Genomic DNA, 144,179 nt, shown 5'->3' with positions numbered 1-144,179 from the left:
ATGATTCCGTTTGTTCAACAATTGATCTTAAGACACCTGGGTACCATTCAGAAGCCTCTTACTGACTGGAGAAGCAGGTCGGCTTCCACATCATTCTAGCACCAAGAGAACCTCCATACAAAGTCCTCCATCCACCCATCTACTGCTGTACAGTTTCACTTTCTGACCAGGGAACCATTCTACTAACAGACCATTTGATGTCATGGAAACACAGATGCTGCTAACTGGATGCTGATTTTAATAAGATTGTAAACCAGAGGTGGGGGGCAGATAATATAATTTCATCTTGCCAAGGTATGGCCCTCACCTTGCAGTTCTTTAAGCTTCCGTCAGCCATAACCATGGCCTTGAGTTAACAAATGTCTATTTTCTGTGTCCTTAGAGATTGAGCTCTAAGAAGTCCAGATCTCTAAGACTGCCTGGCCCTTGGAGGATGAGCTTTCAAGCGAGCTGCCTGAATTGTTACTGTAACAGCATATGAAAATGGCACTCTGCTTCTCTTTTTAGCTGAGATGCCAAAGGCCAAGAACACAGCATGAACTGTCAAGCACCATCACGTTCCAAAGCCAGGTGGTAGACATCTATGCAGGACTTGGAGAAGGGGTGAACTAAAACCAATATCCTGACCCTTAACACATCGCCCGTCTCAAGGGTGTAAAATCACTGAAATTGGCAATTGGAAAGGGAGCGTATTTTGGGGGAGAGTTATTGGTATGTGCTGTGATCTGCCCTGGCCTCCCATCACACACCCTGGGAAAGAGGAGGCAGAAGATGTGAGACTATTGGCAGGATCAACTGGAAAGCTAGAAAGTCTTCTCTGGAACTGGAGGGTTAGTGGGCTGGGGCCTGACACATGCCTGAATTAGAGACAGGCTCTCACCCTGAGGTAGCAGGACTGGGAGAACCAGGGCTTCTGGGAGCAGTGGAATGAGTTTTCCATGGGCCAAATGGGCCTGAGGAAGAGATCTGGCATAAAGATGCATTAAAAGGGACTTCATCCAAGAGGGTCAACTGGAAGGGCGGTGAAACCCTAACAGAGTCTCTGAAGGGTGACTTCTGCCTAAGGACTAGTGGTTGGAATTGTGTGTGGCCAGTCGGAGGAGGCGTATGCCATGGTTAGGGAAGTGGAGGAGGAGAGGGTGGAGCTAGGAGAGAAAAACTGAATTCCTTCATCATAGGCTTTAAGACTTAAGCATGAAAGACCCGAAGGAAGGGAAAAAAAAAAAAAAATCTAAATTAATCCGTGTATTAGTACTTGTTTCTTTTCGGTTGCTGAGTAGTATTCCTTTGTATGGCTATTTCACAATTTATTTATTCGTTCTGTCTATCAACATGTGGATTGCTTGGAATAAAGCTTCTATGGACATTCATGTACAAGTCATTGTGTGAACATACGTTTCCCATTCTCTTGGCTAAATATCCAGGAGCAGAACTGATGGCTCATAGAGTAGCTGAATGTTTAACTTAATAGACACATGGCCAGGGCCGGACTCATTTCTCAGCACACATGCTGACAAAGTGAAAACTGCTTTGTTAATTTTTGATTGTGTGCTGCTCATTTTCTGGAAAACTTATTTGTGGGAAATCTGTTTTTGGTCTAGGATAAAGGTGATTTTATACTTACTTTGGCTTTTGCTGGGTGTCTAGGGCACTACTAACCTAGGATCACTTTCAACTGCATTCATGGCTTAAGGTTTATTTCAGGGCTTAAAACCAGTTGGTTCTGGTTTGAACCCCTCCTGAGAATTTGCATTTCTAAGAAGTTTCCTGCTGAGAATTTGCATTTCCACCCTAGGTATACAGAATCAGAATCTACATTTTAATAAATTCTTAGGTGATTCGGATATATACCTTCCTGGGAACTTGGTAGAAATGCACATTTTGAAAAGGAGTTCTAACGGAATGAACCAGTTTGAAAAAACAAAAAAAAAACCCTGGTTTATTTTGGATTATTCATGTGATGTGCAGCTGGGCTGAAAATCTAATAAGGATCAGTTGTTGGTCATGGTTGCTCAGGGAAGACTTTTAGATTTTTAGCTCTTCTGCTCTGTTGAGTGCCAAGGCACATTTCCTTGCAGACCCCTAGGTGTGAGGATAATGTGGGACGGGATTTTTTTTCCTGGTTCTCCCTTATCCTGGTGGTGTCATTTTTGTTGTCGCATAAAAAGCAAAGCTCAATTTCACTAAGACTGGCAAGCTCAGGGATCCCACCAATGTGGTGGCACAGACTGGGGAAGCAGTTCCCAGAAAGTGGTGTTTCACAGCCTGTCAAGAAGGAGCAAAGACGGTACACGGAGCCAGGTGTTTGAAAGAAAGGAGTGGGAGGAAGTTAGAGGCAGGGAAGAAAATAAAAGAAGCCAAAAAAACAAAACAAAACAAAATGGCACTGAAGGAGCTGAATGGTGTGGGTGGGGTGAATCCAAGCAGTCACTTGGCCCACTGGGAACCAGCAGAGGCCAAACAGGGGAAAGAAGGATGGGAGGTGGGAAAGCGTATATGGTTGGTTACCGGGTGCCCTGTTTCCTGCTGGGAGCTCTGTGAAGCTGCTTTCCTCTACTCCCTGCCTACCCATCTCCAGCAGGAGTCCAAGATGGCGAATCTGTGCTGCATTAGCTGATAAGGGACGTCTGCACATATCTCTCCTCGCTCTGTTCTCTGTCAGTTTCTTATCCCATTCAGTGCTTGGTTGAGTTCTTCATCTCTTCATTTGATGCTTAGGGTTCCAGGATTGACGTTTGTCTCTGTTTTACCTAGTTTTTTGGGTCTTTGCTGTGGAGGGACGGTGTGGTGCTTCTGTCTATAGCACCATGTTGGCTCCCTCCACTTTTTCCTAAAGTGTGTTTTTTATAAACAGTATATAGTTGGATTATTTTTTTAATCTGTTCCATTCTGCTAATATCTTGCTTTTAATTGATGAGTTTAATCCATTTACATTTAGTGCAATTACTGATAAGCTAGGATTATGTCTGCCAATTTTGCTATTTTTTCTTTATGTCGTATCTTTTTTGTTTTTATGTTCCTCCATTATTGCTGTCATTGGGTATTTTCTACTGTACTACTTTAATTTCTTTGTCACTTTTTTTTTACTATATATTTTTAATTTTTGTTAGTGCTTGCCCTGGGGATACAGTTAATGTCTTAGTTTATATCAATCTAATGTAAATGAATACCAATTTATTTCAATATTATTCAAAAATTTTGTTCATATGTAATTCCGTTCCTCTATGTTTTGATTGTTACAGATTACATCTTTACACCTTGTGTGCCCATCAATTATATTTATAGTAATTGCTTTATACAGTTGTCTTTTAAATCAGGAGAAAAAAAGAGTTACAAACAAAAATAAATTTATACTGTTTTATAAATACCTATGTATTTTTTTTTTATGTACTTACCTTTACAGTAATTCTATTTCTTCACGTGAATTTGAATTAGTGTCCAGTGTCCTCTCATTTCAGCCTGAAGGACTTTGTTTATCATTTCTTGTAGGGCAAGTTTGCTAGCTATGAACTCTGTTTTATTATTGTTATTATTATGGAATGTCTTAATTTCTCTTTCATTTTCAACTAATTTCCTTTGACTCTAAAAATCACATTCTTCTTCCTCCCTAGGGTTTGTTGTTGCTGCTTGTTGTAGATGTTGTTTTTAGTTTGTTTTAGCAGATATAGAATATCGAATATAGAAGAACTGCCAAGATAGAATATTTATTGAAGGCGTTTTTTCTTCTCAGCACTTTGAATATGTAATCTCACTGCCTTCTGGTCTCCATGGTTTCTGATAAAAAAAAAAATTATCTGTTAATAGCATTGAGAATCCATTGTATGTGATGAGCCATTTCCCTTTTGCTGCATTCAAGACACTTTGTCTTTCAACCTTTTGATTCTAGGGGTGGGTCTCTTTGAGCTTATCCTACTTAAAGTTCATTGAAATTCTTGGATGTGTTGACTGATGTTTGTCACCAAATATGGGAAGTTTGGGGTCATAATTTCTTTAAGTATATTTTTTTCTGCTCCTTTCTCTCTTGTCTTATTCCGTAACTCCCATTATGTGTATGGTATACGCCTGATTGTGTCCCACAGGTTTCTGAGGCTTTGTTCATTTTTCTTCATTCTTTTTTCTTTATGTTACTCAAATGGATAATGTCAATTGATCTGTCTTAAAGTTCTCTGATTCTTTATCCTTGCTGCTTGAATATGTTGTTGATCTCCTCCACTGAATTTTTTAAAAAATTTCAATTACTTGTACTTTTCAACTCCAGAATTCTAATTTGTTTCCTTTTTATAATTGTCTAGCTCTTTACTGATATTCTTTTATTTTTTGAGACTTAATTCTCATACTTTCCTTTAGTTCTTTGTTCATGGTTTCCTTAGCTCTTTGAATATATTTAAGATAGCTGATTTAAAATCTTTGTCTAGTAACTCTAACATCTGAATTTCCTCAGTTTCTATTTATTTTCTCCTTTTTTCCCCTGAGTGTGGGCTATATTTTCTTGTTTCTTTGTATGTATTATGTATTTTTTGTTGAAAAGTGGACATTAGAAATAATATAATGTGGCAACCCTGGAAATTACATTCTCCTTCCTCCCCAGGGTTTGTTGCTTGTTCTAAATATTGTTTTTTATTTGTTTACTGACTTTTCTGAACTAATTTTGTAAAGTTTTTTTTTTTTTAATCACTTGTGGCCACTAAACTCTCTACTCAGTTAGCTTAGGGTTAGCTAATTATCGGAATTGTTGTTGCTGTTGTTGGGTAATGTTGTATAGATTCTGACTTACAGCAACCTCTTGTGACAAAATAGAACTGACCCATAGTGTTTTCTTGGCTGTAACCTTTGTGGAAGCAGATCAGCAGGTCTTTCTCCCACAGAGCCTCTGGGCAAGTGTGAACTGCCAGCCTTTTCCTTAGCAGCTGAGCACTTAACCCTTGCATCACCAAGGCTTCCTTAAATTCCTGAACCAATAAATTTCCCCATCTTTGGTGGGTGAGTATTGGGACATACCTTCACCATTCAACCAGGCAGTTTACACTCCTCCTTAGCCTTCACTTCTTGCTTGTGCAGTCTCAAAGTCAGTCAAAGGTGAGAACTTAGAGTTTTCTCAGGCCTTTTGTGATCATGAGCACAGCCCTGCACATGGTGCACAAATTTCTAGGTTCCCAGGAAGATGTCAGAATTTTTCAAAGTCCCTGTAGAGATCTCATTCTTTAGCTTTTCTTTTTTAAAGTTTTTTGATTAGACTACAGTTTGCCTTATCTGTTATCCATCACCTCAGGCAGCCACAAAGTTAAAACACTTTGGATAAATACACTCTGGGGAGAAGGCTCTTAGCACGGTGAGAGCTCCAAGTTAGCCTTGTAAGTGGATCTTCCAGGGAACTACTGGACAGGCCAGGTAATGACGTTTCTTTGGGATTAAGGCTTTGAGAGAACTCCAGCTCCATTCTACTTCATTCAGTGGTTGCTGAGCTGCACTGGGTGTGTGGGCTGTTGGCTTTCAAGGCTACCCCTGAGTTAGGAGAGGGGAATGGGACTGGGGCAAGTTGAAATTGCCACAGATCTTTCTGTTCTTAACAAGATTCAGATATTTTTGTTGAATAAATGCTCCCTCGTTGTTGCAAGTCTTTGGTTAATTTCCAGAGTTCTGAAAAAGTTAATCATGACAATTTTTGTCAAGTTTTTCATTGCTTTTAAGGAGGGGTAAAGTTTTGGAGGTTCTTACTGCACCATTTTTGCTGACTTCACTGACTCCATCTTTTGGAACTGTAATTATTTGGTTGGTGGATCTTCTATATTGAGTCTCTACTTTTTTTTTTTTTCTTTTTCTTTTTCTCCATTTGTCTTTTTACTCTACTTTCTGGGAAAATTCTTCAACTTTCTCTTTAAATGCTTCTACTGAGTTTTTCATTCTTGCTATCATAATTAAATCCTAAGAGATCTTTTTTGTTTTCTGAATGCTTTTTTTTTCCCTTTATATCATTTCTGGTCCTGTTTCTTGATAAAGCAGTATCTTCTCTTATTTCTTTGAGATTATTAGTGATAATTGTTCTACTCTTGCTAATTCTCTGTTCCTCAAAATTCTGTTTTCTGTTTGTTTTGGTCTGTATCTTTCATATTAGAGGCTTTTATCAGATGTCTGTTGATCCCAGAGTGCTCATATTCAAGCACTTTTCACCAAAAAGCTGATTGAAACCTGTGCGTGCGTACGTGATGTGTGTGTGCACACATTCATGTGAGCATGAATGTGGATGGATTTATATCAGTCAGAAGAGACTAGACATATGTTTTGAAATGAACACTCTTCAGTTCATTTCTCACACAACACATCTAGTGAGAATTGCTATGGGGCTGTGCTCCACATAGCCACTCAGGGATTCAGGTTGATTGAGGTTCCATCATTTTATACTTGTTCTATCTGGATTATGCACTCTTTTGGCAGCTCAGTAGGGGAATAGAGAGCCAGATGATTGTGTGCTGGTTCTTCTATATTTTAGCCCAGAAGCAGCATGCCACTTCTGCCTACCGTAAATTGGCCAGAACCAGTTACAGTTGGGCCCTGCTTAACTGCAAGTGGGCTGGGAAATGTGGAAGAGCAGATGGAATGCTTGTTGACAACTGATGTCTTTCCATAACATTTTTGACTATGGGCTTCAGTGTACAGTAATTTGGCTGGCCCCTAATGTCAGTATCTTTAGATCTTTTCTCTTGAGCTAGTCATAGTCCCAAAAGAAGTCTCTTCTAATGTCTGACCTAAATGTTGAGTCCTGGCAGCCAATGTACTGGGAGCTGAGAGGAGAAAAAGGCTGGAGTGAGGGGGTCTCAGCATTTATTATGCATATGGTCACTGAGTCCTCCTGTTTTAACTTGGTACCCTGTCATTACTGTGCCTGATGTTCACAGTTCTTTGGTTTTATACTCTCCAGAATGGGTGAGGAGTCATCATCCAGGTTCACAGAGGGGAGAAGAAATCTGAGGGTCTAATCCCTTCTTTAAAGTCTTTTAATCAAATTTCCCACTTTTCATCCCCACTTCACCCCCATTTTCATGGGTACCTAGTGCCGCCTCTCCTCCTACCAGCTTATAGCATAGCCAAATCCATTTTCATTCACCCATTTGCTTTCCATCTTCCAATATTCTCTCTTGTTGTCTTTTTCCTCATTCTTTATGTGCTACTGATTTGCATCTTTTTTTTTTTTTGAATCATTTTAGTGGGGTTTCTAGAGAGCCCTGGTGAGACAGTGGTTAAGTGCTTGGCTGCTAACCAAAAGGTCACCAGTTCAAACCCACCAGTTAGTCCACAGAAGAAAATGTGACAATCTGCTTCCATAAAGATTACAGCCTTGGGCAAAGTCAGGGAATGTCTATAGATACATCCAAACTCCCTGAGGGACTGAATTACTCAGCTGAAGGCTATGGGGACCATGGTCTCAGGGAACATGTAGCTCAATTGGTAGAACATAACTTATAAAGAAAATGTTCTACATTCTACTTTGGTGAATAGTGTCTGGGGTCTTAAAAGCTTGTGAGTGGCCATCTAAGATATTCCACTGGTCTCACCCCATCTGGAGCAAGGGAGAATGAAGAAAACCAAAGACACAAGGGAAAAATTAGTCTAAATGACCACAAGTACTACAGCCTTCACCAGCCTGAGTCCAGCACAATTAGACGGTTCCTGGCTACCACCACTGACTGCTCTGACAGGGATCACAACCGAGGGCCCCAGATAGAGCTGGAGAAAAATGTAGAACAAAGCTCTAACTCACACACAAAAAAATAAAAATAAAAAGACCAGACCTAGTGGTCTGACAGAGACTGGAGAAAGCCTGAGAGTATGGCCCCTGGACACCCTTTTAGCTTAGTAATGAAGTCACGCCTGAAGTTCACCCTTCAGCCAAAGATTAGACAGGCCCATAAAACAAAACAAGACTAAATGGGCACACCACCCCCGGGGCAAGGACGAGAAGGCAGGACGTGACTGAAAGCTGATAATAGAGAAGAGAGTGTTGACAAGTTGTGAGGTTGGCGACCAATGTGTACTAATTGTTTTAGGAGAAGCTACTTTGTTCTGTAAACCTTCATCTGAAGTACAATTAAAAAAAAAAAAAAATTACAGCCTCGAAAACCCTACTGGGCAGTTCTACTCCATCCTATAGGATCCCTATGAGTTAGAATCGACTTGACAGCAACAGGTTTGATTTTTGGTTTTTTTAGTGGGGTTTCTGGAGGGAATAAAGGTAAATGGGTGCTATTTTAGGAAACTCTAATTTCTAGGAAACTCTTTTTTTAGTTGATTGAATCTGCCTGTAATATTTCATATACCTTATCATTCCAAGTTGTTTTTAGTGGAACTCAGGACAGCTCTGTCCCACTGTCATCCAGGAATCAAAAAGAAGAGCATTTTTCTTACCCTATAGTCCTCCTGTGTGGAAGGTAATAATAGATTTCTTAGCTTTGGGAATGGCAAGAATTCAAAGCCACAGAGATGGGAGAGCACTACCTGCTGAGGAATTTTTTTCTCCAAAGGGACAGGAGTAAGCCAGATTTTTCTATCTTTGAGATAAGCTGATCTTGGGGCATTTTTGTAGATGACAGACCAGGGTTATTGGAAGCTTATTAAAATAGGACCATTGCGGCGAGCTAAGATGCATCAATTGGTCTCAACCCACATGGATCAAAGGAGAATGAAGAACACCAAGGTCACACGGTAACTATGAGCCCAAAAGGCAGAAAGGGCCACATGACCCAGAGACTTACATCATCCTGAGACCAGAAGAACTAGATGGTGCCCGGCCACAACTGATGACTGCCCTGACAGGGAGCACAACAGAGAACCCCTGAGGGAGCAGGACAGCAGTGGGATGCAGACCCCAAATTCTCATAAAAAGACCATACTTAATGGTCTGACTGAGACTAGAGGAATCCCGGCAGTCATGGTCCTCAAACCTTCTGTTGGCCCAGGACAGGAACCATTCCCGAAGACAACTCATCAGACATGGAAGGGCCTGGACAATGGGTTGGAGAGAGATGCTGATCAAGAGCGAGCTACTTGTATCAGGTGGACACTTGAGACTGTGTTGGCATCTCCTGTCTGGAGGGGAGATAGGAGGGTAGAGAGGGTTAGAAACTGGCAAAATTGTCACGAAAGGAGAGACTGGAAGGGCTGACTCATTAGGGAGAGAGTAAGTGGGATTATGGAGTAAGGTGTATATAAGGTTCTATGTGACAGACTGACTTGATTTGTAAATGTTCACTTAAAGCTCAATAAAAATTATTAAAAAAAAAATAGGACCATTGAATACAGAAAATTTTGCTTTCTCATCATCCAGAACAAAAATTCATCCACAAAATGTGTTGTGACTCTGGTACCATAAAACTTCGGAGTGTGAGACGGTAGCATATTGGGCTTCGTCATGGACTTTTTCAACTTAGAAGAGGCATAGTGTAGGTTAAAGTTTTAAGAGTTTATTTAAAGCTTGATGAGAGCCCAGTTTGTCCTCTAGGGGGTCATAAAAGACCTGTTTTCCAGAAACACATTGTAATTTAGTTTGTTTTGCTTGGAGAACATGGCAGAAGGAAGTGGGATTTGAGGGGGAGGTGGCGTCAGACACAGGGACAGTATGTGGAATAGACATGGGATAAAACTTCCACAAGCTTCATTTTCTCTCCATTAGAAATGGGGCTTTTAAAAAAATCTCTTCCAAAGGGAGAACAAACCAAATACTTTATGCCTGGGATTTGGTTTCTAAACCCTGGTACAGGGTTCAGAAGATTCTTGGAACTCAGGTAACCAGTACTGCTTTTACATCTGCTTTGGTTATGTATTAGGCATCTTGATTTACCCTTCTCACTAAATACACACTTACATGGGTACATTTGATATTGTTCAATTCTCTCATGTAAAGCTAAGACCTGTCTGAGTCAAGGTGGCAGCAGCCTAGAATATGAGTAGGAACCACAGGCTATATTTATAGAGTTAGAACAAGCCAGCTCCTCCCTGTCATCTAGACCAGCTTCCTGCCTCTAGCACATCAAGGAGGAAGATTTGGTGCGAGTCTAACCTATGATTTTTAGTGTTCCCTGGGAACCTCTTAACAATTCTGAAATGGAAGTTAAGTTGTTCTTAGAATTCTCTCTCAGAATTGGCAAAGACAGCATCTGAGTCAAAAGCAGGCAGGGATCCTCTTTGTGCCCCAACTTCTGAGAGAGGCTAGGCCCTCATATTGTGTGTGCTAGTTTAGATGAGTTCAAAGTCACCATCTGGTGTAGACAGGAACATAGCTAGCTTCTCCTGGAGAGTGAGCCCAGGGATGAGCTCTGGCCAAGGGCTGCCATCTATGTCTGTGAGGTCATAAGCACCAGATAAGACACCACCACTTGACAGTGTGTCTCAGTGTCTTGCTGTCACCTCGCTTCCTCTCACATCTCTTCATCAGTCATGTCAACTTATTCTTTTTTTTTGTATTCTCTTGGTGAAGTCTTTTGATGAGCATATGTGTTTAATTTTTAGAAGATCCTAGTTACCTAGCTTATCTTCTGGTGTTTGTGCATTGTTAGTTATGGTTTGTATCCTATTTATGCCGTGTCAGAATCAACTCAACGGCAATGGGTTTGGTTATTTTTTTAGGGTTGACCTTATTTTTTCTTCCATGATCTTTATATTTTTGGTTTTATATCTAGGTTTTTGATCAATTTCGAATTGGTTTTCCTGTATGGTGTGAAGTATGAGTCCTATTTCATTTTTTTTACAGTTGGACACACAGTTTTGCCAGCACCATTTGTTAAAAAGACTCTCTTTTCCCCATTTAATGGATTTTGGGCCCTTGTTAAAGATCAGGTAGCTGTAGGTAGATGGATTTACATCTGGGTTCTTGATTCTGTTCCATTGGTCAATGTGCACAGAGCCTCACTTTAAACTCTGAGTTGGTTATCTTGTTTTTCACAAAAAAGTCAATCCCGATAAAAGAGCATGGATCAAGCAGCAGGAATGTGTCTCTCCCATTATCTATTAGTGGCCACACACATTAGACTGGAGTTGAGAGAGGTAGTGATACTAGCTAGATTCTGTTGAGATGGTTCCTCCTTGGAGGAACCCTGAGACAATCCCCGTCAGTCACTCCGGGATCCACGTAATGTGCTGGGTAAGATGGAAGGAGATAACTCCCGAGTGGAAATGCGGAGTCAACTTGACGGCAACTGGTATATTTTTGGAGACGGGGATCTCAGGAAGCCAACTTGTTGAGTAGCCGAAGAGAAATGGTTTCAGAAAACTGGAAGCATTCATTCATTCATTTATTCAACAGCTATTTATTGGGCACCTACTGCATGCTAGGCCCTGACCACTTGCTTCAACAACAGGGAAGGAAGCAAACAGAGCAGAACTCACTGCCAACGACTCTTTAGCTCCTTGGCCTGAGTGAGAGGCCAGAGAAGAAGAAAGTGAGTTGCCATGCAATGAATGCCTGAAAGAGCCTTGTCTGATCTAATCACAACAGCAGAACTTGGTGGGCTTCCATTATTCTTATTTTGCTGATGAGAAAACAGAGACAGAAGAAGTGGCTGGATCCACACCACTCAGGTGGAAGCTGTGGAGGTCAGGTTGGGACCTGGGTCATCTGAGGCTCCACAGTGTCGCCAACACCTCAAAGTGAGACAGGGAGCAAAGGCCCTGAGATCGGAGGGTGCCTGTTTGAGAAACAGCAAAGAGACTGGTGTGGTTAGAAGAGAAGCAAGTAAAAGAGACATAGACTATACTATCAGGGAGGTAATAGGGGGTAAAGTGCAGAACCTAGAGACTTAGTAAGACAGGGAACTAGTGGGGCCCCCAAATCTGCAAACAAAGTAACAAGAAATAGGCCAGGGCACAGAAACAAAGCCATTCCCCAGAGCCATGGGGCAGGGTATCTAAAAATAGCCCACAAACTTCTTTAAAGTTGCCTTTCAGAAGCAGAGGAATAAAACCAGGTCCAGGGACATGTGCAGAACATCCACTTGTGATCGTTGTGTGACCTTCCACCAGGGGCAGTGAGGGGCTACAGCCCCAGCTGGGGAATCGAACCTGGGGACCAAGAGACTGTGCAGGCACTATACCCCATAATAAGTCCTGCTATGAATCCCAGAGGCCTCTGGGACAGCTGGTAACAGCCTGTAGTGTTCTCATGAAGCCACATGTCCCTTCCCACCCCTGTCGAGTTCTGCTTTTTATTCATTCCCTTCTGTCTTCTGCTTGGCTGCTTTCACTTCTGGCTCCCAGGCTGGCTTCCGCCAGAGGGCGATTTCACGTTCCCAGCAACCTGCGGTTTGGCGGTCCCCCTACCTCCTCCTTAGACACTTGGCCAGGGGACCTGGTGTGCTCAGAGGAGGACATTCAATCCCAGCCTCCCCAACAAGTTCAAAAGACAGCAGCTGTAGCCATGGGCCAGAGGCTGTGCAGTCAGAGCCTGTCACCGTTGCTGCACTAATGAGCATCTCTACTTGGTGTGTCTGGGAGTGACAGATGGGGTGGGGAGGAGTGGGAGGCTGAGACTGGTGTGGGAATAGGCTGAGACCAGGGGAGCTGACTGGGTCACTCATTCCCAGGGCTAATGCAGTCCCCAGCTCCTTGGTGTATGCTGATCAGGGTAAAGCTCAGAAGCTACCAGCACACTCTGGAACCAGACTGCTTGGGTTCAAATCCCAGCTCAACCATTTCCTAGCTGTGTGACCTTGGTCAACTTAATCAACTTCTATGTCTCAGTGTCCTCACCTGTCAGATGGGAATAATAATAGCATTTTTTACCTCAAAGGGGTTGTGGTAAGGATTAAATGGGTTCATCCATTTAACGCATTTGCTTGTTGTTAGGTGCCATTGAGTCAGCACTACTCTCACCTGGAAGGCGGAAACTCTACCACTTTTAGTGCTCCATAAGATTTAGTTGCTCTTTTACGGTCTTCTGTCACTCTCTCAGGAGCCCTGATGGCGCAGTGTTTAAAGCATTCACCTGCTAACCAAGAAGTTGGTGATTCGAACCTACCAGCCGCTCCACAGGAGAGAGATGTGGCAGTCTGCTTCCTTAAAGATTTATAGCCTTGGAAACCCTGCAGGGTTGCCATGAGGTTGGAATTGACTCGACGACAGTGAGTTTGGTTTGGTTTTGGTCACTCCCTCAGTTCCCAGTCACTCACCACCCCCAGCTGTGTGCCTCACAGGTAGTATCTAGGGCAATCATTCGCCCATTACCAGTCCTGGCAGACTGCCATTGGATGCCTCTCCGTCTTCTGAAGCCTCCGCTTCCTCAACTGAATTTGCAATCAATAGCTCCCATGAGCTACACAGAACATATAATCAGGGTCAAGGGTGTGTCCATGGAAAGCAAGAAGTAGGAAAGCCAGTCACTTCTCCAGGTTGGTTCTCGTGAAAATACCAATGAGATGAGGCTCTGGTGTCTGTCCGATGGTCCAAAGTGCTCCAACAGCTTCCCTGCCCCACGAGTTTCTTGCCCGGAGGGTCTGAGAGCAGGGATGATATGTGAACTATTTCACAACCAGAGGGGGCCATCAGAATGGACAGTACTAGAGCAGAGGGAGCTTGAGGAGTCTAAGTGGTAGTCTGCCACACAGTGGTGTTCTGCGTCTGTGTCAGCTCTGCAGTGGGAAGGAGGCTGGGCAGCAGACCATGAGTCCCGTCCTCCTCTCCCTCCCACATGCAGGCTCATTCTGGGCCTAGAAGCAGAGGGTGATAGAATTAAGTGCCCTTCACGGGCTTGTAGAGTGGCCTGGTGCTAACAGTGTTGGATATGGAGTCAAATCATCCACTCATGAGCTCTGACAGCTTGAAGAAGTTATTTAAACTCTGAGAACCTTGGTTTTCTAATCTGTGAAGTAGAGGCAATAAAACACTCTTGCAGGACTGTTGTAGGGATAAGTATTATAGAAAGTACCTTTCACAGGGCCCAGACAGCAGGGCCTAGCTGGGGAGAAGGCCCTCTGGGGGTAATGCCCTGCAAGCCTACCTTCAAAGCACTCACATGCCCATAAAGCCCACATTGTTTTTCTCATTTGTGCAATAGTTTACTAAGTGCCTACTCTGTGCCAGGCACTGTTCTGGCAGCTGGGGCTGCATCCATGAACACGTCAGACAAGGCCCTGCCCTCATGGAGCTCACGGTTTGGGAGGGGAGGCACACGATTTGGCAGACAGGTTTTTTCTCCTACTGCAAACATGTAGCAATCCTGAATCCCGGATGTGACTAAAACAACAGCAACAACCACAAAATCCACCAGCCCAAACAGAGCCAAGCCTAAAATCAAGGAAGGGAAATTCTCAGAAACCAAATCAGAGGCTGGAGAGGGGCTGCCATGGAAGGTGTTGCTGGGGTTCAGGACCTCGGAGCCACCTGGGAAGCTGCTAGAAATGCCCAGGCCACCTACCCCCATCAGAACCACTGGCTAAGGTCTTAAGGGTGGGGCTGAGGTTTTAATGACTGCTCAGGCCAGGAATGAGCCCCTGTGAAAGGCAAGGGTTGTGAAGCACTGTGGGTAGGTAGAATGTGCACTAGCAAAACTCGTCTCAACAGCTGGGCTAAAGGAGTCAATACTCTGGCCATCTACCAGGGCTGTGGGTAGAAAAAGGGTCACCTGTGAGAAAAGGATCAAAGTTGGTCTGTGCCTGCTGAGCGGGCCACTGCTAGCCTTTTGCCAGATCTTTGGGCAGTCATAACCAACAAATTATTCCTGAACCAAGAAAACTAAGGGCCCTGATATTGGCAAATGGAGTTACCCTAGAGGGTGGTCATTTCTACCACCCAAGGCATAAAAGACTTCTATGGAAAATAAGTCTCCATTGAACATTCTAGAAGAGTCAGCAAACAATAAATAAGGGAACAAATATGTCAGTGCTTCTCAGTCCTGACTGTGCACTAGAAGGAACATTTAAAAAATATTGATGTCCATGATCAGCTTCCAGAGATATTGATTCTAATTTGTCCAGGGTATGGCCTGAACTTCAGGATCTTTTATGAAGCTTTTCAGGGTTGAGAACCACAAATAAATGAATTAATTAAAAAAGATTTTCAGGACTATACAGACAAGGAGGACAGAAGAAGAATTGATGCCCTTGAGTTGTAGTTTTGGCAAAGAATATTGAATATGCCATGAACTGCCAAAAGAATGAACAAATCTGTCTCGGAAGAAGTACAAGAATGCTCCCTAGAAGCAAGGATGGCGAGTCTAGAGCTCACATACTTTGGACATGTTATCAGGAGGAACCAGTCCTTGGAGAAGGACATCATGCTTCATAAAGTAGAGGGTCAATGAAGAGGAGGAAGACCCCCAATGAGATGGGTTGACACATTGGCTGCAGCAGTGGGCTCAAGCACAGCAACAATTGTGAGAATGGCCCAGGACCGGGCAGTGTTTCCTTCTCCTGTATATAGGGTCGCTATGAGTTGTAACAGACTCAATGGCACCTAACAACAGCAGGTCAATGTGACATGCAATGGAATAATTAGCTGAGGGAGAGGAGGGAATGACCCCCCAGGAGGTGATATTTAAGACCTGAAAGGTGAGGAGGCAGCCATGCTTTCCAGGGAGAGGGAACATCAAGTGGAAAGGCTCTGAGACGTGAGAGAGTTTGGAAAGTTTTAGGTAAAGTAAAAAGGCTTGTGTGGCAGGAATATAGTGAGCTGAAGGGGAGGAGGGTTCAAGACCTTGAATGACGATGTAAGAAACCCAGAATTTTCTTTCAAGTGTGATGGAAAGCCACAGGAGGGTTTAAGCAGGGCAATGACGTGATCTAATGTTAGAGGGTCAGAATCCGCAAATCTCACAGCCACCTATGTTTCATTTGCTCTGTGGCTCTGAACCACTCCCCATCACCCTGCCCAATGTCTTTCTCTGTCCATCCTTTATTTGCACATTTGGAAAAATTCCATGGAGGAGGCAGGTAGACATCACGCCCATTTAATAGATGAAAAAACACCAGAGCAGAGTGGCCTCATCCCCAGGCTCCTGGGTAGCAGCTTCCAGATCATGTGGTTCCCATCCCAGAGCTCCTGTCCAGAGACAGAGAGCCTGTGAGCAGAAACAGCCAAGCAGTCAGCCCCTCAGTTGTTAGGACAATGAGTTATATTCTTCCCACCCTCCTCTGTTGCAACAGGAAAGCACAATCCTGGCTTTCCTTGAGCAAAACGTCTTGCCCCAGAGTGATCCTCTTTGCAACATCCAACATCCATCCATTAAGCTCTGATTATTTTGAGAAACCAGTCATCCTTTCCCAGGCTCCCTCCAGCAGCTCCACTGTTACAATCTCATTTTGGAAAATTAAGACACTTTGAACCAAATCGAAGGGGTGTCTTCCTGAGCCAATCCGATTGGACTCACCTCAGTATGATGCATCAGGGTTGACTGTCCTCTTCGTTGCCAGGGCCTTCCATGTCAGGAGTCACCGTCTTCTTACTTCTTGGCTGTCAGGTCCTCATTTTCTACTAATTTCTCTAGGCTGCTCATGGCTGGTGCTGGTCAGGTTTAAAAAATTTTTTTTATTGGGGTAAGTATATATAACAAAACATGTCATTTCAACCTTTTTTACATGTACAATTCAATGACATTAATTATGTTCATTGTGTTGTGCAACCATCACCACCATTTCTGAATTTTCTCATCAGCTGGATCAGTTTTTTTTTTTCATTCAATTTTTTAAAATTAATTTTTATTGTGCTTTAAGTGAAAGTTTACAAATCAAATCAGTCTTTCATACAAAAATTTATACACACCTTGCTATATACTCCTAACTGGTCTCCCCCTAATGAAACAGCACGGTCCTTCCCTCTACTCTCTCTTTTCGTGTCCATTCAGCCTGCTTCTGGCCCCTTCATCTCCCCTCCAGACAGGAGCTGCCCACATAGTCTCATGTGTCTACTTGATCCAAGAAGCTCGTTCTTCACCAGTATCATTTTCTATCCCATAGTCCAGTCCAATCCCTGTCTGAAGAGTTAGCTTTGGGAATGGTTCCTGTCTTGGGCTAACACAAGGTCTGGGGACCATGACCTCCAGGGTCCGTCTAGTCTCAATATGACCATTAAGTCTGGTCTTTCTACAGTTGGACCAGTTTTGAAGACATCTTTTAATACTTGAAAGTATTGTGGTTGGAGCTTTTGTAGTCTTTCTTGACAAAGTTCTTTGGAACTCCTTGGAAGCCCCATTTGTCACCCCAGGTTCTATGGGAAGATGGAATGGCTGACAAAGTGGTAATAAAGACGGAGAAAGGCTACAAGGGACCTTCAGTCTTCTTGTTCAGTAGTTCTATGACAATTTTGCTACAGACAACTGGGAAACTGGGATGATTCTAGACAAAACAATATGACCTAGGGCTGGATGTTCAATGTACTGCACTTGGCCAAAAGAGACTCCCCACCTGGACGCTAAGGATGGAAGTTAAACTCTTACCCTCACCATAGAGACCCCAAAACCAACAAACCAAATTTGTTGCTATGCAGTTTGTTCTGACTCATGGCTATCCCACGTGTTACACAGTGGGGCTGCTCTGTAGGGTTTTCTTAGCTGCGATGTTTATGGAAGGAGACTTCCAGGTCTCTTCCAAGGTGGTGCTGGGTAGGTTAGAACCACCAACCTTTAGGTTAGTAGTCAGTTCTAACTGTGCTACCCAGGGACTGCTTAAAGCCCAAAGCTGACTAAAACATTATTACTAGACAGGGCCATGGAAACCTCCCATCGTGTGGATACCTGCCACCAGAACAGAAGACCCTTTGTGTTCCATGTCCCTGGGGGATGCTTCCCATTGTCCTCTCTTCCTGGCATCTCACACCGTTTCTCTAGGTCGCTGCTCAGGTACCAGGAAGAATGGCAACTCGGCTCTCTGGGCTCTCCCTGCTCTTGGTAGATGTCAAGGAGAAGAGCCCTGATGAAGGAAGAGGTGAAGCAAGAGAGGGGGGATGGAAAGGGGACAAGACGACATCCAGCCGTGCTGGTGTGAGACAGGCAGGCTGAGGCAGGTTGCCGGTGTCACTGGGGATGCTATTAAGGGCGTTCATGAGGCAGCACGCTCGTCTGGAGCCCCATCTGACCGGCATCAATAACCGTCCCTGTTCCATTCATTCTGGAAGGGGAGCCTTAATTAGGCATGAAGAGATTTATCAAAGAGCAGCCCCTTGGAGCTGTTGATCTCTCTGCCATCTGGACTGATGACTTTCTACCCTGTGATAACAGCAGTGGGGATGATTTATGAGGTCCTACAGCTCCACCCTCAGGCTGGATAAAACCCAGATGGCTTTTATCCTCCCCCAAAAGGAGTGAGACCCTGCCTTGTTGATGAGCACATGTGCGGAGGTTCACTCTGAGGACTGGGAGTTACTTGCACTTGGTCTGACTGATGTGGAGAATGGGGGAGGGGGGTCATGACTCTGTGAAGGTGACACCAAGACCCACGGCAGCCAGGCCTATGCTTAGTCTGTTCTCAGTTTACAGTGACCTATTTGCAAGGACTAACGAAAAAGCCCTAGAGTGGGAGTGAGAAGACCTGCTACTGGGGAGCTATGTGGCTTCCTTCATACAGCTTTTTACCTCAGTTTTATAGCTATACAATGGGGATGCTGATGCCTGCTTCTGCCCAACCCACGTGGTCTTTCTGAAGTTCTTGTGAGGTTATGGATGTAAGTGACTTTATTAATTATAAAGTCCTCTACAGGCATTATGGATTTAATTCAACAAACATTTATTGAGCAACTGCTGTGTACTGTGCACCAACCCTGGTGCTGTGATGGGTACAGATGGAAAAAACACAGTCCCTGCCCTTGATGAGCTTACAATCTAAGAACAATCATCGGACAAGTGCACAAGTAACTATAATACAAGGCAGAATATGGTAAGTGCCATGAGAAAGGTACAAATAAAGTGCTATGGTGGTTCAGCAGAGGGAGAGATCCCAGTGGTTGGCAGATCAGGGAGGGCTTCACGAAAGACATAGTTTCTGGGTGGGCCTTGAAGGAAACAGGAGAGAATTCCATAGGAAAGGAATAGCAAGACCAAAGGCACAGAGAAAGGAAAACATGGGAGACCATGCCAGGAATGACAAGTATTCTAGAGTGACCAGAATAGGGTATAAAGGAAGAGCAGGACATTCTTAGATGGTCTTTAATGACAGGGTCACTATGAGTCAGAATTGACTTGATGGCAACTTTTTTTTTAATGTCAAGATGGAGACTCCATGTGTGTCAGATTAGAACTGTGCTCCATAGAGTTTTCAATGGCTGATTTTCAGAAGTAGATCACCAGGCCTTTCTTCTGAGGCACCTCTGGGTGGACATGAACCTCCAATCTTTAGCAGCTGAATGTGGTAACTGTGCCACCCATGAATCAGGGTTGATTTGACGGTAACCGTTCGACTGGTTAATGTCAGGATACAGATTTGGCATGTTAGTTTGTGGCCAGTGGAACCTTTAAAGGTGTGTGAATGGCTGGAGACAAAAATTGCTATGGATGTTCAGGATGGGCTGGAAAATGTGGACACACGTGCAGAGGAAATGTGAGAGAGGAGACTGCTGAAACTGTTGAAGTGAGAAATAAAGAAAGTGGCATTAGTGCCAGTGGGAACAAAAAGCAAGGAAATGTGTGGAGAAGAATCACTGACTTTGGGGCCTCAGAACTCGGTGGTTGAGAGGGTTATGGGTCTTCAAACAGAAAGAGGAACAATGATGGGTAAAGAGGAGACAGAGATAATAAACTTGGCTTCAAACATGTTGAGCTTAGGCTTCTGCCAGAGCAGGTAGGGCTGATGTCCAACAAGCAGTATGCAGTCCAAGCCCAGAGCCTGGGAGAGGGCTAGGCTGAATAGAGCTTGGGAGGGCATCCCTGGAGAGGTGGTAGCTGGGTCCCAAGGAAGGCATGAGGTTGCTGAGAGAGAGTATAGGGATGTCATGAAAGGGGAGGGTAGAGGCAAAGACTCCTGGGAATGTCTACACTGTGCGGCAAGGAGAAGAGAGGGAAATCATGGTCAGATCTACCTCAAATACTTTTTAGATGAAGGTAGGGGTGTTATCTTAGTTACCTAGTGCTGCTATAACAAAAATACCACAAGTAGGTGGCTTTAACAAACAGATATTGATTTTCTCAGAGTTTAGGAGGCTACAAGTCTAAATTCAGGGTGCCAGCTCTTGGGGGAGGCTTTCTCTCTCTGTCAGGAGTTACAACACATTTCTTTGGTGGCCAAATGTTGGAACGTTATGGATTGAATTGTGTCGCTCCAAAATATGTGTTGTAATTCCTAATCACAATTACAGCACATATTTTTGGGGGACACGATTCAATCCATAACATTCCAACACTTGGCAGCCAAAAATTCATATCCTTCCCCACAAGTAAAACACATTCACCCCACCACATCATCCCAAAAGTCTTAAATCAACTCCAAGTCCAAAATCTCATCTTCTGAGTCATCTAAGTCAAATACTAGTGAGAATTTAGGTATATTCCATCCTAGAAGAAAATTTCTCTTCATCTGTGAACCTGTGGAATCTAGATTACAAACCATCTGTTTTCAAAGTACAATGGTGGAACAGGCCCAAGCTAGACATTTCTGTTACAAATGGAAGAAATTGGAGGGAAAAGAGGGATAGGAGGCACCAAGCAAGTCCCAAACCCCGCAAAATAACTTACATTAGCTCTCAAGGCTTAAAAATAATCCTCTGTTCTCTGAGACCATCTGGGCAACGGCCCTGCCCTCCAGACTTTAGGCATCGGTCATGCTTTCCGGGTTCTGGGTGGAGGCCCCTTGGCCCTGGGCTTCAGCTCCTCCTTCCAGGCGCTCTGGGATGGCAACTCTGCTCCCTTGGCTTTGGGCAGCCCCATTCTCCTAGTTCATCTGAGTGGTGACCTCATCTCCTCAGCCTTGCCAGGCCCCATTCTTCTGCATGTTGGGAAGGCAGCCCTGACACTCAGCTTTGGGCAGCAGCCCCATCTTTTTGCCTAAACCAAATGGCAGCCCCACACTCTGGCACTGAACTGGGGAAGATACGACTCTTTGAAACCTAGGAGGCCATGGCTCTACCCTTTGAGAGCCCAGGGGCCGAGGCCCCACCCTTTGAGGCTGAGGCAGCTCTGCTTCCTGTGTTCCTTCCAACAGTTCTGATCTCTGAGCCGCTCCAGGGATGGTTCTTTTCTTGTATAACAACAGATACAGCTCCTTTGGCCTATTTCCTGCCTGTAGAATTCCAAGGCTCAGACAATGTTTTTTCCTTTCACTCTTTCTCTGTCCCCTTCAGTCTAAACTGATGGATTTTCTGCTATGATAGTTGATTAGATCTACCAGTCATAGGCTTAAGCTCTTTAACAAAAGGTTGTGTAGCCATGTCCTTGGTGAAAATTCTAGGACACATGTCCTTAGTTGTACAACAGAATTTTCCAAATCTTTAAGTTCTGTTTTCATTTTGCACAGTTCATTTTTAAGTCCATCTCTTCTTGCATTTTACTATAAGTGCCAAGGAGAAACTGCACGACTTCTTTTAAGATCTTTCTTGGAAATCTTCTCAGCCAAATATTCAAGTTCATCACTTAGAAGTTCTACCTTCCGCCAAACATTTGAACATAATTCAGACAAGTTCTTTGCCACTGCATAAAAATTGTTGCCCTTCCCCCACTGTCCGGTCACATGCTCATCATTTTCTTTTAAAGCCTCGCCAGAAACACATTTAACGTCCACATTTCTAGCAACATTCTGTACCTGGAGCCATATGTATTCATATGTGCTCTCTAAGATGATAGGGTCTTTCTCTATAGTTCTCCTCATTTCTAAACCCTCACCAGAATTGCTTTTGACATCCATAATTTCACCAACAATGTCTTCAAGGCAATCTAGTTTTTACTATTAGGTGCCTTAAAACTCTTCCAGCCTCTACCCATTACCCAATTCTAAAATTGCTTCCACATTTTAGGTATCTGTTGGAGCAGCACCCCACTCCCCAAATTCTGTCTTAGTTATCTAGTGCTGCTCTAACGGAAATACCATAATTGGTTGGCTTTAACAAACAGAAATTCATTTTCTCAGAGTTTAGGAGGCTAGAAGTTCAAATTCAGGGTGATGGCCCTTGGGGAAGGCTTTCTCTCTCTGACAGCTCTGGAGGAGGGTCCTTGTCTCTTCTGAGCTTCTGCTCCTGGACAATCTTCATGTAGTTTGGTATCTATCTTATACCATATTTCCTGTGCTCATTTATTTAATCTCTTTTATATCTCAAAAGAGATTGACTCAAGACACTCCCTACACAAATCTTGCCTCATTAACATAACAAAGACAACCCATTCCCAAATGGAATTATAACCATAGGCATTACCTTGCTACCTGTTGCTGTCAAGTCGATTCTGACTCATAGCGACCCTATAGGACAGACTAGAATTGCCCTCATAGGGTTTCCAAGGAGCACCTGGTGGATTCGAACTGCTGACCTTTTGGTTAGCAGCCATAGCTCTTAACGACTACACCACCAGCATTTCCACCACAGGCATAGGGGTTAGGAATTACAACATATATTTTTTGGGGACACAATTTAATCCATAACAGGTGTCAATAAATAAATAATAAATAAATAAATAAATATATAAATAAATGACGAAGAGGGGTTGGGAAGTGAAGAGAAAATCCATGAGGGCAAGTCATCCTGGGGGCTAAGGGAGCAGGAAATGTCCAGCAACGGTAGGTATAGAGCCACGTGATATGGAGAACTTCACGATGAGAAGTGGCCTTTTGATGTGGTCAATTGGGGGGCTCTGGGACACTGACCCCAGGAGCATGACAGGCACAGAAGCCTGGGAAGAAGGAATTGACAAGTGGTGGTCAGGAGGAAAAGCAGCAGTAAATGCCAGAAACCCCTTTCCAGGTCTGGTGGTGAAGGGAAGGTGAGGGACCCTACAGAACTCAAGATGGCTGGAACAAGCACATGGGGGTGGGTAGAAAAGACAGAGTCAGCAAAGGGAGTGACTGAGGACGTAAGAGAAAAGGTGGCTGGCAAGAGGAGGGACGTTGCTTCCTCAGAAATGGGAGGGAGGAAGTGAAGGGGGAGGGAAGGGATCAAGAGATTTTGAGGGGAGATCTTATTTCAGATGGCTCCATCTCTTCAGAGAAGGAAGAGGCTGAGAGTGGAGTCATTTGGGGAGTTGAGGAGAATGGAGACGTCTGGCGGCTTCAAGGTAGGTGATGGTGATGGGCATTGACGATGGCCAAGAAGAGGTGACTGAAAGGCTTGCCCAGCAGAGGTTAGCATCCAGCTAAGGCTGACTGAATTCCTTCCCATGGGATGCCTGGGACCTCAGTAATTATGAGCCAATGGATCAGGGTGATGGGAACAGGTTGTGACTCCTTGGGGCAACCCAAAGCTAGCGGCCCTATACCACTCAAATTGAGTTGTAAATAGGCCGAGAAGGACAGCTGGCCTCCTAACTGTGTGTGCCCAGATGGAGAAGGACGAGGAACGGGAGGAAAGCCAAGGTCCCTGGAACTCCTGCCACAGGCAGCCAAAGCTTTTAGGCCACACAGAACTCTCTGAGTCGGAGAATGGGGCACACGTTGATTGTCTTGGGTCTCCAGCCCTTCTCCAGAGAGAACGTGGAGGCAGGTTGTGAGAGCTCCTGCCACTTCAACTCTCATCAGCTTCTGTGTCAGAAACCAAGACTAAGACAGGACAGAAAGAAAACCATGTTTTCCAAAGAGCTCTGGCCCTTTAAAATCCCCTGTAGGCGGGGAATGCTGGCCTGGTAGGTAGAGCATAGGGCCAACTTCAGGACCTGACATCTGGGCTCTCCTCAGACTCACCATGGAATGTTCTGGAATTCAGGGCCTCAACTTTTATGCCTTGGCTAATTCAGTCTGGCAATTCTACTTGTTCCCCAGGCACTGTAAGCTTCAAAAATTAAATGTCTTCTAGGGCCTTTGAGGTCCTCAAGATGAAAGGCCCTGGAGAAGTGTAACATATGATAGTAATTATTTCTACTTCTCGGGAGGAGTCCAGGCCACTCAGTTCCCACACAGGCTGTTAGGGCTGTTTGCTTTTTTAAATATTCATTTTGTAATGCAAATCCCAAACCTCAGACTTCAAGCAACAACAGTGATGAAAAAAACCTGGAGCTGTATCGTGGTAATCACTGCCGTGGGCTGGAGCATTTGGGTGTGGAGTTAATGGTTCTGGGTATCCTTCCACCGCCTCCACTCACTTCCCATCGGCCGTTAGTTTACAGCAAATGTCCTGTTCCCAGTTGCCATTGATTAATTATGTCCGGTCTCGTATGTCTAGAAGCTGATCTTGATTACTTTTCTTAACTCCCTTCACCTTCAAGATAATGGTTTTTTACTTATCTTTTCAATATGTTTTAAAGCATTGTTATTTATCAGGCTAGGTAATACATCAAACAGATCCAGCCAGCTAACGCTCCTGTCTGATGTGACCTGTGACGCCATTCCCTAAGTTACTGGCACTGAGCCCAGATTTCCCCAGGAGGTTGTGTCCAGTATTTGGATACTGCATTTGGCTTTGGGTATTAAAACAAATTTAAGGATGAATCTTAATAGGGGAAAATGGATTTTGCAAAATTCTAAAATAACTGCAGCTGTAGGGAGAAGATGGGGGTGGGTGGCTCTGGGGGTAGGGGTTGGAACCTCTCCCTGCAGAGCTGAAGACCTCAACGATGGAGGAGCTCAGTGCTGGCTAGTGTGACCATCAGCCAGGAAAGTGATAAGAAAGTGACACTGACGCAGCAGTCTGGCTGCAGAGGCCCCGTGGAGTGCGTGATGCAGAAAGCAAACAAAGAGTGGCTGCAGCGAGCTGGTGCTGGTTGCTTCACATTTTTTCGGGTCTCCGCTCCGGGGCTTTGTGAGACACCCAGAAAGGCAATCATATATATTTTAGAAAGGATGACATTTATCTTGACAGTGCCCTTTCAAGCTTTTGCTGTGGCTTTCCCGGTGGCAGAAGAGGACAGTACAGTCCCTCACGTGACATTTTAACAGGGCAGAGGGAGGCTAACCCCTAGGGTGAAATCCCATGGTTTCTTCCTCCTCTACTGACTCAAGTTCTTTAAAGAACACCCCACACAACGAGCACCTTTTGGACACTCTTCTGCCTTCCTCTGAGGTGGGTCGCCAACCCCTAGCAGGTAGTCTCCATTGTTCAAAAACACGATTGGAACGCTCCAGCCGAGTATCATCTGTTTGTTGCATCCAAGGTTCTTGGCGGTCCTTGCTAAGCCAGAATATGAACTGTCTGTTGTGTTTTCTTTAGCCTTCTGTCCATAGATCCGAGGCTGGTCTAGAACATACGGGTCAACCCAGCTTGTTCCTTGGGCAGTCTAAGTTCATGGAACAAGGCCCTCCAAGCTGACATGGCTCTGCTTCTTGGTTTCTTGTGCCCCTTTGCCTGGTTGAACTCTCCAACCTCCCTCTCCTCTGTTAAGAACACCATTTTAGACTGGGTCAAATTGGCCCTTCTGGGTCTTGACCTGCCCAAAATCCACATATCCCAAAGGCTCAGGGCAGCCGACACGTGGCTCTTCATTCATCCATTAGCCCAAATATCCTCCAACCCAGGAGGCAGTTTGTCATCCAAAGTCACAGGACTGGCTTCTTTCATGTCAAGTCCTTCTGCCCCCAAAGATGGACTGAGTTTCAGTCCAGTTCAGGTGGGTTCTCCACACCTTCTTCCTGTGGCTTATCTGCCTAATGCTACACCACACAGTTATAAATACTCAGGTCAATATATATATGCAGGTAGAGAGATATATATATTCTGGTCACTGTTTACACTTTAACAAAGAAAACCACTAGCCTGCTTGTTCTATTGTTTGTGCCACCCCGACTCCCATCTGCCCGTAGTGTAGCTGGCAGGAAATGTGAGCCACTGAGTCCCATAGGGCTCCTGCCTTACGTTGCCCCATCGCACTGGCCGACAGTCAGTTTCAAAGCCCCCTGCTCATGCAAGCTCTTGAGGGCCTTGAACTCCAAGGGCATGGTGTGGGGGCTGGCCTGGGAGGTGTAGCCGTACTTGAGGCTGTCGTAATAGTGGTACTTGACAGGGTTCTGGTTCTGATCCAGCGGAAAGGGCCAGAAGCCGTAGAGGTAGATCTCGTTGCAGAAACGCGTAGCCAGAGTATACATCAAGAGGCCAGTGGTGGGTCGTTTGATGTGGACTTTGTTGGTCAGCCAGTATCTGAAAAAAAAAAACAAACGAAAGAGAGAGGGAGAGAAAAACAAAAACCATGAGTTTGTGGAATTATCCTTCCCCGGAAGAAGATAGTTTTATCCTGCCCAGAAGCCTGCCTCCTGCCAATCAAGAATGCAGGGACCAACCAAGCTACTGATCCCTGGCCCCTTCCTCCAGTCAGGTAAACAGTAAACTGCTCCTGAAGCTGGGCACTTTCACAGACCTGGGTGTGTGGAAGTCTCCAGCCTGTCAGTATGCACGGATGCTGAGGTGAGGCTCAGAGACAATAAAGGCTTGCCCAAGGTACAAAATGGCAGGATCTGATTTGAACTTAGGCCTATGGAAATCTAAAGCAGGGTCAGCACGCTTTTTGGTAAGGGGTCAGGCGTTAAATAATTTAGGCTTTGCATCTCTGTTGCATATACTCAGCTCTGCCGTTGTAGCCCCAAATCAGCCATAAACAAACAAAAAAACGCAGCGGCCATCAAGTTGACTCTGACTCATGGCGATCCCATGTATGTCAGAGTAGAACTGTGCTCCACAGGTTTTCAATGGCTAATTTGTTGGAAGTAGATTGCCTTTCTTCTGAGGTACTTCTGGGTGGACTCGAACCAACAACCTTTTGGTTAGTAGTCAAGTGCATTAACCTTCTCCACCACCAAGGGACTCCATAGACAACACAAGTGGGTGTGGCTGGATTTGGCCCACAGTCGTAGTTTGCTGACCCCTGATAAAGCACTTGCTCTGGCCACACTGCCTTTCAGAGACCCACACTGGGCTTCCGTCTGCATATTGCCATCCTGAGTTCGGTACAAATTTACTCCCTTGCCTCTTGAGCTTCCCCGGATTTCCTTCCTTCCCTGCCTGCAGGACTGCTGTCCTCTGATACCATAGCCTGCCTTGGGCCATGTGTGACTTCACTGGAGAACTGACAGGTCACTGGACAATGGACCGCCCTGTGAGGCTGGGCACTGCCCACACTTTGTCTTCTAAAGGCCTGTCACCTGAGTCTTGCTGTGTCCACCTCTGAATCTGCCAAAGGGTAATGAGAGGAAACATGAAGGAGTGGGATGAAGGGGTCTCTGTGTTGAGTCGGGCATGGTGCTACACTTTGTACGAGGACTATCTCAGTGTACCTTAATCAAGGATGCAGGGAGGATGGTGCCTACCTCCATTTCACACCCTAGGAAATGGAAGGTCCGAGAAGGTAACTTATAAGACCTGGGTTTAGTGACGGTTCCATCACCAATTATCTGTGTGACTTTGAGCAAGTCACTTCTCCCAGCTGGACCTCTTGTTCTCATTGATGCAATGATGGGGTCACATGGGATCACCACGAGTCAAAAATTGACTCGATAGCACCTAACAACAACAAAGTGCAACGATGGAACCCAGTCCAGATGATCTCTGAGATACCCCCCAAGTGCCAACGATCCAAGACACTTTCTGCAGAAGTCAAAAGCATTAATGCTATTTGCCTTTGTTCTTGCTTTCCATTGCAGTTCTTTTCCCACGTGGATTTAGAGCTCACTGTTATGTGTACTCTAGACTATTTGTTGTAAAAATTTCCACTTAACCTATAATGAATCTCTTTAAATGCAGTGTATATGCCTTGGTGGAAAGACATACAGGCAGTCCACAGACTGAACGAGTTCCACTTCGATGTCTGTCTTTAAGTTGAATTCGTACGTAAGTTGGAACAGTTAGGTATGGTTTGTATCTAAACTGCAGGCCTGCCACGCGGGGTACAGAGGTGGTGCTTGGGGCATGCTGACGGTGGGACCAGCCCTTTCTGAGCTCCAAGGGAGGCGGGTGCGTTTGGGCTCTCTGCTCACCACTGTGGGCCAAAGCTGGGGCACCATGGCACAGAGGCCTGCCCATTGCCAGCAGTGGGCCAAGGAACCGCTGAGGCACCTGTGCGCACGGGAGAAGCGCGGGCCATTGTGGGAGCCGAGGGCCCGAACACCGAGTCATTTTTTTCCTCATAGGCTTTTCAGGGGTTGGTTTGCAACCACAGGGTGTACGTAAGTTGAATGTTTGTAACCCGGAGACTGCCTGCAATTCCTTACCGTAAATTCCTCATCACTGCATTTCCAGACCAGACACTGCCCACGTTTTTCTGTCCTTAAACAACCTCAGTAGTTCCCTGTATTAGTTTCCTAGGGCTAGCCTTAAAGTGGGTGGCTTTTAAGAACAGAAGTTTATTGCCTTACCGTTCTGGAGCCTGGAAATTGGAATTCAGGGTAAGGGTAGGGCCATGTTCTCTCTGAAGTCTCTAGGGGAAGAATCTTTCTTGTCTCTCCCAGCTTTTGGGACCCCAGGACTCCTTGCCTTGTAGATAGATGTATCTTCACACAGCTGTCCTGTCAGTCTCTCTGTGTCTCTTCTCCTCTTTTATAAGGAGGCCACTCGGGTAGGGTTAGGACCCACCTTACTCCAGTCTGATCTCATGTTAACTGATAACATCTTCAAAGACCTTCAAAGATCAAAAAAGGTCACGCTCACAGGTACATGGGTTAGGACTTCAACATAACTTTTTGGAGGGCATGTTCCAGACAGAACGGTCCCCGCCCCACATACCCTGATTTGCCTCTGTGAAAAAATTCACTCCCCAGTGGGAGTGAAGGTCAGCGCAGTTTCTGAGGTGACACCTCAGTATGGTGACGTGTGTGACTTTGTAATCAAACACACCAACTAAATTATTAACTCATGCCAGATGTAGAAGTATGCCTGACAAAAAATATTTACGTATTCCTGAAAGTTGAAACTGTTTCATGCTATTCAAAGGTGTGTGTTTGGAGGGAGGCCCCCAAGCTTTCTAGAGGCCCAAATGCCTCCTTCCTTTTGCAAAAGCCTCCTCCTGCAGTTCAAAAAAGGGAACCCCAAAACATTCCAGAAAGTCACCTTTAAACTGTTTTTGTGAAGGAGTTAGCCTTTGAATCAGAAAAGGTTCCTAATTACTTGTGTAATTTCAGTAAATCTTGTAATACTTGATATGTTCTTGTTGTGTGCTGTCGAGTTGGTTCTGGCTCATCACAACCCTATATGACAGAGTAGAACTGCCCTCACAAGGTTTTCTGAGCTATAACCTTTATGGCAGCAGATTGCCAGGTCTTTTCTTCTGCTGAGCAGCTGGTGGGTTTGAACTGCCAACCTTTTGGTTAGTAGCCAAGAGCTTAATCGTTGCGCCACCAGGACTCCGTAATAACTGATATAATAAAATGTATTTAAGGACCCCTCTCTACCTCCTAGCCCTCCTCTGTTTGTCATGCCGGGGTGATGTGAATCTTTCCCGAACCATTGCTGATGGAGGTCATGGTCACAGAGGGCCAGAGTCAGTGTGACAACGACCCTCCTAGGTGGCCCTCTAGACAAGCACCCTTGTTTCATAAGCTGGTTATTTGAAACCTCTTTCCATGCTCCTCCTCCTACCTCATCCTGTCTGGGCCAAGAAATTTTCCTGTAGCTGAATTCTCTACCCAGGAATCAGGCAGAGGTAACAAAGGTAGAGGACAGGACAATGGCTCCAGTGAGTACAAATACAACATAGTTAAAAAATAATAGGAGCAAGTGTTTGTGGCAGTACTGCAGACCTTCATCATTTCTTCTCTGCCCTGGTTAGAAGTCCCTATGGCCATAGGCCCCATCGGTGGCTCAGTGGTAGAATGCCTGCCTTCTACGCGGGAGACCTGGGTTTGCTCCCCAGCCAAGGCGTGTTGCTGTGATACAGAACAGGACTAGGAAGAAAGGCCTGGCAATCTACTTCTGAAAATCAGCCAGCGAAAGCTCTATGGATCACAATAGTCTGAGCCACAACCGATCACGGAGATGGCACAGGACTGGGCAGGTTTTGTTCCATTGCACATGGGGTCACCATATGTCAAGAACTAAGTCGATGGCAGTTAACACCAATGGCTATAGCCCAGCCCCATGACGCACCCTCCACGTTGTAGCCCTCCACACAGAAATCCAGTCATCCCTCTGCCTAAAACTTCTGCCTGCTCCAGATAAAGTCCAAGTCCCATGGCATCAAATAGAAACTCTGCAAGACCTGGCCTTTGTCTACCCTCCAACCAGCTTTACCTCGCTGCCTCCCAGACAGAATGCCTGCAGCTCCCCAAGGCACTGAGCTGTTTCATGAAGCCAGCCTCAGTAGCTCCATCTCTAGTCTCCTTTATCAAAGGTCCAAACAGGATCCTTTGTGGCTCTGCCTTGGGCTCGAACTATACTAAGTGTCTCTCCTTGGGGCACTCCATCCACTTGTGCCCCAGACCCTTTCCTGGATATGGAATGCATGGCTGCAGGGGGCAAACAGTCTCTCCCACCACGCTGGGGCTCCTGGAGGGTCATCTGTCCTGCCATCTCTGGGACACCTGTCTGGGCCTTGAGAGCAAAGACTGCTGAACAAGTGAACGGTCATTTTGGGAGTGGGAGGGAGACTTCTCAGAAGAACTCTGTGTTTGTATAGTTGGGGTATGGTACTTTCTTTTCTTTTCTTTTATACTGCTGACTTTCTATGGGCTGGGGTGGGGGGTGCATTGGGGCAGGGTACTGCTGGTCTCCAAGAGAAAGTTCTGGAGTGTGAGGGGCAGTCTATGGGCGGCATTTCCCATGGAGGCGCTGGCTGGGACTGGGCTAGATTTCTTGCTGCTCTGCTTATGCCCCTCGTGGCTTGAGGTCCCCACCTCCTCAGTCACGGGGAGACAGGGGTTAAAATGAACCCAGAAGCGCATCTGCCTTCCAAGTCAGCTCCTTCCGCCAGAACACAGAAAGGGTTTGCACTGAGGTATCATTCTGCCCCGACAGCTGCTCTTATGGAGGCTTCCAGGTTCTGGGTCCTGGGGGAGGATGTGGCCAGGCTGGACGTAGATGCAGTGCAGGGACCCTGGTGCAGGCCCCCTGGCCTGCCTGGCTCCAGGCTGACAGGGCACCCAGACACCTCTGTCCTACTTCAGACAAGGGAACTCTGTCTACAACACAGACGCTGGGAGCTACTGCCAAGTGGCAAATTGGCACTGCTCCCTGAAGGATTTGCACAAAGCTAGAGCTACTGGTTGTACCACCTGGACGTTTCCAACCGGCTGTCTGAGATCAGGGCTCTCAGATGACTGCATCTTCTCCACGCTGCTAGAGCCCATGGGCCAGGTCTAGCTGTCTGGTTTGACAGGCCCATTTCATGCCTCCTTCTCCCCTCTCCAAACTTCCAAACCGCATTTACTCAGACACTTCCCTCCCTCCCTATTGCCCAACTGAGGTCTGAACCCAATTTCAGGAACTCGCTCTCAAGCATTTTATCCAGTGTCCCCATCACTGCACCCTGTCTCTGGCACATACTTCAGGCCTCAGAGAGGGTGTGAGAAGGGACCAAACCTTCCAGCTGATAAGCGGTAGAATCGGGGCACTTCTGCAGGCCTTTTGGTTCCAAGACCACGTTCTTTCCCCAAATGGTGCAGCCTCAACAACGACATGGGCAGTGGGAGAACGTGACTGGTCTAACGTGATCGTACTAGGACTTCCCCACATCACCCTCTGCTTGTTTGCCAGCTAATATTTAGGATGTTCACTCTGCAGGATGCTTGATGCTGACTGGCGTGGGGGCTGGTTAGGTAAAGGGCCCTTCCTTAAACCACCTTGGCTGTCTGTGCTCAATGAGCTTGGGGGGATCCTCAGGACCAAAGGGAGAGACAGCAAAGGAGAAGAATCCTAGAGGGCAGTGGCTGATACCTAGATCCTCCCTGCTCCACAACAGCCTTGGCAAGTGCTCACCCAGCTTGGCTTAAACACCTCCGTGATGGGGAGCTTGCCCCATCCTGAGCTAGTCCATTACATTTTTAACTCTAACTCAGTGGCTCTTGACCTTGGCCGGACAATGGGTTCACCTGAGGAGATTTAAAAGGACCCATACCTGGGTTCCACCCCCAGGAGCAGATTGAACACGGGAGTTTTAAAAAACCACTGCAGTATGTACTTCAAATGTTTAGCCAAGGCTAAGAACTCTTGCTCTAACTAGTAAGCAGAACTATTAAAAGAACTCAAGAGTGAGGCACATTTAAAGAAAAAGAGGGGAGAAGAGTAAGAGTTATGAATAGTTGCAGACTTTTAAAGACAATTAGGCCTGGCGAACTCCAATGACTTGGTAGGGATATAACTGAATAAGCTGGGAGTTGGGATGTCTAAATGCAAAACTGACACTTGGCCTTGGTATTTTCTAAGACAATAGTGGGTGGTGGGGATTGTGGCATTCAAAGGGCAGCCAATTTTATTGTCATGTGGGAAAATCAGTCCACTGAGCCAGGTTTTTTGTTTTTTCTTTCCAAGAGTACCAAAAATCGGAAATTGCGTGCAAAATTCTCCAAATTTGTAAATGTTGGTAACTAATTAAACAAATTTTAAAACATCGTTCGAGGTCCTCATGAGTGAGCCAAACAGATCATGTCTAAGGGAAATCCACGGGCCTCCACTTCCAGTTTATAGAGAAAATGAGCAACACAGCTAGCTGGGACAAGATGCAGGCCTCCCTGACCCCTGGTCCTTGGGCATTTTTCACCCCATGTTGACTCCGGTAGGCTGGGGCGGGGAGTGAGCTGGCTATAGCTGTGGCTGGTGCCACTCTGGGACATGTGAGCCACGGCACACGGTGGCATTAGAACACCTGATTGACATTCGCTCCCTGAACGAATTCAAGCCCTACTACCGGACAGATACCATATCAGGGATTTGTGGTTTGTTTGTTTTCTGATAGTGAGGTCTGAGCACGGGAAGGCTTTCAGAAATGAATTTCTTCTCAAGCTATCAACACTCTGCCTAGAAAGGGCGAGAAAAGAATTTGATCAGCGGTGAAACATCCAAGTAGCTCCTAGGTGTGTCTGAGGATTACACAGCCATGTGTTGGCCCTTTATGTGTGCTGTTTCCTTCACCAAGATGCCTGTCCCCAACATGTCCCTACTCCACCCAAACTAAGCACAAGAATCATGCCTTCCTGGAAGCCTTCCCTTTGTTTACCCTTCTCTCCCTGGATCAGACTGAATGAATCACCTCTACCTATCATAAGTGGAAACCCTGGTGGTATAGTGGTTAAGAGCTATGGCTGCTAACCAAAAGGTCAGCAGTTCAAATCCATCAGGCTCTCCTTAGAAACCGTATGGGGCTGTGTCCTATAGGGTTGCTATGAGTTAGAATCGACTCGACAGCAACAGTTTTTTTTTTTTTTTTACCGATCATGAAAACAGCTACCTGGCCAACTGACTGGAAAAGATCCCTATTTGTGCCCATTCCAAAGGAAAATGATCCAACAGAATGCAGAAATTATCAAACAATATCATTAATATCACACACAAGAAAAATTTTGCTGAAGATCATTCAAAAACAGTTGTAGCAGTACATCAACAGGGAACTGCCAGAATGTCAAGCTGGATTCAGAAAAGGACTTGGACTGGGGGATATCATTGCTGATGTCAGATGGATCTTGGCTGAAAGCAGAGAATACCAGAAATATGTTTTTTACCTGTGTTTTATTGACTATGCTAAGGCATTTAACTGCGTGGATCTTAACAAATTACCAATAACATGACAAAAATTGGAAATTTCAGAACACTTCATTGTGCTCGTGAGGAACCTATACATAGACCAAGAGATAGTCATCCCAACAGAACAAGGGAATACTGCATAGTTGAAAGTCAGGAAAGGTGTGTGTCAGGGGTGTATCCTTTCACCATACTTACTCAATCTGTATGCTGAGCAAATAATCCAAGAAGCTGGACTGTATGAAGAAGAACGCAGCATCAGGATTGGAAGAAGGCTCATTAACAACCTGTGATATGCAGATGACACAACCTGGCTTGTGGAAAGTGAAGAGGACCTGAAGTACTGATGAAGATCAGAGACTACAGCCTTCTGTATGGATTACACCTTAACATAAAGAAAACAAAAATTCTCACAACTGGATGAATAAGCAACATCATGATAAATGGAGAGAAGATTGAAGTTGTCAAGGATTTCATTTTGCTTGGATCCGCAACTAATGCCCATGGAAGCAGCAGTCAAGAAATCAAATGATGTATATTGCACTGGGCAAATTTGCTGCAAAAGACCTCTTTAAAGTGTTAAAAAGCAAAGATGTCGCTTTGAGGACTAGGGTGCGCTTGCCCCAAGCCATGGTATTTTTAATCGTCTCATATGCATGCAAAAGCTGGACAATGAATAAGGAAGACCAAAGAAGAAATGATGCCTTTGAATTATGATGTTGGTGAAGAATATTGAATATACCATGGGCTGTGAGAAGAGAGAACAAATCTATCTTGGAAGAAGTACAGCCAAAATGCTCTTTAGAAGCTAAGATGGTGAGGCTTTGTCTCATGTCCTTTGGGCATGTTATCAGGAGGGAACGAGTCCCTGGAGAAGGACATCATGTTTGGTAAAGTAGAGGGTCAGTGAAAGAGAGGAAGACCTTCAATGAGATGGATTAACACAGTGGCTAAAACAATGGGCTCAAGCACCGCAACAATTGTGAGGATGGCACAGGGCCAGCCAGTGTTTCATTCTGTTGCATGTAGGGTCACTATGATTCGGAACTGACTTGACGGTACCTAACAACAACAACCTAACATGAGTCCTTGGGTGGTACAATGGTTAACTGGTGGTACAATGGTTGACTGCTAGACAAAAGGTTGACGGTTTGAGTCTACCCTGAAGTACTCTGGAAGAGTGGCCTAGAGGTCTAGTTCTGAAAAAAATTAGGCTTTGAAAACCTTGTGGAGCACAGCACTACTCTGATACAAAAAGTCAGAGTCAATTCGATGGAAACTGTTTTTTGTTTTGCTTTGTCTTGTTTTAATCTATTATGAGATTTGTTTCTCCGTCTCTTATTGTGCTTATCAGCTTGGGCTGATAATTCATTACTGTGTGTATTGGTCTCCAACAGGAATCTGTACTATGATCTCTAAGAGAGCAGAGGCCATGCCTTATACTCCTTAGAAAGGGAATTGAAAGGCACCTGCCTTGGTGCCTGGTGCATAGAAGGCCCTGTGGCAGATATTGGTGCTCAAAAAATATTCCATACACTCTCCTACATTTCCCAGCTTCCTTTGTAATTAGGCTGAGTTCATGTGACCAGTTCTGGCCAATAGGCTATGAGAAGAAATGCGTCACTTCTGTGCCAACGTTCTTTAAGCATGGGTTCTTCCACTTTCTTTTCCCTGCCTCAAAGAACTTCAAAGCCTCAGGTTATGATGGTGTCCTTATAAGATGGGAGAATCCTAGATCCCTGAGTCACTGGTTGGAAGAGAGCATCTTGAGTCAACCCACATCGCACTTTACCAGAGTGAGAAATAAACAGCTGTGCTAAACCACTGGGATTTCAGGGTTTGTTACTGTAGCATAGCCTGAAATTGATGATCCTGACTAATGTTGTGCTCAGCCAATGTTTGATTCCTACAGAACTAAAAAATGGAAAGAAGTGGAAAAGAAGAAAGGGAAAAGCTAGCAATGCAAGCAGCTGTGATTGTGGGTGGCTAGGACAGCAATAAAGATGCCCAACCTGTCAGATTGATGCCAGGCTTTTCCCCTAGACTCGCTAACTGGGAAAGGTGTTAACAGCAAATGAAGTTCCAGAATGAGCCGTGAGCTGAGTGGCACAGAGGGACCCCATTATTTCCTATTCTGCCTCGGCAGGTAAACAAGAACTCCTGAGCGATGTCTGATGGGGACACGGGGCCGTCGGTTGATGAGCAGCTTGTGATAGAAGCTGACTGAGTTATGCAGGAACAAATCACTCTTGATTTCCTTTATGTCTCCTTAGTCGCGTTGGGCATCTTGTAGACGATTGCTTTCCTTAGGATAACAGCTGGATGTTAAAACAGAAACTAATTAATTGTGCCTTCCCAAATGAGGTTAGCTGGTGCATCCGGGATGTTGTATTGACAATGCACCTTTAATATCTCAGTCCTGAGATTTTAATTAGAAGGCAACGTCATCTCAAAGAAGGCAGTAATTATTTTCCAAATTGGCTACCCCAGTTGCCATGACTGTTAATCACTGTATTTTATGAGACTAAAAAACCAAACCCACTGCCATCGAGTCGATTCCGACTCATCGAGACCCTATAGGACAGAGTAGAGCTGCCCAGTAGAATTTCCAAGGAGCGCCTGGAGGATTCAAACTGCCAACCTCTTGGTTAGCAGCTGTAGCACTTAACCACGGCACCACCAGGGTTTCCTTTATGAGACTGGGCAGTAATAAATGAGGATTGCCAAAATCATCTCCAAAGTATATTCGTTCTTCTCGCTGGATTCCTAGGCTCTGGACATGGCAAGGATGGTGGCTGCCACTATTGGAAAAGGCGACAAAAAGGGTTTTCTCAAGATGCTAGAAGTGCTTCGTGGGATGGAGATAGCTCACATGTCCTTGAGAAGCAGGGATATTTCACTGGTGGTTGTCAAGAGATACTGGGTGAAGCAAAGCAGGGGACAGAACTCTCTGATTCCTGTTCCCCTGTCATCCATATAAGTAGCCTTGGCCCTGACCTGTGGGGGCCCTGATCTGGGGGCCCCCACTGCCCACTGCTCTTTCCTTGGGAGCACTGTCCAGGGCTCTGACGTCCTGGGAGATTTCTCAGGATGAAGCTGCCCAGCTTCGTAGTAATAGTTGGGGGTTTTGTCCAGAATCTGGGGCTGGAACGCACAGCCAGTCCAGCTGTGGGGATGCTCACGGCTGATTCCTGGTCCCCAGGCCTCCAGGCTTACCCAGCCAGTGCTCTACCTCAAGTCAGCCAGGCTAACCTCAAATCTGACCATGCCACTGAAAACTCTCCAGTGACTCCTGATGGCTACAGGACACAATCTAATTGTCTCAGCAGGGCTTGGGAAGCCCTTGTGACCTAGGCCTGCAGATCTCTCCACTGTGTAGTGTGCACGGCCACTCTGCCCCAAGAACTTCTTCCCTTTCTTCCAATACACCACCACATCCCCTGAGCTCCCAGCTCCCAGTTCCTTCTCATGAGCTCAGCTTCCATGCCACTTCCTGCAGGAAGCCTTCCCGGACCTCCCTTGATGGTTTTGTGCCCCATGTGTTATTCTTTCCCTATTATAGTACTTGTCATGCTACATTATAATGACTTGTTGGCTTGTCTTTCTCCTTTTCTACAATTGTCAATTCTCTGAGCAAGGGGACTGGCTTCCTGCTTCTTAGTCACTGTATATCCCCAGAGCCCAGCGGTGTACAAGCCAAAGCAGGTCCTCCACATATCTGTAGTTAATGAAACTGTGAAAAAAACAAAAACAAAAACAAAAAACTAGAAAGCAGAGGCCAGGGTGGACTTTGGAGCACTGTCAGAAGAGATGAGCGAGCCCAGCCTCATTCTAGACCCGTCTAGGCAGCCACTAGGTCTGTACATCTGAAAGGCAGGCTAACAGCACCCTAGATAACAAGTGGCCAAAAGAAAAGAAAATAGGTGATGTTGGTTACTCCCCAGGGGTTCCCCTGGCTACAGGGTGGGCTTGTGAAGGAGCCGAGAGACTGCAGCTTGTACACAGGTATGGCCTCTGTCCTCAGAGGCTCAGCAGGACCATTTCCGGAGGGTTTAAAGGCTCTGAAATTTAAATTGATGCTGCTGCAAACAGGAAAAACAAAACAAACAAAAAAGAAATGGCAACAACATTTGATCTCATTCATGACTAAAGGAATCCAATTTCAAACAACAATAAGATGCAATGGTTCACTGAATTGGCAAAGATAAAAAATGTGGATAACACACCATGTTGGTGAGGTTATGGGAAAACAAGCATTTTCAATACTTCATTGGTGGAGGTGTAGATCTGTACCTACCTCTAAAAAAAAAAAAAGGACAATTTGGCAAGGTCTATGGAAACTAAGGAAACCCTGGTGGTGTAGTGGTTAAGTGCTACGGCTGCTAACCAAAGGGTCGGCAGTTTGAATCCTCCAGGCGCTCCTTGGAAACTCTATGGGGCAGTTCTACTGTGTCCTATAAGGTCGCTAGGAGTCGGAATCGACTCGATGGCACTGGGTTTGGTTTTTTTTTATGGAAACTAACGATGCCATATAGCCATCTCCCTTTTTAGCAACTGCGCTTAAAGCAAACCCTGTTGTTGTTAGGTGCTTTCGAGTTGTTTCCGACTATAGTGACCCCATATGACAGAATAGAACTGCCCCATAGGGTGCTGTAATCTTTGTGGAAGCAGATCACCAGGTCTGTCTCCCGAAGAGTCACTGGGCAGGTTCAAACCGCCAACCTTTCAGTTAGCAGCTGAGCACTTAACCTTGTGCCACCAGAGTACCTTCTAGCAAACCTAGAGATACACACATTTGCACACATCAGTACAAGGTGTTCACTGTAACTCTGAGTAGGTCAGCAAAAGATTGGAGACAACTGCAATACCCACCAATGGCTTCTGATGATAGAAATTACAGTGCAGATGCACAGCGGAGCACTTGGCAGCTGAGAAAGAGAACAAGGCGGTATGTGTTCTTCTAGAATAATTTCCAGAATAAAGCAAGGTGCAGTGCTTAAAACAGGCTCCCTTCTGTGTAAAAAGGGATATTTCTGGAAAGTTGCACACACAGAACACCACTAGCAGGTGAGGAAGGACGGGGGGCTGGGACGAAGACTTACATTTCACTTTAGATGCTTTTATGCTATTTGGACTTTTCCTTTTACTGTACACATTGCTTTGGTTTGTTTGTTTTTTCAAAGAGAGAGACAATTCATTAAAAAAAAAAAACCAGTGCCTTATAGCTATCTGTGCTTTAAGCCCACAGACCTTTTCCCCTTTCTTCTCACGTAGCACCATGGAACAGGCTTCCAGAAAGGCGAATCCAGTTTGCCCCAGTCCCTTTCCATTGCAAGAGACTGAGGCCCAGGGAGGGGGACGACTGGCCTAGGGACACACTCTCTGGACAGTGGCAGACATGTCCAGGAGGCACACCTCCAGCCTGCCCTGCTCGCCCTTTATTCTTTGTACCTTGGTTACCCTCTCCCGGGGCCCTCAGGTTTCTGCTCCCTGCTGACAGGTGAAGGGCCTGCTCTGCCGATGTGCCCCTCTAGCCCTGGTGGAGATGTGAGCTGCGTCAGGGCCATCCTGAGGCCCAGGCTCAGCACCAGTTCACTGTCCTTCTCTACACAAAGCCTGTGGGCTGGATGGGCCCTCGGGCATCTTCCTGGCCGAGGCGCCACCCTCTGTGTGGGTGACAGCCTCCCCCATTGTCGTAATTGAATTAGGGCCATGCACTACCAGCTGCCAGTATGGTTTCCCACTTCCTGAGGCCATACTCAATTGCCTCAGTGGGTGTCTCTTCCCCTCTGTTGCTCACTCTCCTTGTCAACAGCTAGCCAGGGTGCTGTGCTGCTCCGAGGCAGGCAGAGCCAGAGGGTCCTGGGAAAGCCGCTCAGGCTGGAGCAGGGGCTGAAGCCGCGTTGTTGGCACCAGAGGCTGGGCCCTGCCGGCTGCTGGTGAGAGCTGGAGGGCAGGCCGGCTGCTCAGGGCCTCTGTGCCACACTCCACCTCTCTCTGCAATGTCTGCATCTGCCAACATCTCAGATGGGCAGCAGTCTTGAGAGTGCCCTGTAGGTTAGAGCGACAGTCCCAGCACAGACATGTTGAACTAAAGAATCTCAGAGAGGGAAGGGAGGCCATCTAACTGACTGTCCTGTGGCATGGATTTCCCTCTCCACGTCCCCCGGAAGGGGCATTCCTGGCTGCCTGAACACCTTCAAGGATGCTGAGCTCACCAGATCTTCAGAGGCGGCCAATCTTTATTTGATCTTTATTTGCTGGAATGTTTTTTGCAGTTTCCAGATGAACCTCAGCATTCTGTAGGTCCTCCTCTCCCAGCCCTACACCAGGCCAAATCTACGAGCCCCTCAAGGACAGGTTGTTGCTGTTAACTGCCGTCGAGTCAGCCCCTGACTTACGGTGACCCCGCACAATGGAATGAAACGTTGCCCACCCTGCACCATCTCCAGGACCAACTGCGGATTGGACCGTTGTGATCCATAAGGTTTTCACTGGCTGATTTTCAGAAGTAGGTCACCAGGCCTTTCTTCCTACTCCATCCTAGTCTGGAAGTGCGGTCAAAACCTATTTAGCATCATCATAGTAACATGCAAGCCTCCCCTGACAGATGGGTGGTGACTGCTCATGGGGTATATTGGTTGACAAGTCAACTTTTGAATTTCTCTGCCACTGTGGTCCCTCTCCAGTCCTGGTACCCAAAACTGAATGTGATTCTCCAAATGGGATTTGACCAGGCAGAGAAAACAAGGCCACTGCTGACTTCAGGTGCTGTGAGCTAAGATCATTTGATCCTTCTGAGCAACCACGGCTTGCTATGACTGGCACCGTTCGTCCCTCTGGACTTGCACAATTGCTTTGAACCTAAGTAGAGAATCTTGCGTTTGTCCATATGAACTCTCTTCCTCTTAGATTGGCTCATTGCTTCAGCCAGTCACTAGAAATTTGGATTCACTCTGTGGCTGCAAATATTCCCTACCCCCTCCCCCCCCAAATCATAAAACCAGTCCACAGTTGCCATGGAGTTGATTCGCATTCATGGTGAACCCATGTGTGTCAGAGTAGAACTGTGCTCCATAGAGTTTTCAATGGCTGAAATTTTGGAAGTAGATTGCCAGACCTTTCTTTCAAGGCACCTCTGGGTGGACTTGAACCTCCAACCTTTTGGTTAGCAGCTGAACACATTAACCATTTGCACCACCGAGGGCACCTGGAAAAGTCATGTGAACTTGCTAAGCAGACCATCACTGCCCTCATTTAAATCAGTGATAAAAATAGGGACAGGAATAGAGGCTGGTAGCAGGCTCACAGAGAACTCCTTGAGGTTAACATGGGTCTAATTAATTAGTGCCCTTTGGGAGTCAGTGGTCGACAGTAGGGATCTATCTGGCAATGCTATGAGAAGGCGCACAGTGGGAAGAGTAGAGACCTTTGAAGCCTTTACCTTCCCTCCTTGCCATGTTGCATCACCAACTTTGATGTACAGACACCACTTCTCCAGTGTGGCGACCCCTGCCCACTGAGCTCAGTGGGCCCCCAATCCAGAACTGAATAGGTGCAAATTTCTGCTGCAGTGGTGCACTACATTAGAGTCAGATAATATGGTTCAGCTCTTGGCTCTGCCAGTTACTGGCTGGGCGACCTCGCACAAACCACCCAACTAGACTGAACATCAAGTTCCCATTTGCAAAATGAAGATACTAGGGTTCTCAAAAGTCCCCCCTCTCTCCACACACTCCACAGACAGGTGGTTTATTGGGCAATGGATTTTTAAAAAAGGAAACAAGATCGTTCTGTAAATCGTAGTCCAAGACAGAGGCGAGCCCTTCCTCTTATCACAGATGTTGCCCCCCTTCTCGCTGGCACCCTTACTGGAGCCTGCACCCTACAAGGTCCATGGTCCTGTGGAGGGAGAGATTCATTGGCAGAAATCCATTCCAACGCACCTGAAGCCCCTCTCACCAATTCCTCCTCCGCTTGCTAAAAGCACAGACCCACCCCAACCTTCTCTCCTGTACTTTTTCCTCCCGGGAGTTCCTGCAGAGGAAGATGTTACAGTCTCAGGATTAGCAGCCTGTTTGTTTAAAGGGCTGATTATTGGAGCTTAGTGCTATTTTGACAGATGAAAGTGAGTCGATTATATGGCTGGAAATAGCTCTGGCTTCCTAGGCTCCTTCCAGGTGGTTGCCCATTCTTGTCCAAGGCATTTTTTTCTCTGTTCACCAAAAGGCAGTCCATTCCCTTCTTTTATTCCCCCGGACCCCCAAAACATCTAGGGAGATACAATGAGTGGCACTGAGCCTAAGTCCATGGGATCTGAGCTGCTGTGGCAGACTCACTCTGTGACGGGGTGGCGTGTGAGGTTGCTGGCGTGGCGTTGGCAGGTAGACCTCCAGGGTAAGGAATGTGGCTCCAGGGGGCTCTGTGTCCAAACAGGTGTCACCCTGGCTCCATCAGCCACAGTGCAGCAGTTTCTTACTGAGCCTCTCTCTAGGTCTTTCTTGGGGGCAGTGAGTTTCGCATGTCAACACCCACCATCGTGAGACCAGTGCTGGCATGGGTGTGGGTGCTGCAAGAGTCACCTCTATGAGGATGACAAGAGTCCTTTGTGGGTGGCTCAGGGGGCTTCCTAGGGTCTCAGTGAGTTATGTTAACGCCCAGTGAAGAGCATTCTAATGTCCCGCGGTCAGCAGGGAGTTTGTACCCTGGGCCCCTTCATGAGCCCAGAGCAGGATTGTGGTCAGCTGCGTGGTCAGATGGGCAACTGGCTGCAGGGTCTGACCCCAAGCTGGGAGGTCAGGAGCGTGGAGGGGTATATTTGTAACAGGCATCTCAAATTTAATATGCCCAAGAAAGAACTCACTTTCTCAACACCCCAAACCCGTGTGGACTTCTCCAGCTCTCCTATCACAGAGAAAGTTTACCCCCCTCTCCCACCATCCTCTCAGTTGCTCAAATTCCAGTCCTAAGAGTCATCCTGGATTTTTCCCTTTCTCTCACGCTTCAAATAGAATTCATCAGCAAATCCTGCTGCCTCTACCTCTAAATTTTAGAGCAAATCTGATGAAACAGGTGCACCCTTCTCTGCCACCATTCTTGTTGAAGCCACAGTTGTTTCCTGCCTGGGCAATTGCAACAACTTCCCAGAGAATGCCCTTGCTTCCGTTCTTGCCCCCTTATGGTCTATTCTCCATACAACAGCCAGAAGAATCTTTTTAAGGCATGAATCAGATCCCGCCACCCATCTCCATGCCTACACCTCAAATGTAGAACATACAAACCCCTTCTCTATTCTAGATCCTGCCCCTCTTGCCGACATCATCTCCTGTCCCTTCCTCCTTGCTCACTCCATTCCAACCACACTTGTCTTTTGCTCATGAACACAAGCTCCTGCCTTGGGGCCTTTGCACTTGGGGTTCCCTCCACCTGGAAGGTTCTGCCCCCCAGATCTGTGCATGGCTGGTGCCCTCTCCACACTCAGGTCTTAGCGCAAAGCTACATCTTTCCAGAAATTTTCCTGATTGCACTATCTAAAAGTATCTTATTGACTTGATTGCCTATAATTTATCTTCTACAGAAAATGGAAGTGCTTAGAAGAGCAGGGGGTTTGTTTTATTATTACATCACAGTGTTTAGAACAGGGCTTGGCACATAGTAAGCACTCAGTAAATAGTTGTTGAATGAATTTGTTGAGGTTTTAAACATGTCTGCGAATTCTCTGACACCCCTCCCGTTGAAAGGTGGGGTTTACATGCTCTCCTCTTGATTCTGGGTCACCTTAGTGACTTGTCAGCCAATAGGTTATGGTAGAAGTGACACTATGTGGTCTTAAAGGGCAATACGCCTTCTGCTTCCATCTCTGGAAGACTTTTGCTAGAGCCTGAGCCACCATGTAAGTAGTCTGACTGCTCTCAGACTGCCATGCTGTGAGGAAGCCCAATCTAGCCCATGCAGAGAAACCACATGGGGAAGTCCTGAGGTTACATGAAGAGAGAGAAATGCATGGTCAAATGCCAGCTCCTCCAGCCCTCTACTATTCCAGCTTCAGTCGCCATTGGACTGCAGCTGTATAAAAGACCCAGAGCCAGAACCATCCAGTTGAGCCCTTCCTGAATTTGTAATCAACAGAAATTGTGAAAGGTACCATATGTTTAAATAACATGTGCCTTCTGTTTGTTTGCCAACTGCTCCTTCCCCTCCATGAGGCATCTTCCTAAGCATTGCTAGGTCAACTTTTTTTACATGTTGCTATAAAAAAATTAGCATAGCATGATTATGAAAATACCTCACAGGGAGAGAGGGTGCTGTTGGCAGACAAACACAGAAGGTATGCGTTATTTGCATAAAAATGTGGTAATAAAATGTTTCTTGTTTTTATAAGCCACTAAATTTTGGAGTGATTTACTTTACTGCAATACAAAAAAACCAAACCCGGTGCCTTCGAGTCGATTCCAACTCATAGCAACCCTATAGGACAGAGTAGAACTGCCCCATAGAGTTTCCAAGGAGTGCCTGGTGGATTCGAACTGCTGACCCTTTGGTTAGTAGCTGTAGCACTTAACCACTATGCCACCAGGGTTTCCTTCACTGCAATAGATAACTGAAATAGAATGAATACATACTTAATATCCAACTAGTCTCCGATGGCTGCTGTGGCTGTGTGCTAGCACTATTCCTAGCCAGTTTATTGGTCAAAGTGCCCAAGCCTATGTCAGGTCACATGGATGGAAGCAAACAAACCAGAGGCTGGAAATTAAAACTTATTTAGCCAGGACTGTTGAAGAGCCTCACTCAGATGGACATACACTTATTGGTAGGAATAGTTTAGGCCCTCCCCAACATTCCCTATTCATTCTCCTTAATTCCTGGATCCCTTTTTCTAGAATTAGAGATCCATCCAGGCCAACATGATTGGTTACTCCAATCCTTCTCAGGGAGTGGGTTACTGTGCTTTAATTCTTCCTATCTTGTTCTTACTCCCTAGGCGAAGTTTCTCCTCCATTTCAGGGAGAGGGCTTTGTGGACAAAAACATTCCCCATCAGATCTTCCTTTAGAGATCTCTAAGCCCTGTCTCTAAGACATCCTCTGCAGAGTTAGAGAAAATGACACCGGGAAGTAGAGATGATGTAGCAATGATGATGGTGATGGTAACGATGATAACATTGACTGAGTGTCTCTCCTGGCATTTTACTACACATTTTACATACAATATCTCATTTGGTCTTCACCCCCTCTGACGTTATTGTCACTGCCCCTATTTTACTGATGAGGAGACAGTTTTAGAGAACTTAAGGTGACTTATTGGAAGATATTTGAAGTCAAGTCCATTGAACCCTGATTCTATTCTTGAAAATCACCTAACAGGGATGGCAGATGTATGACACACCAGCCAACATCTCCCCTCCTATGCTCATGGCATCTGTCCCCACTGAGCCTTGATACAGCCTCAGGATCCTCCTCAACACAGCTCTCCAGGCAGGCATGACCAATTGGTCAAACTTCACATGCCAGGTGAAACCCACTTGCCGCTCCCCTCATTTCTCAAGAAAGGAAGGCTCAGAAAAGTCAGGTGACTAGCTAGGGTCACACAGCTTAAGGGTGGTGGGGCAGGGATGGAAATGCATCTGACAATGAGTGTTGCACACGAAGCATACTCACCCACGGACGGCGTGCAGCAGGCGCAGGGAGGGGTATGCAGTACGCACGTTGACGTGATGCTTCAGGATGAGCTCATTGACCCACTCAACACGCTCCTTGCCACCCCTGGCCATGAAGGCCGGGATCCACAGAATGCTGCCATTGAGGCTGTGCAGCCGCTGCAGCAGCTTCTCCCGCCATGTGGCATTGACCAGGTCCTCGAAGGCCCGCTGGATGACTGATGGGTTCATGGTTACCAGGTCTGTCTTGAGCCCCACATCCCGGGCATACTCCTGCACTGGGGCCAAATTGCACCTGCCAGAGAAAACGGCAACATAGTTCCTTTGAGGAAGCTGAGATGCCATCCTTTGCTTTTCCTCTCTCCTCTGCATCCCTAAACAAAGACTCAGAGCATCTTCCTGCCCTTACTGGACCCTCTGTCATCCTCCTCTTTCTCTTGCCTCAAATAGTTACTGAGCTCCTGCCATTTACTAGACCCCAGGTATGTAAAGTGTTTGTGTTCTGGAGTTCAAAATCTAGGACAGGAGAAAAGAAGTAAGGAAATTCTCCGTCCACAAGATGACGGTGTACTGTGCAGGTAACAGAGGAAGGGCTCTGAAGGCCAACTCCCAGGATCAAAACTCAGCTCTAATAGTTTCTACCTGTGTGACTCTGGGCAACTTGCTCAACCTCTCTGCACTTCCTTACAGCTTCCTTATAGTTAAGGAATAGTGATCTGTCTGTCTATATGTCTGCCTGACTATCTACCTACCTACCTACTTATCTGCCCACTTACCTATCTACCGACCTACCCACCCACCAACACCCACCCGCCCATCCATCCATCCATCCATCTACTTATCTACGTGTCTATCTATCTAGGTATCTATCTATTATAGCTAGCTATAACAGTTCCTTTGGCTATAATAAATCTCACAATGACATCCCTCTCACAAGGATTAAAGGAGCTACTATACACCCAATACTCAGAACACTGCTAAACCACAGTAAGAGCTCAATAAATGCTAACTATTGTCATCATCCCCACACATCTGTCAATTTGTCATGATGTGGTGGCTTGCATGTTGCTGTGATGCTGGAAGCTATGCCACTGGTACTTCAAATCCCAGCAGGGTCACCCATGTTGGGCAGGTTTCAGCTGAGCTTCTAGACTAAGATAGACTAGGAAGAAGAACCTGGCAGCCTACTTCTGAAAAAATTAGTCAGTGAAAACCTTATGAATAGCAGTGGATTGACACAGTGGCTGCAGCAATGGGCTCAAGCATAACAACAATCGTGAGGATGGCGTTGGGCCGGGCAGTGCTTTGTTCTGTTGTACATAGGGTCACTAAGAGTTGGGACCAACTTGATGGCACCTAACAACAACAACAGTTGCCATCATTATTATGGGGAAGGAGGAGTACCAGGTGGTCTTCCTAGAGGTGGTGACCACTGAGGGAAGTCTGGAAGGGTCCACAGGTGGACAACCAACAAGAGGGAAGTGCTTCTCCAGCATGCCAGACCGTAGACTACCTCAGGCCCTTGTTTAAGATTTCCCAGGTCTCTGACCTGGAGATTGAGATCAATGGTTGAGCTTAGGGATTGATATTTATTTTACAAGCTTCTCAGCTAAGTCGGGCAATTTTAGGAGATGTCATGCTATGTACCGTATGTACAGGAAACGCATGCAAAGGCACAGAGGTGTAAACCAGCAGGAGCATTTAGAGGAAGGCCAGGAGATGTGCTGGAAAGCCAGGCAGGGTGAGATGTCAAAGTGTCTGTGAATCAGGGACTTGGTTTTGAGGGCTACAAGGAGCCACTGAAGGCTTTTAAGCAGGAGAGTGATGTGGACAGATTTGCATTTTAGGTTAACAGTTAGACAAGAGTAAGATTAAGCTTTGGTATGTATCAGAGGGGATGGAATGGGTGTTGGAGGACAAGGTAAGCGGCCATTGCAATCTCTTGCTGAACCAGCCAGGGACCCTGATGGGGGGTGAGCAGCCTCTATTATTCCACCAGAGGTCTGTTTTTTGAGGGACCCTCTCTCCTTTCTGGGTCCTGCCTGAATGTGCACACTGTGTCCCTAGCATTGAACATGGGGACTGTGCACAGTGGGGTGTGTAATCTTGTCTCAAAACACCACTTAGGCCTACTCCAGAGACACAGAGTTCTGTGAGAACCATGTATATAGACCTACAAGTTGAAGGACAAATGTGTTTGAGTAGCTCTCTCCTTGGCGCTTCAGGTTCCTCTTTCTATGTGTGTGTGAACAGGTGTGTGCATGGCACCAAGGAGTGAGGCACAGCAAGCCACAGCCATGCTCCTCAAAGGGCACTCCACACTCCAGGAGCAGCGGTATCCCCTGGGACCTTGTTAGAAATGCAGAGACTCAGGCCCTGCCCCAGACCTGATGACACTGCATCTTAATAAGCCAGGTGATTTGTACACATGTTAACATTTGAGAAGAACTGGGCTACAGCTTTGTACAATATTCCTAATGAAATGACCTCAGTCAGTCCAACTCACCCATTTTAGAGATGATAAAACTAAGGCCCAGAAAGGGGAGTGACTGCTCCAAGTCACATGGCAAATGGACGGCAGAGGCAAGACTGGATTTCAGACACTATACTTGTAAGTGTCCAAAAAGAAAACTATTGGCCAGTATTTGTTGTTTCCTCTGTAAATTCCTCGGGCAGAGTCCAGTGGAGCCCAGAAAACTCACTGTTGAAACTCATGACTTGTGACAAAGGAAGAGGCATGGCTATCTATGTGACACTAGGGCAGAAAGGCTGCCCTCAACCCTGTCCAACACTGTGACAGGTGACCTGACCCCATCAGGATGTAGATTTTACCCTATGCCCTCACTTGTAACGCCCACCCCACCCAAGCCTCACACCTTCTCTGGTCTCCAATCAGACAAACCTGTCACAGTTCCTTCCTTCCTTTCCCATAACCTCACCAATTTCTAGGTTGAAAAACAGAGATGGAGCCATTGGATATTCCCCGCACAGCCAAAACCTGGCCAGGGATAACACAAACAACCCGACGTTGGCTGCCAGCCCATGGTATCTCTTCAATCACATGGATTCAAGAGTAATACAGCATATCTTCCCATGTTCAAAGGGTCAGTGTGCTCTATGATAAGGCTACTTCCCAAAGGCCCAGGACAAGGAGATTTTTGTGGCAGGAATGGTCCCAGTAGGAAGATGAGATGAGGTATGCAGTTCTGCCCAGGGCTGGGGGCTGTTTGGAATGAAACCCGAGGTTCTGTGTGGCCTACTTTTGACCAGGGAACAGCAAGGCCTTGTTTCCAAGCCTGTCTGGGTTGGAGTCAGGTGTCAGGACTATGAATACCTGTGTTCAAATGTCTCTGGTAACTGAAAAGCAAGAGCCAATGTCTTAGAGAAAACAATGGCCAAGTACAAAATTGAAGTTTCTCTATCTCCCCAGCACATCCCAGCTTTTGACCACAGGGTAATAAGGATACTTTGAAGGGTACCACCTTGCAAACTCGGACCAACAATTGGTTCCCCCTGATGATTTTCTTACTAATCTTCAGCACCAGGTTATAGGTCAGGGTTTGGCAAACTTTTTCTGTAAAAGTCAGATAGCAAATATCGTAGGCTTTGCAGGCTACACAGTCTTTTTGCTGCAACTATCCAATCTGCTGTTACAATGCAAAAGCCGCAACCATTACCAGTTGGCATTGAGTTGATTCTGACTGATGGTGACCCCATGTGTGTCAAAGTAGAACAGGGCTCCACAGGGTTTTCAAATGCTGAGTTTTTGGAATTAGACTGCCAAATCTTTCTCCCAAAGCACCTTTGGGTGGACTTGAACCTTCAACCTTTTGGTTGGCAGCCAAGCACATTAATAGTTTGCACCATGCAGTGACTCCAACAGCAGCCATAGACAATATATGAACAAACAGGGGTGGCTGTGTTCCAATAAAACTTTATTTACAAAAACTAGAGGAGGGCCATAGTTTACCTACCTCTGCTTCAGATCAGTGATTCTCAACCTTAGCTGGAACCACACAGACTGCCTGAGTTACATGCCCCTTTGATCGATTTAATTAGTCTGAGGCACAGTCTGGGCACTGGGACTTTTAAGAGCTCCCCAAGTGACTCTAATATGCAGCCAAGGTTGAGAACAGCTGCTCAGAGAGTAACCCGACCAGTGTTCTCATTTCACTCTCTTGGGACAAGTGGCAACACTAGATCTAAATATACACTGCTGCCTTGGGGCCAGAGCACCTGCCATATTACCTTATGACAAAGCTGTGTGTGTCAATCTCCTGCCCACAGCCGCTGTTCAGCAAGACCCCCGAGTTGCCTACGATGGCGCACGTCCGGAAGTGCCTGTTCTTCAGTGGAGAGGTTCTGGGGAGGAGCTCATAGAGATTCTGGGACACGTTCATTGTGCTGTCTCGATCGAAGATGTAATGAATAATGTCGCCGGGCTTCAGGGTCCCCTTCAGGACAGAAATGTCCTTCTCAGCATCGAGAAACTTTAAGATTTGTTTCCTATAAAAACCAAACACATGTGACGACAATGTCTCCCTGTTACAGATGCCCTCTGCCAGTCCTCGCTTTTCCTGTCCCACCATTGCCCATCACGGCTGCGACAGCCCAGCAAACAGCTATAGCATGCTAATTGCTGAAAAGCCCTCAGAGTGGGTTTCAGGCAAGAATTGTCAGAAAGGGGCCAGAGCTGGTTGCTGTGGTTACGCCCTCTTCCTACAGAGGTGAAAACTGTCCTGGGAAATGACTCCATTAGGCTGAGGTGAGCTCATCACAGGCCCCAGAAAAAGGATGACCCACTCTACTGGTTTGCCCAGAAACTGCCTTGGTTTTAGCACTGAAACTCCCGAGTCCCAGGAAGCCCTTCAGTCTGTGGCAAACTGGGGCAGCTGGTCACCCTACATCACACTCCCCTCAGGTAGTGGGATTCTGATCATCATTGGACAGGAAGTCTTGAACAGGAACAGGAAACCAGAATGACATGTACCTCATTCATCATTGGTATCTTTTCTTCCATGGGAACGTTCTCTGAGCCAAGGGGCCACCCCAGAGCAGAGAATGAGGATCTGGACAGTGTGAGGTATATGAAAAATTCTAACTTTGAGAGACTGAGAATATGGCCTGCTGTCCTGTGAGCTGGTCCATTTGTAAAGTGTGTCCCCTCCCTAACAAATCTCTGATCAGTGTAGGCTTTGTAACTATTGGCACTTCTTGGTCCCACAGGCAAGAGTTCTTTTGAGTTGTTCTATAGCAAACATGATCAAAAGATGGCTCTCTAGGCTTTAGAGTGACTTTGATTTGAGGGAAGAGTTCTCAAATCATTCAGCAAAGTACAAAGATGAGATGGGGAGGGGTCAGGAAAAACATGTGTATAAACCCCTCAAATCACCAGGGAAATTGTACTCAAACCACACAGGCCTGCCCTTAGGAGTCTGAGGATCCTGGATGGCAGGTTTTATTTAGCAGACACATTTTCACAAAGCCATTGAGAGGTGGTAGATAAAGAACAGCAAAAGTCATCCAAAAGATCTTCAGAAATGATTGAAGTAACAGAAAGAAATTTGGTACCTAGGTCAGACGAAATTAATTTTATTTTCTGCAATGAGTCCTTCTCTAGAAAGGATGCAGTGATGACAGACTTTTTTTTCCACAGAGCTCTGGAGGGACAGAATCTTCATGCACTTTGCAAATGGGAAAAGCTGCAAGATGGTGTCCCCATTGCACAGATGGTAACACTGATGCCTGAGAGCTTGATGGCTTTGAGAGTTTCACAGCCTGTGGTGTACCCCAGAAGGCTGCACGCTCAATCACTTGGGGAGCTATAAAGAACTCAGAAGCTCCACAATGAGCTCTGAGAAATTCTGAGAGCAGTCCAGGGGTTGTTGTTTGTGTTGGTAGCTGCTGTTGAGTAGGTCCCTGACTCAAGGTAACCCTTTGAACAATGGATGAAAAGCTGCCTGGTCCTGTGACATCCCAAAGATTGGTTGTAGAGCAGACCATTGTGATCCATAGGGTTTTCATTGGCTGATTTTCAGAAATTGACTGCCAAGCTTTTCTTCCTACACTGTCTTAGTCTGGAAGCTCCGTTGAAACCTGTTTGCAACACAGCAACACACAAGCTCCACTGAAAGCGGGGTAGTGGCTGCATATGAGGTGCATTGGCTGGGAGCTGAGCCCTGGTCTCCCTCATGGAAGGTGAGAATTCTACCACTAAACCACTAATGCCTCATTAGTTCAGGGGTGAGCACTCATTAATAAGCTCCCTGGGAGATTCTAATGTGTCTAGGGTTGGGAGCCTCTTGTGTAGCCAAGGGGCAGCTGGAACTCTTGGCAGGGCCTACACCCTTCTTTCACTTGTCTTTCTCTATTAATGAACTGGATCTCTTGCTATCATGCAGGGAAAACAACCTCGCTGAATAATTTGTACCTCCTGATGGAAAACAGAGGCATTGTTTTACTTTACTGGTTGTCGTCTGTCAGTGGTGGCTTCAGTGTTGCTGTGATGTTGGAAGCTATGCCACTACTATTTCAATTACCAGCAGGGTCACCCATGGTGGAGAAGTTTCAATGCAGCTTCTAGACTAAGACAAGCTGTGAGGAAGGACAATCTACTTATGAAAAAATTGGCCAGTGAAAACCTTACGAATCCAGTGGTTCATTGTCTGGTATAGTGCCAGAAGATGAGCCTCTCAGGTTGAAAGGCACTCAAAACACAACTGGGGAAGAGCTGTCTCCTCAAACTAGAGTTGACCTTAATGACATGGATGGAGTTAAGCTTTCTGGACTTACATTTGCTGTTGCGGCATGACTCAAAATGAGAAGAAACAGCTGCAAACATCCATTAATAATTGGAAAGTGGAACGTATGAACTATGAACCTAGGAAAATTGGAATTTGTCAAAAATGAAATGTAATGCATAATGATCAATATCCTAGGGTTTAGTGAGCTGAAATTGACTGGTATTGGCCATTTTGAATTGGACAGTTATGTGATCTACTATGCTAGGAATGACAAATTGAAGAGGAATGGCATTGCATTCATTGTCAAAAAGAACACTTCATGATCTATCCTGAAGTGATAGGATAATATCCATATGCCTATAAGGAAGACCAGTTAGTATGGCTCTTATTAAAATTTACACACCAGCCACTAATGCCAAAGATAAAGAAATTGAAAATTTTACCAACGTCTGCAGTCTGAAATTGATCAAACACACAATCAGGATGCATTAATAATTATGGGTGATTGGAATTTGAAAATTGGAAAAAAATAAGAAGGATCAGTAGTTGGAAAATATGGCCTTGGTGATAGAAATGACACCTGAGATTGCAGAATAGAATTTTGCAAGACCAAAGACTTATTCATTGCAAATACATTTTTTTCAACAACACAAACAGTAATTATACACATGGACCTTGATGGATGGAATACACAGAAATCAAACCAATTACATCTGTGGAAAGATGATGGAGAAACTCAATATCATCAGTCAGAACAAGGCCAGGGGCCGACTGCAGAACAGACTATCAATTGCTCATAAGCGAGTTCACGTTGAAGCTGAAGAAAATTAAAATAAGTCCATGAGAGCCAAAGTACAACCTTGAATATATCCCACCTGAATTTAGAGACCATCACAAGAGATATAACTCACTGAACACTGATGACTGAAGATGAGATGAGTTGTGGGATGACATCAAGTACGTCATACATGGAGAAAGCAAAAGGTCATTAAAAAGAAAAAAAAAAGACCAGAATTGATGTCAGAAGAGACTCTGAAACTTACTCTTGAATGTAGAGTAGCTAAAACAAATGGAAGAAATGATGAAGTAAAAGAACTGAACAGAAGATTTCAAAGGGTAGCTCAAGAAGACCAAGTATTATAATGAAATACGCATACATCTGTAGTTAGAAAACCCAAAGAGAAGAACACGCTTGGTATTTCTCAAGCTGAAATAAATGAAGACAAAATTCAAGCCTCCAACTGCCATATCGAAGGATGGTACGGGCAAAAAATTTCAATGGAAGCATCTAAAGAAGATGGAAGGAATACACAGAGTCACTGCACCAGAAAGAATAGGTGTATGTTCAACCATTTCAGGAGGCAGCATATGATCAAGAACTGATGCTATTGAAGGAAAAATGCAAGCTGCAGTTAAGGAATTGGTGAAAAATAAGGCTCCAGGAATTGATGGAGTACCAATTGAAATGTTTCAACAAACAGATGCAACGTTGGAAGTGCTCACTCATCTATGCCAAGAAATTTGGAAGACTGCTACGTGGCCAGCCAACTGGAAGAGATCTATATTTATGCCCATGGCAAAGAAAGGTGATCCAATGGAATGTGAAAAATATTGAACAATATCATTAATATCAGAGAAAATTATTGAAGTTGTCAAGGATTTCATTTTACTTGGATTCATGGTGAATGCCCACAGAAGCAGTGGTCAAGAAATGAAATGATGTATTGCATTGGGCAAATATGCTGTAAAAGACCTCTTTATTGATTGATTTTTGTGCTTCAGATGAAGGTTTACAGAGAAAATTAGTTTCTCATTAAACAATTAATACATATTGTTTTGTGGCATAATTTGGCAACCCCATGACATGTCAACACTCTCCGTTTCTTGACATTGGGTCTCCCATTACCAGATTTCCTGCCCCCTTCTGCCTTCTCATCCTTGGCCCTGGGCTGGTGTGACCACTTGGTCTCATTTTGTTTTATGTGAAAAGACCTCTTTAAGGTGTTAAAAAGCAAAGATGTCTCTTTGAAGACTAAGATGAGCCCGATCCAAGCTATGGTATTTTCAATAGCCTCATAAGCATTGGAAAGCTGGACAATGAATAAGGAAGACCAAGAAGAATTGATGTCTTTGAATTATGCTATTGGCAAAGACTATTGAATATATCGTAGACTGCCAAAAGAACGAGCAAATTTGTCTTGGAAGAAGTATAGTCAGAATTCTCCTTAGAAGCAGGATGGCGAGACCTCATCTCACGTACTTTGGGCATGTGATCAAGAGGGACCAGTCCCTGGAGAAGGACATCATGTTTGGTAAAGTATAGAGTGAGCAAAAAATAGGAGGACCCTCAATGCGATGGACTGACACAGTGGCTGGACAATGGGCTCAAACATAGCAATCGTGAGGGTGGTGCAGGACTGGGCAGTGTTCGTTCTGTCATACCATGAGTCAGAACTAACTCAACAGCACCTAGCAAAAACAACGATCAGGGATTATGCAACTCAACAAACTAATGCCATTTGGGCATTGCTAAAACCCTTGCAATGACTTACCTCAAAGTACTTAAAAGCAAAGAGAGTTCCTAGAAAGCCCATAAATAAACACCTCCATGAGTGAATTAATTTCTAATTATGAGAAATTACTACCAATTATCAAACATCATTCCAAACCACTCGCAGAATCTTTTATTATGAATAATTCTGGTGATTAATTGATGTTTAACAAAAAAAACTTTCCCCCTGGGTGAAGGTAAATTTTTCCTGTCAGGTGCCTTTGTATTGGCAGGCTCACTGTGGAGATCACAGTGAGATCTCTGAAAGGGTGGGCTCATTTCTCTCCCCAGCTGTTGGAGAAAGGGCAATGGGACAGCAGGGAGCCTGTTCAGGAGGATCCCACTCACAGGTGCTGGTGTGAGTAGGATGGTGGCCCCCAAAACAATATGTCCATTTCCTGGCCAAACAGAACCAGGATGTGAATGTGATCTTATCTGGAAAAGGCATCTTTTCAGACATAATTACATTAAGGATTTTGAGATGAGATCATTCTGGATTATCCAGGTAAGCTCTAAATCCAATGACAAGTGTCTTTATAAGAAACAGAAGAGGAGACCAACACAGAGAAGGCCATGTGAAGACAGAGTAAGAGACTGGAGTTAGGCAGCCACAAGCCAAGAAATGCCCACAACCACTAGAAGCTGGAAGAACCAAGAAGGTTCTCCCCTAGAGCCTTCAGAAGGTGCATAGCCCTACTGATACCTTGCTTTTGGACTTCTAGCCTCTGAAACTGGGAGAAAATAAGTTTCTATTGTTTTGAGTCACCAAGTTTGGGGCAGTTTGCCATGACAGCCCTAGGAACCCACACCAGGGATACAGGTGATCTCAGTGATTCCATGGTGCCTGTATTAAAGGGATCAGTGACACAGGCCTGCAGCTATTAGGACCACAATCAGGGGCCTCAGAAGAGGCAGAGAAAGTGGGTGGAAGGTGGCAGAATGGTGGAGACTTGAGTCAGCTCCTTTAGATGGTCTCTCAGCTGCCAGATTCTAAATCTCACTCCTGTATTCCCCACAACCCTTCATGTCCCAAAACTAGGCCTCAAAAACTGGGGCTTGGGGGCATTCCCATCTTGACAGTGAACCTGTCTGGAAGCGCCAACTCTTTGCTCTGTGTGGTGTCACTTTGGTTGGCTGTGGTCAACGTTAACTGCTGTGCCCCAGCCCCTTGTTTTCTTATCCATAGTGATGGCTTGAGAAGGTTGGTTGCAAGAGTCAGGGCCTTCCACCATCTGGTCCTGCCTACCACACCAGTCTCATCACCTCCATAACCTACCTCCTGGTTCCTAGCACTGAGCAGAGACACCATGCTGCTCAGACCTTGGTGTGTACCTGGCAAACTCCTAAGTGTCCTTCAAAGCCCATGGCTTCTGATAAACCTTTCCTGGCCAGTCCACTTAGTTCCCTTACAAAACGAATTATTTGATCCTCAGCATTCCCTCTTTATTTCCTTCTATTTGTAAGATGCGATACTGTCTAATGTACGTATCATGTTGTACCATCATGACTTTGCTTATAGTTCTGTTCCTGCCTGATTCACCTTGGCACCCCAACCCCCTGCACAAATTATAGAAATGAATGGTTAAATTATAAAACCGACCAAATCTGTTGCCATGGAGCTGATTCCAACTCACGGCAACCTCATGGGTATCAGAGTATAACTGTGTTATATGGCTTTCAGTGGCTGGCTTTTCAGAAGTAGATCGCCAGGCCTTTCATCTGAGGTGCCTCTGGGTAGACTCGAACTTCCAACCTTTTGGTTAGCACCCCGGGACTCCAGGTGAATTAAACTGACCAGTATTTGCTTGATCAATCACGGCTATAGTGAAGCCAAGTGACCAAAGTCACTGAAGTCATACTTCCTTCTCGACAGTTCCCCATTCCACCACCCGGCCATGACTGCAGTGCTCGGAACACACCCCTCTGCAGAGGCCAGGAAAAGAGCAGCTCTCTGGCTGAACAGACCTCTCCCTCTGGGGTCAGGTGTCATGTCAGTTCCTGGGGTCAGTCAATGCCCAGTTATGGTTTTTCATTTCCATGGTGTGGGGGGAGGGGGCAGTCTACTCAAGCCACAAGGACCTGGGAGGAAGTGGAGGACCATTGCCACAAAAAGGGGGCACAATACCAGGCAGGCCAGGGAAGATTACTCCTTCCGGAAGAGGCCATCTGTGGCCTCCTGCCCAGGTCCCCACTGCTGCTGACCTAAGCCCCACTCCTCCTGGACCCAGGCCCTCAGCAGGGTGTCCTACCACCTCCCAGGCCTGAGTCACCGCAGACCACTGCTGGGCTGCTGGACTTGCCTTTGGTTGGTTTTTATTTCCAATGGATCGCTTACAGATGAAACCTGCCTCAGCGGGAGGCATACATTTTCTTTCTACCCTGACTTTATTCCTTCACAGACAGCGGCAATTTACAGCTTGTGCTGATGAGGGCCAAGCAGGCTCTTGTCCTATAGGTAATGACCAGTACCTGATCCTCAGAGAGAGTGTCTGGTTGTGTCTCCATTTGGACAAGCCTGGCTGGATGTTGTGCTTAACGCTCTCGTTACTTCTGTCAACAACAGCTGGCGATGACGAGCCATTTATTACAACTTCGGCTCTGGAAAGAAAAAAAACAGGAAGAGGGAAACATGATCCTTTAGCAAGCTGATGACAAGTTTTGTTTTTGCTCTGGTTTGAATGTAAACTTCTTGGGAAGAGCAAAATTGCAGTTATTACCTGAGAAGGGAAGGAAGTCTATTTATCTTCTAGAATTATAAACTCTCTTCCTCAGGTACAAGCCACATACATTCTTGGAGACAGGAAGCAGGGTGGTAAAACTATCTTTCTCCCCCTCACCAGGCTTCCTCCCAGTGAAACCTAGCAGTCACTCTCAGACTAGTCAGATTTCTTAGTCAAGCCACTTATAAGAAACCCCGTAAGTAGCAGTTGTGTTAGCAGCAAAGGATCATATGATGGTTTACAAACTTAACAAAGAGAAAATAAGAAATTCATAGCAGAGCAATGTCATTGTAGCACGTGGCTTCAGCGCCTCCCCTATATTCCCGTCATTCTCTTGTCTGTAATTCTTCCATGCTGCCCGAACGCCCTGCTGACCGTGTTAAAGTTATCTGTGCAGCCTTCCTCTCTCCCACTAGGCTGTAAGACAGGCATCTCCCTCATTCATCTCTACATTCTTCAACGGTTTGACATAAAACAAACAAACAAACAAACAACAAAACCCATTGCCATTGAGTCAATTTCAACTCATGGCGTCCCCATGGGTTACAGAGTAGAACTGCTCTATAGGGTTTGCTTGGCTGTAATCTTTGCAGAAGCAGATCACCAGGTTTTTCTTCTGCAGTGCTGCTGGCTGGGCTCACTCTGCCAACCTTTAGGTTAGTAGTCCAGCACAACCCGTTTGTGCCACCCAGGGACCTAGGGTCTGACATAGCAGGTGCTCAGCAGATAAATGCTTGTTGGGTTTGTACTTGAACATAAAGTCTGGTGAATTTCACCCCGGGGGTGTCTGCAGTAGCTGGCTTTGTTTGCCCAGGGTGACCACAATTCTGGGTGCACAGGAACTCCAGGCATTTCAGAGCCCTCTTGAATTCGGAGGCTGGAAATCTATGCTAGTAGGTTTCTAAGGAACTAGATTACAATGGTATCTTTAAAGGCAGCGTGGGAGCAGGCCCGCATCCTGAGGGGGGTACTCGCAGAAGGCACGTGGGCCTCTTCACAAGTTCCTCTTGTCTGGACAAAGAGCAGACTGTCCTGCTTAGAATGACAAGTGGATTTGTGATGCCAAATTCCAGAGCTTTAAAGAGTCCAAGCCAAACATCAATGTTCTCTGCGTTTATCTTCAAACAGTCAAGTTGGAAAAAAAAAAAAAAAGGAAATCCCTTTAACAAGGTCTAAACCCAACGTTCTATTTTGCCTTTTGTAGGTAGAGAAGACATTTGGGGGGTGGGGGTCGGGGGAGGGGGGCGAGGATTGTCTTCTCAGCTCTCTCCACACCCCGGTGCCTCCACTCTTAATATTCCTGACTCCTCTAGTGGATACCACTTGTCTTGGGTTCAAACACACATAACTTTTTTGCAGAGGACAAAAAATTAAAGGGTTTTGAGTAAGGTAGATGGACCCTTCTTAGCGGGCTTGGGAGGAGAAATAGAAGACCCAAGCCTTTGGAGATTTGCTGTTTTCATGAAGGTAAGCTGTGAGTGTAGTGGGAAGATTTCGCAAGTCGTGTGACAGTAGCTAAATCATTTTATCTCTCTGAGCCTCAGTTTCCCCATTTATAGAAAGGAGTGTAGAAGAGGAAGTATCAGCTCTAAGGTTCCAGAAGGCAATAAGGAACATCTCAGTCTCCTACACAGATCACAGGCTGCCCTCTTGTGAGGCTCCAGTAGGAGCTGGTTGTGGCTGCATCTCTTGGGTACACCCACCTCTGTGTAGGCCAGAGGCATGACCAGTGACCTTAGGACCACAGATGTGGCAGCCGCACCTCAAGACCCCAATGCTTCCCTGCAACTTACACCAGTAGCTATAAAAAAAAACCAAACCCGTTGCCATCGAGTCGATTCTGACCCACAGTGAGTGGAAACCCTGGTGGCGTAGTGGCTAAGTGCTATGGCTGCTAACCAAAGGGTCAGCAGTTCGAATCCTCCAGGGGCTCTTTGGAAACTCTATGGGGCACTTCTACTCTGTCCTATAGGTTTGGTATGGGTATGGGCCAGTAGTTATACATGATGGAAACACTTTAGTATATTGTGGTAAGGAGTGTTTTTCCTAACTGGCTAGCTGGCTTTCTCATCAGTGATCAGAGTGCATCAGAGGAAGAGAGCTGGCTCAGGAACAAAAGAGTGACTGGGGCCTTGCACCCTATGGCTTAAGGCGGATTCAGTCTAGGCTGATGCTCTTCAGAAGTCAAGACTTACTGGGCGACCTCAGGCTCCCTCAGGAAAGAAGGGTCTGCAGAGGGGTTCTGCTCAGAAATCCCCAAAAGGGGTTTCTACGCTTCTCTGGGATAAAAGGTGGTGGAGGCAGGGAAGGGAAAGAGATATAATATGGCACCGAGAATGGCAAAATTCGATTTCTAACTTCACTTCTAGCAATGCCTTGGCTGAGGTCCTCCACAGCCAGCCATGTTCTTACTAGACTTGAACCCTGGCTCTGTGACTATCAAGGTGGGGGACATGGGTAAAACCATGTAGGTCTTTAGTCTCTGCCTTCTCATCTGTAAAATACAGGGGTGGTTGAAATAGCTCTGGGACCCCCTCAGTTCCCAGGTTTTAAAATGTTCTGGGGGAGTTGAGTTACTCCTCTTCAGTGAGTGTGTCCTCCTGCCCCCCGGTCCCCTACCACGTCCCAAGTGGCACTAAAAAAACCCATTGCCATTGAGTTGATTCCGACTCATAGCGACCCTATAGGACAGAGTAGGACTGCCCCCATAGGGTTTTCAAGGATGTAAATCTTTACGGAAGCAGACTACCACATCATTCTCCTGTGGAGCAGCTGATGGGTTCCAACTGCTGACCTTTCAGTTAGCAGCTGAGCACTTAACTGCAACGCCCCCAAGGTTCCTTCAAGTAACACTAGAGGGGCATTTTATTCTTAAGTTGCGTTGTCTGTCAGCTCCTGAACTTCTCACTCAGTGGCCATCTTCATCAAACTCTGATGCCATGAATACGTTAATTAAGAGCACTTAAGGTAACTGGCCCTAAACTAGACCCTTACATTCATTCAGTAGTTCTAATCCCTGAAACACCCCTCAAAGAAGTCACTGCATTATTACTCTAATCCAGTGAGGAAATAGAGGCCCCAGCTAACAAGCATCAGAACTGATTTCAGGTCAGTCTGGCTCCCAAGACTGTGTTCTTCCCCTTTTCATACTCTGTCTCATAAAACTGCACCTCTGAAAGTTACTAGGGGACTTGAGCTGGAGGGCAGGATCTTCTTTCTTCAAAAATGGACACCTTCCTACAGTAGAACAGAGAGGAACTAGTGACACATGGTCTTCTCTTTTATTTCTGCCATGTCTGCACTTCACCAGCCAGGTGGTGCAGTGGTTAAGGGCTCAGCTGCTAACCAAAAGGTCGGCAGTTTGAATCCACGAGCCACTCCTTGGAAATCCTATGAGGTACTTCTACTCTGTCCTATAGGGTCGCTATGAGCCAGAATTGACTTGACAGTAATGGGTAATGGGTTAAACTCAAGTTTCATTTGTAGCTCCCAGGTGGTTAAGAGGTCATTAGAGGTCTGGAAGCAATGATGTCAGGAATAGAGGGGCAGTCTCCTGAGTCAATCACCAGGGTCAGGAATGGGCATACTTGACAGGTCTCATATGATTTAGAGACTTAAACAAATAGAGAAGGGCAACTAACAGAGTATACTTTGAGTAATTTGGACCTCTCATTTCCTAACAGAGTATACTTTGAGTAATTTGGACCTCTCATTTCCAGCTTCACCAAAATAGAATATTTAGGTATTTAAAAATATGGCCTTCACTTTGAGTAGTCGCCTTAGTTTATATTAAATAACCTGGCATTCTCTTCTCCCTTCCATTGCTCTTTAAGGTGGGGTTTGTAAGACTGTAGGTTAGAGATAGCAGTTACCAGTTGCCATCAAGTTCTTTCCAACTCATGGTGACCCCATGTGGGTGTGAGTGGAACTGTGCTCCACAGTGTTTTCAATTGATGATTTTTTTTTTGGAATTAGGTTGCCAGGCCTTTCTTCTGAGGTGCCTCTGGGTAGACTTGAACCATACCAACCTTCCGTTAACTGTATGCACCACCCAGGATCAGAGCACTGAGGGCGGTTATCTCTGGTGCAGAGTGGAGACTCAGAGGGGCGCTGTCCAACAGTCCCCCAGTGGCAAGCCTGAGTTTGTCAGCTTGTAAACCATTTGCATGCTCCTTGCATCTTTGCATCAGGCTGTCCGCTGGCCAAGGACTGGCCCAAAGGCTCCCAGGTCAGTGACATTAAATGAAGCAACACTCTTTCCAAATTCGGAGTGCATAATCAGTAATCAGAGTTAGCATTAACTGAGTAGACTCCTCAAATATTTTAAGTGGTCTCAGCAAAGTTCCTGATTGCTTTAGGTTCTGTCTTAACCTCCTGGACAAGCCATTACTGTAATGAAATTGGGTGAAAGTCCTGGTTCCCTTCAGGGTCTCCATCGCTCAGCAAAAACACAAGTTACTACGAATGCTAGTAAGCTCCCTGGTGGCCTAAGTGCTTCAGAGTGGGTGGGCTTTTTTCCAGAAAGCAACCCTTATCATCTCCTTATCCATCTTTGCAGCCTCTAGACCTTGGGCCATTTTAGTCCATCTTTTATGGACAGTTTGCCCCCAAAAGTGATTAGGGAAATACAAACCCAAAGTGAAACCAAACAGATCTATTTGTTAAGGAAGAAGGGCACCATCCAGCAAAGAGGAGAGGCAGATTAATAGCTGCCTTACAGCAAAAACCAATGAACACAAAATCTAATTTACAAACCTATTAGATTTGCTATGTAAGCTGTTCACAGCTGATCTGATTGTACCGCTGCCTCCAGAATTCCTGCAAGACAAAGGAAATGCATTATTTATAATCCCAGCTCTTCTTTGTAAAGCCCCCTTCAGTTGTCAGGAGGTCCCGCACCCCACCTGGAGAACAGCAGAGGGAGGGTGAGATCTTACGCTGGCCTCTCCAGAAGGAGTAAGGATCAACAAGCCCCAGCTTTTTACAGAGCAGTCTACCCGCAGGGCCCTCCCCTGCTCCGGAACCTTGTTTCAATTAGCACCATGGTTCTCACTTGTGATTCCCACTTGAGACTTGCGAGAACCCACATTAGTCTCCCTTCATTCACAGCCTCAGCATGACTCAGCATCTGCTCTAGCTTGACTCAGCCTTTGTCAGTGCTCCTCCTTTCACTCACGCTTGGTGACATGTTGTCCACTGCATTCTCTCCAAGCTTGAGACACGGGAAGTTCAACAGAGGCAGGAGGATTAACTCAACAGTGCTTTAGACTAAACGTGATAATAGATTTTCTTTTTGGTGGCACAAGAAACAATATTATGTGGTGTCACTTCAGTGGGAGGCCAGGAGGTGGGCAGGTAGTAGGGTCCTTTGCTCCTTTATCTGGAGCATAATCTTTTGGAGTGAAAGCATTCTGAAGTCCTTTCTAGCCCCACCGTCCGTTCACAGCTGTTGAATTCCACACTGGACGGGGGCTGTCTGGCCGCACAGTTGCACCCTGCTTTGCTTTTGCACTGGGCTGGGCATGGGTGGATGAGTATCTTCCTGCCATCTCGCTTGCGCTCTGCCTCTGCTCTAGGAAAGTTGTGTGTGTGTCTATTAAACAATATCATTTCTCCCACTGATTTATAAGAGGTATAGTTTTTTTTTTTTTTTTTATAGTTTGGGGAGGTACTTCTCAGTACTTTTCTCTCTCCCCCGCCCCCCTTTTTTAAAAGTTCTATCTAGTCTTTCAATTAAGGTGTTAGTGCACTCCAAAGAAACAATTAAAATCCCTGGGGAAGCTGTGCTTTTGAAGGAACCCTGTCATTTAATAAGAACTCTTTTGGGGACGTTTATGCATAGCTCCACACTGGTTTTAAGTCTGGATTTTTCTATTTGCTTTCTTTAGGTTTAGCATATAAGTATATATAACACTGTGTGTGTGTGTGTGTGTGTATACACATGTCTTTTCCTGATAGGTTGAAATATCTTTTCAACATTATTGGTGATAGGCAATTGTCTACCCCTTCACAGCCAGATGATTGGACAACACAATGGGTGCCTTGACTTGTCCAGTGTCTGATCCCACGTGGCTCAAAGTACATCACTCAAATCTAGTTATTTATTATACAGTATATCACTGGTCCTTCTGATTTTAATTGAATGTCTATGTTTCTTTTTTTTTGCCCCTCTCTCATTTCCCTCTTGGAATGCCAGAGATCTCATCCTTCCAACTTGGGGTCCCGGAATGTCCAGCCAGCTCCGGTGCTGTAACGTGTTAGGACCTAAGGGCTTTGCTGGGCACGCTGCCGCACACAAGTGTCACTGACCTGTCACATCTACTCCTAATCCCCCGTCCCAGCTTACAAAACTGATGCTCTTTGTGGGGGAGGGAAGGCCTGCTGGGCCAGTAATTAAAAATGTGGCAAGAACTCAAGATGACTGAAAAATTAATGGAACAAAAGAGACAGTCCAGAAACTTTGCATGTAAGAATTGGCACATGATTTTAAAAAGCATTGTCAATGGGAAATTCAATAATTGGCTCAGAGGAGTTGATGAACATTTGGGATGAGTTGGGGGAAATCAGGAAACCCTGGTGGCCTAGTGGTTAAGAGCTATGGCTGCTAATCAAAAAGGTCAGCAGTTAGAATCCACCAGGAGCTCCTTGGAAACCCTATGGGGCAATTCTACTCTGTCCTATAGAGTGGCTAGGAGTTGGAATCGACTCAACAGCAGTGGGTTTGGTTTTTTGGGGGAAATCAGTTGATGTTACCCTACTCTAGACAGCAAAGTGGATTTCAATTGGATTTAACCAGTGTGACCCAAACTTAAGTAATTCTCAAGTCTCTGTCACCAGTTTGCCATATTTGCTTATCAGCACACTATTTTCTATTTAAATTCTGAAATTGACTTGTCTTTAGAAACTTACCCCTTTCCTGAGTAATACCATCTGTGAAAATACAGGTTTGATGTCATGGTGATATACTTATTTTAAAAACACATAAAACCATTTACACAAAAAATGTTCATCAATGAAATTCCTAAAGCCATCTTATATTATCACCAGGAGTACTAGGAGTACTTGTGCTGCCCTCTGGGGAAGACTGAATTAAACAGTTAAATATTTAAAAAGGCAAACCATAAGAAATTGATATGAAAATGGAAGAGAGTATTTATCAAATCTTTGTTGTGGGATGAAGAGTGTACTTGAAGGACTGTTTAAACTCGGAAGTCTTAGAATAAATCACAAGGGAAAATGTAGACAGATTTGACTTCATAAAAATTTAAAACTTGGTTTAGACAAAAAGTGAACCTCAACAAGCCCCAGTTCAGTGTCTTTCCTGAAATCTAAGAGGGCTGCAGGTGTGGACAGCCACAGATCTAACTGAATTTAACCAGAGGCTTATTTTTTTTTTAGAGAGAAGCAAATGCCCTTAGACAGATGCTACCTCTGTCTTCGTCTTTTCCTGTCTCTGATCCTGCTGACTCAGGGCACAATAAGTCTCTGTCCTTTTTTGTACCAACACTTTGTCTAACGCAGGGTTTCTCCTTCTTAGCACTATTACCATTTGGGCCCTGATAATTCTGTTAGAGCTCTGGTGGCATGATTAAGTTGTTGTAGGAGTTGTCCAGTGCATTGTGGGATGTTTAACAGCACCCCTGGCTGCTACCCACCAGATGCCAGTAACAACCCCTTGTTGTTGTTAGATGCCGTTGAGTTAATTCCAACTCCTGGCAACCTATGTGTGCAGAGTAGTAGAACTGCCCTTTAGGGTTTTCAAAGTTGTAATCTTTCGGAAGCAGATTGCTAGGGCTTACTTCTGGGGTGCCTCAGGGTGAGTTTGAACTGCCAACCTTTTGAATAGTAGTAGAGTGCTTAACTGTTTGCATCACTTAGGGACTCGTAACGCTCCCTACCCCTTCCCAAACTGTGACAGCCAAAAACGTTTCCAGACATTGTCTGCAAAGGGGTAGAGGACAAAACTGCCCCAGTTGAGTTTATTTTCTGCCTGGTGCCTCTTGAAGAGAACTCCCCAGCCCCCTGTCAGTCCGCCAGTGCATCCCCATCACCTTTCCAGGCTAAGCCCCAACCCCAATGCCTGTGCCTCCCTTCAAAGCCACCCAACGTTCAATTCTCCGCTCCCTTCTTCTTCTTTTCCCAGAGCACTCGATTCTGTTACAGCATGTGTCACCTCCTTGTATTTAATTATCTCATGGAATCCCAGATGGGAGGCTGGAAAGAAATCTTGTCATTCTACATAGTCTAAACTCCTCCTCTTATAGGTGAAGAAACCAAGGCTTGTGTTAGCTTCCTCACCTGCTTGCCACACTAGAATGTAATCCCCTTGAGGGCGGGATCAACGTCTTGTCACCTTGCACAGCGTCTTGTCACCTTGCACAGCGCCTTGCCCAGTGGGGACTCAGTGGATAAAACCAAACCACAATGTTAACTGGGGCTTTTCTTCTAAAATCCTCCCTGCAGTTTGCATGCTGTGTTCCTACATAATATTTACACTCATACAAGACACAGCTTCAGCTCTCAGTTAACCGTGGGATGGAGCCAGCCATCATACCAGGAACCCCAGATCGCAGATCTTTGTAGAATGAATCCCATGAATCAACAGGCATTTTTTCTTTCTAATCAGATTTTGTCTCAAACCTTATTAAAAGAAGCTTACACATTCCCCATTCACAGGGAATGCAGGTACATGCCTAGCTGAGTGACAGGAAAAGGTGATGCGGTGAGAAAAATTTGCAAAAGATAATTTGCAAAATACTGAAATTGTAGAAACATAGATGCTTAGATCATCCAAATGAGAAAATATATGTGAAGGCACCTTAAAAAAAAAACAAACAAAAAACCCGTTGCAGTAGAGTCTATTCAGACCCATAGAAACCCTACAGGACAGAGTAGAACTGCCCCATAGAGTTTCCAAGGAGCACCTAGTGGATTTGAACTGCTGACCTCTGGGTTTCCAGTGAAGGCACATAGCACACTATAAAGAACTCTAGAAAACAAGGCATGATATTGGTAATAATAATGGTCCATTTAACCCTGCTACAATAGCCTCTGCCATAGTGATGATAGAAGTTCACTACTTTAAGGTCTAAATTTTAGTATCAATCTTCTTCCCACCACTGACATAATATCCCCTCCAGGTACAGCACGCACAATAAACTAAGACAAATAAAAATAGTTATGTTAAAAAAAAAGAAACATTATGCAATCTGTTTTAGTAAAAAAAAAACTAACCAACTCATTGCCATCGAGTCGATTCCAACTCATAAGCACCCTATAGGACAAAGTAGAACTGTCCCCATAGGGTTTCCAAGGCTGTTAATCTTTATGGAAGCAGAACGCCACATCTTTCTCCCATGGAGCTGCTGGTGGGCTCAAACTGCCAAACTTTCAGTCAGCAGCCAAGCACTGGTTTAACCATTGCGCCCCCAGGAGTCCATTTTAGTAAAAAGTAAGTAACAAATCTGAATGTGCATTTCTGTACGGCCTCTTCTTCCAAGCCCAGTAGTTTATAGGCAAGGTAACGTTCGGTGTGTTGCAATCTCGCGGCTGTGTTAGAAGTTCCCGCGTTTGCGGTTTCTCGTGGGAGAGGCAGGCTCAGTAAATGAACTTTCCAGAGCTGACAGCTCTAATTGAAAGTCTGACCCAACTTAAACTGTTGATTAGTTTTGAGACTAGAAGATTAAACTAAATTACAATTCATGAATTTGTAAATGGTTTGTCCTTCACTTTTGTTCGGGAGGGGGGCTGCTGAATGTGTGTGTCCCTGTATATGCGTTTTTTAATTTACACATAAAATCCACAGGGATTCCTGCCTGCAGACATCTCAGGGATACGCTGTAAGTATACGGTCCCATAGACACGTGGTGGAGAGAAAAGGGAGGGAACACATGTGATTCGGGGCAGTCACATGAACACAAGCTAGGGCTTCCAACAAGGTTCCAGATGGTCAAGGCTGGTTTTTGATGTGGCAATTCTAAGGAGACAATGAGAAAGAACATCACAGTGACGGGGAAGGAATGGCCCCTCCAACGTCCTGGAGTCTGGAGCCTTGAGCACCTGCGATAAGAAGAGAAGCAGGCATCCAACCAGCTGACCTGTGCTTGGATGGCCCACAGCTTACTCGGCTAGGAGCTTTCTAAATTTGTTGTCAGCTGTTATGGATTGAATTGTGCCCTCCCCCTCCCCACAAAAAAAAAGTATATGTTTAAATCTTAACCCTGGTACCTGTGAATGTGACCTTGTTTGGGAAAATATGGACTTTCTTTGAAGATATTTTCAGGTAAACTAACAAGGTCATTCAGGAGTAGGATGGTTCTTAATCCTATATGACCAATGTCTTATAAATGGAAGTAGAAATGGAAACAGAGTCACAAGAAGATGCCCTAGGAAGATGCTGTTATGGATTGAATTGTGCCCCCTCAAAATATATATTGAAATCCTAATCCGTGTACCTGGAAATATAACCCCATTTGGAAATCATTACTATTAGTTGCAATTGAGTCGACTCCCACTCATGGTGACCTATGTTTAACAGAATGAAATATTGACTGGTCCTGTGCCCCATCTTCATAATTGCTGGTTTGGAAAAAAGGGGTTTCTTTTGTAATGTTAATGAAGTCATGCCAGAGTAGAGTGGGTCCTAAACCTAATGACTTCTGAGGTATTAAGAAGAGTAGAATAGACATAGAGACACACACAGTCAGAAGACATCATATGAAGACAGACACACACGGCAGAGGCATTTACACCAGGAACTCCCAGGAATGCACTACTAGAAGCTGAAATAGAAAAGGGTGGACTTCCCTCTAGAGCCATTCCTTGAATTTGGACTCGTAGCCTCCTGAACTGTGAGATGATAAATTTCTGTTCATTAGAGCCACCCCTTTAGTGGTATTATGTTAAATAAGTCCTAGGAAACTAAGATACAGGCATCCCTCCATCTGAGAGATGGTCAGAACCCCAGCCTTGATTGATTAAGGGCAGACCTCCACCACGACAATGAATGTATCTTCGGTCACCCTTGTTGTTGTCGTTAGGTGCTGCAGAGTCGATTCCAATGCATAGTGACTCTATCTACAACAGAACAAAACACTGCCCGGTTCTGAGCTATCCTCACAATCATTGCTGTGTTTGAGCCCATTGTTGCAGCCACTGTGTCGATCCATCTCAATGAGGTCTTCTTTTTTGCTGATCCTCTACTTTACCAAAGCATGATGTCCTTCTGCAAGGACGGGTCCCTCCTGATAACATGTCCAAAGTACATGAGATGAGGTTTTGCCATCCTGATTCTAAGGAGCATTCTGGCTGTACATCATCCAAGACAGACTTGTTCGTTCTTCTGGCAGTCCACGGTATATTCAATATTCTTTGCCAACACCATAATTCAAAGGCATCAATTCTTCTTGGGTCCTGCTTATTCATTTTCCAGCTTTTGCATGCATTTGAGGTGACTGAAAGTACCGTGGCTTGGGTCAGGTGCATCATCGTGCTCCAAGTGACATCTTTGCTTTTTAACACTTTTAAGAGGTCGTTTGTGGCAGATTTGCCCAATGCAATGCGTCTTTTCATTTCTTGACTGCTGCTTCCGTGGGTGTCGATTGTGGATCCAAGTAAAATGAAATCCCTGACTACGTCAGTCTTTCTCTGTTTATCATGATGTTGCTTACTGGTCCAGTTGTGAGGATTTTTATTTTCTTTATGTTGAAGTGTAATCCATACTGAAGGCTGTGGTCTTTGATCTTCATTAGTAAGTGCTTGAAGTCCTCTTCACTTTGAGCAAGGAAGGTTGTGTCATATGCAAATCACAGGTTGTTAATGAGTCTTCCTCCAATGCTGATGCCATATTCTTCTTCATATAGTCCAATTTCTCGGATTATTTGTTGAGCATACAGATTGAATAAGTACAGCGAAAGGACAAAACCCTGATGCACACCTTTCCTGACTTTAAACCACACAGTCTCCCCTTGTTTCCCTTGTTCTATTCAAACGACTGCCTCTTGGTCTATGGCTCTGCAGGGCACAGTTAAAGTGTTTTGGGATTCCCATTCTTTGCAGCGTATCCATGATTTGGTATGATCCACACAGCAAATGCCTTTGCATGGTCAATAAAGCACAGTTAAACATCTTTCTGGCATTCTCTGCTTTCAACCAAGATCCATCTGACATCAGCAATGATATCCCTCATTCCATGTCCTCTTCTGAATCTGGCTTGAATTTCTGGCAGTTCCCTGTCAATATACTGCTTCAACTGTTTTTTAATCATCTTCAGTGTAATTTTACTTGCATGTGATATTAATGATATTGTTGGATAATTTTCTAATTCTGTTGAATCACTTTTCTTTGGAATGGGCACGAATATGGATCTTTTCCAGTCAGTTGGCCAGGTAGCTGTAGTCCAAATTTTTTGGCACAGACAAGTGAGGGCTTCCAGTGTTGCATCGATTTGTTGAAACATCTCAGTTGGTATTCTGTCAATTCCTGGAACCTTGTTTTTTGCCAATTCCTTCAGTGTAAAAAAAAAAAATTTTTTTTTTTCAGTGTAGCTTGCACTTTTTCCTTCAGTACCATCTGTTCTTGATCATATGTTACCTCCTGAAACGGCTGAACATCGAGCAATTCTTTTTGGTACAGTGACTATGTATTCCTTCCATTTCTTTCGATGCTTCCTGCATATTGTTCAATATTTTGCCCATAGAATCCTTCAACATTGCAACTCGAGGCTTGCATTTTTTCTTCAGTTCATTTGGCTGCAGAAATGCTGAGTCCATACTTCCCTTTTGGTGTTCTGACTCCAGGTGTTTGTACATTTCACCATAATACTTTATCTTCTTGAGCCACCCTTTGAAATCTGTTCAGTTCTTTTACTTCATCATTTTAGGTATTTTACATTCAAGAGCAAGTTTCAGAGTTTCTTCTAACATCCATTTCGTTTTTTTCTTCCTTTTTAATGGCCTTTTGCTTTCTTCATGTATGAGGTACCTGATGTCATCCCACAATTCATCTGGTCTTCGGTCATTAGTGTTCAATGCATCAAATCTATTTTTGTATTTTGGCTCTCATGGACTTGTTTTAATTTTCTTCAGCTTCAATTTGAACTTGTGTATGAGTCATTGATGGTCTGTTCTGCAGTCAGCGCCTGGCCTTGTTCTGACTGATGATATTGGGTTTCTCCATCATCTCTTTCCACACACGTAGTCATCCTAATGCAGTGGAAAACATGGTGCCCCACCCTTTGGATTGGGCCAGTTTGTACTTCTGGAGAGGCTCTATCACAGAGTTTGATTCCCTTTGAGCAAGAGGCAGTTGCATGATTCCTCTTCCATGGTCTTGGCAATTTGTCTTGTAAGACCACCCCCTACCACCTGGAACCCCCTGCACTAGCAGAGAACTTCTTCCAAGCTTCACAGTAATTCCAGTCTGAGGAATCTTCAGTAGACACCACTGAGTTGTCCTTGAGGAAGGATTTGTACCCATTCACCAGATGGTCAGGGATGATTTAACTGCTGGGGTCTTCAGGGGACATGGAGTTCAGGTCATACTTCTCAAATGCAAAGAACTTAGGGTCTATTGCATCCATGCCATTTACCCCCTGGTTATCAGTGCAGCCAGTCTTTCCAATAACATTCCATAGCAACTCCAAGCCTTCTTTATTCTCTAGGCTATGGGTTGGTAAACTCCCTTTAAAGGCCAGAAAGTAAATATACCCACTTCTTACTTATTGACATGGTTAGTTTCCAAAGACCAAGTTGTTATGTAAAAAGCAGTGTTATATGAAAATGGAGGATGACCACATCAGGTTACAAAATGGAGGATGACCACGTCATTACATAACTGCCAAATTACTTCATTATATAACTGCCAAATTATGTCATTACTTAACTGTCAAATTATATCATTACATAACTGCTAAATTACATCATTACATAACTGCCAAACCACTGGGAATCATGACCCTGCCAAGTTGACACATAACCATCACAGCCAATGTCACTCTCTTCTGTTTGTTACTGCCAGATGTACGTGATTAATGCTTAAAATAGTTGAACAGTAGATTTTTTTACTATTGTCATAAATCTGAAATGTCAGCTAATGAGACAGTCAATAAGACAGGAGTAGGTATTTTGGGCTTTGTGGGATAAGGGGCAAAATAGAAAGTATGATATGCATATTTACGTAACAAAAGAGAAAACAAATTTTTTGCATTTTTATTGACAAAATTGAAAATATAATAACACTAAATGAGTAAAAAAAAATGCTCTTCTAATAAGAAGAACGTAATTCTTTTTTTGGGGGGGAAGGGTGATACCATTTCACCTAATTGGGGTTTAAAAATGTTCCCTGTCATCCTCATACAAAGGCGGCCTCATTCTCGGACAAAGACTTCCTCTACTTTTTGGAAACACTGTGATCTTCCCTCCTGCGAACTCACTGGGATGTGCGACCTGCACTTCTCTTTTGGCACTTCTCCTAAAAGTGTTGGAGAAGTTTCCACATGGGGATGCAGGTTAAGAGCATAGGCTCTGGGATAAGACTCCTTGGGTCTGGATTCTATCTCCATTCATCATTAGCTAGGTGATCTCTGACTACTGTTAACATACCTAGAAGCTCCAGCTTGTTCCTCATCTATAAGTAATAGTAACTACTTCACAGGGTGGTTGTAAAGATTAAATGAGCTAATGAATGCAAACATTTAGAACAGTGCATAACATTTTGTAAAGCACTCAATATTCATGCTTTTGATTTTTTTTCAACCATTTAAAAAGGTAAAACCAGCCTTGTTTGAGGGCCATATCATTGCAGGTGGTGGCAGGATATGACCTGGGAGCCATAGTTTGCCGACCCTGCTCTAGGATGTTCGGAGCAACACACACCTCATCCTCCAAGTGGGAGGCATCTTTGCCTTATTTCGCCTCGATGGCATACTTCAGGTTGAGGTAGGCTTCTGCTCCAATAAGCACAGCTTTCATGAAGTCACAGCTCCAAGAGGGAGGATCATGAAGTCTTGCACCACCAGCTCATTACCAATGTGGGAACTACCATGGATTCCGCTGAAAGCTGGAACTGTCTGGTCACTTTGGGATAGCCAGCTAGGACCCAGTAGCTCCAGCTTTACAGGCAGCAAGTGACACTCCTAGCGTGGTGTTTGCACCAAATTTAGATTTATTCTCAGTGCCATCCAAGTCCATCACCAGTTTGTCACTTGCCTCCAGTTACACAACACTCAGCTTGTTGCTCGTCTTATTGTTGTTGTTAGTTTCCATCAAGTTGGCATGGCGGCCCCATGTATAACAGAATGAAACATTGCCCAATCCTGCATCACGCTCCTGATCGTTGGTACGCTCAAGTCCATTGTCATAGATGCATTGTATTTCGGGTGCCTTCCAACCTAGGAAGCTTATGTTCGAGCACTACATCAGGCAATATTCTGTTATATTGGCTGATTTTTGGAAAGTAGATAGCCAGGTCTTTTGTCCTAGTCTTTCTTAGTCGGGAAGCTCCACTGAAAGTTGTCCACCATGGGTGACCCTGCTGGTATTTGAAATACCAGTGGCATAGCTTCCAGCATCACAGCAACATGCAAGCCACCGTAGTGTGAGAAACTGACAGATGGGTGGTGGTCTTACTCATCAGGCCAGGACTGATAGCTTTACTGAGAAGCATAATAGCCTTTGAGACACTTTTTCCTCATATGAACCTTATGATTATACCGAAGCTCTTGGACCTCAAAGATACCAATTGAGACACTGCTGGGCATCACAGCTGTGAAGACACTAGTGTTGGGTCCAACCTTGATAGTGAGGTTTCCATGATAGTTGAGATATGTGGCATTGGGCTCCTGAGAGTGCTGTAGGTGCCAAGAGGGAGTGATAACTGAGCAAGCTCTGGGTCTCTCTATCCCCTGAGCTTTCCTCATCAATTGCTCAGATCCTTTTGCTTGCTGTCCCTTCTTCCTTCACTTTAAATATTAGTTTGATTTGATTTATCCATTTGCTCTGATTTCAGCAAACTTTTGCTTGTTAGCCAGCTCTCTAAGGTGTACAAAAAGGTACCAGCTCACTTTCAGCTCTCTCCTTTGCTTGTCTTCAGAAAACATCTAGGAGAACTTGCGTGTTTCCCTAGTCTTCATATAAAAGCAGTTGTAGGCATCTGTACCTCAAAATACGAGCAAACGAGTCACTCGTGTGCCAAGCATTTTCCATCACGCTTATCCCTGATCTTTCTGCTTTCTCACTATGAAATAGTGGGTCACCCATAACAAGGGGCCCATATAACTTATCATCCAAAACAGCATACTTTCAGAGTGATGGAGACACCTGTCAGAGAGGACGCATACACCAGAACTACCAATTTATGTGGGATGCGCAGTCTAGCCATCTTATCAAGGAGATGGACTTTATAATAAACTTCTAAGAGAATGCTGCCTTCCAAAATCCCTACCGCTCTAAAACCCAGACACAAAAGCAATTCAAACTCAGAGGTGCGGTGGAATATTACTCAGCCATAAAGAGGAATGAAATCCTGACACATGCCACAATATGGATGAGCCTTGAAAACACTGCGCTGAGTGAAATCGGTCAGTCACAACAGACCAAATATTGTGCAATGCTACTTATATGAAATATCTAGAATAGGCAAGTATACAGAGATCAGAGTTAATTAGTAGTTTCAAAGGGGTAGGAGGGAGGGGGGAAAGGAGACATGAGGCTTAGTGGACACCAAGCTTCCATCGGGGTGATGGGTGAGTTCAGACATGGCGAGTGGTGATGGCTGAACGACATGATGAACGCATTTAATGTCTCTGAACGGTACGTGTGAAGGTTGCTGAAACGGCAAATGTTTGGTTACTTATTGTTGGTGTTAGTTGTCGTTGAGTCGATTCTGACTCATGGTGACCCCATGTGTGCACAGTAATGAGAGGCCACCAGGAGGTGATGGCAACCGAGTGAAGGGACTTTCCGCTGCAGGGATGACCAGGGTTTTCAAGGCTTTGACCTTTCAGAAGCAGATAGGCAGGCCTTACTTCCAAGGCACTTCTGGGTGGCTTTGAACTGCCAACCTCTCAGTTAGTATTCCAGTGTTTAATCATTTGTGGCACTCAAGGACTCCTTTGTTATACAACACATACATATATGTATGTGTGTGTATATATACGTATATGTACAGACACATGTATGTATATATGTATATACATACATACCCATATACATATGTATATATAACCCCCAAAACCAAATCCGCTGCCGTCAAGTCGATTCTGATTCATAGCAGCACTGCAGGACAGAGTAGAACTGTCCCGTGGGTCTCCAAGGCTGTAATCTTTACGGAAGCAGATTGCCACATCTTTTTCCCACAAAGTGGCTGGTGGGTTCAAACCACTGACCTTTCAGTTAGTGGGTGAGCGCTTAGCCACTGTGCCTCCAGGGCTCTCTCTCTAAAGTATATATATAGTATATATACAGTGTGTGTGTATATATATATATTATGTGTGTGTGTATATATGTATATTGTGTGTGTGTGTGTGGCATAGTGGTTAAGAGCTATGTCTGCTAACCAAAAGGTCAGGAGTTCAAATCTACCAGCCACTCCTTGAAAACTCTATGAGGCAGTTCTACTCTGTCCTATAGGGTCGTTATGAGTCAGAATCAACTCGACAGCAATGGGTTTGGTTTGGTATACATATATATATGTATATACATACATACATATATATATACAGTGAAATTTGTAAGAGCCAGAACTCAACAGGACTGCCTTGTTTCTATGGGTCTCACAAGTTTTCCACCTTTGACAGGGTGCAGTCTTACCACTTTTCTATTGCTGTTTTTCTATTAGTAGAGAATATCTGAGTTTTCTTTCTTGGACAGGTTTCTGCCTTACACGGGTTTGGGCTTTCACAGGTTTTACTTGTGTGTGTGCAATTCTGACTCAGAGAGATCCAATAGGACAGAGTAGAACTGCCCCCTAGATTTTCCAAGGAGCGCCTGGCGGATTTGAACTGCCGACCTTTAGGTTACCAGCCGTAGCACTTAACCACTACGCCACCAGGGTTTCCTGTGTGTGTATATGTGTACACATATATGCATATGTAGATCTATACATATAGACAGATAAGTTGTTGTTAAGTGCCACTGAGTTGATTCCAACTCATCGCGACCCCATGTACAACAGAAGGAAACACTACCTGGTCCAGCGTTGTCCTCACAATTGTTGTAATGTTTGAGTCCACTGTTGCAGCCACTGTGTCAATCCCTGTCATTGAGGGTCTTCCTCTTTTTCACTGACCCTCTACTTCACCAAGCATGATGTCCTTCTCTGGGGACTATTACATATATATATATATATATATATATATATATATATATATATACACATACTACAATTAAAACAAATAACAAATACTCAGAAGCGCTCCATATTGATGCTGTTGTTGACCCGGGGGTGGTGAGAAGTTGGAAAACTTGCCTAGGCCCCCACAGGTACTAAGTAGGAAAGCAGGATTTGAACCTAGCAGGCTGGCTCAGGAGCCCAGGCTTTTAATCAGTATGCCAAGCAGCTGGCTCACACCCATTAGCATTTAAATATGTGTTGCTTTTCTCATCATAAATAAACAATCCTGCTGGAATTCTCTTTCTCTCATGAGCACTGCACAAACTTCTTCAAGGACTCATCTACACTGCCTCGCTATTTCCTCATACCCCATCCCACTCCAGTCTGGCTCCCATCAGTCTATCAAAGGAGCTCGTGCACGATCACCTTGCAGTGGACGTTTTTCTTTCCCTGTCTAACTGGAACGCTCGCCAGTGATTGACAACGGTGGCCGATTTCTCCCTCCTGGATGGGTAAAGTCAGGGCTGCCAGGATCTGGCTCCAGCTTCTGCCTGGACCACAGGGGGCCCTGGACAGACCTTCTTCTCTCTGGGAGAGGGAGGCAGATGTCCCCTAGAGGCTCCCTCTTGAGGAAATACCATTGAGAAGAGACACCACGAATGACCCCAAGGAAAGGGATGGGTTACAGTCTTCAGGGCATCTTTGAGATTTCTTCTAGAAGGCTCAAAAATCCCATATTTCAAATGATCTTTTCTCAACACTTTAACATCAAAGTCCTATTTACAAAGATACAAAATCCCCCCTTGATTCTTATTGTTCCCCTAGCAGAGCATGTCCCCAATTAAAAATCTCTATTTTCTCCATATTCACACCCAACAAAATTTTGTTAAGTGTTGCTTTCTATAGTTTTTCTGACAAAACAATTGTTAGGTGCCATCAAGCTGATTCCAACTCATAGCAACCCTAAAAACAACAGAATGAAACACTATCTGGTCCTGCGCCATCCTCGCAACTGTTGCTATGTTTGAGCCCATTGTTGCAGCCACCATGTCAACCCATCTTGTTGAAGGTCTTCCTCTTCTTTGCTGACCTTCTATTTTACCAAACATCATGTCCTTCTCTAGGGATCGGACCCTCTTGAGAACATGTCCAAAGTTTTAAAAAAAATCAAAATACAAAAGTATTGTTGGGACAATACACAAGAGGTCAGCACAACTGGACTAAACTAAAAGCAAAGAAGTTTCCTGAATAAACTGAATGCTTCGTAGGCCAGCATAGCAAGGGCCAGGGCTTGGGGACTATGGTTTCAGGGGACATATAAGTCAATTGGCATAATAAAATCTATTAAGAAAACATTCTGCATCCCACTTTGGAGAGTGGCATCTGGGGTCTTAAACGCTTGCAACCAGCCATCTTAGATGCATCAATTGGTCTCAACCCACCTGGAGCAAAGGAGAACGAAGTACACCAAAGACACAAGGTAATTATGAGCCCAAGAGACAGAAACGGCCACATAAACCAGAGGCTACATCAGCCTGAGACCAGAAGAACTAGATGGTGCCCAGCTACAACCAATGACTGCCCTGACAGGGAACACAACAGAGAACTCCTGAGGGAGCAGGAGAGCAGTGGGATGAAGACCCCAAATTCTCGTAAAAAGACCAGACTTAATGGTCTGACCAAGACTAGAAGGACCCAGGAGGTCATGGTCCCCAGGCCTTCTGTTAGCCCAAGACAGGAACCATTCCCAAAGCCAACTCTTCAGACAGAGATTGGATTGGATTGTGGGATAGAAAATGATACCGGTGAAGAGCAAACTTCTTGGGTCAAGTAGACACATGAGCCTATGTTGGCATTTCCTGTCTGGAGGGGAGATGAGAGGGCAGAGGGGGTCAGAAGCTGGCCGAATGGACATGAAAATAGAGAGTGGAGGGAAGGAGTGCTGTCTCATTTGCGGGAGAGCAGTTAGAAGTATATAACAAGGTGTTTATAAATTTTTGTAAGAAAGGCTGGCTTGATTTGTAAACTTTCACTTACAGCACAATAAAAATTAAAAAAAAAAAAAAGGATTGTTGGTGTGTTTTTTTCCAGAACTGAATAGTTTCCCTTTCTAGCAAAATTTACTTACTAGGAAGAGTGCTTCCTCCATCCAGGCTGCCAATCCCTGTCCCAGGCATGCATGTCAACAAAACACTTCCCAAGAAAGAGGACGCCAGTTCCAAGAGACCAATTAAAACATTAATAACTCCGTTCAAAAAAAAAAAAAAAAAATTTTTTTTTTTTTTTTTTTTTTTTTAGCTCCATTCAGTTGACCCCCACCCTTTGGTAGTCACTGCAATCCAAAACACCCAAACCAGTCGCTATGGAGTCCATTCCAACTCAGGGCGACCCTACGTGTTTCAGGGTAGAACTGGACTCTGCAGGGTTTCAATGGCTGATTTTTTGGAAGTAGATTGCCAGACCTTTTTTCTGAGGTGCCTCTGGGTTGAATTCGAACCTTTCAGTTAGTAGATGAGTGCTTAACTGTTTGCATCACCCAGGGACTCCTACCAGGCACCGTCCCAGTGGCATTTTAATTTCCTTTTCTCTTACTTGGTTCCAGAAATAGTACCTGCAGGCTCAAAAAGGTTAAGCGATTTGTCCAGGGTCACTCAGTGTATAATCCGGCAGGGCAGGGATTTGGATGAGGTCTGGATGGAGCCAATCCTGTGTGCTTGCAGAAAGCCACCCCCTGCTCCTGCTCATTGCTTGCCGCACTGAGGATTTAATATGCAATCGAGAGGGTACCGGAGAATTAAAAGGGAAGCAAAGGTCAGTCAATGAACAGTTCTGAGACAGTAGGTTAGCTAATTGGGAAAATCTTCAAGTTAGCCTCTCCCCTCATACCTCACCAGAAAGGATACAATGTTATTCAGCCATTAAATGCTACTTTGATGAAGGGTTTTAAAGAAAAATTTATTCACTCCTCTGCTACCCAGTTATTTAGGGCTCATTATTGACAGTCACTGTGCCTCATGCTGCAGGCACAAAGGTAAACTTGGCTGTCATTTTTCTCTTTTTTTATTGCTGAAGAAATATACAATAGCCAAACCTTAACGGAAAGGTTGGCAGCCTGGCAAACTTCTCACTGAATTCGTGTCGCATGGTGTGGATAAATCTGTTCTCTTTCAGAGGGAAGCAGATGCCTGTCCATCTCTTCAGCCTGTCCCTCTGGGGCTTGAAAGGGCTCTGCTTGAAACCCGGCTTCCTTCCCTCCCTTTTGTTCACTTCTCCATGGGCTCGCATTCAGAGACAGCATCCCTAGTCACGTCAGCGGCAGCCTTTTTATGAGAAAACTCCTGGCGGGCACCAGGGTTAGGTGGACTTTGAAGTCACTTTTTTTCTGGGTGTTTGATGTGTCCCCTTCCCAGCCCTGCCTGGTCATAGACAAATGTCCACTCCCCCTGCTCCAGCGGCTGCCACCGTCGCCATTTGGGGAACACTCAACTAGCCTCCGTGGGGCCAGGGGGAAGGAGAACCGACGGCCCATCAATTAGTGGAATGAAGTTCTGCTTCCTGGTTCTAGCTTTGGAGCCCGAAGCCTCTCTAAGCCTCAGTTTCCTTCTATGAGAAATGGGGTCCTCTTGTGGGATGAACGCAAGAACCACTGGACAAATGTGAATGCTAGCTGTCATGTTCTTTTCTGAGGTGATGGCCACTGCCCTTCAGAACATGGCACACCCATGGCTGCCTATGGGGTCTGAGGAGTCCCCTTGGAACAGCTGTCTTCAGGGAAGTTGCTTTCCACAGTGCAGCCCACTAGGGAGATATAAGAAGAGGTAGGTGAAAGAAAGTGGAGTGTGTTAACCTTGGGAGAACCACACTTCCTGCTTTCATTGCTGGTAAGCTGGGGATCTAGCCAGAGGAGGCCAGCCAGCGATTACGCGTGTGTATTTTCTTTTCTTCGGCAAAGAAGTGCTCAGCTAATCACCTGAGAACCAGGAACCAGTTGCAATTGAGTTGATTCTGACTCATGGTGACCCCATGTGCGTCAGAGTAGAGCCGTGCTCCACAGGGTTTTCAATGGCTGATTTTTGTTGAAGTAGATCGATCACCAGGCCTTTCTTCCAAAGCACCCCTGAGTGGATTCGAACCACCAACCTTTCAGTTAGCAGCTGAGTATGTTAACTGTTTGTACCATCCAGGGGCAGGCCTGAACAGGGTGGGGCCCAGTCCACTGGGCTGACTGAGACTGAACACCTTCGAAGCCCTCTTGTGGAGACCTAGCAGTGTGGTTTGGTTGAAGCTCACCCCTGAGGTGGTCTCTGCTCTACAGTGAACTGAGACTAGAGATCTCCCTTAGTCCAAGGACCCCTTCTTTATTCTGGGGCTGCACTTTCTCCTGGTTTTCTTTGAACCTCTCTCTCCCACTATTCCTTCCCATCCTCCCTGCTCAGCCCTTCTTCCTCTGCCCATCCCCTAGATGACGGGGTTGCACAGAGCCCACCCTTAGCATGGGTCACTTTGTCTAAACCCCAACTTCTGTCATCCACCGACATGACCGTGACTCCCTGATACGCCTTCTGGCCACACCTGCCTCCCAGGTCTAGCATCATTGTATCTACTGGGCATCTCCCACATGGACCCCCAACCTGTCTGAACTCACCGCTCCTCCCACTGCCCTTCCCCAGTGTTCTATCAGGGAACAGCACCCCACCTAGTTAAGTTCAGAATTAGGGAGGCATCTATACTCCCCCACTCTTTCTCACCAGGTCACCCCTATGAAGATTTCCTGGCCCAAGGGATTTGACTTCTTGAGCAGAGCTGGAGCCTGCTCCTCCCTCTCCAAGCCCCCTGCTGCAGCCCTCACCTCCTCACCCTGAATTACTTCCTGTCTGCAGAGTGCCCACCAGCCAGCCCATCCCATGAAGGACCCAGCTCTCTGAAATGCAAAGTTCATCATGCCTCTTCTTCATTTAAACTCTTCAAGGTTCCCTCGAAGATCCCCATAGCTTTGCAAAAGAAAGTTCGGATCCCTTGGCATAGCACAGAAGACTCTTTCTGAGATGGCCTTACCCCCCTGTTTTTCCTCATCTTCCATCTTCTCACGTACCCACCTTCTTCTCATTCCACCAAGCAATGTGCAGTTTATGGGATGTGTGAGGCCAGTTCATAAGGATGTGCCTTTGAACGTCACACATTCTCTCAGGAATCCTTTACACTATTTTCCATTTACTTAATTCAGAGTCTTTTCATAACACTCCATCCCCAGGCCATACCTGGGCAAATATGTATTTGATAATACTTGCATAAGGTGGAAATTGTTTTTTATTGGTTGCCAATATTTAAGAGACTTTACTACAAAATATCCACATTTCTGGCTTCTTTTGAACAATCAGAAGATGTGGCAACAATGAACCACAGTAATTGCTGGAGATGAGAAGTGGCTGTGTCCTTATGGGGTGGGTATGTTCTATATTTTTCTGCAGTCCACACCATTCCCTATCGTCTCACACTGAGCTGCTTTGTTTATTTATATTACCTTCTAGACCCTGACGGCATTTGAGTTTGAGATCCTTAGTACTGCTTCTACCATATGGGGCAGTTCTACTCTGTCCTGTAGGGTCACTATGAGTCAGAATTGACTCAACAGCAGTGGGTTTTGGTTAGTACTACTTCTAGTATCAAAACTCAACTTGTGTCACCTTCTCCAAGAACCTTCCTGATTTAGAAGTTCCTCTTACGTATTGTCCCCCAACCCAATAAATGAACTCACACACCCACACACACACTCATATCTATTTAAACATTTGTCCCATTGGATTATAATTGCTCGTTTACTGGCTTGTCTCCTTTACTAGGGCTGTAAGTTTTTTCAAGACAGGGGTCATGTCTTATTCAACTTTGTTTCCACAAAGCTTAATCCAATGCTTGGCCCATGATGGTCTTGAATGAGTCTGTGAGGACTAGAACTGCAAGCAGAAATGTGAATTAGAAACAATGTGGGAAGAGCTGTGCTTTAATGAAGAGCAGAACCAGCCTTAATGATTGGATCATCCGTAGTTCTCAACCGTGGCTGCACATTAAAACTTTTCAAAATAAGATACCTAGCCTGTGCCCAGACCAATTGCATCAAATCCCTGAAGTGTGGTAGAGGTGTCCAGTATTTTCTAAATGCTCTCAGGTGATTCTAATGCACACTCATGAGTGGAAGCCAGTGAACTATAGCATGTGCACCAGACAAAGTGAAAGGGCCAGAAAAAGCTGGGCCAATGTAGGTTCGCCTGTGCCTGGTGTCAGTGAGCATGGAGTGAAGGTGGTACCTGGAAGATAAGAGTAGGTGGCCCGAGGCCCAGGCAAATATCTCGGGTCACTTCCTCCTCTACAGGCTTGGGTGCCATAAGTAAATCAGGCCAGCGGCAGCTTTAAGCAGAAACACAGCCTGGCCTGGTGTCAGAAGGGCTGTGCGGGCCCACTGCCTGTGACAAGACTGGGAGCCATGACCTTGGAGGGACCTGGAACCTGCCTGCCAACTTGCATGAACCACAACTCTCCCACTTGTAAGCTCCTCCGGGGTAGAGTCGGCATCTACCTTGTTCACTGCTGCGTGCTTAGCACTTAGCACACTGCCTGTCGGGCCAGTGAATGACACAGTCGATTTGTACCGTGTGACTGAGTGAATGAGTGAGTGAATGAGTGAGTGACTGAGTGAGTGAATGAGTGAGCGAATGAGTGAGTGAGTGAATGAGTGAGTGAGTGAATAACTGAGTGAATGAGCAAATGAGTGACTGAGTGAGTAGATGAATGAACATAAGACCTTGGGTGTGTGTCTGGGCCTATGGGTGGCTGACAGGAATTGGAGAATTTGAGTTGACATGGCGAAGGTCCTGTTGGGCCAGGTGTTTTGGGTGCCACCAACAAGGATCTTGACTGACCCCAGGGAGGAGAAGAGGCAAAAGGAAATCTGGGAGTCTGGTGCTGAAATCATCCAGGGAGGTGCCCCCTGGTGGTTGACAATGGCAGCGTGAATGACAATACCAAAACTCTGACTCACGTGACCCTATGCGTGTCAGAGTAGAACTGTGCCCCATAGGGCTTTCAATGGCTGGGGTTTTTTTGGGGGGGGGGACTTTCTTCCAAGGTGCCTTTGGGTGAGCTTGAACTTCCCACCTTTCAGTTAGCAGCCAAGTGTTTAACCGTTTGTATCACCCAGACACTCTGACAAGACAATAAGAACATAAGAAAGATTGCTGAGAGGAGAGCTGGCCAAACACGTGAGTGAGGAAGTGCAGAGGGCAAGTGAGAAGAGAAAACAAGGAGCGTGCGATCCTGCCCTCCCACTGGGGTAAGTGGCAGGCGTAGGCAGTCTGTGTGAACTCGGGGTTACGTTAGGAAGGAGGTATCAGGGTCATTTGAAGAGACATTGCAGTTGAAGTTTGTCCCCAGTACTACAGGGTAGCCCAGATATGTTAGAGAAATACAGAAGGGTCTACAAAGGAGAGCCTGGGGTGGGGAGCGGGTCGTGGTGAAGAGGCCTGATGGCTGGCAGAGGCAATGGCAGGGCTGAGCTGGGCAGGCAAAGGAGAGACACAGTGTTCAACGATAGAAATCAGGAAGGGTGTGGTGGATAAGGTCGGCCAAACACGTTTGTGGCTCATGGGTCCCTGAGGGGCAGGGGCTGATAGGGAAATCCAGCCAGCCCTGCTCAGATTTCTCAGTCAAGGCAGGGGTCTTGGCCTGGAGTTGCTCGGCTTGAGTCCTCTAAGGAAAGCAGTTGAGGGCTGGGCAGGGTGGAGGTAGGGCAAAGGCAGCAGACAGGTCCAGGCCAGAGACAGCACAGGGGACAGAGAAGGCCACTCTGGCTCACCTTCCGGAGAGGCTGGGAACCATGGCCAGCACCCTGAGGATGAGACCTCGTCCAAACAGCAGGGAAAACAGGCAGCAGGGTCTGTGGGTCCCACCTGCACCTAGAAAGCTAGCCTGCAGCCAGATTTTAACGACATCCCATTGAGAAGCCCAGATTCTGTTTCTGGATCTCTGTGTCTTTAGATTCTTTATTCTTTTTAGCTAGAAAATTTCCAACCTTTGAGTGAAGAAGCAAAAGGGTGCCTGATACTTATCCAGGGCCCCAGCATGGTATTGGCAAAATGGTCCAGCCAGGGAGATTAGAAGAGCCGACATAGACGGGGAAGGGGAATCAGGTGGTGGAAATGCAGCCTTGTGATCTGGGTTTGAATCCTGATCTAGCTGAGAGACTTCTAGGCAAGTGGCTGGGGAGGACAAACTAAAATATTTGAGTCTTACTATGTCCAGGCAGGAGCCCTGGTGGGGCAGCGGTTAAGCACTCAGCTGCTAACCAAAAGGTCAGTGGTTCGAACCTACCAGTCACTCCACAGGAGATAGATGTAGCGGTCTGCTTCTGTAAAGATCACGGCCTTGGAAACCCTGTGGGGCAGGTCTAATCTGTCCTATAGGGTCGCTATGAGTCGGAATCGACTCAACAGCAAAGGGTATGTCCAGGCTTGTATTAAGGGCTTTATACGTGTTCTGTCAACCCACTGAAGAACCTATTATCTCCATACCTCCATTTTACAGAAAAGGAATTAGAGGAACAAAGAGGTTAAGTCACACAGCTCATAAGTGGCAGAGCTGGAATTTTAACCCAGGTTCTCAGGCTCCAAAACGCTGGCTCTCAATCCTTCCCTTATTGTCTTCTCCAAGTTCATTAACTCTGTCTATATCTCAGTTTCCCCTTGGGAGTTGGGGTGAGAGTTCAATGAAATAATTAGTGTGGAGGACCTAGCCCAATGCTTGGCACATATTAGGTGCTCGATAAATGCTGTTGAATCTGTGCAATAACTGGGAGGGATGGAATCAGGAGGGGATGCTGCTAATGGAGTGCAAGGGCGGGGAGGGTGTTCTGAGGGGCTGAGTCCCTGCCTCAGACAGCTTCCCCTCTGCCAGATTCCACGAGGTCTGGGTCAGAGACACCAGCAGAGCTCTGTGAAGGGACTCTTCACGCCTGCTCCCACTCTCGGTGTGAGGTTGCTTCTGGAGAAGTCATTTGCATTTGCACGTGCCTTTTTAGCCCTTCGCTCCCACAGTTATAGTAAAGCACCTACGATTCTCCCCAAATTTCCCCATGTCACTTTGGTGTCTCTGAGTGCAGACCTAGTGCTAGGGTCAGGGCTGGTGCCTGTGTGGGCTGAGCGATGGGTCTGGGCCAGGCTCTGATTTCTCTGGATGAAACTTTGTGCCCTGAGACTCTAAAGAGGCCTCTGGGGGAACAAGAGCAGTGTGAGGGAGAGCCAGAGATGTCAGAGAGCCCCCGGGGTGGGGCTTGGAGTCAGCTCTTCCTCCCCAGCTAGGGACAGCTGATCTGCAGGGCCAGCAAGAGGCCCATGTGTTGGTTTCCTGTTCCTTCTCAGTGACAGCTGCCAAGACACGTATTGACACAACTGAGCATGAGTGGTGAGAAGAGGAACTCTAGGGGCAAGTCCTTTTCCCCATAAAGTTCAGAAAACAAAACTGCTGGAAAAGGAAACTTGGGAGCACTGTGCGAGGCTGAAGAAGCCCTGATGGTGCAGTGATTAAACGCTCCACTGCTAATTGAAAGGATGGAGGTTCGAACCCACCTGCAGCTCCTGGAGAGAGAGACATGGCCATCTGCTTCCGTAAAGGTTACAGCCTTGGAAACCTATGGGCTGTTCTACTATGTCCTATAGGGGTCGCTATGAGTCAAAATCAACTTGAGTTGAAATCAACTCAAGTCGAGAGCAATTAGTTTGGATTGGGTTTGGGTGTGAGGTTGCTTTTTGGGGCTTGCTGGTTGAGTGACTGGCGAGAGAATAGGAAGAGAAAGCTGGTCCTGACTTCTGAGAATGACTTTCACCTGCAGTATCTTCAAGGCGTCAGCTGCAGTCTCCATTTCCCTCCCCAACCCAGTGTTCTGTAGGAGCCCAGGGCTCTGGGAAGGAGCTGGGAGGTGAGGGTCTGCCCCTTGGCTCCTCCCTCTGAGCCCCCCCCCGACCTGCCTGGGGGGAAATGTGGTGCTCTGGGCGGAGGACAAGAGGTCCCCGTGGTGATTCAGGGCAGAGAATGACTTCACCCAACATAGGGCACTGCAGCTTGTAGCTGGGGGTGAGTGCGATGGGGCGTGGAGGGGATGGTTGCACCAAGGTGGGGACAGGTTGATGCCCAAATCAGGTGTCTGAATGGGGATGTGAGACCACCTTTGCTTGGATGGACAGAGCTGAAGTGAGTAATAGCCACCGCTAAAAAAAAATAAAATAAGAAAAATCATTGCCTTCAAGCCAAATCTGACTCATGGCGACCCCACGTGCTACAGAGTAGAACTGCTCCATACAGTTTTCTTGGTTGTAATTTTCACAGAAGGCAGATCGCCAGGCCTTTCTTCAGAGGTACCTCTGTCTGGGTTCAAGCCACCAGCCTTTAGGTTAGTAGCTGAGTGCAAACTGTTTATGGCATCCAGGGACCTTAATAACCACCATAGTTTTTGGGTTTTGCTTGTTTATTCCTTTCTTTTTCTTTTTTACTGAGCACTTACCACATGGCAGTCATGCTGCTAAGTCCTAGTCCTAGCTGTGGACTTTCTCCTTCATTCCTGTCACTGCCCTAAGAGGTGGGATTTTTTTTTTCCTCCCATTTTGCTTAAAGATGTTAAGCCTCATATCCAAGGGCTCACGGTGAGGAGGCGGCTGGAGACAGTATTTGAATCCGGCTCTGTCTGACAGACTGTCTCCGAATTCAGAACGAGGTGCAAGGGAGGAGCTGGGTCTGAGCTGAGTCAAAACTGGGCCCTAGTGTAACAGGAGCAAACTGAGACGAGAAGCCAGACAGTCATTGTACCCGAGTCCCTACACCTGTCTCCAGACAGGCGCCAGACACTAGGAGAGGGGCCTGGAGCCCAGTCAGGGCAAGGGCAGTGTGTGCAGGGACGGGTTGTCCACCCAACTTTCTTCCTGCCCCTCATTCTAGGAGGACTGAGCCTAATGCTTTGAATGTTTCCAGAAGCTCCTGACAAGAAGTTCAGGCTGTGCAGAAGGCTGGGAGCCTGGTTTCTGTTCTAAACACCCACCAGTGAGAGGTGCAAAGACGGAATTACAGGGAGCCCTCCTCCTTTGCTTTTCCTCTAGCCCTGAACATCAGCCCAGACTTCCAAGGGTGGGCTGGGGCCTGGAGGGGACGTCATAGTCACAGGTCTTTCAGCTCATGGATCTGGACGAGTGGCTCTGGATGGTGACCTTGGGACAATTGCTCATGGTGTCACTGAGGGCTTCACATCTGGGGTTGCCTCAGAGCTTCACCCTCTCCCCACCTTTCCTGCCACCCATTTCCTGTAGAACATCTCGGGAAAGAAGGCTGGAGTGAAAGGGGATACTGTGGCCTTCTTGGGTTTAGAATAATCCAGAGGCAAAGGAAATTCTCCCACTGACTTCTCCATGTGACCACAGTGGGCTGACAAGAGGACAGGAGACTTAACCCGTTTTTTTCTTAGACAAATCATACAGTTTTGTAAACACCCTGGCAGAAGCAGGGCTTTGCGTGGCACATGGGGGTGGGGAAGTACCTCAGGCAGGAGTGGGAGCAGGATACCTAGGGGCGGGTGGGAGAAAGGGAGATCTAGCCTTTGTGTTTTCATGACAGAAATGCCTCTTTGATCAATACTACCAAAAATGAGGTGGCAGAAAGGGCTTTGGTGTGATCCCTAGTGCTACTCAGCTAGCTGAGTATTCAAGCCCAGTTTCCCCACACCTTAAAATGAGTAAACCGTGAAGCGTAAACAAGATAATGCATACATACAAACAGCTTGGCAGACAATAGAGGCTATTTTTATTATTGTTATTATTAAAAATTTTCTGAGAAGAGAGAGTGGGCTATGGCTGAATTCCTTTGCTTTCCCTTCTCTTCCCCCCCCCCCCACTAGTTAACATGCATTTATTAAGCACCTACTATGTGCTTTTTTATGTGCTAGGCACTAAGCTGGGCTCTAAGTGGGATGGAGACAGAGCTAGTTTCTAGTTTGATGGTACATTTAATCTAGTTTGGGGACAGAAAACATTCACACATGTGCATACCAGAAAAACCCAACCAATCAACCAAACAAACAAAAAACCCAAACATCCCAGAAAAGCAATACCGCCATAAATACTACCCTTGCACTGGAATACCAAGAAGGAAACACGGGAAGCTGTGATAGAAGACCATGGGGTCAAGGTCCCCTCGGCTGCAGACAGGGAAGGGTTATCTTAAGTGATGGCGTTTTTCCAGAACCCTGAAGGATAAGGTAGAGGAAGCCCCATAAAGGACAGGGAGGGGTGGTCAGGGCAGAGGGGTCTGAATATGGCAAAGTCCTGGAGGCGAGAGAGTCTGATGGGTTTGCTGCGTTTGCGGATCCTCCATGAGATAGATGGCTTGACACAATGGTGGCAACAGTGGACAGAAACTTACCAACTCTTGTGAAGACAGCACAGAAACCAGGTAGTATTTTGTTCAGTTGCGCATGGGATCACCATGAGTTGGAGTCAACTTGATGGCAACTGACAACAACAACAACAACAATCTTCCCTCCTTTAAAATTCACTGTTTCTGGGCCCTCCTCATTCCAGAAAAACGGTCTCTGAATCTTTACCCATCTTCCTCCCCTCCCCACCCAGGGTGATGGGTCCCATTGTCACACCAGGGTTGTGGCCTCATCGAACATGCTTTCCTCCTCTCTTTCTCTCCCTCATTGTTGCTTTGCCTTATTTTTTAACAAATACACTCTTTTTATTTGTACAATAGTCTCCTCTTGCCTTGTCTGCACCCCCGACCTGCTCCTTCCCTTTCAAACCTCCAGCAAGGCCAGTCTGTCCTCACTGTCCCCCTTTCATGAGGGACCCCTTTGGAATCTTATTTGTATCCACCACTCTAAGGAAAGAGGCCTCTGAAATGTCACCAGGGATCCCCTGAAGGCCAAGCTCGGGGGTCCTCGCGCAATCCTCATCCCACGGACCCCTGGCTGGGAACGCTCACCTCTCTCTCTCGCTGCTTTGGCCACTTGGTTCTCATCTTTTCTTTTGGACTGTCCTCCATGGCTTCTGCTACCTTGGTTTCTGCTTCCAACTCTCCAAACGAGGGCAAAGACTAGGGCCTAATCCTGGGGTCTTTAATGCAAACAGTTATTGTGCTTGGTTGCTAACTGAAAAGGTTGGAGATTCGAGTCCATCCAGAAGCACCTCAGAAGAAAGGCCCGGTGATCTCCTTCCAAAAATCAGCCATTGAAAACCCTATGGAGCGCAGTTCTGCTCTAACACACGTGGGGTCACCATGAGTCGCGATAGGCTCAATAGCAACTGTCCACGTACCATCTCACCAAAAACATCTTCTGATCTCCATCTTTGGCCCTAACTCCTCTCCTAAACGTTATTCTCTTATGACTCGGTCCCTGGTTGCCCACCACCTAGGTGAGCACGGACAAGTCAATTCCCATCTCTGGGCCTTACTTGTAAAATAAATGGGGAATGGGCAGGGGAGCCTCTCATGGTCCTACTTCCTCTAAGAGCCAGTGATTCAATGATTTTTAAATGTCTCCGTTTCCACATAGACATACCCTTCCTCTTAAAATCATCATGTTTAGAACCAAACTCATCATCTAACCATAAAACACAGCTTCCCCTCTGGATTCCTGTACCAACGGGAATGTTGTTCTCCCAGGCATCTCTGACAGTCCCCAGAGTGCTGTCATTCCTTCCCCTCAATGACAACTCTTTCTCTTCCTTTCCTTTCTACCACCCTCATCCAGACCCTCAACCCTGCTCCCGTGGGTGATCCGAATGCTCTTCCCAGCTCCTGCTCCCTCTGACAACCCACACATTGCACTGCATATCCCTGTATATCTAAGCACTTTTAGGGTCCCAATTGTCCCAAAGGTCCCAGAAGCTCTTCTTGAGCATTTGTGGATCCCTCTGAGAATCCTTTGACATGTATGGATCCTTTGTCCAGAAAAATGGCTACATTTCAGTGGCACCACGCTATTGTTACCTGCTGTTGAGTTGGCCCCCCGGACTCATGGTGATTCATGGCACAATAGAATGATACACGGCCTGGTCCTGTGCCATCTACATGACTGGATGTGGATCAGACCTTTGTGGTCCATAGGGTTTTCACTGACTGATTTTTGGAAGGAGATCACTGGGCCTTTCTTCCTAGTCAACTTAGTCTGGAAGCTCTGTGGAAATCTGCTCAGCATCATAGTAACAAGCAAGCCTCCACTGACAGAGGGGTGTTGGCTGCATAGGAGATGCGCTGGCTGGGAGTCAAACCCAGGTCTCCTGTATGGAAGGCTAGGATTCTACCACTGAACCAATGCCCTCTTCGATGGGACCAGGGGTCTCCTGAGATCCATCACAGAGCCCTCAGGGGTCTTGGACCCCAGGTTAAGCTAGGAAAACACCTCAAGAATCAAGTCTGAGTTTCTTAGCCCTTCAGACTGGCCCCTCTTTCCTACCTTATTTTCCTTCACCTTGAGGTACTTAGAAAGTTTCTGGTCTGGCCAAGCAACAATGGCAATAGCAGCTCCTTGTTGTATACTCTCACCTTCTTTGGCCGGGGCCATTCTCTCTATCTGGATCACCAACTTCATTCTTTTGCCAGCTAAGTCCTTCCAAAACCCTTCCATTAAGTCTCATCATAATCCCACCTTCTCCAGGAAGTGCCTGAGTCCCCAGTCCTTGGTGGGGACTTCCTCTTTGGAGCACCCATAGAATGAATCACCAATACCATTAGCATGATATTGTCATTTTTGTTTTTATCATGTGGCAGGGCTCACCTCTGAAGACAGGGACCACAACTAGGTGGATGTATTGCAAAGAGGACACCCATAAATATTCATTGGTCATCATGAATTTTCTTGATAACTGAACAAAGAAGTCTTCCAAAAGCCCCAGATTTGGTTATGTTTGATAATAGGTTGTCTACATTTTCTAACACACACTCACATGCTTTTCTAAAACACGGCATGTTGAACGTCATTCATCCAAAACACCAATCCTGTTATAACGATTCTCAAAATGGCTACCGAGAGTTGGCGGAATAACGATACTGTAGACCACTGGTCTTGCTAGTTTATCTAGGGGTTTCATTGAGATGTGAAATCACTAATACAACGGTTGGCATACTTTCAGTATATGTTAGTTTTTCTTCCTTGTCCCTTACAGTGGGCCCTTTTTTAATGTAGAGCAGCTGGTAGATGAAAATAGATCAACTCCTATTTCTTGCCTGGCTCTAAAATTTCAGGGCAAGGAATTTAGAGGCAGAGCCAAAGAATTAGCTATTTCCAGTAAGACTGGACTCCAGTCAACAAAGAAACTCATTGAAGGAGTCACAGAATTGTGACATTTTAGAGCTAGAGGAGATCTGTGGGGCCATCTATCCTCATTTTAGATGGGGAAATTGAGGCCTGAGGAGCTTAGGGGCTGTCCTTAAGGTAAAGGCTCAGATCCACAACCAAAGTCCAGATCACCAAAGTCTCACCTAGAGACATATTTCTCATCATCATGAAGGAACTCTCTCCCCCATCAGATCACATACTCCTTGAATACTTTATCTGGGCTTTGTTCATCTTGTATGTTGCTTGTGTCTAATATGGAGTCTCCGGGTGGCACAAACATTTTTGAGTGCTCAGCTGCTAACCAAAAGGTTTGAGGTTCAAATTCACCCAGAGATTCTCAGAAGAAAAGCCTCGCGATCTACTTCTGAAACATCAGCCACTGAAAACCCTGTGGAGCACAGTTCTCCTCTGATGTGCCTGAGGTCTCCACGAGTCAGGAGTGATTCAGCAGCAGCCGGTTTGGTTTTTGTTTATCATCTAGTGAATCAGATGCATTTTGCATTTTGCTCACACAGCTTTGTGATGACCACGCAAAGCACAAGGTAATTGTCATAGAAACCAGGGAGCTGTCCTGAGACCAGCTTTTTTCCAGGGGCACTGCCAGCACCTTGTGAGCCTACTGTTTCTGCACCTAATTGGGCAAAGACTGCCTTTTTTGAGCAGACTGGCCCAAGCAGATCATCTGTGCTGGTTGAGATGAAACGCTGCCCTCAAGAAATAGTTATTTGAGCATTTACAAGCATAGGCGTTGGGTATACAGAGGTGACCAGGACAGAAATGGTCCTAGTCTCATGAAGAATAATTGAGCCCAAAACAAAATAGAGCAGAAGATTAAAAAAAAAAAAAAAAGTAATATATCACATTTGTTTATTGATTCTTCTGTTGACAGACACTTGGTTGCTTCCACCTTTTGACAATGAACAACGGTGTACAAGTATTTGTTTGAGTTCCCGCTTTCAAGTCTTTGGGTATACACATACTATGGAATATTGATGTCATTAGGTGCTGTTGAATTGATTTCTACTCATAAGAACCCCCAGTGACAGAGTAGAACTGCCCTGTAGGGTTTTCTTGGCTGTAATTTTTGTGGAAGCAGATTGCCAGGTCTTTCTCCCGTGGAGCCACTGGGTGGGATTTGAACCACAAACCTTTCTGTTAGCAGTTGAGTGTTTAACTATTGCACCACCAGGGCTCCTTTATGGAATATTATTCAGCCTTAAAGATAAATGAAGTTCTGATACATGCTACAACAGGGATGAGCCTTGAAAACATTCTGCTGAGTGAAATAAATCAGATACAAAAGAACACGTATTGAATGACCCCACTTATATAAAATATCTAGAACAGGTAAGTGTGTAGAGACCAAAGTCTGTTAGTGGTTGCCTGGAAAGGGTGGGAGGAGGAAATGGCAAGGTATTGTGTAAGAGGCACTGGGTTCCTGTTATGGGTGATGAAAAAAATTGGAAAAGGATAGTGGTGATGGTTGAACAACATGGCGAATATAATTAATGCCACTGAATTGTATGTGTAAAAAAAATGTTGAAATGGTGAATGTTTTGTTATATATATTTTACCACACACACATATACACACACACACGTGTAAATGTTCCATCACCCGGTCCAGGCAGGACAATTCTCTCCAGCAGCTACTCTCCACCTTTTCCCAAGAAAGAAAATAAAGCAACACTGCACAATGGGACTCTGATGAACGCTAAAAAGCCAAAAGTCAACATATTTTACTTTATTTTACCTCAATTGATCTCAGCTCCCAAATGTTCAAGTTTCAAAAGGTAAGATTAGGCACCATTAAGCCAGCCAGAGCAGCACTGATTTAAAAACTCTACTTGGTGCTATAGCGCCAAGGAGGTTGCAGACCCTTATTAATCTCCTTGTTATCAGCTTGATCTCAGCCTGCCAGGAGCCAGATCGCCTGATTCCCAATGCTGGCCACATCCCTCCAGTCCTCGGTCTTTGGGTAAGAGGTCACCCAGCCTGCACAGAACCGTGACTTCACTCTGCTAGGAATACTTAGCTCAGCTCTGCACTGGTCTTTCTTCATGGAACTGGGAAAAAGGAAAGTGGTCTTCATCTATCTATAAAGCAGAACTCAATGGGTTTCAAAGCAGACAACGATGTGGGGAGATGATGCAACCTCTCACTTTTTCTGTCCCTTGGTCATGGAAATATGTACGTGATCCCACAAGGGAGGTGACAGAAGCGTTTCCAAGACTCCTTCAAGAAACTAGCTCCCTCCTTACTGCCCTCATCCCTTTCATTGCTTCCTTCTCCAAACAAGCATCTCCTTCCTCCCCACCAGGTACTGTGCAAGAGGCTGCAGGGATAACACAGTGGGCATGAGCCTGGCACTGGCCTTGCCCTTGTGGAGCTACAGCCACACAGGAAGGAAAGGCACCACACAGGCACTAACACGTGTGAGGCATGGTGCAAAGGAAGTAGAGAACGCTAGGAGAGTGAGACGAAGGTTTAACCTGGTGGTGTGGCAGGAGGTGGGCCAGGAGGTGTCTCTTGGGCCAGGAGGTGTCTCTGTTGTTGTTTTAGCTGCCATCAAATTGGCCGCTGATTTATGGCAACCCAACGCACAATGGAACGAGATGCTGCCTGGTCCTGTGATAGACACATGATTGGTTGCGAATCAGACAATTGTGATCCACAGGGTTTTCATTGGCTGATTTCTGGAAGTAGATTGCCAGGCCTTGTTTTCTAGTCTTAGTCTGGAAGCTCCGCTGAAACCTGTTCAACGTCACAGCCACAAGCAAGCCCCCCGATAGACGGGTGGTGGCTGTGCATGAGGTGCCCTGGCTGGAATCAAACCTGGTCTCCTGCACGGAAGGCAAGAACTCTAGCATGGAACATTAACCTAAATCATCTTTCCTCTTGATGGGACCACCCCCTCTCCTAGGGGTGTCTTCGTACACCTTTTGAATCATCCACAAGATTATCTCATCGGACGCTTCTTTTTCTGAGTGCTGGGTAATTTCCCAGGTACAAGTGAGAAATTGGTTCTAAGAAGAGGTAGCTTTTCGGATGATTAGCTCACTCTCTCTAGAGGTTTTGCAAGGGATGTCATGGTTTTGCTACCATTGTTGTTAGTTGCCTTCCAGTTGGCTCCAGCTCATGGCAGCCCCTGGTACAACAGAACGAAACGTTGCCTGGTCCTGTGCCATTCCCACAATCATTGGTATGCTCGAGTCCGTTGCTGCCGCCACTGTGCATTTTGAGTGCCTTCCAACCTAGGAAGCTCATCTTCCAGCACTATGTCAGACAATATTCTGTTGTGATCCATAGGATTTACGTTGGTTAAATTTTCAGGAATAGATTGCCAGGCCTTTCTTCCTAGTCTGTCTTAGTCTGGAAGCTCTGCTGAAACCTGTCCACCATGGGTGACCCTGTTGGTATTTGAAATACGGGTGGCGTAGCTCCCAGCGTCACAGCAACATGTAAGCCTCCACAGTATGACAAACTGACAGGCAGGTGGCAGTTTGCTATCATGTGGGGTAGATAATGGACATGAAGAAGGAGCAAGGCTGGCAGGTCGCTGCACAAATTCCCGTCATTCTGGGACTGTCTTTGTGTGTTTTGTTAACTCTACATTATTGACTTAATATTTTTCTTTAAATTGACTCACTTAGAAGCTTAAATGAATTTATCATAAAAGGAATCTTTGTATCACTACCATAAATAGAAAACCGATATCCCCTCCCTGAAATAGAAGGCAAAAATAAATACAATTAAATTCTTGGCTTCCAGCCTGCCCAGGGGCTCTTTTTATCTGGAGGAGCAGACTGGTTTTAAAAGGCTCCCCCATACTTGCCTGGGATTGCCCTTGAGGCCTCGCCCTCAATTCCTCTGCTCTTTATAATGGAGGGTGGAGTTTTGAGTTAGGTTGCAGGCTGGGAAGGCCACCAAAACTACTCAGGAACTCCAAGCACTCGAGGGAATTGTTGCTGTATGTACCAACTGTGAAGTGGGGACATTTGCAGTGTGAATGGTCACATCCTAGCCAAGTTCCTGGCGGGGAAGGGGGTTGAATGACACAGCTGAGGAAGTCTTTGCTGACTGGCTTCTGTAGAATTTTCAAAAATGATACGTGCTCCAGCCCTGGGTCAAGGTTGTTTCTGGTACAGATGCACTCCGGGCTCTTAGGAATATTTAATAAATCAATTCAACTTTGATGAAGGTTTCTCCTGCCTCGTCTTGTGCCTCAGGCCTCCTCCAGGAGAGGGACGATGGGAGAGAAGCAGGCTAACCCTTGTGGCTACACTCCTGGCACCCAGGAAAATGAGCCAGCTAGGCCTTGATAAAATTCGGCAACTTTTTCTGTATTGATAAAGCATTTACTTTTTTTTTTTTTTAACATGAGTCTCAGTTTACTTGTCCATAAAATGGGTCTTGCAGACATTTTATAATACACATGCGAAATGATGCATGCAAATATTCAGGTACACACGCAGGCATCCAAAAAGTGGCTGTAAAAATAATTATTATTCATTTTCCTGACATCCATTTGGAGGCCATTCACCCTAAGCCAACCCTAGGATTGGAAATGGAGATATGGTGACAAGTTTCACCTCACTGCCTCAGAGTGGGGTTCTGCCAGAGGCAGGGAAACCGATTATCCATACCAGCAGAGTGCGCATATAAATTACCCTGGGTCTTTTCAAAAGGCAAATTCTGATTCCTAGGTCTGGGTATGGGGTGAGCTCTGAGATTTTGCATTTCTAACTAACCTCCAGAGGATGCCCTCATTGATAGCCCAAGGATTACACACTCTGGGTGGCCCAGAGTTTCTCTAAGTGTGGTCCTCGGGCCAGGTAGAAGCAGCATCACCTGGAACTTGTTACGAATGCAGGTTCCCAGGCCCCATCCCAGACCTTCTCTGGAATGGGGCCCAGCAATCTGTATTTGGCAAGCCTGCTAGGGGACTCTGACGCACACTCAAGTTGAAGAACCACAGCAGTGGCACTTCCTGCCTCCTGGAAGCCACATGACCTGCTCATTCCTGTTGTCTTATGGGGATTGTGTGGCGTGGTCCTAAAAGGGAACCGACAGCTGAATCTTAGCTCTTCCCAGCCAGCAGGAGCCAAATCCCTGGGATCAGCATTTTGGGACTCACTTTTCTTTTTCAGGTTCACCCTTGAGCAAAAATCACTAAACAAAGGCTACCCCAGTACAGCTGATCTGGAAGGCGGAGTGGGTCCCGGCCATTTCCAGCCTTGGCCAACAGCCTCCCTCCACCCACTCTATGCCTTCTGTTGTTTAGGCTTTTATGAGACCTTATTGAGCCCCCCAGTGCATCCAGATAAGCAGGCAGGAGGCAGGCCAACAAATATGTACTGAGTGGCCACAAGAAAAGCATGTGTTTGCACTTTCCACAATCCTAAATCCCAGTTGCTGAGTATATGGGTCACCTCCAGGGAGTGTGTCCAAACACACTCTAACACAGTAATGGTTGGTGTTTTTCTAATTTCTGTATCTACACCCCTTCCTCTTTTTGTCCCTCCGCTCCCTCCTCACCATGCTTTTTAATTTAATTTAAAAATTAAATTATTTTACTACCTTTTAAATTAAAAACCACTCATATCCACACTGCCTTATTAAAACCATGACTGAGCTCTTTAAAGAAACCAACGTGTATTGAGCACCTGCCAAACCCTCTTCTGGCTGCTTTTTTTTTTTTTTAATTTAATTCCTGGAAGACTGTGAGCTGGATAATATTAACCCCATTATACAGATCAGGAGACTGACGCTAAGAGAGGTGAGGTCACTTGCTGGAGGGCACACAGGTACTAAGTGTTGTGGTGGAGACCAGAACTGCAATCCTCTGGTGCTAGAGTAGCAAAGGTGTGGTAGAAAGGGCAGGTCTCTCGGCGAGGACCTGGCAGGCTGTTCAGAGAGGAGGAAAGGAAGACTTGGGATGCCACCTGGGAGAGATTTATGATGAAGACCTAAGTGAGTCATTCTGACACTTTGCTAGGGGTTAGAGCTTTTGTAAAGAGCCCTGGTAGCAGAATGATTAATCGCTCAACTGTTAACCGAAAGGTTGACAGTTCAAACTCTCCCAGCAGCTCTGCAGGAGAAAGACCTGGAGATCTGCTTGAGTAAAGATTATAGCCAAGAAAACCCTATGGAGCAATTCTGTTCTGCCACATGGGGTCACTATGAGTTGGGATCAACTCGATGGCACCCTACAACAACAATAGAGACTGCGTGGTGGCAAAGGAACATTGAACCAGATAGTGGACCGTGTTAAAGCAGACAAAACCCAACCCCAAACCCACTGCCACCAAGTTGATTCCGACTCATTGTGACCCTGTAGGACAGAGTAGAATTGCCCCACAGGGTTTCCAAAGCTGTAATCTTTTCGGAAGCAGAATGCCACATCTTCCTCCCGTGGAGTGGCTGGTGGGTTAGAACCACTCACCTCTCGGTTGGCAGCTGAGTGCTTAACATTGTGCTACCCGGGCTCCTTTAAAGCAGACAAGGACCACTTTATTCAAAAAGGATTATTAAAAGGGAAGAGGAAGGCCCAAGGGAAAGGAGGGAAGGAATATTGCATGGAGGTGGAGAGCAAGAGACCAGCTCCCACCCCACTGAGACAAAGAACTGGGAGCTTTTAAAAAGAAAGTTATGAAGGGTTGGTCACTGGGATGGATTTTACAGAGGTGTCAATTAGAGCCTAGTTGCTCAGAATGTTGTTTTTTTTTTTTCTTAATGATAATTGAATATTGAATATACCATGGACTGCCAAAAGAATGAACAAATCTGTCTTGGAAGAAGTACCATCAGAATGTTCCTTAGAAGAATGGCGAGACTACGTCTCACGTACTTTGGGAATGTTGTCAGAAGGGATCAGTCCCTGGAGAATGACATCACGCTTGGTAAAGTAAAGGATCAGCGAAAAAGAGGAAGATGCTCAACAAGATGGATTGACACAGTGGTTGCAACAATGAGCTTAAGCATAACAACAATTGTGAGGATGGCACAGGACAGGGTAGTGTTTCAGTCTGTTGTACACAGGGTCACTATGAGTTGGAACCAACTCAAAGGCACCTAACAACAACAATGATAAGACCACTTGGACCCAGGGAGAAGAGAGAAGGACTGGACATTGGGGGAGAGGAAGGTTGGGGAGATAAGGGACATGCCTATTCTAAACTTATTTAAACAGAGTAGGTCTTTAAGACCATCTAGTCAGTTGTTTGGAGTCTTGGTGGTGCAGTGTTTAAGAGCTTGGCTGCTAACCAAAAGGTCAACAGTTCAAATATACCAGCTGCTCCTTGGAAACCCTACAGGGCAGTTTTACTCTGTCCTATAGGGTCACTATGAGTTGGACTTGATTCGATGGCAACAGGTTTGGCAGTCAGTTGTTAACGTGAAAAGGTTAACACAGTTAACATGCTCAGCTACTAACTGAAAGGTCGGAGGTCTGAGTCCACCCATAAGCACTTGGGAAGAAAGGCCTGGCAACCTGCTTCCAAAAACCAGCCACTGAAAACCCGATGGAGTACAGTTCTACTGTGACACATCTGGAGTCAGTTGTTTACTGGAAACCTTCCCTGCAACAGACAAAGGAGCTTGGGTAAAATTTAAATTGCTTGGGTAAAATTCAACTTTGTTCATGGGCAGCATTGACAAGGCTGGGGGAGAGAAGAGGGGTTGGGGCTGGTTCACTCTCCTAGGCTGGACCATCCGTGGGTCTTTGGGAGGCCACTGTCAAGACGCTGGTGCCCATGTGCACAGCCAGCCTAGGATGGCCTAGGATGGCTACACTACAGGAGGTTTCTCCCTGCTTCTCCTGGGAACTAAACATTTTGATTAGGATACAGTTTGGGCATCACTCAGAAATCACTTAAAGTCAATTCCCAAATTTCGGGATCCTCAGAGGTGCACTAAGAAGGGCTTCACTGCTTACAGGAGAAGAGCAAACAAAAGTCCTGCCCTATCAATTTACCAATGGATTTTTCCACACATCTTATGCCTTCTCCCTTCCTGCTTTAAGCCACGTTAGCATTTGCCAAGAAAGGTCTGAATTAATGTGCATACCGCTCCTCCAAGCGCAGCCAATATTCTTGTTCTTGAAATTAGAGATGGGGAAACCCAATGACAAGCGTTCACACCTCGCTGGGCAGAGTCCACCTTCTGTCTGTCTCTTCCTCAGCGTCCCGCTGAAATTTTGTGCCCAGTGATGACGGCCGCCATTTGTGTGGAGCCATCACCATTGGGGTGGGGGAGAATATGCAATGAGTCTTTTAATTGCCCTTTAATTATTTTATTTCTTTGGGTGAAAATCCACACAGCAGAACATACCAATTCAACAATTTCTACATGTACGATTCCGTGACATCGCTTATATTTTTCAAGTTGTGTAACCATTTTCGCTATCTTTTGCAAATTATTCCATCAACATTAACATAAACTCACTGCCCCCCTAAGCTACTTTTCTACCCTTTCAAGTTGATGTTGTTAATTTGATCACATATAGATAATTCTCTTAAAGAGCACAATGCTCAAAGCTAACTTACATTGTTTGGTTTAAAGATGACTTCAGGGGCTATTTTCAGTTCAAGGTTTAAAGATTATCTCAGGGCAATAGTTTTGGGAGGGTCATCCAGCCTCAATGGCTCTGGAAAGTCTGGTGTCCATGAGAATTTAAAATTCTGTTTGATATCCCCCACCCACTCCCCTCCTTTGATGAGTTTTCTTCTATAGAATCTTTGATCAAAACGTTCAGTAATGGCATCTAGGCACCACCCAGGTCTTCTGGTCTCATGGCAAAGGAGGCAGCTGTTCATGGAGTTAGCCACACATTCCAGTCCCTCCTCCAATTCCTAATTCTCCTTCTCCTGCAGTGAGTCTTTTCTATAGTCTCAAAGGTTTCCACCATCCTTTTAAAAACCCCTGTGTGGTAGAGAAAATGAGGTGGCAGGTAGGAGGCCCAGTATGGGAGGTGAGAGGAATGAGAAGCAACCAGGCAATTTCAATACAAAAAAGTAGCTAAGAGCAGCTTGGGCCGATGGAGACAGGCAAACCTCATTTACTAGCTGTGTGACCTCAGGAAGGTGCTGGAACCTCTCTGAGTCTCCTTTCCTTGTGTGCAAAGGGGTGAACAGGGCGGTTATGAAGAGTGAATGAGATGACCTGTCCATAGCAGACAGGCTGGCACAGCATCACACACACATACAACAGTTGCTGGGGAGTCAGTTCTGACTCATGGTGACCCCAAGTGTGTTAGAGTAGAACTGTGCTCCACAGGGTTTTCCATGCTGGTTTTTTGGAAGTAGGTCACCAGGCTTTTCTTCTGAGGTGCCCCTGGATGGACTTAAACTCCCAAACTTTTGGTCAGCAGCAGTCTGAGTGTGTTAAATGAACAGGAGGGGTGGGGCGCACCCTGGGCAGGTACAGTCTCCCTGCACAAGGCCTCCCCCCGCCCCTGAGGGTTTCCTTCCTTCCTTGGCCAGGCTCCACCCTGCCTGGGGAAGCTGACAGCGCCAGCCTTTCTCACCCTTCCCCAGAAGAACATTCCTCCAGGCCTTAGTCATTTGTATTGTTGTTTTCTTCCCTCAGTGTGTGTCTTTCTCACTCCCTGCTAATGAGATGGTCAAACAGATGCTGTGCTCCAGAGTCTTTCTGAGGAACCTAGGTGGAGGGGCTGGCTGCAGGAGAGGGGAGGGAGGAGGAGGCAGAATCAGAGGCTCTGCCTCGCTCCCCATCCTGCAACCATGTGTGTCAGAACTGGCAACCCTAAATCATATCGATATTTTGGGTTGTCATATCCCATTACGGCCTTGGCGCTAACATGCTGTCTCCTGAGGCCTCCATCAGCCCTGCTGCTCTCCCGGTTTCTCTCTCCCACAGACCTTTATGTTTCTAATGTTTATCCCTTGGAAACATGAGCATGAGTTCTTTCCTACTGGGTGCCATCGAGTACATCGTTTTTTGGACAGTTATCTTTGTTCCCTGGAGCCATATGGCCTGGGTTCAAATCCCCGCTCTGCAACTTACTAGTGGTGCGACTTTGGTGGAGTTAACTGCTCTATGCCTCAGTTTCCTCATCTGTAAAATGGGGATAATAATGACATGGACCTCATAGGATTGTGGACAGAAGTGCAAGTGTTAATATAGCTAGAGTGCTTAGAATATCATTTAACCTCCAAACCCAAACCCACTGCCGTCGAGCCGATTCTGACTCATAGCGACCCTACAGGGCAGAGTAGAACTGCCCCATAGTTTCCAAGGCGCGCCTGGAGGATTTGAACTGCCGACCTCTTGGTTAGCAGCTGCAGCACTTAATCACTATGCCACCAGGGTTTCCTTTAGAATATCGTTTGGGACAGCGCAAATATGTAAAATAATGACTTAGCTGTTATTGTTATTCCCTGTTGGTATTGGCCTCCTTGGGGAAAAAAAACACGTGAGGAGTTTCCTTTCCTGAAGCGATTCCCTCAGTTTCCCTTAAGGTCCCAGACTCCAGAGTACTAGGTTTTAGGGACCAGTAACATTTCCAAAAATTTGGGGCTCAAGGTTAGGGAGTCAGGGTCACTAACTTCTTTGGTCAAGAAAAAGTATTATTACAACTACCATCTACCATCATTCTCTTCCATAAAAGATAGGACATGTTAATGGCCCAGGAGGGAAAAAGGAACATTACCTCAGATATATACAAGAGTTCTTCTCAAACGACGAGAATTGGGAACTTGACACTAACATAATTGTCAGCGCTACATTGTGCTTTTTGTTTTCCTCCTTTTTTTCCATTTGGATGGCCGCCCATCTGCGGAGCGCATTTGGGAACTACCAACAAACTTAGGGGTCATCTCAAACCCCACCACTGGCCAGAAGGCTCGAGGCGGAGGAGAAATTGTAGCCCTGGGCAGAAAGAGGGGCCAGGAAGTAGAGCTGAGGGCTCCAGCATTCCTTGAACAAAAACAAAGCGGGCGCGCGCGCTGGGGAAACTCCGGGACCCAGAGCGCCTCTGTCTCTCACACACAGCCACACCGCCTGGTGGGACGCGGAGCTGCCCGGAGCAGCGAATCAAGACTCCGATCTACGGGAAATCTTGGGGGACGCCGCGGCGCGTGGAACCGCGTCTGCCAACGTGCGGAACAGACACCTGTCCTGTCGGGCCACTGCTCTCTCCCCAGCTGGAGCGTTCCCCTCCGCCCAAGCCCAAGCCCGTGACAGGTGAAGCTGAGAAAACGCCAAGACAAACAGGTCCCCCGTCGGGACACCGGGCGGCTTCCTGGCTGAGTGACGAATTGCAGGCGACTGGGGAGAATTTAAAACCAGCCCCACTGCGACCCAGGAGTATGACTAATCTCAACACTTAAGGACTGGCCTTACTTAGCACCGAGAGACAGAGGGCAGGCAAACCCCAGTCTCTGAGGCAGTCACAGGGGACGGTTCCTGGGGTGCAGATGGCACCCCCCCAACCAGAGCACCTCTCCAGGAGGTGGCTCTGTCCCCGCCCTCTGGCAGGAGACAGCCACCGACTCACCGGCTGACGCTGCCACACTCGTGCCTTTCTCAGTCAGCCTCACTGTATCTTCTGTCACTCTAATGCATGTTTCTTGAGACAGCTGAGAGATGTCAGGCTCCTGAGTTTACCTAGGATCCATGCAGCTACTTCATGCCTTGACTGGCTTGACCAGTGTTTTAGAATAAAAACAAGTGTTACATTCCTGGGTGGTGCAAACAGTTTGTGCTTGAATACTAATCTAAGGATTGGAGGTTCAAATTCACCCAGCGGTGCCACAGAAGAAAGGCCTGGCAATATTTTCTTTAAAGCTCTCAGCCAAGAAAACACTATGGAGTAGTTCTCCTCTGTAACAGGTGGAATCGACAGCAACAGGTTTGGCTTGGCTTTGATAGAAGTATTGAAAAAGGAAAACCTCTGGGATGATGCGCACTGACTTCTCACACTTCGTACTTTCTCCATGTCTCAAACACAACTTCCAGCATCCTTTAGAGTGGCCAGCCCTTGCAATTTCACAGCCGGCTCCAAGTTCCTCCTCTGCTCTTACCACCGGTATGCAAGCCTGTAAGGTGATAAAGATAGAACTGATGCTTCCTGTCTAGGCAGGAGGGAGGATGGCTGGGTGCAGCTGGAGAGGCGCTGCAGGCTGGAAGGGCGTTCAGGAGAATAAAGACCTGGGCAGAGGCTTGGGGCTCTCCAACTTGGCTTTTTATCTAACTGGCAGTGGGCAAATCTGCCACTGGATCCTCCTCTTTTACAAACTAGAAAGGGGCTTTCATTTCCGTTGCACATCCTCCAACATTCTGAAAGTATGGGGTAATGTCACAGGCAGACAGTGCCTTTAACTGAGCTGTGCTCCCTGTGTTGGATGCTTGGGAAAGCAGTGGGCTTCCTGATCAAGCGGAGGGTGTCTGACATTAGGAGAAGAAATACCTTTTAGGTCCCAGGGTGGCACAAATGGTTTGCGCTTGACTAGTAACCAAAAGCTTGGCAGTTCAGACCCACTCAGAAGTGCCACAAAAGAAAAGCTTGGCAATCTGCTTCCATAAAGATTACAGCCAAGAAAACCCTACAGAGCTCCATTCTACTCTGTAATACGTGGGGTGGCCATGAGTGGGAACTGACTCGACGGCGATGAGTTTTATATCTCTTTCGGGGTAAAGAGACTTAGGGCCTATTTTTGCCGTGTCCTAGGCGCATAGTTTGCTCATTCAACAAATTATGGACTTCATATATCCAGTTGCCACTGAATGGATTTTGACTCATAGTGACCCCATGTGTGTCAGAGTACAACTGTTCTCTATAGTGTTTTCAATGGCTGAGTTTTGAAAGTAGATCACCTGGCCTTTCTTCTGAGGTGCCTCTGGGTAGACTTGAAACTCCAGCCTTTCGGTTAGCAGCTAAGCACATTAACTGCTTGCACCCTAGGGACATGGACTTCAGATACTAAGCCAAATACTCAGCATAAGGGCTGGAAGGAAGGGATGAATAAAACATAATTACGGACTCCATCTCCATAGGATGTTAGCAGGGCAGGATAATAAGGGCTCACACACAAGGGACAACTAACCCGGATTGTCAGGGCAGGGTAATGCTTTGCAAAGGAGGTGACGCCAGACCTTGGCCTTGAAAGAGGAGACAGGGCCGCCAGGGGCAAAAGAGATGGGGACTAGAAGAATAGTGTGTGCACGGAGGGTGTTCCAGCCAGGAGGAACAGCATGTGCAAAGGCTCGGAGGTATGAATCATGGTGCATTCTGGGGAACAGTGAGCCATTCAGAATTTCTGGATCCCAGGGTATGGGAGGAGCAGGAAAGAAAGAGGCTGAAGAGGGAGGCAGGGGTCAGATCATGCATTGTCTTGCATGCTATGTTAAAAGCACTGGGGAGCCTTTATAGAATTCCACTCTCTCTGAGAAATATTTATAATTTGTATTTTACAGCAGTTGCAATTTCTAGATCCTAAACAGTTTTAAAACCTAGCAACCTTGCTTTACAAGGGGGAAAGAGCCCCTGCGTTGTGAATCGGTCTCTAAGAGGAATATCTATTTACAATTTAAATTTGATGTTAGGAACAGTTGGCAACAAAGACTTGGAGCCAGTAAGTTAAAACCAGACCCTTTTTTCTCTCCTATTTTATACCTGAGTGAAGTACACCTTGATGGGGGAGAAGAATGAGATTTCCCCCAAAAGAGTTGTATCACCTTGAGCAAATACACATGCACCTTACAGAGAGCATGGACTGCGGCTGCTCAAGGCCATTTTCTTTCACATCCACCTGACTCACCCCCTACAGGTGCACTACCCTCACTCTCAGCTGATAGCAATAGCTGCTCCCTGCTCACGGATCAATTGCAGTTGTTAGTGGTCTTTGAGTCAGTCCCCAATTCGTGGTGACCCCCTGCACAATGGAAAGAAACACTGCCCAATCCTTCATCATCGCCACTATCATTTGTGGATCAGACCATTGTGATCCATAGGGTTTTTATTGGCTGCTTTTTGGAAGTAGACTGCCAGGCCTTTCTTCCTAGCCTGTCTTAGTTTGGAAGCTCTGCTAAAACCTGTTCAGCATGACAGCAACATACAAGCCTCTGCTAACAGATAGGTGGGGGCTGTGTATGAGGTACGTTGACCAGGAATTAAACCTGGGTCTTCTGCATGGAAGGTGAGAATTCTACCACTGAGCCACAACTGGCCCCTGCTCATAGACCTAGTCCTGGCTAATGATCAGAGCTATCCTCTCCTTGTCTATCACTTTCCTAGATAGGGCCTGCTGTTTGGCTGGGGTGTGCCAGGACCACTGGCCACAGCGTACTGGATAGTATCGGTTCTGACAGATCCAAAGTCCATTCTAACAGGTCGGTGCTCCTGAGGGACTAGTTGTTAAATGTTTTTAATATCACCCCTCCTCCAGACCCAATCATACCCAATTCATATGGTATGTAGAAGTGGGGAAGGCCCGTTCAGCTGACACCAGAAGTAGGTTTGCACTGTAATAAGTCTTCCCTCCTCCAGAAGCTTTACCCCAAGGCCCTGCCTGAGTCTACGATACTCACGCCCATGGCAGTGTGAGCTTGTCTGGCATGCTAGGGGTTAATGCTATTCTGTCTTTTATCACCATGCTGAATTGGTTGGACCAAAGTGACATTTGGGGAGACAGACCCTGAAGTGTCTCTCCAGTCTTCTTCGTTCACCTTCCCACTTTCCAAACTAAGGCCAGAACGTGCTCTTAGGAAAGCAGATAAGAAGAACTCTGGGTCCTCAGAAAAACTCTGGGGAGTGAGCTAGAAAGTCCAATCCTGAAAGCTATTTCATATTACTGTAGGAGGCAACTAATTCAGAGGGCAGGGCAGTCTAACACGGTGGTCAAGAGCATGGGCTTGGCTTCCCATAGAACTAGAATCAAGCACCTGTTTTAACCCTAGCAAGTTATACAACCTTTCTGTGCCTCAGTTTCCTCATTGATAAAATGGAGACATCAATAGGACCTAGCTTAGGGGGTGTCTTAGTTATCTAGTGCTGCTAGGATAGAAATACCCTAAGTGGGTGGCTTTAACAAATGGAAATTTATCTTCTCAGTTTAGGAGGCTTGAAGTCCGAATTCAGGGTGTCAACTCTAGGGAAAGGCTGTCTCTCTGTCCACTCTGAGGAAGGTCCTTGTCTCTTCTGAGCTTCTGCTCCTGGACAATTTTCATGTGGCTTGGCACCTCTCTCCCCATCTCTGCTTCTCTTACTTGCTTGTTTAATTTCTCTTATATCTCAAAAGAGATTGACTTAAGACACGTCCCACGCTAATCCTGTTTCATTAACATAGCAAAGACAACCCATCTCCAAATGGGATTATAATCTCGAGCATAGAAGTTAGGATTTACAACACATATTGTGGGGGGGGGGGTACAATTCAATCCATAATATTCTACTCTTTGCCTCCCCCCAAAGTCATGTCTTTGCCACATTCAAAACACATTCGCCCCATCACAGCATCCTAAAAGTCTTAAATCAACTCCAACTCCAAAATCTCATTTTCTGAATCATATAAATCAAATATGGATGAGACTTTAGGGCTATTCCTCCTGGGGCAAAATTCCTCTTTATCTGAGAACGTGTGAAATCTAGAATACAAGTTATCTGCTTCCAAAGTGCAATGGTAGAACAGGCACAAGGTAGACGTTGCTGCTACGAATGGAAGAAACTGGAGAGAAAGAAGGGATAATGGATACTAAGCAAGTCCAAAACCCAGCAGAACAATTTACATTAGCTCTCAAGGCTTGAAAATAATCCTCTGTTCTCTGAGACCATCTGAGTAATGGCCCTGCCCTCTAGACTCTGGGTGTCTGCCACACGCTCTGAATTCTGGGTAGAGGCCCCTCGACCATGGGCTTTAGCTCTGCCTCTCAGGCCCACAGGGATGGCAACTCTGCTCCCTCATCTTTGGATGGACCCATTCTCCTAGTCCATCTGAGTGGCAGCCTCACCTCTTATGTCCCTTGGGCATGGCAGTCCTGCCTGCTTGGCTTTGGCGGCAGCCTCATCCCCTGGCACTCCTTAATAGCAGTCCCACACCCTGGAACTGAGCTGGCAAAGATCCAACTCTTTGAAACCTTGGAGGCTGTGGCCCCACTCTTTGAGATCCAGGAGACCATGGCCTCACCCTTTGAAACCGAGAAGGTGCTGCTTCCTGTGTTCCTTCCTACAGTTCTGCTGGTCCAGGAATGATCTTTTCCTTTCTTGAAGGACAACAGATGTAGCTCCTTTGGCCTGTAGAATTCCAAGAGGCAGGAAGCATTCTTTCCTTTCACTCTTTCTCTGTCCCTTTCATACTAAGTTGATGGGTTTTCTGGTACGGTAGTTGGTTAGATCTATCAGCCTCAGGCTTAATCTCTTTAGTGATTGTGTATCCATGTCCTTGGTCAACCATTCTAGGACACGTGTCCTTAGTTTGTACAGCAAAACTTTCCAAATCTTTTAAGTTCTGTTTTCATTTTGCACAGTTCATTTTAAAGTCCATCTCTTTCCTTTCACATTTTACTGTAAGCAGCAAGGAGAAACCACGGGACCCCTTTAAGATCTTGCTTAGAAGTCTTCTCAGCCAAATATCCAAGTTCATCACTTACATGTTCTACCTTCCACCAAGCATTTGAACATAATTCAGACAATTTCTTTGCTACTGCATAAAAAGCATTGCCCTTCCTCCATTGTCCAGTCACTTGTTCATCATTTTCTTGTAAAGTCTCATCAGAAGCACATTTAATGTCCAGATTTCTAGCAACATTCTGTCGCTGGCACCCTATGTATTCTCTAAGATGATACTTTCTCTACAGTTCTCACTTTCTTCTGATCCCTCACCAGAATTGCCTTTACATCCACAATTCCACCATCAGTCTCTTCAAGGCAATCTAGGCTTTTACTATTAGGTACCTTAAAACTCTTGCAGCCTCTACTCACTACCCAATTCCAAAACCATTTCCACATTTTAGGTGTCTGTTAGAGCAGCACCCCACTCTTCTGGTACCAAATTCTATCTTAGTTATCTGGCACTGCTACAATAGAAATAGCATAAGTAGGTGCCTTTAACAAGCAAAATCTTATTTTCTTACAGTTTAGAGGCTAGAAGTCCAAATTAAGGGTGTCAGCTCTAGGGGAAAGCTTTCTCTTTCTATTGGCTCTGGAGGAAGGTCCTTGCCTCTTCTGAGCTTCTGCTCCTGGGTGATCTTCATGTGGCTTGACATCTCTCTTTTCCCATCTCTTTTATATCTCAAAACTATTGACTCAAGACACACCCTACGCTAATCCTGTTTCATTAACATAGCAAAGAATGAATTCCCAAATGGGGCTATAACCGCAGGCATACAGGTTAGGATTTACAATGCATATTTTGCGGGGGTGGGGTGGGGGGGACACAATTCAACCCATAACAGGGGGCTTGGTGAGGAGTTGGTGAACTAGTACTTTAAAGCAGTTAGCAAGGTACCTGGTACCCAGAACTCAACACACATGGTAGTTCTTGGTGTCATTGGTAGGTAACCAGTGGGTTGTCATGAGGATGAAACATGTTAATGTCTATAAAGCACTTGAAGTAGCTCCTTGCTCTCAGCAAATAATAAATGCGATCACCACCATCTTCATCTCCATCATCATCACAAGGACTACGTTATTGCTAGTTATTCACCTCCCCTTTAACCAAAGTTCTGTAGCTCCTTTATGATCAGAGGAACTCATTTTAGGATGAGGACACTGGGTTATAAGCAGGGGTTCGAATCAGTTCTTCCTAGCTCAATTATGGCTGAAGAAGTGACACATTAGGCTCTTGAAAGGGCTCACTATACCTCTTCTGAGTTTCCCATTTCAGGGCTTTGACCCGTCATTTTTCCCATTCTGGGTATGGTTCCAGATCACTCAAATTAAAAAATTTCAGGTCTCTTCTGCTTTCACTTTGTCAGCCATAAATGAACCGATTCGAACTGGTTTGAAGTCCTGGTTACAAGCTAGGAGATCTGTGCAGTCCTGCCCCATCCTCAGTGAACCAGCATATAACCCTAGATATTTTAAGTGATGTTGCTTCTCAGGCTCAACACTACCTAAAAAAAAAAAAAAAAACAGTTGCCATTGAGTCTATTTCAACTCATAGTGACCCTATAGCACAGAGTAGAACTGCCCCATACAGTTTCCAAGGCTGTAATCTTTACCGAAGCAGACTGCCACATGTTTCTCCTACAGAGTGGCTGGTGGGTTTGAACTACTGACCTTTTAGTTAGAAGTGAGCTTTTAACCAGTGTGCCACCAGGGCTCCTCAGCAAATCTCCCTAGTCAGTAAAAAGAGGAGGTTTGTGTAGGGGAAGCCTTACAGTCCCTTCCTGTGATAAGGCTCTAGGAGTCTCAGCCTTCCCAAGGATTCTGTGTGCCCATCTCTGGGTCAGTGATGGATAGCCATCCTATGATGTTTATTGAATACATTGTGTTTCAGGTTTTGGCAGCTCCACGGTGGGCATGGAAGGCATGCCTTCTGCTCTTATGGAGGTTACAATCAAGACTAAAGCCCAGTGGACAGCCCGAAGATTTTAATTCACAACTTGGTCTCCAAAACTCAGAGAGCTGCTTGAGTTGGAGCCTCTCCCCTCTCTGAACTGGCTCCTAGGCTGCTGGGCAGAGCTGTTTGGGTGCTTTTCAGGAACTCATCTTTCCACATTTCCTTCTCCCCGGGGAGGTGTTTCTACAAGCCAGAGAGTGAGAAATGTAACATTGAAAATGATCAGTTAACAGGAAAAGAGACACATCCGTCTCAGAAAAAGTCCTCTGTTGAAAGCCCTGCCCTTCACACACATGTTATAGGATTCCTCAGGCAGGACAGGACCACTGAGACCACATCAAAGTTCTCATTTTGCAGGAAAGAGAATCCAGAGCTCCAGGAAAGGGAATCTCAGATTTTGTTCCTCCAGACAACACATGTGTGATTTTCTTCCCTCACATGCTCTTCATTCCTTAATTCTTGGAAAAATTACCCCAAAGGGAGGCTCCCTCCCTCCTTTCCTCCCTTCCTCGCTCTTTCTTTTCTGTCTCTCTCTCTCCTTCTTTCCTTCCTTCTCTCTAACAGATCACAGGGAACCAGCCATTACTTTCTTTTTAGGACCATTGTTTTCTCCAGGGACTGACACTGGCAGGCAATTCTCAATCTTCTCTAGCATAGGCCAAGATCAAGTTGGTGAAGGTGGGCAGGGCTGGCACAATAGCACCATGAACTTGAGTATGATTTGCAGTCTCTGGGAAGGTCCTGCTCCTGGAGCCCCTCTTTGGCCGGTGTGCCAGGCATTTACTTGTGCTGAGCCCCAGCTGGCCAAAGTTGAGTTTGTACATGGATTAAGAAAGTGACGGTGTGAACAGATGTAAGGGGTTGCTGGGATTTCCATCCTCTGCCCCAAGTCTTTCCTCCTTCAGCCATGGCGAGTCCCTGACATGCCTCCATTCCTCGAGCTTAAGTATGTGTGAGACTGGAGTTCTGACCAGGGCTGCTACATCTGACTGGAGGTGGGTCTCTGGCCTGGGTCATGACTGGTCAAGCTAGGGGTCAACATGAGGGCGAGGGGTACCAGATCAAAGGAATAAGTCACAGAGGATAACACATTTGACCTGTTTGGCTATTTTCCCCAGGGTCAGCCCAGGCAGGGGCAGGATAAAAAGAAGCAGGAACCTCCAAGTGAAACAGACCCCAGGGGACACACCCACAGCAGAAGAGCCCTGGGGTTTAAATTACATGTATAAACGTCCTTCTTGGCTCAGGTTTTTGCGTTTATTCCTAGATACCCTTGTTGCAACAACCTGATGTGTGCAGTAGAGACTTCACAATGCATTTGGCAAGAAAATGCAGCACTATGTGCAAAGCGATTTCCTGATTGCATTTTAAAAAATGAAAGTCCTTGGTACACAGAAGGTATTCGCTGAAAGTTCGGTGAATGGATGAGCTGGAGGATGCATGAATGAGTGTCGTTTTTTACAGCAGAACAATGGGCAGCTGCGGATCCTTTCCTATCTCATGGGCAACGGTCAGCAAGTGACCACACCAGGCAGAGCCCACGTCTGGGAGAAGAAAAGGGGTGCCTAGGGGCTTCCTCCCCACTGCTTCCTCCATCACCCCAAAACTTAACTTGCCCGTTTCCCTTTCCTACCCGTGTTTTGAGGTGAACAGGAGAGTAATGCGTTTCTCTGTCTCCATGTGGGAGCTAGTGGCGCGTCGTCTATTAACTGCACAGCATTTGGCAAAGTTTTCGAACTCTTGGGGAAACCAAGTTCCTGAGGATGGGGAGGAAGCAGCCGAGGAGCGAGGATCTCTTGAAGGGCGGAGTTCAGAGGAGGAGTTCTGGGGTTACAGAGGCGGGCAGGAGCAGGACAGCAGGAAGTAGAGCCCGCCCTTAAGCGCCTCGGCACCCTGGGCTCTGGACTGGCATCTCCCATTTGAGGGAACTGACAGCGTAAATGCTCATCAACTCGCGCTGATAATGAATGAAATAGCAAATGGGACAAAGAAGCGGCTCAGGCGGCGCGGTTCTCGCGGAGGGTGTCTGGCTCAGCACTACCCCAAAGAGGAAGGGGCTTGCGCACTCTGCGACCTCACCTTCTGGCTGGCCTGTGCCAGGAGGCTTTCCTCAGGGACCCTCAGATACCCGGCTGCCTCCCTACCCACCCACCGCCCTTTGGCGACTCTTTGTGGCGCCCCAGCGAAGGGGCTGGGCCTGGCCGGCTTCGGGTGCGAGCCTCCACCTCCTGTACCCACGGCGGGTGCGTCCCGCGCTGCAAGTGTGCGCTCTTGATAGGCCCGCGACAGGGCAGGGGCTCGCCGTCCTGCCGCACCTCTCGCGGGGGGAGTGCCGGGGTGTCCTAGCACATCTCGCTGGGGAGATCGTGAGAAAAAGCGAGGGCAAGACCCCTCACTAGGTGCGCAGAAGCCCACCGGGCAGTGGTACGGACTTCCCCGAAACATCTCAGTCCCAGGGTTGCAAGCTGAGTGTCGGGGGCGGCAGGGCTGGTTGAGCATCCAAAGACAGGGAAGGGCGGGGGTCTCAGCCCCGCCCCGCGCGCCCCGCCTCCAGCGGTGCCAGCCGGCACCCCAACGCTGAGCTCCCCGGCCGGCGGGAGGCGTGTGTGCGTGTCTGTGTGTGTTGAGGGGACACCCCCGTTGCCGGGAGCGGGTGCAGAACCCCCGCCCTCCGCTCTGGCCCGGGGATACCCTCCCCAGCGCAGAGATCCCCCGCGCACCCCCTGCCCACTTTGCCAAGGCGAGAAAGCGGCCGAACCGGAGACAAAGAAACTCCTGCCTCCTCCACTCTCGGGCCCTCCGCCCGCCTCTGACACTCCCCGGGGCCCTCCCTGGACCCCGCTGACACTACGCGCGGACCCACCAGAGGAAGGGGCAGGGCGGCGAGTCTGCCCCCCGACGCTGGCCATCTGGGGGTCGTCTTGCCCCTTGCCCAGCGAAGCCCCACGGCGGCCGCGCCCCCACCCCCCGCTCCCCAAACGGTCCCGGGCCCCCCGCACCGCCACCCCCGACCCAAACCGTCCCCCACCTCCCCAGAGGAGCGACAGGGGGAGCGGCGCACACAAAGCGGGGGCGGAGTACCAGGGTGGGAGAGGGAGCGATCCCGCCATTGCCGGCCCGGTCCCCGGCGCAGCTGTTTACCCGATTTCTTCTTCGATCTCCGAAATGTCTGCGAAGATGAGGAAGACCACTAGCAGCGTGAGCGCGGCCAGCATCCAGCTCCGGAACTGCAGCTGCATGGTTGGGTCGTGCCCGCTGGGACCCGCGCGGGCTGGCGCGAGAAGCGGGCTGGAGGGCTGAGCGGCGGGCGCCGGAGCTTCCCCGCGGTGCGCGGCGGGGCAGACACCCTGCGCTCCGGGCGAGTCCGGCCGGCGGCGGCGGCGGCGACAGCGGCGGCAGACAGGGTTGCTCAGGCGCCGCGAGCCCGCTTGCTCCCTCTCGGCCCCCGCCCGCCCCTCCCCGCCCCGCCCTGCGCCCGCCCCGCGCGGGGCTCCACGCGCAGTTTGACAGCTTTGCTCCGCGCCTCTGCTCGCCTCCTCCCCCCCCGGGCAACTCCAGCGTCCAGCCGTTGGCCTTTACAGCTCCCGAAGTGCGGCTTGTCCAGCTTCCCAGGGCGCTGGGTTGCGGCCGGAGCCCGCCACTCCCCCAGCTAACGAGGCTGGGCTCGGGGGACCCGTGCGTCTGGGTGCCGAGGGGAGCCCAGGGAAGAGCGCGCAGCACCCGGCGCTCGCAGCCGGTTGGCAAACGCCCTCCTTCGCCCGCTCTTTGTCCAGCGCCCTCGCTTTCTCGCAAAGTTTTCCCGACACAAAGACCAACACCTGGGGACAGCCCCCAGCGCGCGGCAAAGAGGCGGTTTCAGCAAAGCAGATGTTTCAGCACCTGACGAATTAGGAGGGGAGGTGGGGGAAGGGGAAGAGAGAAGAAATACCCGAGACCGGTCAGCTCGAGCCGGGATGCTGATTGCCATTTGTGGGCGAAGTGCTCAGCCCTAGAGAAACAACCGATTCCAGGCGGTCATCTTATTCTCCATTTATAGGTCCCGAACCCAAGTCCAGAGAGGATCCCTGAGTTGCCTGAGGTTACAGAGCTGGCGATTGAACCCTGGCTCCTGCAGGACTGGCAGCTCTACCCACAATGGCAGACTCGGCAGCCACTCTGCCTTGGCTGTCCTGGTGCTGACTATGGCTGTGCTTCGTTCCCCCAGCTCTTACTCTCTCCTCGCAGAATCAATAACCCCTGGAGTCCTATCTTGATCAAAAGGCCTCCTAGAAAATATGGTTCTCACAAGAGGTAATGCTCCTCATGCTGAATATTTTACGCTACCTCAGCCTTAGACAGTTTAACTCAAATTACATTTTGCACCTGCCATTAGCCAGGGGTGGAAAGGGCCCCATAAAGTTTTACTGGAATTAGATAATTACTTACTTTTTTCTTGAACTAATTGTAACAATTCCTAAAATCAGGAAATGTAACTTTCCAGAAATTATCATCTGGTTTATGAAAGGGTTGTTGGGGCTTGAGTGTGGGGAGAAGAGTCCTGTCGGAGAAGCTACCTGGAATGTGCTAAATGGTGGACAGAATGAATGCAAGGGGTCAGTTGGCTGTGTCCCCAGGGCCAGCCAAACACAGCCAGGCTGCAGAGGGGTTTGGGAAGAAGGTGGCAGCGGCCAAGTCCCTTCAGGTGAGAGCATCTGAAAGCAGTTACCTGGGGCAGGTAAGAAGGCCTGTTCTGATTTCCCCACCAAAGCACTGCTTGTGCCCAGAGTCCTTTTGTCCCTTCGTGTGTAGGGAGGATCAGGAGGGACGCTTCCAAGCTATGAGGCTGCTGGATGTTGTTGACCCAGGGAGACAGGGTCTGGCCCTCCTTGCAGGAGGATTCCCATCACTGTACCTGGAGAGCAGGATAGAGAGGCGGCCCAGAGAAGTGGGGAAAACTGGGCACTGCCTCTGGTGAGTGCAAGCAGCAATGTCTTCTCCCCCAAGGAGGGGTGTACTCATTCCCACGATGGTACTTCATTGCTGTCCCAGCTCCTTGCAAAGCTCTTGCTTCTGTTCCCTTACAGTGAGATCTTCAAGAGCACCACCTATTTTTTCTTGGAGTGAGACTTTCTGATCCTGAGCACATTGTTGGTAATCAGTCTCACTAAGAGCTGGGGACAGATACAAAAAGAAGCTTTCACATCAGTGAGGCCGATGGTCTCAGCCCTCTTGGTTCCAAATTTTCTAAGTGTCTAGATCTTCCCCTCTGCCTTTCTTAATGGGTGGTTTAGAAGCTGTGGAGTTGTGTTTTTGTTGTTGTTTTTTGGTTTTTCTGAGATGAATGGTTGGGATGTCTGAATAGGGAAGGTAAGAACAGGGTGCATCTGTCATGGTGCTCGACGTTTCAATCACTCATTTATTCACTCAATCACTCAGCAGTATTTACAGAGCACGTACCCTCTGCCAGGCCCTGTGCTGGGCGCCAGAGATACTAAAAGGAGAGGTACACATGTCCTGCCCTCTAGTGGCTCACAATACCAAGGGTCGTGAAAATGGCCCAGGAATGGGCAACATTGTGTTCCGTTATATAGCAGTTCACCATGAGCTGGAGCCAACTCAAAAACTCAATAGCAAGTAACAAATGGCTGACAGTTGAGGAGGAAGGTAGCCATACAAGGGTGGAATTATGACACAGGGTGTGAGCTACAGTCAGGCAATGGTCTCCTGAGTAGCTTTTAATTGATTAATAAGATCATCCAAAAAAGCCAGAAGGACTTGGCTAGCCTCTCTCTCCTCTGCTCTCTTCTTCCGTCTCAGACTCTTACTATCTAGAACAGAATGGAGATATCATTGCTCTGATCCCAAATTTACCCCAGGTCAGGTAAACCGCATTGCTACAAGCACTATTATAACTGAGTCGATTTCCATTTCCTATTAGGTGATCTCTGTTACCTTCCCAGGCTCAGAGTTTTCCTCCACTGGACCGAAGTGAGAAGAGTATCTATGAGTGGACCGGAAGTAGTGGCACCTTTTGTTGACCAATTCCATCCCTTCCAGAGAAATCCTTGTAACTGGACCCAGAGAGTCACGTCACTCAGGTACATCTGCTGGGAAATGGAGCCAGCTTTGTAGTGTTGATGTTATCCTTGCAACAATAGTCGTTGAGATGGGATTTTACCTGTAGGGTGATTGGAACTCTTGTGGTCATTGACCAAAGAGTGCTGTCTAGAAGCACTTAGGTCTGACTCCCTGTGGGCCAACTACATTTACAGTGATCTTTGGCCATTCACTGCCCCATGCAGTTGTCTTCAATGAATGAGTTTGTTCCTGGGATCTGGAAAGAGGAAGAATGATTGGACTGGCAGCAAGTGTCAGGCCTGCTGATGTTAGGTAAGCCAACACTTGGGCACACACTTGGCTCAGCCACCCTGGCCCCTCTGTTTAAACAAGTCATTTTTCTTGCCTTGGTCGTTCCAAGAAACTGGAAGGTCCCACCATAATCACTTCTTTAGACTGTCACTGAATGTCCAGATTACAATGTAGGAGTTCCATGAGAGAGGCAGAAGATTGAAAGTCATTATGACCCATCAACACTTTAACTCAAATTAATAGAGTGGTTTAGTTATTGAGGCAACTAATTAGGCTCTACTACCAGTTGCCCTCTAGTACGTTCAGACTCATGGCCACCACATGTGTGTCAGAGGAGAACTGTGCTCCGCAGAGTTTTCAATGGATGATTTTTTGGAAGTAGATTGCCAGACTTTCTTTTGAGGTGTTTCTGGGTCAGCTTTCAGTTAGCAGCTGGATGTGTTAACCTTCTGCACCCCCCCAGGGACTCTAATAAGGTCACCACAGCAGTCAGGCAGCCCCCTCTTATTTCCAATACTGGCTCGTTCTTCCTGCTGCCAACCTCAAGAGGTAGGGACCCTCACCCAGAGTTTCAATTCATAGAAACCCTAAAACTGTATCTCTTGTTTGCACATCTAACTAAAGTACCCCCACCCTCAGCTATCCAAGGTTTTCACCTGAACTACTCCTTGGGGGTAATAAGGTCGGTATTGGTTATAAAACTCATATCCAAGTTGCTGGTTAGGGAGAAAGGACAATTCAGGTGGTGGGGGAAGGAGGAGCGCAGACACTGAGCACACATAAGTACAGCACACTGAACCTCCTGGCAATGCTTTTGGATAGATACCAGCATTTCCATTTTACAGATGCAGAAACTGAGGCTCAGAGAGTCTAAATTGCCCGAGATGGCTCAGTTGGCAGTGAGGGAATTTTAAATCAGTCTGCCTCCCCTGGGCCTCAGCAATCGTGGATCATGTGGTCTTCGAGGTCCTCTCCAGCAAGTTAGGTAATTCTAAATGGATTTGTAAACGGGCACCACCTTGACTCCACCTGTATCCCTTTAGTTCTGGTATGTTGGAATTCAGAGCAAATCTGCCTTCGCTGACTGCACACCCTTCATCATTTAGGGGACAGTAATCATAAATCTCAATTTTCATCCTTTCACACTGGAGAGACTAGTCCTTTCAATCGTTCCAGCCATTTTTTTTAACTCAAGAATAAATAATAATTATCTCATCCAAAATTCTGACCTAGTATCTCACACCCTTCAACTCTCTCAGAAAGCAATTAAGAATGTTAAATAACTGCACAGTGGTAATGGCCTAACCTTTTTCGTGGTTTCTGAAGGAGGAGCTGTGCCCAGCTCTGCATGCGTGTATGTGCACACGTGCGTGTGTGTGTGTGTGTGTGTGCAGGGAGAGACTGTAAAGAGGTAGCCTATCATAGTCGGAATAGACTATTGTGTTTCTGCACCTCCAGTAACTTGAAGAACTTGCCTTTTCTTTTGAAATTTACACTAAATTTGAACGTTCTCACAAATGCAACGTCTCTCCGTTAAAAATCAGACTCAGAGCAGTAACAATCTGAAAAAGTAAAGGGGCACATTTGCATTCTATTTGTAACTTTTGTAAAGAGCAAAATTGTATATTAGCCAAAAACAGAAAAAGCCTATACCCAGGCAATGGCTGGAAATGTTTCTGGGAATATCAGCACAAAATCTGGGCAGGGATAAGGGAATGAACTCCACAGTGAGTTGAAGGAGGCGGTGGTGGAGCCGTGGGGGGTGGTTTCAGTTGTTGGTGAAATTTTTTTTTACCAGCTTTTCAGTTGAGATTTAAGGTAGTTTTGAACCAAAGCAGGAAGCCAGGTATCAGACAGCAGAGATGAACAGAAAGGATTGCCTCTTACGATTCTCACCAGTGCTTCCGCACAAACCATCACTCAGAATCAGATTGCTTAGCTGGCCCGACTTTGCCCAGAGTCCGGCATGGCTGCCCCCTGGTGTGGCATCCAAGGAAGCTGGCCTGTGCCGACCAGCTCTGGCTCTCAGTCCTCTGTCACTTCTCTTACCTCGGTGGGCAGCACGGACCTCCACATTCAGAGCTGAAAGGGCTGGTAGAAATCTTGTGCTCCTGCCCATCCATTCGCTCAACAAGTATTCCTTCATCATGTCTGGATTATGCTACAAAGCTGGAACATAGTGATGAACAAGGAAGGTACAGTTCCTGCCCCCCTGGGGCTTGGAGTCTAGTGGACTAGACAGATGGGAAAACCTGTGACCAAAAGACTAAGAGACAGTCCCAGGGCTAGTTTCCGAGCTAAGAACAGATCCTTGCTCTTCTGTTTCTTGGTTTAGTTCAGTGCTGTTCTCCCAGACCAGACATACACTATTTCATTTCATCTTTTTTTGGTCACGTTTCAATGAGATTGTAAACTCCCTGAGAGTAGGGACCTTTATTCCTTTTCTGGTCCCACATTGTCTAGCGTGGTAGAAACCGAATCAACACCTGTTTTCACCAAGGCCAATTTCAAGCCACCACCTTTACATCCCTGAAGGCAGAGTTGGAAAGAGATGTGCAGAAGCTTACATGATATAGTATTTCTACCATATGTATAAAGTAAATGCAAATAACCTCAAGAACATAGATAATAGTACAAAGTAGAAAATACAATAAGGGAGTGATAAGCTTTGATTTTAATATGATTTGTTTAATTATAAGCTCATATACTTTAATTTTTCACAGTGGCTGTGTTTAACAACCAATAGGAGCCATCTCCAGCATACCACCAGTGACCAGTGACAACAGGAATTTGCCACAGTTATCACCAACTTGACAAGCACCTTGGTGAACTATCATTTCTAAAGTAAACTCCAGATGGGAGCACCCTCAAAGGCATGGCCTCACTCCCCAGGAAGTTAACCTGGCAGGATCTTAGCACAAAACAAGGTTGAAGGAGAGAGCCCTCCAAGTGGATTTCCTGCCAAACGATCCCTTGGGAAACCTCTGCCACCTCTTTCCTGCCCCAGTTGGAATCCATGTCATTGTAAATCCTCCCTTTCCAGTTCTGCTGGTTAAGTTTATATAGCAGACTGGAGAAACCGTAGGGCGATCAGGAGATTGGTGGCTTTAGCCTCTTGACTGCATGAGTTTGGATTAGCTTTGGCTGCAAGCAACAGCAAACTCCAAATTCCAGTGGCTTATTTGAGACGAAGTTTATTTCTCTCATGTGAAAGTCCCCAAACAGGCAGTTAGGGCTGGTTTGGCCATGGTGCTCCACGAAGTCCTTAGGGATTCAGTTCCTTCCAGCTTTCTTCCCCACCAAGGTAAAGCCCTTTCCTTGTGGTGCATCATGTCCAGGTCCCAAGCAATAGAATACAGGAAGAGATGAAGAAGAAAAGAGAAAGTTCCTGCCAAATAGTGCTTACACCCTTTTCTTGAGACCTACCTGTAAAGGGGGAGTGGTAATGGTTCAGGGGTAAAATCCTTGCTTTCCATGTGGGAGACCTAGGCTTGATTCCCAGCCAGTGCACCTCAGTTGCAGCCGTCACCCACCTTTCAGAGGAGGCTGGTGCATTGCTTATGATGCTGGGTAGGTTTAACAGAGTTTTCAGACTAAAACAGACTAGGAAGAAAGGCCCAGCAACCTTCTTTAGAAATCAACCAGTGAAAACTCTATGAATCACAATGGTTTGTTTTGTAACCGATCACAGAGATGGCGCAGGACTGGGCAGTTTTGTTCTGTTGTGTAGGGGTAGCTATGGGTTGACTAGATGGCAGGTAACAACAACTATAGCTGCAAAGAAAGCAGGAAACAGACGTTTATTCTGGGCTTCTGTTATTAAGGAAAAAGGCAAGGACAGATATGGGGGATAACTGGTAGATTCTTCCACAGTGGGAATGGAAAAGACCATCCTTGGTTTTTCCTCTCTCCCATCTGGAGCTCTGCACGAAAATCTTCATTAATCTTGCCTTAAGGTGATCGTGTGAAACAAGAACCTGCCATAAGTCAGTGACCAGAAAATGACCAGATTTGTGGGCAACAGAGTTGTTTCTGTAGTTGAGTTTCATACTGTTGTGTCTTCCAATTTCTTAGCACCCTTCTTTGCCACATTTATTTATTGATATCTCTCTAGGGAGACGATGTAGTTACTTAGAGGATCACTTCTCAAATTGCTGGTGGTAAAGGACCAGGGTTTTGTCGTTTCTTTTTTATAATTTCCAGTTGATTTTTACCAACACATGGTGTTAATGCATTACTAGAGTTCAGTTCACGCACACATCATACCACTCACAACTCACGTCGGATGCTCTCAAAACCTCTTCATCACAAAGAGTCACTGATCACACACATAGGGTGCCGCGACAACGTGAAATTGCTACCAGTGTTTCTAAATTCTTGTCCTCAGTGAATCTACTGAGATCTCAACACGGACCAGTAACATACGGTTCACAGACCAGAGTTGGTCCATGGACTGCACTTTGTGTAGTTTCAGTTTAGAGCTGATTTTTGAAATCACGCTGATTTACCTGTTGCTATTTGTGTGATCCTGATTGCTCTAAATTTCATATTCCTTGGGATTAAATGAGAATGATAATAATACTTAACTCACAGGGGTTTAGTAAGCATGAAATAAGATAATGTATCTAAAGTACTCAGAATGCTAGCATAAAGTGTTCGTTAAATAGGGACCTTTTATTCGTATTTATGTAAAAATAGAAAGGCTGCATACGTACAATGATTAACACTGATTCTCTCTGATAGTGACATTTGAGTTACTCTTTATTTTTCTTCTTCATACTTTTCTCTGTTTTACCAATTTTCTACAATGATCATAAATAACTCTAATCAAGAAAAAGTCATTAAAATTTGTTATACCTATTTTCTCTGCACTGATTTTCTTTGCCAGAGTTTAATTCTTTCTCATAACCCAATATAAACACATATATTTAGTCAAATTGACTTTGCAAACAATTTCCGACCTGCCTTTGATCTTTTTTAAGTGTTTCCCTAATATTCCTCTTGCAATTTCCAGGGAAGGAAAACACGGTCTACAGAACTTTCCCTGCTGGCTTTGGAAGCACCGGGACTGCTTCAGGTCCTCCCTGTCACAAACTTCTCACCTGCTCCCTTCTGGTCATCACCTAAACTGGGCTCCTCTGTTGATTGTTCTGTGTCACACCCAAACCCCAGCTTCCAGAGCAAGGGGGTGAGTCAGAGAGATACAGGCAGGGAGAGGAGAAGGCAGCTTCCAACTCTGCTGCTGGTAATTTTGTGCAGGCAATACCCATAGAAGAAGATATCCAAAGGTTTAGGGAAACCGGAATGTTAGAGTGGGTTTCTCATGTCGGGCCTACTGACCCACCTTATACCACAACTGTAAGCAATAAATGTGTGAAGGGAGCCCCAGCATCCTTGAAGACTGCTGTGATTGCTCTTCTATGTAGGTCCGATTTTACAGTGCATTCCACCGAGTTGAGGAACCTAACTACAATGGGGGTGATTGGATCCCAGGGCAGCAAGCACCCAGTGGCAGTACTTAATCACCAAAAGACAAGAGTCAAAGCAGTAATCAGAAAAGTCTGTCTTGCATGGATTCATGATGTTGGCTGCTTAGTCACGGTGTCCCTAGGAGTAAAATAGATGGGAAGCCTACTACTTGGCCTGTACAAGCAGAAGAATTCTAGGTCAAGTGAAAGGCAGTCTAAGTTGAATGGCCAAAACAGAGAATCACGACGCCTCAACCCATTCTCAGACTTGAGCCAGTTTATAGACCTACAACCCCTTGGATGAAGGGGAGGCCGGGTACCCTTGAGGAAGGATCCCATTCCCTGTACCCAGAGTCTTAGTCTGGGTTCTTTAGAAGGAAAACCAAATCTATAAATATGTAGACTTACAACGAAATGGCTCATGCAAATGTGGGGACTGGCAAGTCCCAAATCCGTGGATCATGTGGCAGGTTAAAGACATCTGTAGGCTGTCCCAAGAACTGGAGGTCAGGTGATGAAAAGGGGTGAGAGGGAGAAAGCCTTGCTGGAACATCCATTTATATAATGGAGGCAGGCCACACCCCCAAGGAAATTCCCCTTTTAACTGATTGGCTGATTACATCAGATCACAACATGGAGGTGATTACATTATATCACATTATGGAAGAGCAATCAGTCCAATTCAATGTCTTCTAAACCACTGAGAATCATAGCTAAATTGACATATAACTTTAACTACCACACTGAGGCTACATCAAAACGGAGGGAGGAGGTAGAAAAACACAAGGATCCTAATCAAGAGTTCCCTCCTTTTCAAATCATCATAAATAAAGTCCTTGGCGAGGAATTCAAGTCATCCCACGCCACGCAGCTCCCGTTGAAAAGAAGAATCCTCGCTTTGGATGTGGCTCTGAGACTACTACATATTTTAGAAAAACCTTTTGCTAGGAGGAAGTTTCTTAAGGAGAAATAAAAAGAAATAATTTGTTTCCCTGAACAGCTTTTTTTTTTTTCCTAAATTGTGGTAAAAATGTAACAAAACATCTGCCATTTAAATGATCAATGGCATTAATTATGTGTATCTTGCTATTCAACGATCACCCTTATGCCAAAAACAAACAAACAAACCCATTGCCGTCGAGTTGATTCTGACTCATAGCGACCCTCTGGGACAGAGTAGAACTGCCCATAGAGTTTCCAAGGAGCGCCTGGTGGATTCGAACTGCCTACCTTTTGGTTAGCAGCCATAGCACTTAACCACTTCTCCACCAGGGTTTCCATCACCCTTGTACATACCTAAATTTTTCCATCACCCTTAACAGAAGCTCAGTGTCCCCTAAACAATGAGTCCTTCTTCCCCCTCCCTCCTGCCTGCCCCTGGTAACCACTAATAATCTCTGGTCTCTATACACTTGCCTAGCCTAGATAGATGTAAGTGGGATCATGCGATATTTGTCCTTTTGTGACTGACTGAGTTCACTCAGCGTGTTTTGAAAGCTCATCCTGCTGTAAGCATGCACCCTGAACAGGTTTTTAGAGATCTGAAAAATCCAAACTCTCTCAAACTGTTCCAAACTCTAAGAGGGCATTATTGCTCCTTAGCATTTACTACAGCTAATATTTATTTGGAAAGACTCTGTTTATGACCTACTAGTGTTATATTTTATTTTATTTTATTTTGTGTGTGTGTGTGTGTATGATACAAATATTTATGGTACTTTGGAATCCCACATATAACCAAAGCTTAAAGTAAATGTTTACCAACAGGGAGATCGTTTTGACAATTTTCAATGATTATAGAGATTTGTAGTGTGGACCTGCCTTTATGTCAACATGCTATTGGTAATAGCTATGATTTGCTCCCAAGTTCTTGATCAGTAACAGAGCTCCCAGTTACAACTTTTTTCCAATGGAGAAAATACATTCCATTTTTCAGGTTTCTGGAAATTCATTGGTATGACAGGCGTGTGCTGGGTTGCTCTTTTGGCCCAAAGGCAGTTTAGCAAATTTTCCTGAGTGACCCTGGAAGAAGCTGTGCCCTTGAGCCATCCGCCATCACTGAGAAGCAGGTTGGGCACATAAGGGTATGCTCCTTGAGCATTTCAGTTACTCAGGTACTGAGTCAGAGAGATGCCATGTGCCTTTTCCTAATGGTGCAGTGGTTAAGAGCTTGGCTGCTAACCAAGAGGTCAGCAGTTCGAATCCACCAGCTATTCCTTGCAAACCCTATAGGGGCAGTTCTACTCTATTCTATAGGGTTGCTATGAGTTGGAATCAACTTGATGGCAGGGTTTGGTTTGTTTTTTTTGGTTTTCCCAATATAGCAGACCTTGAGGCTGAGAGGGATTAGGAAGGCCAGTTTGATATTTTCATTTTCTTCCAAAGGGAAAAAGATGAGTCTCAAGGATAGAAAGGCTTCAGAGAGGGTTATTGTATCTCTCTATACACCCATGAGAGATATCTCTGTTCCCACTCCTCCCTGTCTGTCAGTTTGTTGTACTGTGGTGGCTTGTGTATTGCTATGATGCTGAAAACTATGCCACCAGTGTTTCAAACACGAGCAGGGTCAGCCAGGCGAACAGGTTTCAGGGGAGCTTCTAGACTAAGACAGACTAAAAAGAAAAGCCTGGCATCTACTTCTGAAAATCAGCCAGTGAAAACTCTATGGCTCATACCAGACTTGGCTGATACAGTGCTGGAAGATGAGCCCCTAGTTTGGAAGGCATTCAAAATACACAGTGGCTGCAATAATGGACTTGAGCACACCAACCATCATGAAGATGGCGCAGGATTGGACAATGTTTTGTTCTGTTGTATGTGGGGTTACCATGAGTTAGAGCTGACTTGATGACAACTAACAACAACAATGTCCCCATGAGATCATCAGCCCAACTCTCTACATCTCATAGGAGGGATCCACTGGCTGAAGTCCAGCTCTTCTTGTGGATTGTGGGTTTTGGTTGTGTGGGGAAAGACCAGAAAAGAAAAGAAAGCCAGTGACAGTGGAGAAGATGGAAGACTTTGTTTATCAATGTCCTTCCTTTTCTCTTTTTGTCAGTGTGAATAATCCCCATTTGGGCCATTTGAGGCAAGTTTGGTTACATTTATTTATAGTTTTAAGGTATAAAGGACTTTACTTGGCATTTTATAAGGGCCTCCCAAATTTTCAAGGAGCCCTGGTGGAGCAACGGTTAAGCACTTGGTTGCTAACCAAAAGGTGGGCAGGTCGAACCCACTAGCTGCTCCAGGGGAGAAAGATGTGGTAGCCTGTTTCAGTAAATATTTACAGCTTTGTAAACCCTATAGGGTCGCTGTGAGTCTGAATCAACTCCACCACAACTGGTTTGGTCTTTTTGGTTTCTCAAATTTTCAGCATTGTCTTTCTTCTTTTCTACCTGAATCAGTAACTCCTTGGCCCTCTTAGGTATTTTATAAAGCTATATTTTGTGTAGCACAGCTCACTTCAAGGGACGAGATTCTTTTGTGGCTTCAAAGCCTCACAAAGGGAAACATTCCACCCCCTTCCCTTTCCTTCCTTTGCCACCTTCTGGGAGGGGCCGGCTCCCTTCTGCAAGATGCGGCTGCTGGCTTGGGACCGCAGCTGGCCTCTGGGCAGAGGTGTGCCAACAAAGGGAGAAAACAAAAGCAAAGCTGCACTCATTTCAAGCTCCATTAGGGGTGTGTGTTGGGCGAGGAAATCAATGGGAAAGATGAAGCTGGCTGGAAAAAAAACTTTTCTGTTTCTAGAATGGGATTGACCACAAATACTGATGGGGTGGAAATCACCAAGCAGCCCACATGTTAATAATAAAGAAATTAAAAAATCACACCCAACAGACATTTTTGTTGGCATTTCCAAAGCATAACTAAAGAAGACAACTGCCCCTCCATTCCTTTTCCTTCACGTGGCACAATACCAACCGAGATCCAGTATTACCGTGGCAGCTAGCCTTTGTGACAGTGAGACGCTTCGTATGCAGGCAGAATCGACGTTCCGAGGTGGCCACAGCCATTTGAAACGATCAACTCTTAAACGTCAATTATATTGATGACTCGTCGCGATTTGCTAGATAATAGAAAAATATTTTACAGTTTTACTTTCCGAAGCCGGTAAAACGAGGGCTTCCTTAGGGAGTGGAGTGGTTAACCACTCAGAAGTCATTTCAGGCCACTGAAAAATACGATATAAAATGCATTTGTAGGGGCGACGTGGACAGGAGTATAGTTTTGATGTTTGTAAATACTCTCGGCAGAATCAATCTTTATTCTGTTTTCATACAGCTTGTGAATTTACAGGTAGTTCCACAAAAGTAAGCATTTTTTGCTGTCTGTTAGTCATTCGATTTCTTTTATGGCGTCAATTCTGGCTGTCTTTATTCTCCCTCAATTTAAAAAGGCTTTTTCCCTGCTATTGTTGTTCTGCTGTAATACCTGAAGGACGCCACCAGGTGGCACTGTGCTAGAAGAGGGTCCCTGAAATGAAAAGGAATAGCTGGGCTAAGCCAGTGCCAGGCTGGGGTGGCGAAGGAACAAAGAGAAAATGGAAGAATGAGGATGGGAAGAGGAGGAGACCGCCTGGAGGGAAAGAACCTTGCATTTTGCCTATTGATCTGTGTTAGACTCACAGAAGCCGGTTTCAATCACCTTGCAGCTGGAATTGAAATGGAAAGTGGACGTAGTATCTCTGGACATCCGTTTTCAAGACCAAAATGAGTGCCTCATGGAGGGCAGGTGAACAGTGGTCACCAACATGGGTTGGAAAATGCAGCTTATCACTGCAGAGGGGTTCTTTTCGTAATGCTTCTCTGGCCTTAGTAAAGAAATTCAATTTAAACAGACCTTCGAATAATCGACAATGAAAATCAAGAACAGATTGACACCTAGGACTATCTGTCCCCAGTTTGGGCACAACCAAAGTAGATTTGTATTTCTAGTTGTTTAAGCTTAAAAGCTTAAAAAGTGTAAAATGTCCCCACTTCCCCCAGTTATTCTTACATATAATTTGACCAAGAATCAGAGGCTTTGTCTTAATTTAATGTCCCTTCCCTTCCTCAAAGGAAGGTGTGTTAAAACACCAAACCTATTTCCTTGAGGGGAGGAGGAGGTAGTACTAACCCAGCACTTGTATTTCCACAGTTCATGCACCAACCAACGTGTATTTATTAAACATCTTCCCTTTATGTGCCCAGCAGGTCCCTGGTGCAAATGCTTTGCACTCGGCTACTAACCAAAAGGTTGGTGGTTTGAATCTACCGAGTGGTGCTGCGAAAGAAAGGTCAGGCTATCTACTGCCATAAAATTACAACCATTGAAAACTCTATGGAGTACAGTTCTACTCTGACACACATGAGGCTGCCATGAGTCGGAATGACTCGCCAGCAATGGGTGTGTACTCAGCACTGTGCCTAGCACTCTGGTGGTTAAGAAATCGAAGCCATAGCTCTTTCCCCAGAGTTTTTGCAAAAGATCTCTGATTCGATTATGAGGTGACATTTGTCACATGTTGCACAGATATACTGCACCCAACCGCTCATTATCTTAATGGATTCCTATAGTCAGTTCTCCAGGGATGTGGAGTTGAAACTACTGAGATTCACAGAAAGTGTGGGTGTATTTATAAATTCATCTCCTGTTACTCCCAGGTTCTGAAAGCCAGAGTGCTCTGCTCCCATAGCAGGTAAGGAGAAAAGGAAGACTGTACCAAGGAACTGTCATCATTTGTTCATTCATTTATGCTTTTTATTACACTTAGTTTTGCTTCCCAAGAAGTTTGTGCTTATTAATTTTCATTGCCCTTTGTCCATCTTGGAGTTCTTGCTGGCTCATTTCATATGGCTTTTTGTATGACTGCTTTCTGGTCACCTGTATGAGGCAGGCTTTACTCAGAGAATGCTTTTTCTCCATGTTCAAAGGCAATACATCTATTTTTTGACCAACTGTCTCTCAAGTGTAAATCATGGATCATAAACTTTTAGTTCAGGTTTAATCCCAGCCACAAAAATATTTTCTTTGGCCAGCAAATCATTTAAAAATGTTTCTGAATCTGAAGGCCTTTGGTGGGATACAGACTCTGCAGTTCTCAACAGGGTCCATCACTCCATGTTGTTTTAGATCTTGTTTGATCACACACTTGTGATCTCTGCCTGGTTCCAGGGGCATCTAAGAAATGGGTTGACATGAAATGCGTATTGTTGTTAGGAAAAAGAACCTACAATGTGTAGACATTGTGTAGGATGGGTCAGTACCTTTTCATATAATAGATTTAAAATAAATGGGGATGAATCCCACACATTGTTTAAATCCATTGCCGTTAAGTCAATTCTGACTCATAGCGATCCTATAGGTCAGGGTAGAACCTCCCAGAGGGTTTCCAAGGAGTGGCTGGTGGACTCAAACTTCTGACCTTCCGGTTAGCAGATGCACCACCAGGGCTCCATACACTGTTTAAATGGTTTAGAGGAAGGTAAATTGGAACGATTTTTCTGAAGGGCACTTGGGTGATATAATGGAAACCCTGTTATCCTACCTGGGGTGACTAGTAGTTGGGTGAATTGATAGTGAGAACAGAAGTGTGCAGACCCACCAGAGGGAGGCCTGTTCTCCTGTACATCCACAAGCCCTGGGATCAGTACCACGGTTTACAGAGAGAAATGGAGGGTTGCTGTTAACCTAGCAAGTCCATTAAGGGGATATGGGTTAAAAATATCCCCTAATGTAACAAACGTCTTTAAAAAGAACATGCCCTTCAACTCAACAGTTCCACACATCTGTAGAAATGTTTTTCTAAGGAAATATCTAAATGAGTGTGGAAATATGTAGCTGTAACAATGTTCACAACAGCATAGTTTATTGAAATAAAATTCGAAAACAACCTAATGTTCGACAATAGCATTATATCAATAAATCATGTGATAGCTTTTCAGTGGCTTACTATGCAGCCATTAAACCATTATATATGGATTTATGATATATGCATAGATATATACATTTATGGATATGGAAGTATTTGCATTTTAGTAAGTTGAAGAAGATTAGAAAGCAGCATGATCTCACTTTTGCAAACGTATGCATGTACATATTTGCCTGGTAGGCAGCCTCTAAGATGGCCCTCAGTGATGTCTGCCTCCTGATATTCCCTTCCTTGTAAAATCCCTACCCACTTAACCCCCTTGGGCAACTTGTTTCTAACAAATAGAATACAACAACACTGAAGGAATGTCACCTCCATGATTAGGTTACAAAAGGTTATGACTCCCATCTGACTATCAGACTCTCACTGTTGCCTTCTTGGCTTGCATGCTTTGATGAAGAAAGCTGCCATGTTGGAAAAGCTCACATGGCAGCCTCCAGCCATAGCCGTGGGGGAACTGAGGCCTTCATTCCAACAGCCTCTGAGGAACTAAGTCCTAACAACAGCCACATGCATGAGTTTAGATCCTGCCCCAGTTGAGCCTTCAGATCAGTCCTGGTCAACACGTTGATTAGAGCTTGTGAGAGACCCAGAATCAGAGGATCCAGCTAAGCTTTGCCCAGGGTCCTGGCTCACAGACTGTGAGATAATGAAGTGTGCTGTTTTAAGCTTTTAAGTTTGTGGTAATTGTTATACAGCAATAGATAGCTAATATCTAAAATATTAGATGTCAGTATGTTTCGATGGAATAGATGTAGCATTCTTAAAATGTTTGGGGGCTACAGATTACTTAGATGTGCTACTGGCAGTCTTTTCTAAATATTGTATTCTGATGAAAAAGTTTGAGATTTTGAACTGTCATTGAATAAACAGAGGATGACTTAACAGTTTACAGTTTCTTTGGCTGATTTCATGTACTTACGACAGAGCAATAATGTCTCTGGGACACATTCTGTATCTATAGTGGAGTTGTGATTTGGGGTGACATGCATTCCCATGTTTTTCATTCTATTTGTTGCAGGCTGGGTTCTCTGGAAGCAGACACTGGAATAGAGTTGCGGGTAACCCAGAATCCAGTGTTGTTGAGTCAATTCCAACTCATAGTGACCCTATAGGACAGAGTAGAAATTCCCCATGGAGTTTCCAAGGAGTGTCTGGTGGATTCGAACTGCCTACCCTAGAGTTGGGGGTACAAGGTGTTTATTAGGGATCAGTACCTGTGAAAAGGAGGGGGAAGAAGTAGGCTTGGGTAGAGGGAGAAGTTGAATTGCAACAGAGGCCTGATAAAGCCTCGTCTAACCTGCGGGGAGTGGGCTCTGGAGCAAGTAGAGTCCATCAGATGTGTCTTGAGTGGGGCCTAAATGGCTGGGCCTCTATAGTCCTGGGCAGAGAGAGATAAGGTTTAATGCCTGGGAGATAAAAAAAAAAGTCTCCTGAGAGAGGAGGGAGATTTTTTTTTATCATGAAATATCTCTGAGGGTCTCTATCATTAGATAGATTGTATCTCTATCTTCAAAAGTTGTCTGTTGTCCGAACATCTTTTGCGGTGCCCTTTGCTCAGAAGATGTGTAGAAGTACCTGAGTTATGAAGAATTATCTCTGAATAAGTATACAGTTTCAGGGGCTTACATTTGGCCTTCCCAACTATGATAGTTCTCACCCCACAGGCAAGAACCCAATATGGGGGTTGCCAACTACCGAGTATATCAACTCCAAATATACTTTTAGGGTCCCCAGAAGTGACCACTAGGTGAGACCATGGACCCAGGGGGTTCACTGTAAGCCAGAACTCCACTTATTACCTGGCTCCCATGTACCCCATTCCAAACAAAGCAGTGGGGGAGGGGAGTGGTGAGGCTTCAGGTGTGTAGGTATCAGCGTTAACTCAGACCCTCTGTCCAAAGATCCTCCAGATGTTTCAGCCTTCCCCTTCCGCCTGCGTACAGTTACCTGAGAAAATGACTCTAGGTCCTGTTGAGGAAGGACTGTGGGGCCATTACTGTGTAATCTCACCATGGTGTTGTAGGGGCTGTCCTCCTTGGGACCCAGCCATTTTTTCAGTCTGTGGATTCTGAGCCTGGGAACTGGCTTAAATCCAGAATATAGGCAAGGAACTGGGATATTTCATCAAGGCGACCACCCTCAGCCTCCTGATCATCCAGCTTCTGTTTCATCTTATGGTACAAGGTCAGTAGTACCCTTGTTGGCTGCCCACCTATTTTACCCCTAGTGACATCGTATTCTATCAACTCTTGCCATAACTTTCTGAATTTTCTGAGGGTCGGGCCTCCTTGGCTCCCACTTCCATCCTGGCTCTCATAATTGTAATTGTGTCCACTTGGCTTCTGGTGGTTGATACTGCTATCGGCCTTTATTGTTTAGGGTCCTATCACCCCCATCCCTCTCAGTGGGCCCAGTTCAGTAACATCCTCTCTGGCTGTCACCCCTGGCTTAGAGAAGAAAGCCACCACAGAACTTCTTAGTGATGCTGGCGTCCCTTCCTAGTGCATGCCTTATGGTCTTAGAACGTGGTATATTCTTTGGGTCTTTCTTGGAACATAGACATCTATTGAGTCTTCTGGCCTTATGTAGTTTCTTTATCCTTCCTCTAGCATCTGCCATAGCAATTCCGGCTTTTCAACTTCACTTAGCATGAGCCATTACTTCTATGCTTTTAGGTGCCATCCTAATAACACGTTTACACCATCTCTTGGGGTCCTTGCCAGGGTGTAACTTGGGAGAGAGCTCCCAAATCAATAAACTCTGCCTTATCCACCGCTGTTATAGCCCCCTCGATCAAGCACTCATGCATACTCCTCCAGCTCCTGTCATACATATTGGCTGGGTCTTACAGCTCCTTTGGGGTATTGCTTCTTTCTTCTCTTATCAGGCCAACATGTCCTAGTTGAGTATGCTGTGACTGAACTCTACTTAGAGGCCTAATGGCCAGAAGGGAAGAAGCGAACAGATCCTGAAGGGGGTACATGTTGTTTTGTGGGGAAGAGGCTTTTGCATTGTCTGCCAACAATGAGGAGTGCTAGATCTTAATATAGCGAGGTGGGTCTCTTCTGTAGGTTCAGGGGCTTCGAAGGAATCTGAGGCTGCAAGTTTTCAGGAGTATCAGTCCAGACATCCTCATCCCAAATATCAGGGTCCCATTTTTTCCCTATTCAGGATCCTGACCTTGACATACGGAGCTCCTTTGTTGGGAGTTTAACCTTCTGTGGAGTTTGTCCACTCCTACTACAATGTCTGAACCTGGTTCTTCGCTTTTCTGTCCTCCCGCTGCAGGAGATGAAAGCCTCTTTGTAAGTTACCAGGGAAGCCGTCTTTCACATTTGGCTTTCAATTGCCCAGCTTTTTATTAACTTTTCCTAGCGTATCAATGGTGCTTAACAATAGCCATCCAATCCATTGTCCTTATACTTACTATTTCCTCACTCTTCTGATAAATCATGTCAGCTAATGCACTCACTGCTGCTGGTATACCATCTTAATTCATCAGTGTGCTGGTATGCCATCTTAATTCATCAGCGGTGAGGGTTTTAACAACTGGACCTCCTGCCACCTTGTGCCAGAACTGTCTGTGCTCCGCCTAACACCAGTCATGGGGTCCTATTGCCAGCCAGGTGGCAAGTGACCCCACTCCAAAACTCTACCTCCTTTCTTTGACCACTCTACTACCAATTGCTCCAGGACAGGTTCTCCGGAAGTAGGTGCTGAGATGGGAATTTTTGTGGAAATCGACAACTGTACAAGTGAGGGGGAGACAGCAGGATCGGGTAGAAAAAGAAGTCCAGCTGGGATCCAGGTTTGACAAAGCCTTGGCCAACCCCATGGGGAGCTCTGAGGCATGTATGGCCTGTCAGAGTTGTCCCCTGTTGGACCAAAATGGCCAGGCATCGATGATCACCCACTGCATGTGGGCTTCTCTGGGAAAGGCATCGTTATGGATTGAATTGTGTCCCCCAAAAATATGTGTTGTAAATCCTAACACATGTGGTTTTAATCCCATTTGAAAATGGGTTGTCTTCATTATGGTAATGAACAGGATTAGTGTAGGTAGCGTCAAGTCAATCTGTTACAAGATGTAAAAAGATCAGATTAAGTAAGCAGAGATGGGGGAAGATAGATGCCAAACCACGTGGAGGTCTGAAAGGAATCAGGAAACAGAAGCTGAAGAGACAAAGACCTTCCCCCAGAGCCCACAGAGAGGGAAAGCCTTCCCCTAGAGCCAGTGCCCTGAATTAGGATGTCTATCCTCCTAAACCAGAGAAAATAAATTTCTATTTGTTAAAGCCATTTACTTGTGGTATTTCTGCTATAGCAGCACTAGATAACTAAGAAAAGCATGCTCCTGAGTGAGTTAACTCCCGGGAATGAGGGAACATGCTGAAACAAAGGCTGAGGGAGCAGACCACTGGAGCAGTCTGCTGCCCACACCTCCAGCAGCTGGGGCAACAAGTCTCTCCTTGAATGGGCATCTGGGTGGTACATGTTCATGCCCACCACGCTGTTTAAATATGTAATTCCTCATTTTCCTGCAATGTTGATGTATTTTTTAAAAAATGTAACTAATAGAGAAGGAAAAGAGGCCAAAATTTATTTTTAATTTCAGGGTGAAATTCAAATCAGATCACCCTTTCCTAGTTTGATGATTTGCTTCATGAGAACACTAATTGGGTTATAATGCCTTAGGGTGTGTATTGTTGTTGTTGTTGTTGTTAGGTGCTGTCGAGTTGGTTCTGATTCGTAGCGACCTTATAGGACAGAGTAGAACTGCCCCATAGTGTTTCCAAGGAGTGGCTGATGGATTTAAACTCCCAATCTTTTGCTTAGCAGACGAGCTCTTGACCACTATGCCACCAGGGCTCCAGGTGTGTATTAGAGCCCTGTAAAATAATAATAATAATAAATCCCATGATGTAAAATATATCATCTCATCCACTGATTTTTACATTGAGAAATAGTACATGCATATACTAAACATTTTATTTTATTTCTCTCATTGTTCTTATTTATTTTATTATACTTTAGGTAAAGGTTTACAGAACAAACTAGTTTCTCATCAAACAGTTAGTACACACATTATTCTATGACACTGGTTAACAACTCCGCAACATGTCAAGACTCTTCCTTCTCAACCCTGGGTTCCCTATTACCAGCTTTCTTGTTCCCTCCTGCCTTCCAGCCCCTGCCCCAGGGCTAGTAAACATTTTAAACAGTCCAAAAACGTTTTTTATAAGAAATGTTTTCTTCTCACTTCATACCCCCAAAACCCCAAGTTTTTCTTGAAGGCAATTATTTTTTCAGTTTCTCATATATTCTTCAAGAAAGATTCTTAATATATGTGTAAGCTTGAGAGTGTGGGTGTACACGTAATTCTCCCCCACTGTTTTTTACATTTTTTAGATTGTGGTAAGTATGTATGCAACAAAACGTTTGCCATTTCAACATTTTTCATGTGTACACTTGAGTGACATTACTTGTGTTTATCATGTCGTGCAACTCTCACCACTGCCCATTTCCAAATTTTTCTGTCACCCTGTCTCAGTAAACTAGTGCTGCTATAACAGAAATACCACAAGTGATGGCTTTAACAAACAGAAATTTATTCTCTCACAGTTTAGGAAGCTAGAAGTCTGAATTCAGATGGCCAGCGCCAGGGGAAGGCTTTCTTTCTCTGTTGGCTTTGGGGGAAGGTACTTATCATCAATCTTGCCCTGGTCCAGGGGTTCTCAGTGCGGGGACACTGGGTCCAAAAGACATGCTTTGCTCCTGGCTCTTCTTGCTTGGTGATAATGAGGTCCCTCTCCTCTCTGCCTGCTTCTCTCTTTTATATCTCAAAAGAGATTGACCCAAGATACAACCCAATCCTGAGGATTGTGTCCTGCCTTATTAACATCATAGAGGTTAGGATTTACAACACATAATAAAATTACATCAGATCACAAAACGGAGGACAACCACACAATACCGGGAATCATGGCCTAGCCAAGTTGACACATATTTTTTGGGGACACAATTCAATCCATAACACAGCCTTAACAGAAGCTGTCACTTAAGCAATGAGTTCCCCTTTCCACCTCCCTCCCTTCTGCCCCTTGTAACTGCCAATAACCTTGGGTCTATATACACTTGCCTATTCTAGATATTTCATATAAGTGGAATCATACAGTATTTATTCTTTAATGACTGACTTATTTCATTCAGCATGATGTTTTCAAGGTCTGCCACTTTTTAAATGGCACAAATGCACACCATACTACACAATTCATATCAGCAGATATAAATCTCTCTCTGCCTCTCTTTTTTTCTGTCTCTCCAATTGGGTGGTGTCTTAGGCTGGGTTCTCTAGAGAAGCAAAACCAGTAAAGCGTATAAATATATTTATAGAGAGAAATTTATATCAAGGAAACAGCTCACTTGATTGTAGAGGCTAGAACATCACAAGTCTGTGGATCACAGTAGAGGCTTCTCTCAATTCGTTTGAGTTGGCTGGTGAATCGAAGATTAGCAGGTTAGAGAGCAGGCCTCCCGCTTTCAGACTGTGAAGGTCGATGAATCCCAAGATCTGCAGATAAACTGATAGCTCAAGTCCCAAGAACCAGAAGTCAGATGAACAGAAGGCAGCTGCAGGATCCAGAGTGAGCAAAAAGCCAGAATGGCTGCTTGTATTTGGATGCAGGCCACACCCTCAAAGAAACTCCTTTTCAACTGATTGGCTACTCGCAGCAAATTCCATCATGGGAGTGATCACATATAAACACTGAGAATCATGGCCAAGCCAAGGTGACAATATTAACCAGCACAGATGGGAATATGTGCACATAATTTTTCTAACCTGACCCCTACTGGTGGATATTAAGTTGTCTATAGTATTTTACTATTACAAACAATTTTGCAAAGCAGAGGGATGAATGGTGGGGATGAAACCCTGTCTGGAACTGGTTGAGGAGGGAAGGAGAGTAAAGGAAGTGGGGACAGAGGATTGGCAATGCATTCAAAGACATTTGCTAAGAGAGGGGGCAGAGAAATGGACCAGCAGCTGGAGGGGCACATGAGGTCAAGGGGAGAACTTGTTTCAACACGGATGACATCAGAGCACGTTCTTACACCAATCAATCAGTTCCAACTCATGGAGACCCCATGAGTGCCAGAGCAGAACTGCGCTCCACAGGGTTTTCAGTGGCTGATTTTTCAGAAGCAGATGACCAGGCCTATCTTCTGAGGCATTTCTGGGTGGGTTTGAACCTCCAATGATAGCATTAACTGTTTGGAACACCCAGGGACTCCGTCTTATATCAGTAAACACGAGTATTGTAGGAGAAACTGATGTTGCAGGAGTGAGAGGGAATAATTGTAGGACAGAAGTCCTTGAGTCGGTGAGAAGGCATAGGAACCCAAGTGGAAGGTCTTCAGAGCAGGGTCATTTCTTTCATTATGACCAAAGGGAAGGCAGAGAATGTGAGTACAGACCTTGGCTGGGGGCAGATTTGGGGATGGGAAAATGAGTTTGCACCTACATCTTTTCTCAGCAGAGGCTGAGGAGGGGTCTCCAGCCCAAAGGAGGACCAGCATGTTGGAGGTCTAAGAAGGCATCTACGAGAGCAGGAACTCATTTTACTAGGGAAGAGTGGTTGAAATGTTGAGCAGGGTTGAAGTGGCTCTTTGAGGCTTAGGTAATAAATTTAAAGTGAGCCCAGTCTGCACAGGTGTGGGATTCTCTTCAGCAATGTTCATTTGCTCCACAGTAGCTCAGGGGTGAAGTTCCAGGAGTGGAATTGCCGAATTGGGGATTGTGTCCATTTTACATTTTGGTGACCATTGCCAAACAACTATGCTAATTTAGTCTCCCACCAAAATGTTTCTCCACACCTGCTAATATAGTGTAGTATCAAACTTGTTGATCTTTGCCATCTGCTAGGTGGGGGAGGGGAGGGGTAATGGCATTCTGTTGTTTTAAATGCAAATTACTTCATTATGTGTGAAAGCGAACATCTTTTCCTATGTTTCTTCCATGTACTGCCTATTCTTGATGGGGGCTACTTGCGAATTTTAGGATAGTCAGATGAAAGGGAACATACATTGTCCAAACTACCCACCCAGCAAAAATACAAAATATTGAGGAGGCCCGAATGCCATAGGGCTAGGGATAAAAGGCTGGCAGCAGAGATTTGACTTCCTGAAAAGTAAGGCTTCCTCTACCCTCCACAGAAACATTTTGGCTGAGGCCACAATCCTTCTCAGAAACACCCCCATCTCACCCAGGAGGTTGGTGTCATCCAACGGGAAACTGGAACCCCGATTCCCAACTTCCACCACTGCAATCTCATATCAGATCGGAGTGCAATTTTGGCCATGACACAGTCCTGGGGAAACACTGAAAGGGGAGGGAAAGCAAGGAATAAAAGTGAAATGATAAAATAAATCCTCTTACTTATAGGTTCAGTGGGAACCGTGAGTCACAACTATGCATCTGGCAGCATCGAAATGATACTCATGAATGCAAAACTTATGAATCATATACTTTTTAACCAACTGTACAAATCCTCAAGAGAAAAGAAGACTCCTAAATCTAGCAAATTTGTCAAAATTGAGACCTAGGGCATAACCACACACACTGAGCTGTTCCAAATTTTTAACCTCCAAGGGGGAAAGATATAAATCTTTTGACTTCTGTCCTGTTATATGGGAGCGCCGGGGAGCTTGTACACAGGTTCTGTTGAAAACGGACTTGGAATTACTTTAAGTGTATCCTTGTTGAAGTGGCTGGGGCACAGATGTCCAAGACGGAGCAGGGGGCATTGGGATGAGAGGCTGACCAAAAGGCAAGGAAAGCTGTCCTGTGGATGTGGTCACAGGGCTATAGCCTGGGGCATCCAGACTTGTCTGAGATACGATGACATTTGCACACTCGACTGGATATGCGTTTTATATTTAGGGTCTCTGGAAGTGAGGGTTGGATGAGTTGAACAAGATGAATAATAATTCGTGTGTGTGTGTGTGTATGTGTGTGTGTGTGATAGAATATGTGTATTGGAGTCTCTGGGTGACACAAATGGTTACAGGCTTGACTGCCAGCCAAAAGGTTAGGGGTTCCTTGGATGCCTCGGGTTGCCATGAGTCAGAATCGACTCAATGGCAACTAACAACAATCACAAAAATACATCTAATATAATGTATGCCATTTTAACCATTTTTAAACGTGCAATTTCGTGGCATTAATTACATTCACCTTGCTGTGCACAACAATCACCACAATCTAGTCCCAAAAGTTTTTTATCACCCCAAACAGAAACCCTGTGCTTCTTAAGCAGTAACTCCCCCATTTTCCCCTTCCCTCATCCCTTGGTGGAAACCCTGGTGGCACAGTGGTGAAGAGCTACAGCTGATAACCAAAAGGTCAGCAGTTTGAGTCCACCAGCTGCTCCTTGGAAACCCTATGGGGGCAGTTCTACTCTGTCCTGTAGGGTCGCTATCAGTCTGAATTGACTCAACAGCAAAGGACTTTTTTTTTTTTTTTTTTTTTATCCCTTGGTAACCTCTAATCTACTTTTGGTCTCTATGCATTTGTCTTTCATGTAAGTGGGATCACACACTATTTGTCCTTTCATGTCTGTTCTATTACTTTACTGTAATGTTTTCAAGGTTCATCCATATTATATCATATAACAGAATGTCATCCAGCCTTTCCGTGGCTGAATAGTATTCCATTGAATGGATATACCATATTTTGTTTATCTGTTCATCTGTTGATAGACACTTGGAATGTTTCCACCTTTTGGCTACTGTGAATAATCAGGTGAATGGCTTTTAAACAGTGTTCTGTGAGGTCCTGGACCCTTGGTGGAATTCCAGGGGTGAGACCCAAATGGAGTGCTACCTTTACGGAAGCAGTTCTTCCATTATTACCTATTTAGATTGTGGTTCTATCTATGAGGGGGAAAAAAAGAGGTTCTGTTGCCAAAAACACATTTGACACTGTAGCATATGTAGAAATCCTTCTGAGGCATATTCTATGTGCCACATACTATGTTGAGATTTTTCACATACTTTAGCTCATTTAACTTTGACAGCTGCCTGAAGTGAATAAAAAACCAATTATTGTTGAGTTGCTTCCTACTCATGGCAGCCCTAGTTGTGTCAGAGTAGAACTGTGCTCCATAGGATTTTCAATGGCCGATTCTGGGTTTTTTTTGGGGGGGGGGCGGTTTGGGAAATAGGTTGCCAGGTCTTTCCTCTGAGGTACCTGTGGGTGGACTTGAACCTCCAACCTTTCTGGTCAGCAGCCAAACGTGTTAACCATTTGTATCACCAAGGGCCTCCAGTGGGTTGAATGTTGTTGTTGGCGGTGCTGTTGAGTTTATTCCAACTTATAGACACCTCATGTGACAAGAGTAGAACTGCTGCATAGGGTTTTCTTGGGTGCAATCTTTATGGTAGCAGATCACCAGGTCTTTTTCCTGTGGAGCCACCAGGTGGGTTCGGACAGCCAACCTTTTCAGTTTGTACCCAATCACTTAACCGTGGCACCACCAGGGCTTCTTAGCAGATTGAATAGTGTTGCCTAAGAATTCATGTCCAGCTGGAGCCTGTGAATGTGACTGTATTTGGAAATGGAGTTTTTACAGATGTAATCAAGCTTAGATGAGGTCACACTGGATAAGTGCAGACCCTAAATCCAATATAACTACTGATCTTACAAAAAGGGGAGTTTGGACAGAGACACACAGGAAGAATGCCAAGTGACTATGGAGGCAGGAATTGGCCAATTTGTCTATAAGCCAAGGAATGCCAAGGGTTGCTGAACCATCAGACGCTATGACAGAGGTATGGAATAGATTCTCCCACAAAGCCTCCAGAAAGAGCCACCTTACTGACACCTTGATTTCAGACTTCTAGCTTCAGAACTGTGAGAGAATAAATTACTGTTGTTGTAAGCTACCCAGTTGGCGGTATTATGTTACGGCAACAACAAGAAACCAATACATTGCCTAGCAAGTCTTCTTGTTTTGCAGGTAACAGATCGAGACTCAGGAAGGTTATGTGGCCTTCCCAAGGACCCCAGCTAGTGAGTGGCAAGGCTAGGTTTCAACCCAGGTCTATCTGACTGCAGCTCCAGGCTCATTCCAGTGTACAAGCCACCTCTCCAGGATGATCTATGACCTCATCACGCTGTTCTGTTAAAATATCGAACAACAACGGTAAAATAACTCATGATGAAACACCTGCACATTACCCCCAAGAAATCTGTAATTTTGGGGGGATTGTTTTTATGTTTAAACTTTTCATAAGGATGCTGATCAAAGGGAAACGTTTAATTCCCTTCCTTAGAAGAAGGGAGCTCATACTTAATGAGGCGTCCAAGCCATAGAATCCCACCTATCACACCATGGACCGGCACTCTAGAAAACTCTACCTTGTAGGATCGATTCACAAATCCTAAACAACAGGAATTTTCTTTTACGGAGAAGCCATTTTTTCACTGTTCACCATTTTTTGCCTATGAAAAATAGACTTTGTTGAAAGTGCACAAAAGTCTTGTTCAGAGTTAATCGTGCATTTGTCAAAATATCCAAAGTTTGAACCATAATGTGAGTTTCTCAGGGAAGTCATAGAGTTCAAAAACCTATAGGAAAAGAAAATTTCTCCTTATTTTTATGCTTGTTAAGTGGAAGGGTACTGAGCACCAAGTTTATTCTCCACCTTCCTTTTGGAACGATCTTGGTTTGAGACTCTTGCCAGTTGCACCCTCCTTGGGCACTGTCATGGATTGAATTGTGTCCTCCAAAAATAAGTATATCAGTTTGGCTAGGCCATGATTCCCAGTATCACGCGATTGTGTGCCATTTTATCTTCTGATGTGATTTTCCTATGTGTTGTAAATCCTGCTTCCATGATGTAAATGACGGGGGATAGGTGGCAGTTATGTTAATGAGGCAGGACTCAATCTACAAGATTGGATTTTGTCTGGAGCTACTTTCTTTTGGGATATAAAAGAAGCGAGCAGAGAGACAAGGGGATCTCAAACCACCAAGAAAGCAGTGCCAGGAGCAAAGCACTTCCTTTGGACCCAGGGTTCCTCCCCGGAGAAGCTCCTTGTCCAGGGAAAGATTGATGAGAAGGACCTTCCTCCAGAGCCAACAGAGAGAGAAGGCCTTCCCCTGGAGCTGAAATCCTGATTTTGGACTTCTAGCCTACTTTACCGTGAGGAAATAAATTTCTCTTTGTTAAAGCCATCCACTTGTGGTATTTGTGTTATAGCACTGCTAGGTAACTAAGACTGGCACTAACTCAGGCAGTCTGACCACAGGGTCATTGGCTTCTATCAGTGAAACCCTACCTTAATTTTGATGCCAGCCAAGACATTGTCTAATTGTCCAGGCCCATCAGGCTTTCTCTGCTCCATCTCCAACATCTTTCTTAGAAGATACTCACCCTCCAGCAATAGAAGAACCAAATGAAGTTACAGATCTTGGGAGCTCTCCTCTGGCCCCATCCCTTACGACCAAGGTGTTGGTAATTTTCCCTTTGAGCAAACATTGATTTTTTTAAGTATAAAAGTACCAAACATTTGGAAATTATATAAGAAGTACTTAAAAATCTACCACTCAATACAACCACTCTATCATTTTGGTTTAGATTAATACTTATCCTCATGTAAATTAAAAATGTAAATATTATCAAAGTAGTAATTTTTCAGTCTTGGTTTTTTTGTTTGCTCATTTTGTTTTTATTGTTGATTTGTGACTGAGGACACCCTATGTGTTACAGTACAGAACTGTTCCTTAGGGTTTTCCTGGCTGTAATCTTTATGGCAGCAGATCACCAGGCCTATTTCTTCGCAGTTCTGCTGGGTAGGTTCAAACAGCCAAACCATTTGGTTACCAGCTGAGCACAAACTGTTTGCACCAACCAGGGACCTTTGTATCCCAATTTTTTAATGAAACATTACAACATACTATTTTCCAAGTTATTATTTATATATATATGTTATATATACATAATATTTTCTAAAAATTACTGCACAGCTAGTGAAACGTGGAGACAATTTTTTTGAGGGAAGACAAAAGGTTTTAGAAGACTCATCTTCAAATATCTATTGTCACCAGATAATGTGATTTACTTGCTTTCTCTGTGACTCAGCTTCCTCATTTCTAAAGATGTTTTGAAAATTAGATGAGAAAAAGTATATATACTAGGGGTTGGCACTCTGTATTTGGTTGACACTTTTTTATGGTTAAGGAGTGGATACTCCAGTTTTTGGTCATAGTAATACTTCTCTTTAAATTTGCAGTTACCAGGTTCCATGTTTCACCACAAAACTTTGCTGCATGTTTTTGAAAGAATAAATGGTTGTGTACCTACAAGGGGGGTTGCTGGGTCAAATGATAGCTCTATTTTTTAACATTTTGAGGAACCACCAAATTGTTCTCCACAGTGGCTGTACCATTTTACATTCCACCAGCAATGGATGAGGCTTTCTGTTTCTCCACAACCTCTCCAACATTTGTTATTTTCTTTGTTTGTTTCTTTCTTTTTCATCTTAGCCATCCTAATGGGAGTGAAGTGGTATCTCATTGTGGTTTTGATTTACACTGGAAACCCTGGTGGTGTAATGGTTAAGAACTATGGCTTCTAACCAAAAGATTGGTAGTTCAAATCCACCAGGTGCTGCTTGGAAACCCTATGGGGCAGTTTGACTTGATAACAATGGGTTTTGATTTTTTGCTTTAATGGCTAATGACATTGGGCATCTTTTCACGTGCCTTTTTACCATTTAAATCAAACAGACACGTGTACACCAATATTCGTTGCAGCACTATTCACAATAGCTGAAAGGTGGAAACAACCTAAATGCCCATCAACAGATGAATGGATAAACAAAATGTGGTACATATATACAATGGAACATTACTCTGCCTTATAGAGAAATGAAGTCCTGATACATGTGACAACATGGATGAACCTTGAAAACATTATGCTGAGTGAAATACAGGCAGTCCCCGGGTTATGAATGTCTAATTTATGTACAATCTGTAGTTAGGAATCAACCCCTGTAAAGCCTATTATATTAAAAATTCGAGGTACATACAATGGTTTGTAAAAACAAACAGGCACTACTTCGAGACCCATACCAAAACATTGTTATTACTACTGTCATTATATTAAAGATGTTTTAGTATATCTAGAAGTATTTAATTTTTTTATGCATAGAAAGGTACAGTATATACTGAGAAAAACATTTGACTAACTGATGTTAGATATGAACTGTATCTAACTTTTCTGACACGTTAAAATTTGACTTAAAGTCAGACTTAGGAACGGAACTCATTCACAATCTGGGAACTGCGTGTAAATCAATACGAAAGGACAAATATAGTATAACCTCATTATTATGAAACACTTAAAATAGACAAATGTAAAGAGATCAAAGTTTAGGGAGGGAAGGGAAAAAAGGAAAATCTTTAGCTAGCGCTGAGTTTCGTTTATGGGTATTGAAAATATGGCAATGGATATTGGTGATGGTCACACAACACGATTGATGTAATCGGTTTCATCGAATTGTACAAGTGACAAATGTTGAACTGGCAAATGTGTTATCTACATTTTTTTTACAACAAAAAAGTTGTAAAGTACTAGTACATGCTAAAACATGGATGAACCTTGAAAACATTACACTAAGTAAAAGAAGCCAGTCACAAAAGGTCACATATTGTATGGGTCCATTTATATGAAATGTCCAGAAGAGAGAAATCTATAGAGACAGGAAATAAATTAGTGCTTGCCAGGGACTGCTGGGGAGTGAGTGTAGAATGGGGACCCATTGCCAATGAGTATGGGACTTCTTTTTTGGAGTGATTAAAATATTCTAAAACGAATTGTGGTGATGGTTGTACAACTCTGTGACTATACTAAAAACCACTGGATTGTACACTTTAAGTGGGTGAATTGTACGGTATGTGAATTATATCTCAGTACAGTTGTTAATTAAAAAAATTGTGAAAAAGAGCTATGGAATTCTATTTGCTGCCTTGGCCAATGTATCTCTGGTCAGCTTGGAGAGAGCAAAGGCCAAGCTCCTGGGACTCAAGAACCAGTTGCCTCCTGAAATGTTCCAGGAGAGTGTGGTGTTGAAACCGGTGACTCTGGACTTCAAAGTCTGTGATTGGAGAAAAAAAGACACTAATTCAGTTTACAAAAAAAAAAAAAAATCAGTTCAATCAAAAACATTTATAGAATGCCTTCTCTGAGCCAGATGCTCTTCTGAATGGGGAGCAAGACTTGGTCTCTGATCTCTATGTAGAGGGAAGAGACAGACAATAGATATGTTTCTGACAAGCTCAGAATGTGGTAAGTGATGGGAAGTGAAAAGAAGTCGGGATGGGGCCATTTTATAAAGTGGTCAGGGAAGGCCTCTCTAAGGAGGTAGCATTGAGCAGAGATTGAAGGACAGGAAAGAACCAGCCATGTGAATATTGGAGGTAGTGGAATGTCCACCCATCCTGGTTTTCTAAAGACTGAGGGGCTTCCTGGGATGTAAGACCATCGATGCTAAAACTAGGACAGTTCCAGGGAAACCAGGATAGTTTGTGACCCCAGTAAGAGTGTCTCAGACAGAGGAAATGTGAAGTGCAAAAGCTGGTCAGAGAGAAAGAATTGGTATGATCCAGGGATGGCCAAGAGGCCAAAGGGACAGGCATATGGTGACAGAGGGAGTGGGTAGACCAGCACAGACAGGCAGGGCCAGGTGTTGGATGGCCTTGCTGGTTAGGGGAGGGCAGCTGGATGAATGATCTCCATATCCTCTCAGAAGTATTCAGGGGTAGGGAGATGATGAAAGCTGGGAGTGATGAAAAATACCCATAAA

At 45.6% G+C, this 144,179-nt stretch overlaps 1 protein-coding gene and 1 pseudogene across 2 annotated transcripts; both read right to left on the bottom strand.

The window, feature by feature from the left end:
- Positions 1 to 25,883: 25,883 nt before the first annotated feature.
- Positions 25,884 to 112,961, bottom strand: ST8SIA2 (ST8 alpha-N-acetyl-neuraminide alpha-2,8-sialyltransferase 2). 2 transcript variants are annotated; one of them, XM_049905727.1, is made up of 6 exons: positions 112,721 to 112,961; positions 62,115 to 62,177; positions 57,109 to 57,237; positions 49,594 to 49,851; positions 45,347 to 45,640; positions 25,884 to 26,169 (listed from the first exon to the last, which is right to left on the bottom strand). In XM_049905727.1, exons 1-6 carry the CDS (start codon positions 112,816 to 112,818, stop codon positions 25,884 to 25,886), a joined length of 1,128 nt encoding a protein of 375 aa, XP_049761684.1. In that variant the 5' UTR covers positions 112,819 to 112,961. The 2 variants fall into 2 exon arrangements, with proteins under 2 accessions (XP_049761684.1, XP_049761685.1); XM_049905728.1 differs by lacking the exon at positions 62,115 to 62,177.
- On the bottom strand, positions 70,557 to 72,622 carry LOC126057274 (alpha-enolase-like; annotated as a pseudogene).
- Positions 112,962 to 144,179: the final 31,218 nt, after the last annotated feature.

Source organism: Elephas maximus, chromosome 13 (assembly GCF_024166365.1).
Source record: "Elephas maximus indicus isolate mEleMax1 chromosome 13, mEleMax1 primary haplotype, whole genome shotgun sequence".
Classification (NCBI taxonomy): Eukaryota; Metazoa; Chordata; class Mammalia; order Proboscidea; family Elephantidae; genus Elephas; species Elephas maximus.
This window is presented reverse-complemented; position numbering and strand designations above follow the sequence as displayed.

Excerpts from the sequence above, each read along its gene's own strand:
- ST8SIA2 (XM_049905727.1), bottom strand. The coding sequence starts at position 112,818 with ATGCAGCTGCAGTTCCGGAGCTGGATGCTGGCCGCGCTCACGCTGCTA. Across the intron at positions 62,178-112,720 it reads GAGATCGAAGAAGAAATCGG|GAATTCTGGAGGCAGCGGTA; the intron begins GTAAACAGCTGC and ends TTTGTCTTGCAG. Across the intron at positions 57,238-62,114 it reads TTACATAGCAAATCTAATAG|AGCCGAAGTTGTAATAAATG; the intron begins GTTTGTAAATTA and ends TTTTCTTTCCAG.